The 144,179-nt window shown below is 35.6% G+C and overlaps 1 protein-coding gene across 1 annotated transcript; it reads right to left on the bottom strand.

Annotated features, from left to right (window-relative positions):
• Nucleotides 1-31,541: 31,541 nt before the first annotated feature.
• LOC140171164 (tachykinin-like peptides receptor 99D) lies at nt 31,542-105,934 on the bottom strand. The gene is made up of 3 exons (XM_072194354.1): nt 105,684-105,934; nt 103,949-104,875; nt 31,542-33,506 (listed from the first exon to the last, which is right to left on the bottom strand). Exons 2-3 carry the CDS (start codon nt 104,726-104,728, stop codon nt 33,171-33,173), a joined length of 1,116 nt encoding a protein of 371 aa, XP_072050455.1. The 5' UTR covers nt 104,729-104,875; nt 105,684-105,934; the 3' UTR covers nt 31,542-33,170.
• Nucleotides 105,935-144,179: the final 38,245 nt, after the last annotated feature.

Raw genomic sequence — 144,179 nt, 5'->3', positions numbered from 1 at the left:
CTGGTATAGTAGCTACCAGCTCTAGTAGTGAAAAGGTGTGTCATAGTGGTTGCTCTAAATTGTGTTGTTTGTCGAGATTTTGTACTTCCGTTAGGATAAAATGGTTTATCCAAGAAAAATTATAGTATTTCCCTCCTAAAACCTATTGCAATAATTAAACACTATTTTGTGTACGTAATTTGGTTGAAGTAGGCACAGACTAATTCCTCACTTTCTTCAAGTAATAAGTAGATTTCTTCAACAATATGGTGTTTACAAGAATAACGAAAAACCAATGTGTAACAATATAGATTGTGATGACATATGTTTTTATTCAATCTAATTGAACCAGACAATGTCACTCAAGCTCGCTAGATAGATTCACAACAGCAAAATATATTATTGCACCGAGTCTTAACATTTATTCGCTATTTAAGGTTGCAATTTCAATGATTACCCAAACATTGATTTTCTTCTTCTATCTATGTTGTAGCAATCTGATTTGATTAAGACCTACAATCGAAAAAACATGGCATGTAACATGAAAGCAAACCTATTTAACTAATATATCGTTGAACGTAAACAACGAAACAGCCCATGCTTGTTAATTCAGCAAATGTCAGCAGTATTTTGCGAGAAACGTTTTATTTTTCTTCCAAGGGCAAAATAAATTCCTAAAGCGAGAAAACACGCATCTGTGTATCAGGCAATGTTTTGTCTCATATCAGCAGGAAAGTCATATTTTCCTGCACCCATCATAGCTTTGTTGATGAAGTCATCAGTGGAGCATTTTTGTCATGATATGTACATGTTAGGGAATATTTGTTTGCAATGTTCAATAACAAAGTGGGTAAATGCTTTTCTCGTAAGGGGGTCGGTTAACCTAAGTGAGTACATAAGTAATGGTTGAATTAGTATTGTTCTAGTTTTTATCTTCCGATATTGACATTATTGATTAGGTTGATTCATTTCCAGGACTAAAATGTATCCGTTTTGGATATTCCGGTTCATTGTTTGTAAAACGTTAAACACAATAAAACCTACATATTCTTTGATATATAGATTGAATTAACATTCTGTGATTGATACATTTAAAGTGCGTGTTGTTCTAACGTTATTTGTCATTTTTAAGACCCTTTAATTTGTACACGCTGAGACATGTGTGACTTCAAAACATGCCATTGATCGCATGTCAAGAGTTTGATATCACAACCACAAGGGAATTGGTGTCTTTTGCAATACGACATAAATTTTTGTAACGTAACAATATCCAATCACATGTTCATCCGACAAAACCCAGCCGCATTGAAAATACACCTGTGACCTATAGGGACGGTTGAAATCGGAGTATCTGCTAAAACCTAGGGCATGAACAGCGAAATCAATGCCTCATTTATGTGTGGAGTAGAACATTTAATGAAGATATGCTGTCTCAAATATCTTGAAACATGGAGGTTTGAAATGTACACAAATCCTTACCGCTAGTGTTTGTCTACACCCGAACCACATTAAATTCATCATAAATTCATCATAACAGTAAAAGGACGTTGTGTTGTTATTCCACAAGCAAAAACCAAAAAGCGGCACTTTAGGCTTTTGACAGATGAATGAACTGATCTAATTTTCGTTGTTGTTTTGCTGCTTGCTTTGACTGTATGTCAAGTCTGCAACATTGTATGAACCGTTATGATAACATTTTACCGGTAATTGTGGAGTGTATAATAGCATGTTTATTGTGGCTGGTGAATTGTTTTACCATTGTTAATGGGTATGGTATCCGTTTATGGAAAGCGCACTTTAATATTTGCTAAATGTTATATGGTAATCATGCGCAGAGCGTGGTTTCCATATTCAGCAGTGTCAGAATGCTCGTTCATACGATCGCCAATACCCCACATCTCTCGTATTTCAACAACATGTGACAGCCAAAAACCACTTTACCGACTAAGGTCTTAATAGTGGTCACAAGTCGATACTCCGAAATGTCATTAGTCCTAAAACCCAATGATTTAGTTATAGAACCTAATTCTTACCATAACATTACCCCGAAACTTTACTCTAACCCTACCCTATAACACAAGCCCTAATCATAACCTTAAATTTTACCACAGCCCAAAATCTAACCTTAAACATAATCCTGACTCTAAAGGGTGTGTGTTTAGGGGGTGCTTCTGCGTGTTAACTACTTTACTAAAACACTGTCTACATGTAAACATGTTTGTGTCACGAATAATTAGTTTTGAGTTGTGATAAGAGTAATGCGCAATTGTGCAACAGTGCTTATAACGCTGCAGATATGACGCTGCACAAAGAACAAACCGTAGCAAATTTTGAGATATTACTTTTGACTTGTAATAATGACAAAATCGCTAATGTCTACAGATAAGATTTGTACTATGATCCAATCTAAGTATAAAAACGGTTCCTCTAATCTGATACATATATGTACCTTATTGTTTCTTTGATTCACCGAGAGCAAAAAACAAAATATCAAGAAGCTTAGATAATAACAAATTCAAGGTTGTTGTTTTCTACCGTGCTATGTAAAGGACTCCCGAGACAGTTTGTAAAGTACACGTATGTTTTGGCATTATGTATCGCATTGCCCTTAATATGTGCGGTGTCTTTAATGTTACGATATCTAGAATGTTATGCCCATGAAACTCAGTGATCGTTAGCTTCAACTGGTTGATGGAAAACAAATTTAAGGAAATGGGTTTGTGTGACAGGCTTGCTGAATGTTAACGCGTGACCGCTCTTTGGTTGTAACATTTGAAAGCATTATTTAATTTTTAACTTTTGTCTTGGGTAATGGTAATAGTTATCAAATTCATTTTACCTGATATTTTGACATTATTGATGATGCTAATTTTGCTTCATTTACATATTTTAGTGCATAAAAATCTACTTTTTAAAATCTATTTCTTCACAAAATATATATTATCTCCGAGAAAAACTCATATTGACCATAAAAACTAATAAAAAACAGCCGTTTCTCAATACGTCATATATTCAAAATTCCCGGGCGCCGACTGTCTGGTGCAATGAAGTCATGGTTGTTTGTGCTCAATTGTCGCCAGCCTTCATTTAATACTGGGACGTCATTGCATTAGACAATTTTGGCGCCCGGGAATTTTGAATATCGCGTGTTGAGAGACGAACATTTTTATTCGTTTTTATGGCCAATATGAGTTTGTTTCAAATAAAACCACGTAATTTGTGCTTGATAATTATTTTTCTTACATATAAGGTATAATGTTGTGATTACCGGAAACTTCTTTTAATTTGGTAAACTTGAGGGCATTAATTAATGTGAGTGAAACATTAAATTTATTAATGTTGTTCACTTGTTTGATGATGTTAAATTCCAACCAATTGAAGATCGATTGTCGCTCAGTCCACCCACCAGCACGTGTTTCTCATTTACTATTAGGTTTGACTATATTTGAACACAAACAACTTAAAAGATGCGGATATTTAATGAATATTATAACCGCCACTACTCGTATATTCCAAAATTTAATAAAAACAACATTAAATTTTGGTAATAGTATTGTTTTGTTGCTTTTAATAAGCCAATAAATGTTATGTTAAAGAAGAAGTAAACAGTACTTAGCGAGTTGGTACTATGCAATATAATTTCAAACAGTGCTATTAATCTTTGAGGCTTTCAATGCATAATAAATGCCAGTCTAAAACAACTTGTTAAGGTATTCAATGCATAGTTTGCCAGTCTAAAACAAGTTGTCGCGCCTCTTTGTGTGAGTGCCTTTGTTGATGTAAATATTTATCCCAGCCAAGATCCACTTAATTTGTGATTCAACTGGCTGTATAATTTGCACATTTTACATCCTCTCTACGATCTGAAAGTAACTGATGAAAGGGTGAAATGAATTATTTCGCTATTTAAAGCACGTTTGAACAGTGTATACACGTATAATTAACAAACAATTTGGTTGTAAAACCCTCTTGGGTTATATACTTAACACTTGTTTAATTAAGGTAAACTTTAATTACATTTTGTATTCTTGTGCTTTATCATGTTAATGGTCCAGTTAGCTTCACATTTTCTTCTGATTCATGAGCACAATATATAGTTGAAAACGATAACCTTCCTTACTAACAACACAACTTGGCTACAACTTAAAGACGTTGTGACAACGTTATAAGTTGTGTGTTTATGGTTTCTTTTACTACTTTTGTGTTTTAGATCGATGCTACATCGATGTGTTATCTCAAAAACTCAATAACTATACCCATCGATTATAATATCTCAATAATTATATTCATTATTCGTCAAGGATTGATGAAAGCCCTTCAAGGATGTAACTGCGCCAGTTCCCCTTTATAGGTTAAATACCACTAATTATGTATTACACGGGTTTCAATGGGAAAATGCCTAATTTCGGGTAGAATTTTCTCATATTCAGAACTCTCACAGTTCAATGCCACTAATATCAGGTGAAACTATATGATTTAGATGCCAAATGATAAAAAATTCAACATAGGTTGACCTGAGACTTTTCTTGTTTTAACGCACTGAACCGTCAACACCCTAACTGGACCATTAACATGATAAAGCACAAGAATACAAAATGTAATTAAAGTTTACCTTAATTAAACATGTATATAGCCCAAGAGTGTTTTACAACCAAATTGTTTGTTAATTATACGTGTACACACTGTTCAAACGTGCTTTCAATAGCGAAATAATTCATTTCACCCTTTCATTACTTACTTTCAGATCGTAGAGAGGATGTAAAATGTGCAAATTATACAGCCAGTTGAATCACAAATTAAGTGGATCTTGGCTGGGATAAATATTTACATCAACAAAGGCACTCACACAAAGAGGCGCGACAACTTGTTTTAGACTGGCAAACTATGCATTGAATACCTTAAGGTGGTACTACACCCCTTGATAAATTTGTGAATATTTTAGCATTAAAAAAATAATAACACACTGGTAACAAAATTTATGTACATTATAGGGGAAAGGAATCCAGTTACTACACTGGCATTTCAGTGACTCAAGACAAGCGGTATGTTATTTATGATAAGAAAAGAGGTACCGCTAGAATGTACCTCATCATATAGTGAACCACTTGTCTTGAATCACTGAAATTTCAGTGAAGTAATTGGATTCCTTGCCCCTATGATATACATAACTTGTGTTTCCAGTATGTAGTTATTTTTTGAGAAAACTGCAAAATTAGTCACAAAATTTATCAGGGGCAGAAAAAAAAAACAAAAAACAAAAACTATAACCAAAATGGAATGTTGTTATTATTAAACTTTGGAATATAGGAGTAGTGGTGGTAATAATTTACAGTAAGTATCCGCATCATTTAAGTTGTTTGTGTTCAAATATAGTCAAACCTAATAATTTAGTAAATGCGAAACACGTGCTGGTGGGTGGACTGAGCGACAATCGATCTTCAATTGGTTGGAATTTAATGGATGAGCTCTAAAAGCACAAACAAGACTAACGCGTTCATGCCTAATGGTAAAACTCATTTAAGTTTCCTTTAACGGCGTTAATTATTGTCGCAACACCCACCATGTAATTCAATGAGTGCTTTAATTAACGCAAGTATTAGGGTTTGTGAATTTTGCAGTATTAGATGTATCGTTATTCACGGTAAAATGGTAGAAAGTAACGTGTTTCATATCGTTATGAATTCGGCAGAGTGACGAATCGAGAATTTTGAGCAAATTGAGTTTTTGTATGCTGATGATTATGTTTCAGGTTATCTTTTATTTCCACCAAAAATTAATGGTAAATCTTACTCACCGACGTAGTTATTGAAATTTTGATTTGGACGAATCGCGCCTAAGTGCGATAAATGAATTCGGCAGAGAGACGAATCGTATACTTGGCTGTACAAATCATGTTGATCTGTAGTATTGTATAGCGGGAAACCCGAATTTTCTATATTACATGTCCTATACTAATATATTTGGTACCAACGTATAGCTGTAGGTATCTTCTATCCATTGGTACCAAAATAAGTACAAACATTCCCCCCATGATATTGCTGTGGTTTAATAATGTGAGTGAGCGGCCGTGAAATTGGAAAATCCCGGAAAATCATACGCAAAATATAGGCAAATATTCTTATTTTTGCTTTAAAATCATCGAGTTTTTGCTAAATATTACAGGGATGAGTATTTATAACATATATAGCAAGTTAAGTTTACATAGCTCTAGGACAACCAGTAATTTCTACACAAAAGCCCCAAATCAAGAATGCGTGCTATGGTTTACACGTAGTTGAATGCGTATTCGACCTCTCTCTGCGCAGTGGTAGAGACATTTTGGATACAGCATAAAGCCGAATAACTGTTAAAACGCGTTTTGAGGGATATATCGATTATTTCAGAACATGCAAGTATTGCCAATAATTCGTGTAAATTCACTTCTATAACATACATTTCAAATGAGTGCTCACGAATGTTCTAAATTTTTAGAAGGACCAATAGAATGGCACCAAGATTTTCAAACGTCGTTTACTCAGAACAGCAATTTTGCGTATTCGGCACTCTGCCGTGTTCATAACGATATTATACCAACGATATCAATGGATATTCCACACTTAAGTTCCGTTACGAAGCTTCCCATAACGATTCGCGGGCTTTGCTTTGTTTCTTACCCGATTCATGAAAAGGGACGTTTTCTTGAAAAAGTGGGATTTTTTATGTTTTTCATATTGCATAACATTACAGTTTATTTTTATTTTCTATGGTAGCGTCTAATGTTTGGTTGATTAGTCCACTGTCCAGCTGATGACCGATGATCTGATTATCGATGATCAGCTGAGGCTTATTCGTTTTTGCTTGAGGAAGGAAAAGCCAATAAGCCTTTGCGGGTAGACTTCAGATCTCGTCATTTCACGTCACGCTGATGCGCACATCGAACATACTGCGCATCTACAGAAACGGTCAATTAAGATACAAAAGCAAGACAAACTATTTAATGACTTGGAATCATAAACATCCTAGTGTGTTTAAAAATAACCAGTAATGCTACGAGACATTGCAGTATCAGATGTCGTTGGAGTTCACCTAACAACCAATGTTTGCTCTTTAAGTTTCGTTTGTATCTTAATCATATTTGATGATTAGCCAAAAGTAACGTGAAATCTGTCAGGTAAGGTGGTTGTTGATCATTGAGACACTCTCTAGGATATTGCACTATTCCAACTATTCGCGGTTGTAATTTATTCTGACGAACTAATATACCCTACGACACTGGTTTACAAACTCTCCGGTTTTAAAATAAATATTAGGATCCACAGATTTAATCTGATGCACGCATTCACAATTTAAGCGCTGAAAAGAAATTATTTTATTTTACTTTAATTGTTTTAATTGAAATTGTATTTCATTTTATATTCAATTAGCTAAAATTAGCTAAATGAGATCGCCATGGGATTATATCCAATTTCAAAACTTGTCCATTTTTGATAGAAAGTACAAATCAAACCAAGTAAGTTTGACATTACTAGCTTTACATCAACAAGAGTATGGAGCAATATCATGATATGATATGCAAATAGATCCTATTAAAACGTGTCAATTTATTTTTGTTTTTGTATTTTCAGGTTTTATCATTCATGTCATTCTTTGAACATGAGTAAATACCATATCGTGAGCCAAGCATTGGTGTCTTTAGGGACCAAACGAATGGCAAAGGGGGTTGCTTGGAGGTTATACGCAACAAATGTATCAGCTTATTTGTATATGCCTTCAGGCAGTGCAATAAAATGAACGTTGACGAGGACAATGAACTCTATATTTCGATTTCTTGTCTTTTACACCCAATCTTCTTCATCTACCTTTGTTTAAATCTTTTGAAACAAACATTTGAACAAGTTCAATTGAATGATATGAAGAATAATATTACGTATGAAATTTCAACCAGTCGCTTATTTTGAGAGAATACGCTAGTTCTGAAAAACGCACGCACCGATACACTTTGATTGGTACTGGTTCATGTAGAAAATAACGTATGAAGGCTACCCTAAAGTATTTTATTTTTGCATTTGTATTACGAGTTGCGTTATGAAGTAAAACATATGAAGTAAAACGAAGTAAATTTCGTACTTCCAATTGTCAAGAATATGCCATTTTGACTGCAAAGAATGATCTAACAACTACATAAGCTGTTTCTCGCGTTTTATCAAAATAAGCAAAGTTTAGACGCCAGGCTTTTAATAGTATCTCGAATCCTGTCAATTAATGTTCAAGATACAAATAAACTCATTGCTAAGCAAAATCCATATTCCGATTATGCTTTGCATAATTAGCACTTAAAATATTATATAGGAGGAAAATAACGCTGTGTATATTAAAAGCTATCAAGGTTTATGACACTCTGTTTTATTGACGCTATATCAAAGCGTCACCTGTAATTTGCGTTATTCGGAAGGTCTTATAACTATTAGTAACTTTAAACTTAAGTTTGGTTTATTTCGTACCGCACTAATTTGCGATGAGCGATTTTTTTCTGACTATTGACGTGCTACTGCTTCTGAGGAAGAGAACAAGTCTCTACATTTGGCACCAGATGTAGCTAATCGCAAGTGATTAAAATACAAGGGGTAGTCTTATTACTAGCTTGGTTTAATGCAAGGATACACAATATGCCATAGTAATGTTCATCAGACTAAAAATCTCACTTAGTGTAGATGTTCCATTAGGCAAGATCGTCTCAGTTGAGTGACAGGATATATGCTCGTCTTTGACCTACTGTAAACTCTCTTCATACCCCGCAATTTGAGAATGCAATACCAGATATTATCTTGCTTTAGGCTGATAGTCTATGCTTTAACTCAACGCAGACGTAGCCTATATTATAAAACTTTGGTATGCTTCAATATTGCTGAACAGTCGTACAAACTTTTAGTTCAGAGCTCTGATATCAAATTTGATTATTCTTGTCATTGCCTCTATTTAACAGATAAACGGTTTAAGAGAAAGCAAGTTTGATTTGTGTCAAGTAGTCCATTCCTTATTAAAAAAGACGACACAGACCAGAAATAAAACTAAAATACAAATGATAAACTGGTGTAAAATTATTGACTCATGAGAAGTATAATATGTATAAAACTGATTTGTAAGTCAAAGAATTCATCAGAAATTGCGACGATTATAAACTTTAGCGAATCACAAACAATTAATTTATTTTTTTGATTTAAATCCCTTTTATACCAAGCTTGGTGTCGGTGAAGTGGTATGTAGATGTGGTTGTAATGGGAAGAGATGTGGGTTTTTAATCGTATGAACTCGCATTCTGACACTGCTGAATACGGAAACCACGTTCTGCGCAGGATTACTACATCCACATTAACAGTGGTCCCTGTAGGACTTTCTAAGGACCAATGTATGTTTCAATGTAAGCCTCCAATCTGATTATTTCCTTTTATCTCTCTAATAATGTACATCTAGGCCAATTTAATTATAATGCTGGGCCTATTTTGAGTCATAAGGCAAGAATACTGCTCTTAAAGTTTTAAAAGTTATATTAAGTGAAATGGACTTTCAAGATCGTTCTTGACGGAGGCTTCAAAATAGCACGACTACATTGACTACGTCGTAAACACGAGTTATATCGCATCAGGGATATCGCATATAAGCTTTGAATAGATCAATTAGAATCCGTATTGCCTAACTACATGTCTAAGAGATAACGGGTCTACCATCAAGTACATTGCTCTATTACATGTTTAGTCGTCTTAACAGCAGTGGGAACTATTATGGTCTCGGTGGGCGTTGAATTTCCCAAAGCGATCAATATCACACGATTCCATCATGGTAATGCATCAAGATATATATCAGCATATATCTGGTTGGCTTTCTAGATTATCTGTAAATTATCTGTTAAATTTGCGCCCATGCTGGCTGCACCACGCACCTCATTTTGATGTCTCGTTTTACACAATTTTGACTGTTTTTACGTGTTTTGTCAACTATATTTCGCCGTCGTTATAGTTTGTAAGTACTTGTACCACACATTGAACTCTCATTTGAATGACATTTCTCGCGAATTTCGCTGTAAACTCATGATATTTGTTGAACATCTGGTCCACAAAATAACACTGCATTATCGCCATATACTTGCATCGTATATTCTGTGTATAGATCATCCTCACGAACGCTTCGCATCAGTGACCTCTCGCAATGTGTATTATACAGCCTCGCACAATGCTACGCTACGATAGACATGCTTTATTAGACGTAGCCCAACATACTTGCGCTAGTATTGATAACTCGTTGTGGCTTAAACTTAAAGACATTGGTATCGCAAAAAGTACTAAGAGAGGGTGTAGAGCTGGTCGTAACAAACAAAGACCAATTACAGTTCGTGTAACTAATAGATCAATTAGTAATGTCAGTATGCCAACAAAATCAGTGTGCAATAGTAATAGTAGTAATTTATGTAGAATTGAATGTCAACCTGAATGTAAACCTAAAGATTATCATATGTCCGGACATAGCCTACCCTCTATTTTCATGTGCAATCCAAGATCTTTGAATAAAAAATTTGATGAGTTCCGATCGACGGTTATTGGGAATCAGGCTGATGTCTGTGCCATTTCTGAATCTTGGTTTACTTCTAACAAACCAATTGAACATTATCAACTTGAAGGGTATGAATTGCTCACAAAATCAAGGTCTACCCGCGCAGGGGGAGGAGTAGCCTGCTACGTCCGCAATGAATTGAATCCACAAAATACTGACATCACAGTCCCAGACAATCTAGAGGTACTGTGGTTCAAAGCACGCCCCCAACGCCTTCCTCGGGCCATCTCTGTACTGTACTATGCTGTAATATACATACCCCGGGCGATCCCCACGAACAAGAGCTCATTGAACATTTGCTTGATGGTATTGACAAAATTAGCACCAAACACCCAGATGCTGGTATTTCCCTGATAGGTGACGTTAACCAACTTGATATCACCCAGATCCTTGCTGCTAGTCACAAGTTTGCCCAAGTGGTGGACAAGCCAACTAGAGGTGACAGCATTTTGGATAAGATAGTGACCAACTTATCCACGTTTTACAATACACCAATTGTCAGCGCCCCAATCGGGACTAGTGATCATCGTACTGTATTATGGACTCCTAAGGATCATGAAATCAGATCCAACAGCGTTCACACCCGCAAAGTACGACCCCTGAAAGACTCTAATCTTCGCGAGTTTGGCAGATGGATTACTAGTCATACATGGACTGAGGTCACTGAAGCGGCAAATACAGGTGATAAGACCAGTGCCTCCTACAAAACTCTGAACTCGGCAATACAACTTCACTTCCCTTGTCGCAAAGTGAAACTTCATGTACATGACAAACCTTGGATCACTCCAGCTATTAAATCGCTTATTTGTAAGAGACAGAAATCCTTCCATGAAGGTAACACTCACAATTGGAGAATCATGCGCAACAAAGTCCAGCGCGAAATATCCAAAGCAAAACGTGACTTCTACCGTGACCGGGTACAGCGACTAAAATCAGCGAATCCGGCAAAGTGGTATCAGCAGATTCGTGTTATGGCTAATATGACAAAAACTGAATCAAACATTGCTCCACCCCAGGGGGTCAACCCAAGTGACTTTGTTGCTGTGGCAAATAGTATCAATGAACATTTCGCATCAGTTGCTAATGACCAGCCACCTCTTAATGTGGATGATCTTCCATCTTTTGAATCGTCTGACAATTCAGCATTTGTGGTGCAGCAGCATGAGGTGTACAGAAAACTGAATAAAATAAAGAGCGGTAAAGCTGGAGGTCCTGATGGAATACCAAGTAGGATTATCCGCGAATTCTCGTATGAACTGAGCTTACCACTCTCCAACATCCTTAACAGATCTTACGCAGAGGGTGTTGTGCCACCCCAGTGGAGAAAGGCCACGGTGGTCCCTATACCCAAGAGTAAGCCTGCAACATATAACAGTCTCCGCCCGATATCTTTAACGGACCATTTTGCTAAGGTAGCCGAATCATTCATGAATCAGTGGCTCATGGACGATATTCAAGAACATATTGATCCCAACCAGTTTGGAAACCGGAAAGGAGTGGCGACTACGCACTACCTTGTCAAACTGTTGCATACGCTACACAAAAATGCTGACAAACCAGGAAGCCACAGTACGCTGGTGGTCACTGACTTCAGCAAAGCGTTTGACCGCATAAACCACAATGTACTCATTCGCAAATTAATCAATCTTGGAGTCCGCCCCCCTGTGGTTGCGTGGCTTTGCAGCTTCCTTACGCAAAGAGAACAATGTGTTCGGTACAAAGGCGCCATTTCATCGTGGATAACGCTGAAGGAAGCTTACCCCAAGGCACCTTATTCGGTCCCAATGGATTTCTTGTCATGATTAATTCTGCACTTGTTGACACACCATCGCCTATCTGTGTTCTCAAATATGTTGACGACATGACCATCATAGAATCAGCCAAAGCAACGCAGCCTACCACCATGCAAGATCAGTTGAACACTTTCGCAGACTGGTCAAATGAGAACAACATGAAGCTCAATCCTGAGAAGTGCGCATATATGTCAATCTCGTTCTTAAAGCGACCGATAAATCACGTGCTGAAACTCTGTAACACTGATCTTAATCAGGTGGATGTCACCAAAATCCTTGGCGTCCAAATCTCAGCTGACTTGACATGGTCAACTCACATTGATCAAATGCTGAAGAAAGCCAACGGTAGGCTTCATATGCTTAAGCTGCTGAAAAGGTTTGACTTGCCGATTGAAGATCTTGTGACAATATATGTTGGCTACGTCAGACCACTTACAGAATACGTTGCTCCGGTTTGGCATTCAAGCATCACCGCCAAACAACAATCCGCCATTGAACGTGTGCAAAAGCGGGCTTGCAAGATCATCCTGGGCAACAAATACTCCACCTATGATGAAGCTTTGACCACATGCAACCTTACTGTGTTGACTGAGAGAAGGAAACATATCTGTGTAACATTCGTTAATGCAATGATGAGTTCTCATCAATTCCGCGAATGGCTACCTCCCCTGCGCGGCAGCAGCACAAGTCGGCTACTTCGTAATTCAGATCATCTGACCACTGTCCGTTGCAGAACTAAACGCTACCAAGAAAGCCCAATACCCTATCTCACTAAACTGTACAATGACCAGCTAATGTGATCTTTTATCATTATTATCATGTGCAATATTATGAACAATTTTGATGCAAATGTGTTCTCATCAATTTGTGGTACTCGTTTGAAATATGTATTTTGATGTTTTTCACCTTGAATTTATGGAGTAAATGGTTTAAGTGTGGGTGTGTGATTGGGTGAGTTTGGTGGTTGTGCGTTTAGTGTCGCGGGTGTGGATCGGGGTGTTGGCGATGGTGTGTGGGTGTGTGAGTGTTTGTAAAGGGGGTGTGTTGGGTGTGTGTGAAGACGGGCGCTGTGAATGTGTTAGGAGTCTGAGTCGTAGTAGTGTGGTGAGTTTACTGTTCGAAGCGTGATTACATGATAATAATTGATAAAATGCTATCTTTTATGTCAATTTTAATGAATAATGTGTAAAATATGTTTATTATATTTTGTAAATATGTGGCAATTCAGTTTTTACTGCGAGTGCATATTAATAAACCATTTATCTATCTATCTATCTATCTATCTGTAATTTTCTTATTGAGAAACCTAATTCATTTCAGAGATTGGAGTTCGTTGAACCGGATTCTTATGAACTTTATGTTCGATCTCGATTGTTGATTTAAGAAAATGAAGAGTCTCTACTGGTAATATAATGTTCCTGTGTTTTCAAGTTTAGATGTAATTGAGAACCAAAATCAAAACAAACAATACTTGATTGAACAAAATAATGAAAGCAATCACAATTTAGTTTTGATTGAACAAACCGGTGTATTGCTGGAAGAGGATAATAAAATAGATGATGATATCGTATATCATTGCGGGAAGATTTTTCTTAATTGTGTAACTTGGGCAGACAAAAAAATTCTGTACTTTAATACTACGAGAAACCTGCACTTCTGTGAGCCGCTACGTGTGGGTGTGGATGTGGTGGGGTGTATATGGGGTCAGTGTATGTTCGTCAACGTCTAGACGTCTATTCACAAACACCCTGTCATGAAAGCCTCTAGAAGTCGAAGTGAACGCAAACTACAGTGAGCAGTAAATTAAAGAACAATAGTATCAATTTAAGAACAATAGTATCCATATTTCATTGAATGCAAAATTACCTGTTATGTATTATCTAGTTAAAAGACCAATTATTTATTTTATTATTTTATTTTATTTCATTCTTATTTAACCTGGGTTGACCTTTCAATGTACTGGCATAGTTCTCCCAAGGTGCCCATTGTTCTCCCAATTATCTAAAATCTAATTTGGTTTGGATAAAAAACACACCACTAGTTGTTGAAAATTAGTGATTGAATAAGGTTGAAATATTTTTTTCCAAACGTCAAGCTTAGTATATACCTTTGTGTGTGATAAAAAAAAACAATTTTCAAACTTCATTGCGCAAACTCTCTCATTTCCATTTGTGTGTGGGGAAAACACATATGTTTTGGTGTATGTGTGGTGGGAGGTACACACGATTTCACTGAGAACAGAACTATAGCAGTTAGATGACGAAAAACCCTGTTCTACGGCCCAACCGACCGAGCTGTTGCTGTGTGTATGTAAAATCAGCCGTTTGTTGACCAAAATGTTTGATTTTGATTGAAACAAAGGAATGAGGTGAGTGAAAAATAAATTCTTCATGTTTTAAGGAGTTTTTACCAAAAAAACTTCAAAACCAAAACAAAACCAAAATAAAACAAAAACAAAACGACCGACCGACCGATCAAGATTGCTGAGAAAAGTCGCACGCCCTTAGAACAGTTTTTTCTTCTCGTCGCCTTAGCATTACATGATTATAACAATTTTAATTTCACCTTGGTCTGCAATACATGTAGTAATGTCACGCCAAACGAATCGATATGCACTTGGTTTCAAATAGATATCAACACGTTTCTGAAGACTTCAGACGGCCAGGATAATAAAAGTATCAGTTGTGAGGTACTTTTCAGGTGAGGAAAAAATAACAGTGTCCAGAAAAAATACTTTAAATCCATATTTAATACCTATGCCCGTATCATAAGGAGAGTTTGTCCGTGATTCGTTCGGAAAAAGGATCGGAATATTGTCGATATATCGATTTCAAGTCACTATAATAAATGACTGATATCATGCCCTAGCGTCAAATCGCAAGAAACGGACAAAAATCGCAATCAATACGATTCGGAGCCTCGGCTTCAGTTGTGATGTCTGTATTATATTTCTTGGGATGTTGTTAAGCAACAATAATCAATAATCTGAAGTTCATTCTATCCAAATGAATATTCCATTATTCAATAGGTGGTAGATGTACATGAATAAAATAAATTTATTTCAAAATGCTTACATCTTGCCAATCGATCCTAAAACTGAAAATTGTTGCCCGGCCTCCTTCACAGCCCCTCAGATGCAAGTTTGGCCGGTCAAAAGTGAATCTCGGTCCCAGTAACACTTTACTCTCATGCTATTGAATATTCGATATTCCTCAATGTTTGCAACTATGTCAATTTTATTCCGTATTATTGTTGCACTTGATACGCCCTTACATGACATAAGAATGAAACTTAAATCAAAGTAATGAAAATGTTTCTTGATGCAATAACAAAAAGTAATAACAAAGTATTCTTGATTTAGTGGCTTTTTTAATGAATTGAACTTTATTTACAAATCATACTACTTGCCGATTTGTAAAATATATTTAATGGCCTGTCCTTGCCTCAGGCATAGCATTATCGGATGGGTATCATATCAGAAAGTAGATCTTGATAGACCTTAAGTATCATACATCGACTATTACAGGAATTACATTCAAAGCACTCATAGACAGAAATGTATCCCCGCTGGTTGCATTTAATATTAGTAGTTTAAAGAGGATGGTCCAATTCTCAGCCTCATCCCGCATCATATCAAAATGGATATTTTATATTACCAACAAGAACATAAATTTTCCTTCAGGCAGTGATATTGAGTTGTTAAATGAAACTTGTAGACTAACCAACCAAGAACTAGTTTTAGTTTCGTTGCATCTCGTTCACAGGTAATTTCTTCACTAGGCATTGCGAAAGACTTGTATGACACTGTATGGTCATGGTGGTTACGCAATTGATAGTTACCTCTATACTTCTATTCTGAGTCCCCAGTCCTTGTTAATACCGTGATCATCCAATACGTATCAGAAAATCACTGTCTGTTGGTGAGTCCAAAACCTAACTTGTTTATTCTCATAAGCCAAATGATATAACTATAAAGTATATTGATTTATATAACCATGACCGGAATAATCGAATTAATTGATCAAAACGGAAGTAATGATCTTCACAGATTTTCAGTTATAATGCGTGTGTCAAGGTCATGTTAGATAGGAATTACTTCACAAGCCAACCGCATGTAGACCACCGGCACTCGCCGGTCGGACCTGGCTTATATCTTTATCAATAGAGAGCAGTTAAACCACAGGCTCTGCTAATCGACCGGCAATTAATTAGGGAATACCGCAAAATATTTAATCCTACATAAAGACATTTAAAACATAGGCCTACACGATATTGTACTGTATCATTTTCACAAATAGGACAGAAGTAATCCAAAGCATTAAAATAAATTACTAACTTATATAAAGACAATCTTTGAAAAGAAGTATACATTGTAAATTCGTCCTTGAAATATTATGCTTTGAGGGCGCTGTACGTATATATACTCTTCATCATTAAAATATTTCTATGCTTCTAATTCTTCACGGTAGAATATGATGGAAAATCATTACATAATTGTCGCTTTCCTTTAATTTTATTCGTTTTTGCCCGTGTTCTACATGTATGAGGCAAGGGTTATTTCTGGCTTATGGCCTTAAAAAAAAAATACACCTTAAATCAAAGCAATGAAAATGTTTCTTGATGCAAAGAAGTAATAACATAGTATTCTTGATTTAGTGGCTTTTTAAATTAATTGATCTTTGAATTATACTACTTGCTGATTTGTAAATGTATCAAGTGGTCTGACACATTTAATGGTCTGTCCTTGCCTCAAGTGTAGCATTATCGGATGGATATCATATCAGAAAGGAGTTATCATACATCGATTATTACAGGAATTACATTCTAAGCACTCATAGACAGAAATGTATCCTAGCTGGTTGCATTTAATATTAGTAGTTTAAAGAGGATGGCCCAATTCTCAGCCTCATCCCGCATCATATCAAAATGGATATTTTATATTCCCAACAAGAACATAAAATTCCCTCAGGCGATGATATTTTGAGTAAAACTTGATTGCTGGATTCGTTTTGGCATTGATGTTACTGATTTACAGTGCAAATGCATCTTAAAGGAGTATTTCGTGATCCTAGCATCCTCTTTTTATGACATTTTCAGTAGATATCCACGAAAAAGCTTATTTCCAAAATTTCAGTTGATTCCGATTTTGCGTTTGCGAGTTATGCATGATTATGTGTATTACACTGCTCCATAGACAATGTGTTGTAATTTCGTTCTGGTGCACCAGAACGAAATTCAAATTAACGATATTTTTGCTAAACGAATTAATCTGCAAGAAATATTTGGTACATAAACATTATGTAGCCAGAGGTATCCAGTGGTGTAAAAATCTCAACTTTTTTTGGGAAAAGTGGGGGGATGAGGCTGTGGATCACGAAATGCCTCTTTAACACGTGAATGCTTTATATTAGAGAAATCATCCATTCTTTTATTGGAAATACACCAAATTTGGCACAGATATCGAGCTACAACAGTAAATAATTCTCAATATGGGATTAAGTGAAACATTGTAATATGACTTTAGATATTTAGGTTGACAAACATACTTTTTATGTGATTTTTACCACAAATTTTACCCATAAAATGTAATTATTACAGAGGATATAAATTCCTCAAGGTTATAGCAATTAATTTTAATCTTCTCCGTTACGTAGCTGTGGGATAACCAATATACTGTGGACAAAAATACATGATGCGACACTAAGGACGAACCTTGTCTATATTTATATGACAAATCCATCTCTGCCGGCATTTCAAATGATGAAATTCATACCCGTACCGCAATAATTATCTTCAAAATTGCCTCCAAAGAAAGAATAGTATAAAGTCACTCAAACGTAACAAATCGTTTATTCCATACACGGATTGCTTTGTAACATCATAAATACGGTAATCGATATATAACGACTATTTGTGGCCATACACCACGAATGAGCCGTAAAGTCGGCAAATTGTATTCTGAGTTACACTGTAAAATATGCATGATAGTCGTATTCATAGGTACCTCAATTTGGTGCTACGTGTATCTCATTTTGATAGCCGTTTAAACCTTTTAAACCAATCAATAATCCTATTGCTGAAGAGAATAAGAATTCTTAAATATCTTTAGTCTTTGTTTGCTTCGGCTAAATCCTGTTCAAGTGGTTGTTTACAAAGCATTGTATTTTGTCTAGGAAGCTAGACAATAACCAACTATTAACAATGAGAGGACATTCCTGAACTTCGTTGACTTGGGGATAATTTGAAATGACCGTCAATTATGACTGTTTGATATTTATTACCAGCAATGTGGAAAAAGAGACACATGTAGAATCGAAAAAGGAACCATTTTGTTGAAGGAGCAGAGTTCAACAAACCATAACCCCGCTTCTAGATGTCGTTTGAAGTCAAATGATATACCATTTTAAAGCTAATGATATATATTTTCTAAACACGAAATAAAACAAAATTGACCGGGCCGACTTTACGGCTCATTCGTGGTGTACGGTCACATTATAGTAGAAGTAAGAAAAAGACACAACAAATATACCGGTACAACGTTTTTTTAATAACTTTGTGTTGAATGGTTAGAAATTTTACAGGTTTTAAAGTAGGTTGTTTTGTCAAAACTTGGAATTCACCATTATTACGCAATACCTTTGTAACTTCTATTAGCAACGTCCAAGTTCTAAAATCTAAATCTATTAAATCTAAAATTTCTAAGAAATCTAAATAGATGTAGGTCTTAGAATGTAAAAATATACTACCAATAGCAATGCTCTTTATAAATTCACCTTTCCCTGTATAGATCATTCTGGGACACCCTGCATATTGGATCAACCAAAATTGCAGAATTTAAGTAAACAATGACGCCAAATGCGTCCTCTTATTCTTATTAAGTTCTGCCTTGCTACTAAACAACATCGGGGGATGAATGAATTTTACTACGGTGATCTATAGGGTGCACAACTTATAAGTTCCCCCTACATATTTTTTTTAATAAATCGAAAACTATTTGACGAAATGCAAACCTGTAAAATGATATGGGTAGCCTTATTTGTTTTACACATGTGGACCAAATTTTAGCGTCACACGTCATTGCGTTCAGTCACAATGGTTCATTATGTAAAAAAGGAGACCGTTTTAAAAAGAGTAAAAAGTTGCATCTGAGTCCATAGGACTCAATTCTCAAACAATACAGTAGGCCATGGATATTCATGTGTTTGTAAAAGAAAACTTAATCTTTGGTATTCTTTTTCTTCATCTTGAAAAGCAAAGCAGGTGTTTTATTCTTTTCTTTTTAATGATAAATGTCTGAGATGGAAGGGATATGTACTGCAGTGAGAATAGACCACATCGCCAGTAGTTCATCACATGTGAAAAGTCACATTTTAATAATGCCGCGTTTGCCCGAATTTCTTCGCGGTAGAGCCATAGGTTTGCTGGATGAAAATGTACCGGTGAAAGAAATTGCTCGTCGTATGGGAGTTGCGCCTAATGCAATTCGAACATTGAGAACAAAATTTCAGTTGACAGGAGAGGTGAAAAATCAGCCGAGAGCACATGGACAGGCGTAACATACTGTATTAGGGAGCTTGCGAAATGACGTTACTTTAACTTTAACTTGAACGTCTAGAGGATTATAGAGGATTATGTATTCAAAACCACCGTAGTTTTGAATACATAATCCTCTATAATCCTCTAGACGTTAAAGTTAAAGTTAAAGTAACTTCATTTCGCAAGCTCTCTATTGTTTGACAATTGACTCCTATGGACTCAGGTGCAACTTTTAAAACTCCCTCTTTTTTACATATTGAACCATTGTGGCCAAACGCAATGGTGTGTGACACTACAAATTGGCCCAGATTTGTAAAACAAATAAGGTTACTCATAACTTTTTACAATTTTACATTTCGTTAAATAATTTTCGATTTATTTTAAAAAGCATTAGGGGGAACTTATAAGTTGTGCACTGTATAGATTCAAATCGTTTGGGACACTTCAGCAAGATAGACACGGTCAGCGAAGTTCAAATATGCATAGCAAAGTAAAAACACGTATGCATTTCTTGGAATATGTTTTACGCTATATGCGACTGTTGTCATTCAAGTGTATGTGTAATTGAAAATAATCCATTGTAATAACACATATTGGCGCAATAGATAAGCCTGTCTCTCAACGATATTTTTTACCAAGGATCGCATTTAAACAGGTCAGTACGACTTGACATGGCTGCATATGTAAACCATAGATGTGTAAACATAGTGAACTAATGGTAAAACAATTGAAGAATTAACCCAATTCTTCTAATCCCAAACGATTCGTGCCTGATCCACTCACGACTGAAATTAGACCGCCCTGATTTATCTTGAGAAAAATGAAATCTCGCGAGATGGAGTATATTGTCGTGATCTAAGACGATAGATTAAACAAAAGGAAAACAGGTCCTTATCCATGCTGAAGGCATATGCAATATTTGATTAGCCTAGCCAACGGCGAGTTATTTGTTATTCCACAATGAATATTGGCCAGTAAACATTACCATACCCAATCGGACTATGTAGGTGAATAACAACGTCTTTGTGGAACAGATGATGAAATATGTATGACCCAAGTTTGTTTACAAGCGGTATTGGGGGCAGGTTGTTGATTCATTTATATCATCATGAATTTCTTATCTTGCGTTTGCATTTTTAGAAATGGAATTTCAATTCAAATTGCTTTTTCCTGGTACAACTAGACATAGGTTGCATAAAGGTTTGTTCTCAAGGACAGACAAGTTACACTTTCCGTTGAAGCAGGTTAACAAATGCAATATGTCATACTGGATATGGAGTGATTCTCTTCTTTTCTAAGGCGTCCCAATAGTATGTTGCTGCTGTTGTTTGGAAGGAAACTTTTCTAGCCCTAGAATTTATTTAACTGCTGATTGCGTCTGTTTAGTGACCATGCCATCCCAGGTCATATCATTGGATAAACGTACGTCAGAGAATAATGACAACTCTACCAGTCATTCTTTTTGTCTGAGTAAGTTCACCAAAACTAAAATTCTGACAATGAGATAATAGTCATTGGTGATTTACTGTGCTGTAATAAATGTAATTTGGAGGAACACACATTTTAATTGCCACTGAATTTACGTTTTACGAAAGTGTTAATGGTTCCAATATTTACAGCAATATATGTTTTGTTACTCTTTACTTTTCTATTAAAGGTACGTGATGTCCTTGAACCTTGATAACATGATATCATTGCAGAAAACTACAATGTGCGAATTTGGATGGCCTTCGTGGCAACATTATATCATTGCAGAAACTTTGTTCAGATATGGATGGCCTTCGTATAAGATAGCTTCTAGTTTTATCCATGACATCTCTTACGGTAGAAGTATTTATAATCCGGGAGTTAAAATCATCTTTCTTGTGAAGTTTTTCAACACTTCAAGGTTATTTATAGGAGTTTCATCTAGATTCTCACGCTAGACTATTCCCTTCATGATTCAAGCTTATAATGTTGAAAGGTCCATTCAGTCAACCCAGTGAAGGTGTAACGATTGTGTATAAATTGCTTATATGTGAAGGAAGTCATTCAATTATTTTAGATTTTGCACAAAAACTAGGAAACATCAGTATTGACAAAGTAGGAAACCAATTCATGTAGGAAATTTCTCTGATTTAAATAGATAATTATAATTTCATGTAAAAAGTATAATTTTGTTTAATACACGGCTTTCGCTTAATAACCACCAAAGCAGCACATCTGATAAACAAGTTTGCAAAAAGCGGAAGATTTTTTATAATTTTCTAAATGGGAAGTCACTGAATAGGTCTTTAATACACAGTTAGAGCATTTGAATTTGTACAAAAAAAGTAACACCATTCAGATGGTGAATCCGTGATTCGAATTATAGCAAGCAAGATTCCTCTTCAAAATAAAGGTACGTTGAATATCCTGAAATAAAAACAACCGTAAATAATACATGTTAACAGAGCGCCACATGTTCGTATAGGATTTTAACTCATCTTAAGTGAGATTATGTTCGCTGATGTGTAAACAAAAGTAGCTTGCATCATTTAATTATAGCGCCACATTAGCTCAATGTTGCCCAAGTTTTCGATCTTAATTGCTGCATTACCTTTTCATTTTCAAAGTTAAGGTACTTTGTGTCAACATGGCCTAGATAATAACCCACATCACCATTGGCCACTGAATCAGATATAATAGCAAATATTTAAAATAACGAGTCACATGCAGTCACGACTGTATTTTCATAGATGGTATTTTTGACTGTATTCAGTGGTTTTACGACTTGTCATACGATGATAGCTAGCGTATGGACTATGCCCTGTGGTGTATTTTGGCCTCTTTTCAAATACACCTTAATAATATTTACTCTAAATTTGGATAGAAAAAAACGTGTCATTTCGTGTTGGGTACGAACAAATTTCAATATTTAGATTAATCATGTTAGAAACACCACCGTCTTGCTTTTGCATTAAAACACTGGTTCATTTTTCAGCAGTGTAGATCTATCCCACCATGCCCACTTACCAGTTAATTGGGAATAGATACCATTTGTTGAAGGTCAGTTAAGAAATACTATTTTCTGCAAGTTACAGCCCGATCGAAGCAACTTAAAATTTAACTTGACCTTTGACCTCGGATTACCTTTACGGTTTCATACTCCCCAAGTGTCAGGGATCATTTTCTGCAAGTTACAGCCCCATGTGCTTTAGGATGCTGGGAAATATCTTGGGGTATGAAACTGCAAAGGTCATCTGAGGTCAAAGGTCAGGTCAAATTCAAAGTTACTCTGATTGGGCTGCAACTCGAGGACAATGATCCCTGACACTTGAGGAATATGAAACCACAATGGTCATCCGAGGTCAAACGTCAATGCAAACTTAAAGTTGCTCCAATCAGGCTGTAACTTACGGAAAATGGTCCCTGACACTTGGGAGTATGAAACCGTTAAGGTCATCCGGGGTCACAGGTCAGGAAAGGACAAATGGGGATAAATGTTAAAATATTCTCGATTGGGCTTAAATGTGATGCAAATTATCCTTGATTTGAGAGAGCATGAGTTGTCAGAGTTTACCCGAGGTCAAAGGTCTAGTTGCTGATTTGTTATCATCCCCTGTGGTGCAGTCCTATCTCTGGGATCTGATAAAAGCTTTCTTTGAAGGTTTTTTAGCTTCAGTTTTGTGTTTTGTCGAAAAGTGTAGATGTTTCACCTATATTGGGCTTGCCACAATTAAGACAAGGTATTTCATACACAATCTGACTTTTGGGTTACATGACCCTTATACCGCCGGGTGTGTGCAATATATTTGTATCGAATTTGTTTTATTCAATTTGCTGGAGAAGGCTTGTTTTTGTTTTACGCAGGCATTAGTCAGATAATAACCAACCTACTAGAGCACAACGAATACATATTTAATTTTAATTGGCAAGAAGTACAACTCCATAAAGGTAATTAATTTGGAAGAATATTGACCATAATTATAAAGCAACAAAATGAACATTTTAAAGTCACACACGCTAAGTTATGGCACTTTTACTACATTTACTACATGCACGTCTGAGAGTACACAGCTGCCTTAATTGTGAATGCAATTGAAATATTCAAATTAAATCCATAAAAAAAGTGTAGTTTGGGGTTAGAAGGCACATGCAACCAAAGAAGTCTGGAATGTGATGTAGGGTGCAGGGCGTTAGTCTGATACGCCGCTAGTCCGACACTCCGCTAGTCCGACACGCCGCTAGTCCGAATCTCAAATGCACTGCACCAGATTCGGAGTAGCGCAGTGTTTTTCAGATTCGGACCAGCGCTGTGGTTTTCAGTTTCGGACTAGCGCAGTGTCGGACTAAAAATGTTTTCCAGATTCGGACTAGCGCAGTGTATTTCGGATTCGGACTAGCGGCGTGTCGGACTGAAAAAGAGTTTTCAGATTCGGACTAGCGTCGTGTCGGACTGGGTACAGTGGTTGCAGTGGTTTTCATTTTCGGACTAGTGTATGCTTTTTTTGGACTAGCGCAGTGTTGTTTATTTTCGGACTGACGCACCCCTAAGTATAGGGAATTTGTGTAGTCGGACTAGCGACGTGTCGGACTAGAGGCGTGTTGGACTGAGCGGTACAGCCATGTGATTGATATATTTGGACAGGGTAGTCGTAATGCATTGAATCATCGAAATTGCATGAAATAATCACACTTGGACATATCAATTTAAAATCTTCATGATATTTATTCGTATCATTCTAGCACATCATTATATATATAATATAATCTAACTTTTTATGTTCCACTTAGCAAAAATAAAAAATACAGAAACATATAACCAACACATGCCTACGGCCTTCAATAACAAGGCACGTCTTGCCAACAGTAGCAGTATATGTTTAGGATAAATAAGTTCAAATTTGAATTTGTTCACTACTCATCGCCGTCTTTATCATCCTTATGATCATCAATTTTATAATAATACAGAATAATATTATACATTTATATGTCAAAATACTTTGTTTTTAAAATCTTATATTACAGTTTTGCCATGTGGATCTGACGGCTTTATTTACAAGTACTTTATTATTTATTAAATACTTTATGCATACTATTAAAAACTCAGCTGGCTTCTTGAATTCAAAAGAAAAAGTTACATAATTGTGTACAGTGTGTCCCAATAAAAATTATCAGATGCTATTATAGGTCCATACTACAATCGCAAATTAAAAACAGCTCGTAGTACAACTTATTTCTGAAACTATGCAAATTGCGTTCGATTCGGTTCAGGGGCTGCAGAGAAACAGAGTATCATGTAACGTACGTCTTAGTTTATAACAAGTTTGTCGACAAGCCATTTCATACGCGCAGGTTCTTATTGACTTATTGACTTATTGGATGTCAGTATCCATTCCTCATGAACTTTGCATTTATTTCATTGTGCCTAGATTAGCTTTGTTGTGCAAATAAGTCCCCTCTACCCCTCCGGGATTGACGCCCATGACTACCAGACATCTCATCTCGTCAATATACAATAATCGTCATTGTTTTTAAGTCAATGACATCATTCAAATAAGAAACCTCAACATGAATTCTAAGATGATCTCAAGAAAAGAATAAAGAGTTGTAGGGAAAAGCGGCGACATCAAACTGTCTGATCAGAATGAACGTGTATAAGAAGCTTGTGGTCATCAAACTGGGAATGAACTGGACACATAGTGACATGCGTTATACACCGGGGCGTTACATTATCATTCGTTATTTTGAAACAAGTGAAACAAATCGAAAGCAATTTTTAATTGGTATCTAGGAAACGGATGCAACAACTTCCTTATCCAACGTTTCCATTCCGGTGTGTACTTTTGATGCTATAAAAAATAAAGACACAAGGGAATTTTGATTGAGACACAATGTACATGTACAGTTAGTTCCGTACAAACAAAGAACAATGTTTTTTACCTTATTTTTACTTATTATTTTCTTCTGGGTACAAAATACGTATACCGAGCACCAATAATGTTCTTACGATATATCAAGCAAATCATTTGATCAATATCAAATCAATAAAGTAGATCAAGCAAACAATAAAATCGAAGATAGCTATGGAATGTGTTCTTGTAGTCATGTAACAGGATTAATTACCATAGCGATATGTGAATACAATTTGTGAATGTATTCAGCATCGAAATTACGTAATGTTACTATGTAATCGGGATCACGCGCTTGAGTAATGAACCACGATCAAAACAATCAGCACACAAAGCATATGGCACTCGAAGGATACCAAAATAGCGTGATCAGGTAAACTAAGGAATTACGTTACCACTACGATGCTGAATTGCCTCGCACTAGACGTACGCTGTAACTCTAACTAACATCTCTCACACTTGTACGATTAGTGTCTTTGAAAAGAGCGGTATTGTATATAATCTATGATTACACACATACAGACATGACAGGTGATTAGTGCAACCTACCTGAAGTGCAGGGCAAAACATACAAAAGCTGTAATCATCTATTGCTATGGTAATTAATCCTGTTACGTCACTACTTCTACGGCGAATTGTTGACGTGTTGCTAATGTGGTTGTCATCGTCATAGACTTTGTCATTGTAATAGTTGTTGTCGTCGTTGTTTCGGTCATTCGTCGTCGTTTGTCGTTTGTGATATTATTGTTAGTATTATGAATTGTTGTTGATATAAATGGCATTGATTTTGTTGGTGGTTGTGATATTGACTAGGGGCACTGAAGAAATATGACCATATGGGTACATGCTTTCCGAAAAGAACCCTGTTTCTGGACTGTGCAGATCCAAAGGAGCGCCTCAATTTTGCCAAAACAGAGCACAGTCGGAAAGAGCTTTGATTTTGATCATTTCAGATCTAAAAGACCACCAAATTGCTCATTCTGTTTTTTTGGCAGGCGATTTTCAACCGGAAAGAAAAGAAAGACCATTAACTTTGATAGTTCACAGCTCAGGTAGTCTATCTTTTACCAAATTTCGAATTCCGCGGAGAGCATATACCCCGGGGATATCAATGTCGTTGCTTAAGTAATAACACCTTTTAGGGCCAAAATGTCATGTGTTGCCTAATACGAGAAATGTAGGGGGTCAATAAACGGGTTGAGTTTTTTTAGTTCTCGTTTTGAGGCATGCAAACCTCCGTAAAAATGCAGCGGCGCGCCTCATGTGCAAAAATCGTTTGATTTCGGCGGCCTTTGCTGAAAACTGAAAGAGGTAGGACAACACCAATTTAGTTCACATATCTTTTCAATATTCCTAATTGAAAGGTTTTCGACTTCGGCACATGTCCGTGGTTGATTGCACATAAATGATATGCTCTTAGGCAAGTTGATGCTGAAATTAGGCAAAAGAACCAAATTAGTTTCGGCAATCGATGCTTGGTCCATCCTTATTGTTTATAAAATCAAAACTCATAATTGTTTTCACAATATTTCAACAAAGAAGGATAATTTACTTACGCGCATTTTGATCAAATGTCATATGTCGATTTGTCAAATGTCGTTCAATATTAACAACAAATTGGTGCTTTTAAAGTAAAATACCCGAATTTAAAAGTTGCAGTTTACAGCGTTCAATGGTTATTACACAAGCATTGTGGCACGTATAAATCTGCATTATCTTCGCGCTGACTTCAAATTAATACAAATAGCTGCAACTTTTAAATTCGGGTATTTTTTCTAGAACACTACTGTGTTATTAATATTGAACAAAATTGGATAAATAGGGTATCAAAATGCGCGTACATAAGTCATCCTCCTTTTCATCTAAAATATTGTGAAAACAATTATTAGTTCTGAAGCTATAGGCGTATTTATAACAGCTGCGTTACTTTTGTGCAGATTTTAGTTAGCATCGAAGCAGCATCGACGCTGGATCCAAAGATCGAACCAATTTGGTGCCTTATACTGTTGTGATTATGAAAAAATATTAAACCAGGCAGAAGGTATGTCCGTGATAAGATTGTTATTGTCTTATAATCAGCTGCTCAGGTGCTTACAACATTTTGTCGTCAGGGGCTAGGTCAGTGCAACTGTGATTTGAAACATCTTCTTGTGTCCGGTTGCTTAGAATAAGGCAAATCTTTATGATGAAATGTGTTATGAAGTCTTTCTCAGAAGGACCATTGACCATCATTGTCACTTTTTGTCGTTAGAAACTAAAAAGTACTAAAAGTTATTAACCAGCTATATTTCATGTTCAATAATTAGGTCATGAGGTCTGATTCATCAATACGGTCACTTGGGAGGGTCATATTTGTGTTACATATTGTCAACAATTTTATTCTGATGAATTTGCAATTTATTCGTTTGATAAGTCATTCAGAAGACCCAAAAATGAAGTAAAGAGTAGTCAACGTTAACATATGGTCCACATAGTCAAGATTATGCTGCCGCTTACATGCTTCCTTTAAGTATTGTCTAAGTCTTGTTTGATGGGATTATTATTGTTTGACTAACAGAACTCGTTAGATATGGCGTTAATTGTTGGTCAGTGAGTCAGTTAGAAGTCAGTTAGTCAGTTACTGTATTCACCAAATTATTCACCAAAGCTATTAGACTTGGTACAAACAACTTTGAAGGGGAGAAGAATGTCAGTGGTCTAGTATAGGTATGTGCGTATTGTCATGGCTTTGTTCATCTTTGTTACGGATCGCTTTTCGCCGTCGCACTGCCCTCTATTGTTCAATTGTAATCATTCACACTCCACACAGTCGACACAACTAATATTCTACCATCTTTTAAATGATGAATGTAACATATTTTTGAAATCTAAAATCGGCAAAATATTTTTTCGCCACTATGCAATGATTATCATGAGGATAAGTCACATTTAAGATATATCAATGGTTATTGTAATAAAATAATACCAATTCATCTCAAATCGTCGTTATTCTATTTGTTGGATACATTAGTGTCTATATAATTAGGCGTACTTCTTGTTCCATCTTTACATGATTCCTAGTCAATATAAAGTACAATTTAACACAAGTAATTTTTAGAGATCCCTGTTCAAGTATAAAAATTTAGCAATCTATTTCGTTAGAAGAAATTTAATATTCTTAAATAAAACAAATAGTGCTTTAATTTGTGTTGCACACAATAAATAAACTGTAGATATATTTGTGGTGGTTCGCATTCGTAGTCTACACAGATTTAGTACTTCAGGACAATTAATTGTGGTGCGTAGGCATTGTAACTGCGACACAAATTATGACGATAAGTTAACTTAATTATTCTTAACATCACAGATTAACATGATTGAGAGGATAAACAGATAAATTTGCATACTCATTGGATATTGTTTAATGATGACAAATCGTTCCATGAAGCGCGCGAAACAAACTAGACAGTTTCAGAATTTCCCTTTCATTTCCGAAAGACGCTGTAAGCATTTCCCTTTCCTTTGAGAAAGAAATTGACGAAAGATAGCTAATCTGCCGAGCAGTACCCTCTATAGTACCACCTTGTCTTTCTCATTTTATTAAATTGGCTGTTCGGTTGTGGTACTGCAGATTAGCGAATCAACTAAGCCCAAGAAGTGATACAAGCACCAGATAATTCGTATAAATTCTCCGCATATAGTGAGCCACTTATTAGGAAAAAATTAGTCAACGTTAGCCATTCATGCAATCCCGTAATTCCAAGGTCCGGGGTAAAAATTCAAAGTTACTCAAATTTTCGTTTTTCAAAATATTCCTGTTGTCGTTAGAAGTAATTGATATATCTACGACTTATCATTCCGAAATTATGAGCTAAAAGGTGGAAGGTCAACATATAGTCCAAAACAGAAATTTTCCTCCGATTTTGATGAAAATGTTAAATTTGAATAAGGAATATAGCTGCAATATCTGATATGTTTTTGGAATACCCAATCAGTCCTATTGGTTGTGACCTATTTTGCTGTGTTTCCTAGGTAACCAGATGTTGTAGATAGTGCAAACTATTCTTTTTCTTGATAGCTATTACAAGACGAAAAATTTGACACCATTTTCATCAAATCCGGAGGAAAGTTCCTGTTTTGCCCATGTGTAGCCCAGATGTTGACCTAATGACCTTTTTGCTCATAACTCCGGAACGATAAACCGTAGATATGACCTGAGGGATATTTTTGAATAAGTTTTAACAAAAATTTAGTTAGTAAAAATACAAGGCAATAGGATTTTGCTGCAACTTTTAAACCTTTGGTTACTTTCATGTAAATGTACGCTACGACCGCATTGTGACAAATAAGGTGTCATACTGAGCAGAGGTAAATTTGGCTGAGAATGCATATCACCGAGAAATTAGTCCATTTAGTAAAGCGTTTGCCATTAGCCTTTTCGAGATACGGCGGACACAATAGAAGTGGGTAAAGTCTTTTGAATTTACCTGGTTTTACCCAGATTGAAGACTGTCCTCCTTTTGTGTCCGCCAAACTTCGAAAAGGCTAATGAAATTTATAAACAAATGGACGATTTCGTGTAGTGTTATATTACGTTTTTGGCTTCTAGGGGGCATCATTTCTCCGAACACACGTGTCTATAAAAGTTCTCAATTATGAAAGATTTCTATATTAACAGAAAGTTCCTTATGCTTTAGTCTCAAATGTTGTTTTTTCGGAAGCCTTTCTTCGAAACTAATCGAAAAAAACAAACCCGGCCAATTGAAACAAAACCTCCCAGAACATCGTATTTCCATCCTTGAAAATACTACAAAATATGTTTTGGCGAGTCCTGTCCTTTAATAAAGGAAAAAGTACGTCTCTGAAAGTTTATTCCGTTTTTGTTGTAATTTGAAAGGTTAATACTCTCGTGTATCAAAATACATCATAAAATGCAATGCGTACCGCACAGCTATATTTAACTTTTTATATCATGTAATATTTCAGATTACATCGGTTCTACTGGATTTCAATATATGTGATAAACTCTTGTCACCTTAAGCTACAGTGAGCTATTACCTGGCTTGTCATTATTCAAAGCATCCTTTATAGTATTATGGGGGAATTCCTGACAAGTTGGCTACAGAAACATTCAGCAGACACGCAACGTCATAGCAACGAGACGTCGTATTTTATGAATATATATGGTCAATATAAATTCCGTTTCATATTAGCAGGGCTATTAAGCCGTCAACAATAATATGTACTTTGACTGTCTTGAATCGGTAGTTTTATATTTGTAGCCGAGAATTTAGAAACCATCCCCACATTAAAAATAAAATATATATAAAATCCATAGTAACGTTTGACACTGAAATAATGAATTTAAAGTTAACGTGATATAATTGGACAGGTCTCATCGCAGATGCAGTCAGTTGTCATACATCTCTGACGCCAATGTTAATTCGGTATGTCTATATTGGTAGTGTCTATATCTTATACGTCGTACTACCGTGAATATATATATATATGTGATATACATGAAACAAACTTTGGCACATTGTACAATTTACCCGCTGGCAATGTGTGATGTCAATGTCATAAAACCAGTAATATAAGGCGTCACGCCTGATATCAAGCTTGTAAATAAGTATATCACTAGAATAAAAATTATCGCAACTTCCGTTTCTATTATCTTATGTATACAGTACATCATAGCATGTCTGAGAACAACTTCTATAACTTGCTCAATATCCACGTTAAACACATCGAAATTCACATTTTATATTTTATTGCATGACTTACTAGTATGTTTCATTATTATACTTGTGGCCATGGGTGCTTCCTTTAATTGGCACAAAATTCTGTATCAACTTGACGTCTTTAATAAACTTAAAACAAAATGCAAAGACCATTAGCAGGACATCACAATTTACTTAAAATTGAACTTATGCTATAATTTTGAGTTGGTTGGAAGTATTTATTCAATAAAAATAATAGCACACAAACAACGGAGCTGAGTGTAGTTGTTAACACCCAAGCAACGGAGCTGAGTGTTGTCGTTAACACCCAAACAACGGAACTGAGTGTTGTCGTTAAAACACATTAGGCTACAACGCCTTACAGAATATGCTATATGCTGATGCAAAGTAATCAGTGAAATCGATGGGATTCACTCCTTTGGTCAAACGATGCCTTTAGCATACACATTGCAGTGAGACTGCTAACAAATACCTCTGGCCAACGTCAAAGTTATCTTATACAACTTATTGACCCATCTGGGTCATGTCTTGTCTTTGACTATATGATACCTCTCTTATGTTGTTACCTCAGTGACAGATATAAATCTCTAGGGAAATCAAGTTGTAAAATCAATGAAAATGAAAACTGTAAGGTAGAGGTAATGATGCACAAATTACACAAGATTTGCCATCCTTAGATTAGAAGGGTTCAATTAATGAGATAAATGACAGCCACATAATTTAATTCTAAACCTCCCTATAATCTGATCAGCTCCTAACAAGCGGGGCTCATAACATCGTGGATTAATAAAGAATGGCGTATACACAGCTGGACGAAGCACATGCGCTTTTGTGAATTTACGCGTGCGTAAGTTGGGACTTTTTTGACTCGCGCAGTATCAAAACCCGAATAATTCTCGCATATTATGAGCTGATCATAATATAATAGGTGAAAACACTCAAGTATAAATTCCTTACCAGCCGCTGTTTTTTTGCACAGACCAAACACAACATTGCGGCATGTTTAAACTGGATAGCACTACATTCTTAACAAAATATTTAATTTAAAATAAATTCTATATAATTCTAATTTCCAATGGTTATTATCACGATAAGAATAACAATTAGGCATAGAAAATGCCACTTTATAGTTACAGAATCTAGAATTGGGGCACAATGTGATCCACAGCCTCATCCCCATTTGGTCGTTTGACACAGACATCTTGTAGTTTTAGACTGTCGACAGGCATATATTACAAAACAGTAGCCCACGAGACATAGTAATACATGCAATTCAAGAATCATCCGGCTGATGGACCTCAAAAATAAGGTACACGTACGTATTAAGATAGTAGAGAGATTGCGATTTCCAAACGTAGCATCGAACGTACGAAAATCCGTCACAGGAGAGTGATGTTGAATAGATTTCACGTACGTTCGATACGTACGTTTGGTAATCGCAATCTCTCTTGTATGTTTAAAAGTACAACGTCACACAAATGCATTTCTTTTTCTTCCCATGGAACAGAATAAATGCAACTTATTACGCAACGTATGTTTGGTACAGACAAATGTTTACTCTTTGCAATTTCTACATTAAGCATATTAAGTTTCTTTGTATAATATATATCATTTCTCAATACATATTCAACAAAATACATAAAATAGATAGATAAGCCCCTGATTCTTTCCTAATTACAATAGTATCAAGTTTGTGTGGGCATCGTACTTTGGCGTTTAAGTTGTCCTCCTGAGCGAAATGAACTACGTAGCTCACCTGACACATATTGCATATCGGAGACAGAACCGAGGCATCGAAATACGGATTTGAAACCGTTCCTGAATTTAGCATTCATCCAGCAATAGATGAATGGACTGTAGACACAATTGCTCATGCCAATCATGATTGACAGTAAGTAGACGATCTTGATGAAGTGAAAACACAATACCTCCTGGAAAAGATCCTGAATAATGGAGAATGTCTGGATTGGTAGGTAACAAACGGCGAAGAGAAGTACTATTGTAGCAAACATCCTCACCAACTGCAAATATAAAACAAAACAAAACAGAAATGTCAAGAAAATGTAGACATATATATCTTGTAAACCTGTAAATAGGCAATTGAAATTTGAAGTAGCATGGTTGTTTGATGTGATCATTTATTAATCAACTGTATATACACATTCATTTTGTAGCAATTTTTAACATAGATTTTCGTTTCTATATCAAATTATTCATCTTTTTCTGCTTTTTTTGTTTTAATTTTAATTCTATAAACTGTACATTTGTGTGGAAATTGAGGGCGCTATTTATAAATATTTTAAAATTTAAATAACCAAATAATATGATTTATATCATGATAAAAAAGTGTTTTGAAAATTCCCTTGTCATTTGTTAGTCTATTTGTTGATGTTCTAATATTACTTTACAAGTGTCTACCCTTGTAAATACTCAAACAAGATTTAAGGTAAATAGCGCCATCATTGTTCAACATTTCTTAAAAATGGCCCAGTTTTACATGCCATCAAACAACCGTGGAGCGAGTATGAAGAAAGTGAAGAAGAGAGACTAATAAGACGACTATTGTAGATATTAAGCATGTTTGGGAAGAAATAGTCTTCGCTTTAAAAGCACTTTTAAAAACTGCTTATCACAGTATACACACATTAGTTTCACAAATAATGCGTAATGGATTCAGTGACATATATAATAATTTAACTGTTTAAAAAAGTGAAGGATCATCATTCTAAAAAGAAAATGATTACTCATACCTGAACGGAGCTCATTCAAGTGGTTTGTACACTTTTTCATTTGAGATATAACCAATGACACTTTAATATGATATAGCATAAATTAAAGTCACTCGGTATTGTATAATATTGAATATAACTCATTAATCGTAATATTCTGCTACTTTGCCTTCCTGAAGCCCACATTAATGTCACTATATTTCAAATTGTCAACTTAATGTTGATTGATCTTGTGTTTTTGCTGTAGCGTGCACTATTGGAAAAGTCAGTTACCTATTGCCAGTATGTTTTATATTGTCTGCAATTGTCATGCACAATTACTGCCAAATGAGTTAACATTGAAATGAACATTATTCATTACAATTCGAAGTAAGTCATCGACAGGGTAATAGGGATAAACGAATTTGTGCTCAGATGAAGATGACGGTGACAGATGATATGCTTGTTTTAGTACATAATTTGAGTACATTGGCTCTTAAATTCACATTGAGTTAACTTGCGACAGCCTGCAGAAAACAGATTTGCAGAATGAAAGACGATTCTTTTTCACCCTTAAGTGACATTTTCATGAGAACAAAAGACATTGCCATCTGTGTTCTAAATGTTCTCTCCATTTTCTACATGATGAAATGTTCGATTCACTCTAGGTGCTAGTTTCTAAAATAAACTTTACGGCTCTGACTATCATCGATTTGTCTGGTAACTAGGCGAAGCAGAACTCCTAGACAAAGTGAAGAAATAATGACGTTTTGCATCATTCACATCGTTTCCCGAACTGATGCCAAGTTTTATACAAATATTTTAAGTATTGAACGTAATGTTGTTTATTTCACGTTGCGGCAAGCCAGCAAACAAATAGAATGCCAGAATGCGTTATAATGTATAATTATGTAAAGAACATAGAACATTTTAAAACTTGCTACAAAACATTCTAACATTGACATTGACTGTTGACAAAATACGTTTTACACGTTTGAAGAAAAAATCTTGATAATAACATAATGACAACATTTTAAAAATGGTGTTGTACTTTTGTTTTTATACAAAACATGTTATAACGTTTCCGGGACTTTTACACTTGTATAACCCAACATTTATAGTTATATAAAACGTTTTAAAACAAAATCCAATACGTGTTGAAACATATTTTGTGTTAACTGGGGAGGTAAGTAGATCGTGACAAGCGAATAATACATTTGAAATTAAAGACTATGCCATACATATTTTTTGTTTCACTCTTTGTTATTGGCATAGTTTGCAAACTTTTATAGCCAAATCGAAATCTAGGACATTTCGACAGAGGTTACAAAAATCGTTAATTTTGTAGCCGCAAATAATGTCTGTGGTCCGTCGAGCGTTTAAATTAACCTATTTGTCCAGCATATTATAACTACACGCGTGATCCGTATAAGATATCATCAGCTGCGCGGTAGCCGAATTGGTAATATAAAAAAGTATTAATTCAATCCATGTAACACTTTTCTTTCAATATATTTTATACGCATTCCTGCACATACTTGTATTACATCCTTTGAAGTCTAACAAGGCGTTAATATTAACCTGTTTCTATTAATTGATTCAGTTGACCTTAATATTAGCCATTCTGTTGTGCCACACAATTCGTAATATCGAGTCCACCGCATTGCTACTTTCGATGCTTTGCAGCACAAAAGTATCACAAAACATTAAAGGCGGGTGAACCGATTAACAGCCTCACCCGCGTTTCCTCATCCAAATGTGAAGAAAGGTATGAAAAAAAAAATCCCATGGTCTCCCATGGTGGTGTACTCCCCGTACTATTCGACGGGCCATTGCAAAACACGTTTTTGCTTCATAATTTTTTTTGTGATAGACCTCAATGTAAAAAAGATAGAAAACACCATATGAACAAATCGAATACATTGATTTGGCATCGTCAAAATAGAAAGGAAAATATTGCGCCACATTAAGATAATTATATTGTCCACATACGTGTTGTTAAAGCAAAAGTGTGAGCATACCATTGTTAGCCAATGAAGATGGTCTTACTTTCAGAACCATAAAAAACGTCTTGCTTTATTGGCCAGTAATCAAACGCACATTGCGATTGAACTGTAAATTCAGTGCAAAAGAGTTGGACCACATAGAATGGGCAGTAACCGAGATTGGTAATTCAATTAACCTATATAATTCGAAACTTAGGCTAGTTGAGTTTTGCACTTTGTAAAATATAAATCTATGACATTATTTTACACGTTGGCCTCATCCATGCGGCATTTAATCTATATTTGATAAAGGTTGTCCAATATTTTCTATAGATTTCCTTTGCTCTGTAGACGGTGGTCGAGATCAACCGTTATGTTCTCGGGCTGGATAATTAGATCAGCTAGCCCAAGTCAACATATGCCTGAAAGCGATTGAAATTGTTGTCATTGATTTCCCTTCATATTGTACAGAGAATTAAAACAATTGAATATATGAATACAAAACCCACCCAAGTCCATACGTTGGCCAAATTGAGTTAAGCATGGGAAATTGTTGCTACACATAGGCCTGTCATATGTATGAAAGAACAACTCAAATTCATCATCTGTGTCTATTGAGCATGTGAGAAATAGCATGTATGAAAGAACCACCCAATTCCGTGATTTGAGTCTTGTAACACGTTGATTGAAATCCAGTATGTATAAAAGTCCACTTGTAACACATTCATTGCTGGAGAGTGACTTTTGAAAAAAAAAAATGGGTTTAATCAAGGAACGCGTGTGGTTTATATTACATGGCAGAATGCTTATCAACATTATACATACCTGTGTGCTTTATTTTGTATTATCTTACTAGTGGTAATCTCATTCCAACGTTGTTGTCTTTGTATATGATTAAAAAAACCACCCAAGTCCAAAATTTAAAATGAACCCTACAAAGTCCCTGAAATTCTAATCGTCATACTTTATACAGTTTAATCCACTCATTTGCACGTAAAACTTACTATATTGACCAGGTAAATCTAACTTAAGGAATTAAAATGATACACAGGTTTTTCTCTCAAAATCACTTCCCATGGACTTGGGTGGGTTTTGTATTCATGTATTCAATTGCAAACTTCGCGGTTTTTGTACTCACTTGATGTAATACTTATACTATATTTGAGATTGGATAATTGGGTTATTCCAGTTGAAATCCACATTACCCCTGTGGAAGATTTTGGAAATACCTTCTACAAGGGGAGTATGCTTTTCAAATGTAATTGGTTAGGGTTAATCATTTTGAAACCCATACTCCCCCTGTATTATGGCTTTACCTACATCTTCCACAGCTGGAGTGAGTATTTCAAATGGAAGTTACCCAATTGTCTATTCTATTCGAAACCCATACTCCCTCTGTGAAAGACTTTAGCTAAATCTTCCACAGGGTAATGTGGTTTTTAAATGGAATAGCCCATTGGTTCAAATAATTGACATTATCCTTTTAATAATTTGTAATTAATTTCTAATGTAATTGGCAAGTTGAGCATCTCATACTAACAAATGTGATATTACCAATGCATTTGCCATGTCCAACAGCTCCTCTCAAAAATATCTATCGTTTGATTTTTAAATAAACTAACTGCGGTCGCATTAAGGTTTGCTCACAATACAGACATGTTGAAACACACACACAACTACTACTACTAGTACCCCCTTCATGTAAAAGGGGACACAGTACTGGGGCGGCAACCCACACAGTAACAGTTTATTTTGATCACAATGTTTGCCTTTTCGGGGTTTTATTGGATCCTTGGGCGCTTGTATTAGCTAGAATAATAAAACATGATTAAATGATGACCATTAGGTTTACATCAGCTTCACTCACTTTGTATATTGTTGTGTAACAGTGACCGCTGACAAATGCAATGCTGGCAGCATTTGTTACACAATGATAATTTGGTTTACTTTTATATTTCATTTCACTCGTATGTCAGAAGTATGCTACATAAACGACACAAACAATCGGACACTTTATAAACGACATTATAACCGGCATTTAATCTTAACTAATCGCGTGCTGTGCCGTCATTTTTCTTGTTTTCATAACTATTCAACTTAATAACAATTTCAAGCCAGTAATAATTCTTCAATAATTTGTCAATATCATATCATATTATACTTGATATCGGACCCATTGTACAGATTGTTCACAAGTCGTAGAAGATTGGATAATCAAGGTCAGCCCGTCTTGTCTCTCATGCGACAATCGTTCAATATGCCGGTATCCTTAGCATCCATATCATAAGACATTTGGAAGTATTATAACTATTAACAGTAAAGCATTAAATTGCAAATATCTATTCAAACTCATCTAGCGTTCGCAATTACATTGTCCTGATCATATATAAAATACCGAGATTATAACCCTTTAAACGTTTTCAATTTTTTCGAGAATTACATAACAATAAATAGCAAGTGACATAATTTTATATTGTTCTCTTAATATGTGGTCTCTATAAGTCCAATGGTTGATTGTTATGTTCGCACGAACCTGGACAAGTTTTTCATTGAAATGTCAAATTTATTTATACAAGCTGCACACGTTTTTTGAAATCGGTTAAGAAAAAAGTTCATGTCTTGAAGTTCATGAAGCTTGTGCGCAATATTATTAGTGCATTATATATATGTCAAGGATGTTACTTTGTGTCAAAAATTGCATATTGCATAAGTGACTAAAGCGACTAAGCCTTGTAAACTGTATTCAAAAAGCATAATATACGATGAAACTATAAGCAATCAATTAGTATAATGATTTACAATTCGGCAGCAATTAATGGTTTGAATTATGCAGATAACAAATCGTTACTACATAATCATTGCTGAGTGAATTCAGAGAGCCAATTAATATGGTTAATATTTTATTTTACTTAATTAAACGAAATTAATGATACCAAGGAGATCAAATTAAAATAAGAAACGTAGAAAGTTAATAAGTCTGTCAATGAATCTGTAATCTAGATCAAGTAATTGCATATTCCGATCTTCTCTTTGATTGTAAACAAATTACTTAAGATCCATTTTTATCATATTAGCGTACACCTGAGTGTAAAAAATTCAGGTTTCTACTATTGGCAATCAATGATTCAAAGTTACATCGTCAGACATCGATGCATTTCACACTTTCATCAATCAGACCTTCATTCAAAATTGAAGCCATAAATTGGTAATATTAAGAATGGAAAACTGTAATTCGTATGCACTTACCACCTAACCAGTTTCCGTACTCATGCCAGAAATAGTGTTATTGTATGCTGTCTGTTCTTTCTTCGATTTCAATCAAATAGATTCGACGGGTAAATGAATTTGTATGCTTAGAGTAGCTTTATGAATTGTTTATTGGCCGTTTTGACAAGCAAAAATGTAGGGCGTGTAAATTCATCAAAGGACGATTTTTCCAGGCCACAAAGAACACAAAAATTGGGAATTCCATCAATCTAGTGCAGTTGTTTTTTTTTTTGAATCCTTTAATAACGTATGTGTAAATGTTTTCTGATATGTATGTATTTGACAGTATAATATACATCTTAAAACTATTATATCTACAGTATTTACATTAATTACACTGGATTTTCTTGTTATTACTATTTAAGATGGGACGAAGAAGGATTCAGTATTCACCAATCACACACGGTTACAGACAACTTTGATTTGTTCCAGTCATTCTTTATTTTTACAGAATATGGTTGAATTCCTCATTTTTTCAAGCATTATTATTATCAGGAATTATCAAAATAATACCGAATGAATGTACACAAAATTTCTTGTTTTGTACATTTCCCATATACGCAAATTTGCTTTTAGTAAACCCAATCGAGCCAGACATATTACTTCAGCTCACCTGCTCACAAGAGTTGTTATATTTTCTTATTCACTGCCTCGTCAAGGTTAAGGTTTTGAATTGTAATGAATTATTCAACTTTGATTGGTTTTTCCACAAGAGTTCTAGATATCTGATATCTTAATTAAAATCGACATTCACAAAAACATACTTTGTAGCAACTTCGTTATTATTAAAATAATATATCGTTGAACTTCAAACATAACAAAACTACACATGCGTATTAATTCAGTAAATGTCTGAGAGGAAGTTTCTTCCGAAGGCAAAGTACTTCCTAAAGCGAGAAAACACGTAGGTATTTTAGGTATTTTATTCAGTGGTTCTCTCATATCAGCAGGAAATATCATATTTTCATGCTACCGTCACTTCTTTGCTGATGAAGACATTAGTGGGGCCATTTTGTCAGGATATGTAAATGTTAGGAAATATTTGTTTTGCAAATATAAAATAGGGTAACTTGTTTTTTAGTAAGATGATCGGAAAAGATGAGTGAGTGTAGTTCATACGCGCATGTAAACACCTCTTCCTCTTCTTTTTGGACATTATCACTGTTTTCAGAAATACGGATATTTATAAGTTGATTCAATTCCATGCCTTAAACTATCGTTGTTCGTCAGATGAGCTTCCAATATCCATATAAACATAATAGCTTGCATATGCGTTGATATATTGGAATTCATGTGTGTTGTTACACATTAATTTCGTTTCAGCTTTTAGACTATTATATTCATAGTTGCAGGCGATTGAAGGCCAAAAGATCGTTGGCCCAATCAGGAGCCAATTGTGGCATTTACAATACGATATGAATGTGTGTAACTTGATGTACTTCGGTGAGAGGATGGTCTTTACCAGAGTGAAGGTTACTTGTGCAAGAAAGGCGAAAGCAAAGAAAAAAGAATGTACATAACAATGTACAAGAAAAGGCAGCTGCCTTTTCCTGTACATTTTTGTACATTTTTTTTTTTTTCTTTTTTGCTTTCGCCTGTCTTGCTCCCTTCCAGCCAGGTTTAATCCATCGTAACAGGACAACGCTTTTGCTACCTTCTCTTTCAACTGAGTTTCCTGGGGCATATCCTTCGTCTACATAGACTACATACCAACTCATGGAAAAATCCCGGGCAAAAGAAGACCGGGACGTCTCACACCTCCTATGTAACTTACAATCAACGTGTGCTAGGTTATAAGAGAAAACAGGACAGATAACCGCCCTTGCCAAAGATCGATGTCTATGGAGAAATGTCATGATCACGGTGATCGCAATCGAAGGTTGACGACGATGAAGTACGTTGATAACATTCAATAACATTTTCACTCAACAGAAACCTGCCGCATTGAAAATGCACCTGTTAACCCAGATGGAATAGGTTGTTTTCCCTTCAATCGCGATCAGCGAAAATTTCAATGCGCTGTTAGCGATTGCTAATAAGCGACTCATCATTCTGGAACGAGTATCTGAGTTAAAATCTAGACAAAGGGACCTGTAGACAGGATTTTTTTCAAAGGGAATTGTATGAAATTATCCAAATGTGAGCATTTGTCCAAAAAAAAACTCACTTTAATGCAAAAAGTGGAGTATATCCAGAAAAAGATTGAACTGGTTTTTTTTTTACTTTAGACCTTCTTTGATATATTTACTCTGAAAAGTGCACTTTTGGTCGACTAGGGTGGTGGGGGACGGGTGCGTAGCAATCCCCGGACATACCCCCAGTCTTGCCCCTTGGCAAAAATCCCAGCTACCCCACTATGTGTTTGGGGTGGAGTTGGTGGTGGGGGTGTATTGGGAGAGGGCTGGGGATAGGGGTGGTTATGTCTGCTTGTGTTTGTTGCTGTGTTTGCGTGTTCATTGTTTAATAAAAAATACTAAAATGTAGCCTAACACATGTTAGATATAAATAAATAAATATCACTTTTGACTGTATTAATATAATTTACACAAGCCATCTGGGTTCGGGCAGAACAGCGATCCCATAACCGGGATGGAGGATCAGAAACAAACTTCCACCCGACGGAGACAGAACCATCCAAACTTAACCTTTCCAAATGACGTCAGGTGATGTCATACACCAAGCGGAAGTTACCAGAAGGTGTTCAACATCACAATCCAGTTGAAGGTCAGTGGTACTGGACACAAGCTGGAAAGTGTGGTTGACACCATTCCTAGATGAATCAGAGTATTCGAAATTACGACTAGACTATGTATTATGTACGGTATGTACCATCATTCAAGTGTAAAAACGGTTCCTCCAACCTGATAAATATATGGTACTTTACAGTTTCTTTGATTACCCGCTAACGCCGCTGGCATGAAACAGAATATCGTGGAACCTAAATAAAAACGAATATATTTGATGTTGTTTGTTACTGTGCAATGTTCAGTGTCAAATTAATGGTAAAAGATAGGGGACTCCCGAGTGTGGCATTATATATTGTATTGTTGTTTATGCTTGCCCGTAAGGTACGTGCGGAGTCTTTAATGTTATTGTGTTAGCTTCAACTGGTTAACGGAAACAAGGAAAGGGGTTTATGTGACATTCCCGGGGAATATCAACGCGTGACCAGGGAACGAAGCAAGGGGCATATGTAGTAGGGTATAAAGGAAGGGCGAGTGACAAAAAATTATGCACAAAACAGCTGACTGAATTCAACAATAAATAAACATTTGTGATAGATTGAAATATCAAAAAGGAAAACTATGTACAAGTTATACAAGTTAAAACTTTAATCCATTATGTACAAGTTATGTAGTCCCTGTATATGACCGGCCAATCGTTTTTTCTTTTGTGATTTTAACCAAGAAAAAACAAACAGCCCACGATGATCGGTTCTTCATTTTTATAACACCGAATACAAAACAAACACAGAGATAAACGGAAAAAGCGATCGATTTAAAACATTTGTTTTTCTTAGCCCCATTTGTTGCAAAGACAAAATAGTGCCAAGTGTAAAAAATAAATAGACGAAAATTGTTCGATTTTTTTCTTTTCTCTTAGTTGCAATTGGATCGAGAAAAACAAATGTATCTATTAATTGCTTTTTCATATTTCTCCTTGTTTATTTTTCATACTTGTGTTATAAAAAAGGAAAAAACGAACAGTGTCGAACTTTGTTCTTTTTTTTACTTGAAAAGAAGAAAAACAAAATTTTAAATTAATACCTTTTTCGATTTCCTACTTATTCGTATTTTTATACTGCGTTACCTACAACGGAAAACGACCATAGTGGGTCTTTATCGTTTGTCTTGGTTGAAATGACAACGATATACGATCAGAGTGGGCCATATTAGTTTTTTGGTTGAAAATGAAAAACGAACAAAATGTTTATCTTGCAAATAGTGCCAAAATCATCGGCCTTGTTTTACCTTCTGCTATCAGTCAAAAGTAAGACCTATTCAGTCCGCCTAACTGTAACTTAATTGTCTTACAAAGGTTGTTTTTTTCAAATGGATTTACCAACATAGAAATTTACTAACATTTAGAATAAGTATTCCTCATTGCAGCACATACTAACAAAATAATTGTTTATTATAGAGCACCATATACTCTATATTATGAATGAAGTGTAGGCGTTGACCCTAGCTCCCGATCAACCAACCCATGCTCTCGAACGTTTTCTATATTCGATATAGAGTGTTATATCGTCAGGTTATTTTGTTTGTCAAAGCAACCACGCCGGGTGGTTCTACAATTACCTAAAGCCTTTGGTCACCCGTTTTAGCATTTAGCATTTTTTTCTAACCTACATTAGTGTTATTGCCAGGGATTCTTTGTGTTTATAAAAACAACATCGGATCGCCATCATCGTCCAATAATTACATAAAACATATTTGGGTGTTTCTCAACAACAGGGAAACGCCTTTGACGAGGTCAAGTCGGAGGATATCTTGCAAGGATCAAAGAGTATATGACACTTTGAAGTTCACGATAGAAGGAAGACAATAAACATAACACAGGGGTTGATGTACATAGACCGCTCGATCACTTGTTCAAAAAAAGTTCAAAAAAAGATAACTAAGTCGAAGCCAACCAATTTGCATGTACTATATGAACGATAATTGTACAAGGATTACTTAGTGACTTCAAAATTTGAAGAAAAAATCGCCTTCGGCTTAAAAAATCCGGTAAAACTTGAAAATTTATGAAAATTCAGCTCAAAATCCAAGATGGCGGCCGTAAAGTGAAAATTGTCAGAAGAAGAAAACTAAATCGAAGCCAAGCCATTAACATGTCTCACATGATAGGTAATTGCATACAGATTAATTGGGGACTTTAAAAAATGAAGAAAAAATTGGTCTTTGGTTTCAAAATGCACAAAATGGCAAAAATCCAAAATGGCGGATATACGAACAAATGATCAGGGCCAACACCTGTGATAAAGGTTCTCAAATTTGACGTCATGAACTAACGTGAAAACGAAATAAATTTAACTATAACAACTTTTAAATCCACTTCCATTATACATATCCCATAGTTTTCAGCAAGGTTCTTTAACAGGGTGCCCGGTACTCTTTTGTTTAGCAAGGACACATTTTTATCAAAGGGAAAACAAAATATAATGAAAATTTGATTGATTACCATATGAAACTAATTTAAATGTGCTATAAACGTAAAGCAGGCTTATATAATTGACATAAAATATAAAATTATGTATTCCTACTTAATTCCTAATTAATACAAAACATATCAAGTACATCCGTTGTTAAGTGGCACTACATTATAGTGTATAATTTGATTTAATTACAACAAATATGATACTTGGAAGGATAAGCGCTAATACTTGCATATCAAATGACAATTTTCAACCACTTCAAATGGTTTCATTTGACTTTCAATATATCATATAACATTGAAATATGCGGACAAATAATAATCCGTTGGTGTATTCATTTTCTTTAAATCATTAAGGGATCTAAAATGAGCGTTTATTGCGTTTCGACGGTATTTTTTGTGAGACATGAGAGCACCTCAGAACTATCGAATTGCATTCATGAATACGAAGCATGTCTTTCTGATATCAAATAATTTTCATTTTTGAAAATCACAATATAATACAAATTTTATGACAAATTATAAAAATTTGATATTTTTCAAATTTTTGATATATAGCAGTCCTCGAAGTAAATTATATAAATCTAATGATATATTCTTAAAGTGTATGTAGCAGGAGGAAAAGCCGACGGTCAATTGAAAATTTTGACCTTTCATTTTGAAGATATGGATTTTTTCCCAAAAAGACCTTATTTTTGTTTGCTGTTTTGGGAAAAAAAATCCATATCTTCAATACGAAAGGTCAAAATTTTCAATTGATTGTCGGCTTTTTATCCCACCTACATACACTTTAAGTATAAATCATCAGATTTATTAAGTTAACTTCAAGTACTGTTAAATATCAAAAATATCAATTTTTAATGATTTGCCATAAAATGTGTATTACATTGCGAATTTCAAAAAATCAAAAATATTTGATATCAGAATGACATTCTTCGTATTCAGAATGCAATTCGATATGTCTGATGTGCTCTAATGTCCCAAAATAAATACTGTCCAAACGTTCATACCCCAGCCCTTAATGCACCAACATAATCATCTATTCACACTGATGGATACAGCCAAGGATTTAAATTCGTGGGGAAAATCCAGGAATATCATTATTAAGCCATACTGTATACATTACTCATATCTTTGCAGATTTTACGAATAGTTAAATAGAAGTCGATGAGCTCTTTGATTGATCAATTAAGGCTACTAAAATATGCGGCTTATTATGTATTCGAATTTTAAATGAATTAGCTTAACCGAACAATTAAAATAGTTACATAGTTAAAATAGGTATTAAAATACCTTAAAAGGAATATAGTCTCAATTTTTATCAATCATTGTATTTGAATCTGTGTGGTGGTAGCTTCAACGCAAAAATTCGCTATTACCGTAGACCTACTTAATACTAGGTAATTTGTATGGTTAGGAATTAAGTAATTAAGAGCCTGCATAATGAGTTGTGTATGAACGTGACCCTACAACCCAGGTGCAATATTTGAATCCATACCGTCCATCGGTTATCGTTTTGCATCATTTGTCGTCATTGATATCTCAAAATCAAAATGAAATCCTTGCGCAAATTGTGGTTCCTTGAATTTTGAAATCTACCTTGGATATGGGTTAAATTTGTAAACATTATATTTATTGTGCAGATTGTATAATAATATTTGCAATCTATTAATCAGAACATTGTGGATTTTCTCGTAATGAGGTTTTAAGCATAACATATTGATAATTGATGTACAATTTGTTTGCACAAGTTTATCTGCTTGCATCATCTGAGGAGTTTATGTCATTCATATTTGTGCCTGGTGTAGATATCAATGCTTGTTAGTTAGGTCAAAAACCTCAATTTGGTGACCACTCTCTGGACTATTTAGAAAAAAAATAGCCCCATGTCCCTCGCGAAAATCCCGGCATTTTTCGCTAGAGGCCAAAATCCAAAATGGCCGCCGCCACCATTTTGAAAATTTAAGTTTTGAACCAGAGCACCTATAATCATGCACAAAGACACTTTTTCGAATATGTTGAGTACAAGGATTCCGATTCTGACATTAGTTTGACATTACGGCATCATTTTCTCCAAGAAATCCAAGATGGTGGCCGGCACAATCTTGAAAAATTAGTTTTGAACCAGAGGACCTAAAATCGTGTACAAAGACACTTTTTTGCATAAGTCGACCACAAGGATTTGACATTACGACCTCATTTTTACCCAGAAATCCAAGATGGCGGAATAAGTTTTGAACCAGAGTACCTAAAATCGTGTACAAAGACACTTTTTCGGGGAAGTCGACCCCAAGAAATCCGAATCTGACATTAATTTGACGTTATAACATAATTTTATTCAAGTCATTATAAACGATATTTAACATAACTATCATAAATAATCCAGTACTGTGGCCCATGTTTTCATAACTATTCAACTCATAATTTTTAACAACAATTTTCAAGCCAGTAATAATTCTTCAATAATTCCTCAATATCATATCATATTATACTTGATGTCAGATTGTACAGATTGCATAGATAGTCAAAGATAATAGGATAAATAGGTGTCGGCTGATTTTGTCTCTCATGCGACAACTTCATATCCGTCAGACACGTCAGCATACTTTTGTACGCACTTCATAAGGTGTCACGTACAAGTATTATTACCATTCAAAGGCAAAATTACGAGTTAATGTTATGGCGAGATCATGCATTATATTAACGATGATAATTTTGATATGATATATTTTAATTAAAAAAAAAAAAGGTTATACATGCAATAGTTTTCTTAACAATGTCTCTGAGTCTTATATTTGTACGCACATGAACAGGTTTTCATTGCATTATTTATGCAGGTTGAACACGTTTTTCGATTAAATCGGTTAAGAAAAGTTCATGACTAACGCCTTGGGAACTTAATGCATCATAAAACTTTTGAGTTCAATTTCTATTTAAATATTCGTCTTTTTGTAATAAATAGATGAGTTGACTTGTGACGTCATTGCCTTTTTTTTGTCTGGCAGTATTCGCGCACATAATATTTTGTCCAGGGCCCGTGCTTTTAAAACTCCCGCCACATCACAATAAGGCTACTGAACAGTGTAGTAGTAGTAGTAGTAGTAGTAGTAGTAGTAGTAGTAGTAGTAGTAGTAGTAGTAGTAGTAGTAGTAGTAGTAGTAGTAGTAGTAGTAGTAGTAGTAGTAGTATGCAGTTCGCTCAAGCATATCGATATACCAGTCCCTAGCCTTTATTGATAAACATCTCATCCATAATTACGTATCTGATTGGCTAAAAGTTAATCAAATCTAAAAAGCCAACCTTCAACATCTCATGCTCATAAACGTAATCTAGATCAAGTAATTATATTCCAATTTATTCATTGTAAATTGTAATCAAATTGACATGAATACTAAAGATCCATTCTTTATCACGTTACCTAGAATGCAACAATTTCGTGTTTCTTCCATTGGAAATGATTCAGAGTTGCATAACAAGAGTATTTCACGCTTGCAGTAATCAGAACTTTGTTAAAGTCGTGTTAAATTGGTAATATTAAGAATGGACAACGTGCAATTCGTATTCACTCAAAACCTAACCAGTTTCCGTACTCATAGTTGAAATTGGTATTATTGTATTCAGTTCTCTTTCTTCGATTTCAATCAAATAGAATCGACGGGCAATTAATTTTGACATGTTGAATTAGCTATATGAATGCTTTATTGGTATTTTTGACAAGCAGTAATACAGGGCATGTAAATTCATCAAAGAACGGTCTTTCAAGGACACGAATAACATGTAAATTGGGAATTCGATCAATCCAGTGGATTTATTTAGTTTTATTTGAATCATTTATAATAAGGTCCGCTTTTTGATGTCACCTAATAGTTACCTGTGTAAATATATCGTCAGCTTGGAGCGCAAACCTGTTTTAATTGAAACCTGCTTTTTCAAATTGCTCACATGCCTATAAGCATTGTAATGTGCCAAGTCAAGGATAACGGATTTCCAAAAAAACTTTATCCCATCAGATTTTTATAAGCAAAGGCCCTGCATTTTTGCAATATACAAAGCCCTTGGATTTACATGTACACATAAAAACAAAACAGGGGGGGGTGACACAAGATTCACGGTTTTTAATATTAGTAATGGAAACCTAAGACGAATTCCGTTGGTTTGCCAACTACAGAGTTAAGCAAGCTATCGATCGGTTATGAGTAAATTACACTTACCTCTATCTCGGCTATTGAGGTCACCACATCAAAATGTCGTTAATGTAGCAAAATGCTCTCTAGCAAGGTCATGTGATACGGAAACAAGTCAAGTGATCCCAGCAGTGATTTATTTTTCACAGAGAGTCTACTAATTTGATTACAATAGTAGAAATTAAGACTTGCTGTCAATAATACGAAGGAAATCCGTGCCAGGTGTGATATACGAAATACATATAGTATTTGGGCAAGAAAACCTTTGACCTTAAGAACAAGAACTACTAACCGCGAAATGTTGATATATGCAACAAAGCAGGGCTTTGGATATCCAACAAGCTTAAACTATAAATTAGCCCCCGATAGAGGGCAGGGCCTGAAGGATCAGGGAAATTATGGGGTAAAATGTGAGAAAATTATAAAAATATGAAATGACGGGCTGTCTCTATTGGGTGACAGGCTATCGATAACGGAATCTCATTTTCGTTATCGACAGCCCGTCTGGGCCCCAGTATCAACAAAAAAATCAAGGCCGTAGGGCCGGCAGGCCCGAGGTAGCGACTCACATGCGATGACTAAACACTCCAAGTGTGACTCCAATAAAGGGGCCCCGCAGGGCATGAAAGCAATGAGTAACCTTATGGGTGACGGGTTGTCTCTAAAAAATTAACCTTAATGTTAAAACCTTGAGTAACATTAATGTAACCTTGCAATGTAATGCTTTTATGCTTTATTTTAAAGCAGTCGATTTACAATAAAACCTGATTTGGGTATATTTGCGTACTGCATTAGATCTAATTACGTACATAACATAGAATTGTTTGTTATTACTATTTATATGAAAAATATCTAGTTACGTACATAACATAGAATAGTTTGTTTTTACTATATGTAAAAAATAATGGGATAACGAAGGACTAAGTAATTATATACCTCTATATACCACAAAGCTCAAGGCTAGGCCTACATAACGTTTTGTGTTCATTTGCTGCAGTCACACATAATTGTTATGACGTTACATTTATTCATAGAACCAGAGTATTTAGATATCACTACGCAATATCTTTTTCTGGGATAGTAGCTACCAGCTCTAGTAGTGAAAAGGTGTGTCGTAGTGGTTGCTCTAAATTGTGTTGTTTGGCGAGATATTGTACTTTACGTTCAGATAAAAAGGTTTATCCAAGTAAAATTATAGTATTTCTCTCTAAAACCTATTGCACTAATTAAACATTATTTTTTGTCCATAATTTGTACATAAGTAGGCACAGACTAATGCCTCACTTTCTTCAAGTAATAAGTAGATTTCTTCAAAAATATAGTGTTTACAAGAATCACGAAATACCAATGTTTAACAATATACATTAATTCCAAACACAACAAGGTGCAGTCAGATCGTGATGACATATGTTTTTATTTAATCTAATTGAACCAGACAATGTCACTCAAACTCGCTAGATAGATTCACAACAACAAAATAAAATATTGCACCGAGTCTTAACATTTATTCGACATTTAAGGTTGCAATTTCAATGATTATCTAAACATTGATTTTCTTCTTCTATCTATGTTGTAGCAATCTGATCTTGATTAAGACCTACAATCGAAAAAACATGGAATGTAACATGAAAGCAAACCTATTTAACTAATATATCGTTGAACGTAAACAACGAAACAGCCCATGCTTGTTAATTCAGCAAATGTCAGCAGTATTTTGCGAGAAACGTTTTTTTTTTCTTCCAAGGGCAAAATAAATTCCTAAAGCGAGAAAACACGTATCTATGTATCACTATCAGGCAGTGTTTTGTCTCATATCAGCAGGAAAGTCATATTTTCCTGCACCCATCACAGCTTGTTGATGAAGTCATCACTGGCGCATTTTTGTCATGATATGTAAATGTTAGGGAATATTTGTTTGCAATATTCAAAAACAAAGTGGGTAAATGCTTTTCTCGTAAGGGGGTCGGTTAACTTAAGTGAGTACATTAGTAATGGTTGAATTAGTATTGTTCTAGAATTTATCTTCCGATATTGACATTATTTCCAGAAATAAGTTGATTAAGTTGATTTATTTCCAGGACTTAAATGTGTCCGTTTTATATAGATATTCCGGTTCATTGTTTGTAAAACGGGATTCCAATAATCGTTAAACACAACAAAACCTACATATTCTTTGATAGATTGAATTAACATTCTGTGATTGATGCATTTAAAGTGCGTGTTGTTCTAAAATTCCATGTCATTTTTTTAAGACCCTTTAATTCCTACACGCTGAGACATGTGTGACTTCAAAACATGCCATTGATCGCATGTCAAGAGTTTGATATCACAACCACAAGGGAATTGGTGTCTTTTTCAATACGACATAAATTTGTGTACCGTGACAATATCCAAACAGATTTTCATCCGACAAAACCCAGCCGCATTGAAAATACACCTGTGACCTATAGGAACGGTTGAAATTGGAGTTACCTACCTTCAATCGCGAGCAGCGTTTCAAAGTCGCTGCTAGCGACTGTTTGCAACTAAATATACTAAGGAGACTCATCATACTCCACCTCCATCTTCTAGTTCATGGTACAAGAGTATCTGCTAAAACCTAAGGCATGAACAGCGAAATCAATGCCTCATTTATGTGTGGAGTAGAACATTATGAAGATGTGCTGTCTCAAATATCTTAAAATATCGAGGTTTGAAATGTGCCTAAATCCTTACCGCTAGTGTTTGTCTACACCCGAACCACATTAAATTCATCATAAGTTCATCATAACAGTAAAAGGACGTTGTGTTATTATTCCACAAGCAAAAACCAAAAAGCGGCACTTTAGCCTTTTGACAGATGACTGAACTGATCTGATTTTCGTTGTTGGTTTTGCTGCTTGCTCTGACTGTATGTCAAGTCTGCAACATTGTATGCATCGTTATGATAACATTTTACCGGTGAATATGGAGTGTATGATAGCATGTTTATTGTGGCTGGTGAATTATTTTACCATTGTTAATGGGTGTGGTATCCGTTTGTGGAAAGCGCACTTTAATATTTGCTCAATATTATATGGTAATCATTTTACCACAGCCCAAAATCTAACCTAAACATAATCCTGACTCTAAAGGGTGTGTGTTTAGGGGGTGCTTCTGCGTGTAAACTACTTTACTTTACTGTCTACATGTAAACATGTTTGTGTCACGAATAATTAGTTTTGAGTAAAGAGTAAATGCGCTATTGTGCAACAGTCCTTATAACGCGGCAGATATAACGTTGCACAAACCGCAGCAATTTTGAGATATTACTTTTGACTTGTAATAATGACAAATCCCTAATGTCTACAGATAAGATTTGTACTATGATCCAATCTAAGTATATAAAATATCAAGAAGGTTAGATAATAACAAATTGAAGGTTGTTGTTTTCTACCGTGCTATGTAGAAGGACTCCGGAGACAGTTTGTAAAGTACACGTATGTCTTGGCATTGGGTATCGCATTGCCCTTAATATGTGCGGTGTCTTTAATGTTACGATATCTAGAATGCTATGTCCATGAAACTCAGTGATCGTTAGCTTCAACTGGTTAACGGAAAACAAATTTAAGGAAATGGGTTTGTGTGAATGTTTGCGGAATGTTAACGCGTGACCGGGGAACGAGCGAAGTAAGATAAATATATCGACACAAAGTACCGCTCTTTGGTTGTAACATTTGAAAGCATTATTTAATTTTTAACCTTTGTCTTGGGTAATGGTAATAGTTATCAAATTCTTTTTACCTAATATTTTGACATTATTGATGATACATGTACTAATTTTGCTTCATTTACATATTTTAGTGCATAAAATATACTTCTTAAAATCTATTTATTCACAGAATATATATTTATCTCCGAGAAAAACTCATACTGACCATAAAAACTAATAATAACAGCCGTTTCTCATCACGTCATATATTCAAAATTCCCGGGCGCCGACTGTCTGGTGCAATGAAGTCATGGTTATTTGTGCTCAATTGTCGTCAGCCTTCATTTAATATTGGGACGTCATTGCACCAGACAATTTTGGCGCCCGGGAATTTTGAATATCGCGTGTTGAGAGACGAACGTTTTTATTCGTTATTATGGCCAATATGAGTTTGTTTCAAATAAAACCACGTAATTTGTGCTTGATAATATATTTTCTTATATATAAGGTATAATGTTGTGATTGTCGGAGACCTCTTTTAATTTGGTAAAATTTGAGGGCGCTAATTAATGTGAGTGAAACATTAAATTTATTAATGTTGTTCACTTGTTTGATATTTGGGCATTTGTTCTGCATCTAATTTATGATGCTTTGCTTTAATAAATGGGCAGTTTACAAGTCTTTACCACCTGTAAATATGCAACAACAAAAATGAAAAGAAATAACGCCCCCAACGATCTAATTAAGTTAATAATGACACATTTTTCTATTGGGCCAAACAGCGGTATAAGATGACTACGTTTACTTTAGTTTAGTTTAACCTTTCTTAACGTCATACTCTCACATAGAGACCAGTGAGACCAGAGAGATCTGGCTTGTGAGAATAATAGTACAATATAAAAATATAGGACACAATACATTATTATAAACAATGATATAGTCAAGGTTTTTTTTTTTTTTAAAGTCAAATTAATGTTAGGGCTTAAAACGGAACGTCATTTTGACAAAATCAAACGAATAATATTTTTGCATATACATTCAATAGCAAAACGACAGGAGACAACAAGCAGAAGTTCAAAACAAATTACCAGATGGACGCCAAATCGTTTAGAGTTATTAACGGACACAAAGTCATGGTTTATTTTCCCTTTAATTTGTGAAAACCAATGTTCTATTGATTTCAAGATAAAAACTATCAACTTTTTCAGTTACTAAGAGTGATATAGGCTAAGACTGATTCTATGTCAATTCAATGAATCCACCAACATTACAATTTCAAGTGTTTATATCGTATTCGTTATTGGGAAATTACTACTACTCATGTTTGAAAAACCAATAGGTATTAAGAAAATCATAATTTCGATGAATGCAGCATTTTTTATTGCGAATATTGACACCTCATTTATTGTTCTGCGATCCCGTTTCAATGGTAAAAAGTATAATCATTTTCTTACGATCCGTGACCATTCATAGCATACCTTTGTTTCTCTGTGGATTTGACTAGATGGACATATTTTAAGAAAAAATGGCTCCTATGTCCCTCCCAAAAATGGCGGGAAAATCTATTTTAGCTCATTTTTCAAAATGGCCGCCAGTGACATATTGAAAAACATGAAAATCTATATACCATGACCTGGATAGGCTATAATGACAAATAATGTGCCGTTTTCTACTATTTTTGGCATGCCAAACCTGTTAAGATAATATTCAAAGTGTTTAGACGTCATCTTGATCCCTAAATCCAAGATGGCCGCCATTTCCATATTGAAAAACATGAAAATCGGTATATCATGAAGTGGATAGGCTATAATAACAAACAATGTGTCGTTTTCAACTATGTTTGGCATGCAGAACCGTTTAAGATCATTATTCAAAGAGTTTGGGGTCACCTTGACCCCTAAATTCAAGATGGCCGCCAGCGCCATATTGACAAAAACATGAAAATATATATAACATGAAGTGGATAGGCTGTACTGACAAACAATGTGTCATTTTCCACTATTTTTGGCATGCCAAATCTTTTTGTCATTCAAAGTGTTTGAGGTCATCTTGACCCCTAAATCCAAGATGGCCGCCAGCGCCATATTGACAAAAACATGAAAATATATATAACATGAAGTGGATAGGCTGTACTGACAAACAATGTGTCATTTTCCACTATTTTTGGCATGCCAAATCTTTTTTGTCATTCAAAGTGTTTGAGGGTCATCTTGACCCCTAAATCCAAGATGGCCGCCAGCGCCATATTAAAAAACAGGAAAATCGATATATCATAAAGTGGATAGGCTATAATAACAAACAATGTGTCGTTTTCAACTATTTTTGGCATGCCAAATCTTTTTTTGTCATATTCAAAGAGTTTGGGGTTACCTTGACCCCCAAATTGAAGATGGCCTCCAGCGCCATATTGACAATGAAATCTATATCATGAAGTGGATAGGCTAGTATACTGACAAACAATGTGTCGTTATCCACTATTTTTGGCTTGCCAAACCTTTTTATGTCGTATTCAAAGTGTTTGGGGTCATCTTGACCCCTAAATCCAAAGATGGCTGCCAGAGCCATGATGAAAAACATGAATATCGATATTTAAGATGTGACACACATGAGGCCAATTCTTATTTTTACTCAATTACTATACTATAGATTTTGAAAGTGTTACTTTTGCTCTTTCAGGAAAGTTGTACGGTAAGAGCACGTGATGTTGAACAGAACAGACACTAAGAGCTACAGAGCCACCAAGAGACTTATAAACTAGAATGCATGCTGTGTAAAGATCATAGCCCTGTAAAAGACAGTTTAGTAAAAGTATCCGCAGAGAAATGGAAGAACATTAAGGACAAATCTTTACAATGGAAGGGCCTTGATAAATTTCAACATGACAATACAACAGTGGAATGGGATAAAGGACCTAAGGGTTATCACATGGATGCTACTTGTTATACCACGATGTCTAACACACACGCTCAATCCCAAGCCACAAAACGCAAGCACAAACTGAGAAACCAGAAAAAAAGGTTAGGATGTCAGGTCAGCAATATATCAGCTTTCTCAGGACCTCCTCCCTGTTCTGCGTAAAGGTATTGTGCGTGTGGTGCATGAAAGTTCTACAAAAGTCTGATAACCGGGACAAAAAAAACACACTTTTGTTGCTTTCGACACAAGATGCATGGAAAAGGTTCAAGGCATACACTATCTACATTGCAGATGAGGATACAAGAGAGCGGTTTAATGAATACGTTAATACCGTCAATCCCAGACAGCTAAACAGCCTTTGGCTTGGAAATCATATACCACCTGGCGTCAATACGTCAGCAATCAAGCGAGAGACAATCTCAGTGAAAATGCAGAGTATCTACAGCATGTTAACCTTCGGAAGTCTCAAGCTTTGTTTTTTCAACATATCCAACAAGTACTTTAAAGATCATGAAATACGCACCCTCCAAAGGCTGATCCAAGATTACATTCGCATTACTTCAAACTACGGGCATTTTGCCCAAGTAAGGTCCAGCTACCTCAAGGAACTTCTGATCAAAAAATTTGGGAAAGACATAGGATTTCACGAACGTATTCGGGAGAATGTTAGTGAGCTTGTGTATGATACAAGAGCTGCCGGTACATACATCGAGGCCGCGTTGTTATTACTGGAGCTCACTGGGAGTAACGGACGACCAGTTTGTCAAGAATGTCGCAACACGACTTAGAGAACATGTCATCAAAACAACCACTGTTCCTTGGCCCTCGTACATACATGAGTTGGAGCAAGATGAAAACTTTAGTGAGCTCCTACTAAAACACAGGTTCAGCTGATGACAACCCAAAGGTCTGATGAATTGCGTCAATCTTAGGGAGCGATCGTTATTTACGACAAGGGGGATGGACATTTTGAAGCGGGAACCCGATTTTTTTTTTTGAGGGGGAACGCAAAATTTTTGTTGAACTGGGGGTGGGGATTCTTAAGTTTTAAACGGATAAATTCGTGAAAATAAGGGGGGATCCGAAAATTCAAGTTCCCCCCTCGATGGCACTCAAAATTTTTTAGATCAACTCATGTATGTATGGGGGCCAAGGAGCATTGGTTGTTTTGATGACCTGTTCTCCGAGTCGTGTTGCGACATTCTTGACCAACTGGTCATCCGTTACCCTAGTAATAACAGCGCGACCTCGATGTATGTTTCGGCAGCTCTTGCATCATACACAATTACAAGCTCACTAACATTCTTCTGAATACGTTCGTGAAATCCTATGTCTTTTCCAAGTTCCTTGAGGTAGCTGGACTTTTACTTTTGAAGTAATGCGAATGTAATCTTGGAGCAGTCCTTGAAGGGTGCGTATTTCATGATCTTTAAATATGACTTGTTGGATATGTTGAAAGAACAAAGCTTGAGCCTCCCGAAGGTTGACATGCTGTTGCTCTGCATTTTAACTGAGATTATCTCTCGCTTGATTGCTGGCGTATTGACGCCAACAATGACGCTGGTATCTGATTTCCAAGCCAAAGGCTGTTTAGCTGTCTGGGATTGACGGTATTAACGTATCTAACCGCTCTCTTGTATCCTCATCTGCAATGTAGATAGTGGGAGCCTTGAACCTTTTCCGTGCATCTTGTTTCGAAAGCAACACAGGTGTTTGTTTTTTTGTCCCGGTTAACAGACTTTTGTGGACCTTTCATGCACCACAGGCACAATGCCTTATCATGCAGAACACCTATACTTGAACGAAGTTTCTTAGGAGGAGGTCCTGAGAAAGATGATTGCTGACCTGACATCCTAGCCTTTTTTCTGGTTTCTCAGATTTGTGCTTGCGTTTTGTGGCTTGAAATTGAGCGCGTGTGTTAGACATCGTAGTATAACAAGTAGCATGCATATAATAACCCTTAGATCCTTTATCCCATTCCACTGTTGTACTGACATGTTGAAATTTATCAAGGCCCTACCATTGCAAGGATTTGTCTCCCATTTCTCTGCGGATACTTTTTCTAAACTGTCTTTTACAGTGCAATGATCTTTACACAGCATGCTTTCTATTTTATCAGTCTCTTGGTTGCTCTGTAGCTCTTCAGTGTCTGTTCTGTTCTCCATCATGTGCTCTTAACGTGCAACTTTCCTGAAAGAACAAAAGCAAAACTTTCAGAATCTATAGTATAAGTAATTGAGTAAAAATGTGTGCCATATCTTAAATATCAATATTCATGTTTTTCAATATGGCTCCGGCAGCCATCTTGGATTTAGGGGTCAAGATGACCCCCCACACTTTGAATATGACATAAAAAGGTTTGGCAAGCAAAAAATAGTGAAAAACGACACATTATTTGTCAGCATAGCCTATCCACTTCATGATATATAGATTTTCATATATTTGTCAATATAGCGCTGTCGGTCATCTTGGATTTAGGGGTCAAGGTGACCCCAAACTCTTTGAATATGATCTTAAATGGCTTTGTATGCCAAAAATAGTTGAAAACGACACATTGTTTGTTATTATAGCCTATCCACTTCATGATATATCGATTTTCATGTTTTTCAATGTGGTGTTGGCGGCCATCTTGGATTTAAGGGTCAAGATGATCCCCAAAAACTTTGAATATGACATAAAAAGATTTTCCATGCCAAAATAGTGCAAAACGACACATTGTTTGTCAGTATAGCCTATCCACTTCATGGTACAAAAAACATGTATATAGATTTTCATGTTTTTGTCAATGTGGCGCTGGCGGCCATCTTGGATTTAGGGATCAAGGTGACCCCAAACTCTTTGAATAAGGATCTTAAACGGTTTTTCATGCCAAATATAGTTGAAAACGACACATTGTTTGTTATTATAGCCTATCCACTTCAAGATATATCGATTTTCATGTTTTTCAATATGGACATGGCGGCCATCTTGGATTTAGGAATCAAGATGACCTCTAAACACTTTGAATATTATCTTAAAAGGTTTGGCATGCTAAAAATATTTGAAAACGGCACATATTTTGTCATTATAGCCTATCCAGGTCATGGTATATAGATTTTCATGTTTTTCAATATGCCACTGGCGGCCATTTTGAAAAATGAGCTAAAAATAGATTTTCCCGCCATTTTTGGGAGGGACATAGGAGCCATTTTTTCTTAAAATATGTCCATCTAGTCAAATCCACAGAGAAACAAAGGTATGCTATGAATGGTCACGGATCGTAAGAAAATGATTATACTAAAAGGGTCGGATTTGCCAATAAACACGCTAACCACTCAGTGATAACATTTATTGAATAATGTTTATTTAAATCTCAGACTACTCTAATGTTTTCATGGGTTCATATTTTTCTTTCACTTCAAATTTAAGTTACTTCAGATTATCCTTCAATACTTAGTGTGTCCTTCATCACTGTTCACATGTGCTGTAATGGGACGTCGCATGCTTCTGTCGAGGTGTCTTATTTCTTCTTGGCCAATACTGTGCCATTTTCTCAAAAGGATGCTACGAAAACCCTCTAGGTTTGTGCCTGCCTTGATGGACTTGTTAGTCATCATCTTCAGAGTGCCCATAGGTTCTCTATAGGGTTCAAGTCTCCTTTTCTTCAATTAATCAACCATGCAAAAAAACATTATGGTTTAAATGTGATTGAAATAAAGCATATACCGCTTTGGATACTCATCTGGGGCTTCTGCAACTCCTGAAATCCAACCCTTTACCTTAAAATGTTGTAACATGGTCGCTGAGCTACAAATGAGGTGTCAAAATTCGCAGTATAAAATGTTGCATGTAGCGAGTTGGCGAGTTTATTAATTTGCGCAATACCGGTACTCTTTTGGGTTTTAAATCATATTATTAGTGCACTACAGATGACCTGACGATTACAAAAAAGCCAAAAGTGACCTCGTTTGTTGCGTTATGCAATGGAGGGGAACCATGGGGGTGGTGCAGTTCCTTCTTTGTAAATATCGATGAGTATAATCAATGAGTTTTTGAGAGAACACATCGATGTAGCATCAATTTAAGACACAAAAGTAGTTAAAGAGGAAACCACAAACACACAACTTATAACGTTGTCACAACGTCTTAAAGCTGTAGCCAAGTTGTGTTGTTAGTAAGGAAGGTTATCGTTTTCAACTATATATTGTGCTCATGAATTAGTAGAAAACGTGAAGCTAACTGGACCATTAACATGATAAAGCACAAGAATACAAAATGTAATTAAAATTTACCTTAATTAAACAAGTGTTAAGTATATAACCCAAGAGGGTTTTACAACCAAATTGTTTGTTAATTATACGTGTATACACTGTTCAAACGTGCTTTAAAATAGCGAAATAATTCATTTCACCCTTTCATCAGTTACTTTCAGATCGTAGAGAGGATGTAAAATGTGCAAATTATACAGCCAGTTGAATCACAAATTAAGTGGATCTTGGCTGGGATAAATATTTACATCAACAAAGGGACTCACACAAAGAGGCGCGACAACTTGTTTTAGACTGGCAAACTATGCATTGAATACCTTAAGGTGGTACTACACCCCTTGATAAATTTGTAAATATTTTTGCATTTAAAAATAATAACACACTGGTAACAAAATGTATGTATATTATAGGGGAAAGGAATCCAGTTACTACACTGGCATTTCAGTGACTCAAGACAAGCGGTACGTTATTTATGATAAGAAAAGAGGTACCGCTATAATGTACCTCATCATATAGTGAACCACTTGTCTTGAATCACTGAAATTTCAGTGAAGTAATTGGATTCCTTGCCCCTATAATATACATAACTTGTGTTTCCAGTATGTAGTTATTTTTTGAGAAAACTGCAAAATTAGTCACAAAATTTATCAGGGGCAGAAAAAAACAACAACAAAAAACAAAATTGTGTTGTTATTATTAAACTTTGGAATATAGGAGTAGTGGTGGTAATAATTTACAGTAAGTATCCGCATCATTTAAGTTGTTTGTGTTCAAATATAGTCAAACCTAATAGTAAATGCGAAACACGTGCTGGTGGGTGGACTAAGCGACAATCGATCTTCAATTGGTTGGCATTTAATGGATGAGCTCTAAAAGCACAAACAAGACTAACGCGTTCATGCCTAATGGTAAAACTCATTTAAGTTTCCTTTATTCCTTTAACGGCGTTAATTATTGTCGCAACACCCACCATGTAATTCAACGAGTGCTTTAATTAACGCAAGTTAGGGTTTGTGAATTTTGTAGTGTTAGATGTATCGTTATTCACGGTAAAATTGTAGAATGTAATGTGCTGCATATTATTCCAACGATATCAATGGATATTCCACACTTAAGTTCCGTTACGAAGCTTCCTATAACGATTGTTGGGCTTTGCAATTCTTATCCGATTCGAGAAAAGGGACTTTTTACTTAATAAAGTGGGCTTTTTTATGTTTTTCATATTGCATAACATTACAGTTTATTTTTTTGATAACGTCTAATGTTTGGTTGATTAGTCCACTGTCTAGCTGATGATCGATTATCTGCTTATCGATGATCAGCTGAGGCTTATTCGTTTGTGCTTGAGGGAGGTAAATCCCATAAGCCTTTGCGGGTAGACTTCAGATCTCGTCATTTCACGTCACGCTGATGCGCACATCGTTTATCGAACATACTGCACATCTACAGAAACGGTCAATTAAGATACAAAAGCAAGACAAACTATTTAATGACTTGGAATCATAAACGTCCTAGTGTGTCTAAAAATAACCAGTAATGCTACGAGACATTGCAGTATCAGATGTCTTTAAGTTTCGTTTGTATCTTAATCATATTTGATGATTATCCAAAAGTAACGTGAAATCTGTCAGGTAATGTGCCTGCTGATCATTGAGACACTCTCTAGGATATTGCACTATTCCAACTATTCACGGTTGTAATTTATTCTGACGAACTAATATACCCTACGTCGACGACACTGTTTTACAAACTTTCAGGTTTTAAAATAAATATTAGGATCCCCAGATTTAATCAGCCAGCTGATGCATGCATTCACAATTTAAGCGCTGAAAAGAATTTTATTTTACTTTCATTTGAAATTTTAATATGGCTACATTACAACGGAACATAACGGATATTTCATGTTATATTTAATTTAAAGCAGATTCAATTAGCTAAGAGTGATCATGAGATCGCCATGGGATTATATCTAACTTCTAAACTTGTCCATCTTTGATAGAAAGTACAAATCAAACTAAGTAAGTTGACATTGTCAGCTTCACAAGAGTATGGAGTAATATCACGATATGATATACAAATAGATCCTATTTAAACGTGTCAATTTATTTTTGTTTTGTATTTTCAGGTTTTATTATTCATGTCATTCTTTGAACATGAGTAAATACCATATCGTGAGCCAAGCATTGGTGTCTTTAGGGACCAAACGAATGGCAAAGGGGGTTGCTTGGAGGTTATACGCAACAAATGTATCAGCTTATTTGTATATGTCTTCAGGCAGTGCAATAAAATGAACGTTGACGAGGACAATGAACTCTATATTTCGATTTCTTGTCTTTTACACCCAATCTTCTTCATCTACCTTTGTTTAAATCTTTTGAAACAAACATTTGAACAAGTTCAATTGGAATGAAATGAAGAATAATAGTACGTATGAAGTTTCAACCAGTCGATTATTTTGAGATAACACGCTAGTTCTGAAAAACGCACGCACCGATACTTTGATTTGTAGTGGTTCATGTAGCTAATAAATAGAGAGCAACGTATGACGGCTACCCTGAAGTATTTTGTTTTTGTATTTGTATTGCGAGTTGTGTTATGAAGTAAAACATATGAAGCAAAACAAAGTCAATTTCGTACTTCCGATTGTCAAGAATATGCCATTTTGACCGCAAAGAATGATCTAACAACTACATAAGCCGTTTCTTACGTTTGATCAAAGTTTACACGCCAGGCTTTAGTATCTCGAATCCTGTCAATTAATGTTCAAGATACAAATAAACGCATTGCTAAGCAAAATCCATATTCCAATTATACGTTGCATAATTAGCACTTAAAATATTATAGGAGGAAAATAACGCTGTGTATATTAAAAGCTACCACGGTTTATGACACTCTGTTTTATAGACGCAATATTAAAGCGTCACCTTTAATTTGCGTTATTTGGAAGGTCTTATAACTATTAGTGACTTTAAACTTAAGTTTGGTTTATTTCGTACCGCACTAATTTGCGATGAGCGATTTTTTCTGACTATTGACGTGTTACTGCTTCTGAGGAAGAGAACAAGTCTCTATATTGGGCACCAGATATTGATAATCGCAAGTGATTGAAATACAAAGGGTAGTCTTATTATTAGCTTGCTTTAGTGCAAGGATACACAATATGCCATAGCTATGTTCATCAGACTAAAAATCTCACTTAGTGTAGATGTTCCATTAGGCAAGATCATTTCAGTTGAGTGACAGGATATATGCTCGTCTTTGACCTGCTGTAAACTCTCTTCATACCCCGCAATTTGAGAATACAATACCAGATATTATCTTGCTTTAGGCTGATAGTCTATGCTTTAACTCAACGCAGACGTAGCCTATATTCTAAAACTTTGGTGTGCTTCAATATTGCTGAACAGTCGTACAAACTTTTAGTTCAGAGCTCTGATATCAAAATTGATTATACTTGTCATTGCTTCTATTTAACAGATAAACGGTTTAAGAGAAAGCAAGTTTGCTTTGCGTCAAGTAGTCCATTCCTTATTAAAAAGACGATACAAACCAGAAATAAAACTAAAATAAAAAGAATAAAATGGTATAAAGTTATTAACTCATGAAAAGTATATGTCTAAAACTGATTTGTCAAAGTCAAAGAATTCAGCGGAACGGAAACTGCGATGATTAAACTTTAGCGAATCAAAAACAATTAATCTATTTTTGGATTTAAAATTTACGCATTGGTTAAAATGTGTAATCCCTTTTATACAAAGCTCGGAGTCGGTGTCGGTGAAGTGGTATGTGGATGTGGTTGTAATGCGCAGAGATGTGGGTTTTTCAATCGTATAAACTCGCATTCTGTCACTGCTGAATACGGAAACCACGTTCTACGCAGGATTACCACATCCACATTAACAGTGTTCCCTGCACTAAGACTTTCTGTCAGACCAATGTATGTTTCAAGCTTCCAATCTGATTATTTCCTTTTATCTCTCTAATAATGTACATCTAGGCCAATTTAATTATAATACTGGGCCTATTTTGAGTCATAAGGCGAGAATACTGCTCTTAAAGTTTTAAAAGTTCTATTAAGTGAAATGGACTTTCAAGATCGTTCTTGACGGAAGCTTCAAAATAGCACGACTACATTGACTACGTCGTAAACACGAGTTATATCGCATCGAGGATAGCATATAAGCTTTGAATAGATCAATTAGAATCCGTATTGCCTAACTACATGTCTAAGAGATAACGGGTCTACCATCAAGTACATTGCTCTATTACATGTTTTGTCGCCTTGTCAGCAATGGGAACTATATGGTCTCGGTGGGCGTTGAATTTCCCAAAGCGATCAATATCACACGATTCTTTCATGGTAATGCATCAAGATATTTATCAGGATATATCTGGTTGGCTTTCTAGATTATCTGTAATTTTCTTATTGAGGAACCTAATTCATTTCAGAGATTGGAGTTCGTTGAACCGGATTCTTATGTACTTTATGTTCGATCTCGATTGTTGATTTAAGAAAATAAGAAAATGAAGAGTCTTTACTGGTAATATAATGTTCTTGTGTTTTCAAGTTTAGCTGTAATTGAGAACCAAAATCAAAACAAACAATACTTGCGTTTTGATTGAACAAAATAATGAAAGCAATCACAATTTAGTTTTGAATGAACAAACCGGTGTATTTCTGGAAGAGGATAATAAAATAGATGCTGATATCGTATATCATTGCGGGAAGATTTTTCTTAATTGTGTAACTTGGGCAGACAAAATTCTGTACTTTAATACTACGAGAAACCTGCACTTCTGTGTGCCGCTACGTGTGGGTGTGGATGTGGTGGGGTGTATGGGGTTGGTGTATGTTCGTCAACGTCTAGACGTCTATTCACAACCACCCTGCCATGAAAACCTCTAGAAGTCGAAGTGAACGCAAAAATCTATAGTGAGCAATAAATTATGAACGAAGATACGTCAATTTAAGAACAATAGTTTCCACATTTCATTGAATGCAAAATTACCTGTTATGTATTACCTAGTTAAAAGACCAAGCATTTATTTTATTATTTTATTTTATTTCATTCTTATTTAACCTGGGTTGACCTTTCAATGTACTGGCATTGTTCTCCCAAGGTGCCCATTGTTCTCCCAATTATTTAAAATCTAATTTGGTTTGGATAAAAAACACACCACTAGTTGTTGAAAATTAGTGATTGAATAAGGTTGAAATATTTTTTTTCCAAACGTCAAGCTTAGTATATACCTTTGTGTGTGATCAAAAAAAAAAAAAAATTCAAACTTCATTGCGCAAACTCTCTCATATCCATTTGTGTGTGTGGGGAAAACATATATGTTTGGGTGTATGTGTGGTGGGGGGTACACACGATTTCACTGAGAACAGAACTATAGCAGTTAGATGACGAAAAAACCCTGTTCTACGGCCCAACCGACCGATATGTTGCTGTGTACATGTAAAATCAGCCGTGTTTTTGACCAAAATGTTTGTTTTGATCTTCATGTTTAAGTAGTTTTTACCAAAATCAAAACAAAACCAAAATAAAACAAAAACAAAACGACCGACAGAAGAAGATTGTTTGAGAAAAGTCGCACGCCCTTAAAAAGTTTTTTCTTCTCGTCGCCTTAGCATTACATGATCATAACAAGTTTAATTTCACCTTGGTTTGCAATACATGTAATAATGTCACGCCAAACAAATCGATATGCACTTGATATCAACACGTGTCTTATCGTCTGAAGACTGCATTTCAAATGTGAACACTTCAGACGGGCAGCAAATAAAAGTATCAGTTGTGAGGTACATTTCAGGTCAGGAAAAAATAACAGTGTCCATAAAAATACTTTAAATCCATAATACCTATGCCCGTATCATAAGAAGAGTATGTCCGTGATTCGTTCGGAAAAAGGATTGGAATATTGTCGATATATCGATTACAAGTCACTAAAATAAAAGGCCGATAGCATGCCCTAGCGTCAAATCGCAAGAAACGGACAAAAATCGCAATCAATACGTGGATTCGGAGCCTCGGCTTCAGTTGTGATTTCTGTGTCATATTTCTTGGGATATTGTTAAGCACCAATAATCAATTGATCTTTATTTTCAAATTATACTACTTGCCGATTTGTAAAATATATTTAATGGTCTGTCCTTGCCTCAAGCATATCGGATGGGTATCATATCAGAAAGTAGATCTTGATAGACCTCAAGTATCATACATCGACTATTACAGGAATTACATTCTAAGCACTCATAGACAGAAATAATGTATCCCAGCTGGTTGCATTTAATATTAGTAGTTTCAAGAGGATGGTCCAATTCTCAGCCTCATCCCGCATCATATCAAAATGGATATTTTATATTCCCAACAAGAACCTACATTTTCCTTCAGGCGGTGATATTTTGAGTTGTTAAATAAAACTTGCAGACCAACCAACCAAGAACTAGTTTTAGTTCGTTGCAACTCGTTCGCAGGCAATTTCTTCACTCGGCTTTACAAAAGACTTGAATGACACTGTATGGTCATGATGGTTACGTAATTGATAGTTACCGCTATCCTTCTATTCTGAGTCTCCAATCCTTGTTCATACTGTGATCAAACCAATACGTATCAGAAAGTCACTGTCTGTTGGTGAGTCCAAAACCTAAGCTTCTTTTTATTCTCATAAGCCAAACAAATAACTAAATCTTAGATGATACAGCATTAGACAACATTATACAAGTATATTGATTTATATAACCATGACCGGAATAATCGGATTAATTGATCAAAACGGAAGTAATGATCTTCACGGATTTTCAGTTATAATGCGTGTGTCAAGGTCATGTTAGGTAGGACTTACTTCACAAGCCAACCGCCTGTCGAACAGCGGCACTCGCCGGTCGGAACTGGTTTCTATTAATTTGTCGGAACAATGGAAAGCAAACCACAGGCTCTCGACGGGCATACCGCAAAACATTAAATCCCACATAAAAACATTTAAAACATACACGATATTGTACTGTATCATTTTCAAAAATAGGACAGAAGTAATCCAAAACATTAAAATAAATTACTAAATTATATAAAGACAATCTTTAAAAAGAAGTATACATTGTAAATTCGTCCTTGAAATGGTATGCTTTGAGGGCGCTGTACGTATATATACTCTTCATCATTAAAATATTTCTATGCTTCTAATTCTTCACGGTAGAATATGATGGAAAATCATTAAATAATTGTCGCTTTCCTTTAATTTTATTCGTTTTTGCCCGTGTTCTACATGTATGAGGCAAGGGTTATTTCTGGCTTATGGCCTTTCTAACAAATAAATATCCTGTACTTGAACATATATGCATTGCATGATTAAAAGCCGTGCAAGTCATTTTAGGAATAAACCTTAAATCAAAGCAATTAAAATGTTTCTTAATGCAAGAGGTAATAACAGAGTATTCTTGATTTAGTGGCTTTTTAAATCAATTGATCTTCAAATCATACTATACTTGCTGATTTGTAAAATGTATCAAGTGGTCTGACACATTTAATAGTCTGTCCCTGCGTCAGACCAGAGAAGATGTAAAAGAAGGAGATAGATCCAGCTATCCTCAAACAAAATATGTGTGTTGCCGCTCATTCAAAAGCAATCACGCTATTTAGGTTTAACAATAAAATACAACAACAGGGTTCGAACCCATGACGGGTGTGATACACAAGTTGCTGCTTACTGGTTTTAGGGAAAGGTCAGTGTCTGTATACCATCAATACCATGCATACCATGCATGCAGATCCTAACATCCAGTTTATTTCAAATAAAATATGACCGAAGTTCCATGGCAAATAATAATTTTGCACGCTTGGTTACGCTTTCAACCTCTACGATTTATGATACAGACTATTTTCAATTATCCAAATATCTTTATTAGGTTTGCAGGAAATGACAGGAAAATACATTAAAACAATAAAACATAGATGATCAAAAATCATCCCGTTTCTAACAAAATCCTAAAACACTCTCCTAAATAATTAATATATATTCCAAAATGGGCGGATTTTTTTGGGATCTTTACAAAACTACATTTCTTTCTTATAGTATCCACGTGCGGTATCCCTGCAGAGCAACATCAGGTTCTTAACACACACGTGTCATACTTTCAAGGAATTATCTATAGAAACATTGGATATGGTTTCAATTCTGGAGTGAAAATTAATCAACCGTAGTCGGCAAGGCACATCACATCAAAGGCTACTTTCAAGTAGATGTGTAACTACTTGAGAATAAAGGACTATGAATAGGTGCGAGAGGATAACCTACGGGATTATCTCAAGGATATAATTCCGTTCTTCCTCCTTCTTTTTCAACTTTCCTGGTCAGACGTAGCATTATCGGATGGGTATCATATCAGAAAGGAGTTCTTGATAGACCTTAAGTATCATACATCGATTATTACAGGAATTACATTCTAAGCACTCGTAGACAGAAATGTATCCCAGCTGGCTGCATTTAATATTAGTAGTTTAAAGAGGATGGCCCAATTCTCAGCCTCATCCCGCATCATATCAAAATGGATATTTTATATTCCCGTCAAGAACCTAAATTTTCCCTCAGGCGGTGATATTTTGTGTTGTTAAATAAAACTTGTAGACCATCCAAGTTTTTAGTTTGTGACGCTTTCCTTTAATTTCATTGAGGCAAAAATTATTTTGTGCTCTGCCTTATCTAAACAATAAATATCCTATACTTGAACACATGCATTGTATGATTCTAGGAGACTTGGCTACCGTATTTATTTTGGCAAGACAAAATATATTAAACCAGCACCTCCCATTGAAACACAAGTACATTTTCCATTGAAAGAAGTTATCATGGGTTTTCGTCATACGTGCAATATAATGAAATGTAATTTTTACTTAAGTTAATCTTGTACAGACTTGACATCTAATATGGAATACTTTTTCGCAAAATTCCAAGACTGGTCTGATAGAGTTCTGCATAAACCACACGGCTAAATATTACTTGTGGTGTGTCGGGAGATGGTGTAAAATAATTGTTTGACAGAAAATGTATTTTCCATTAGTTTACATTTTGGCGCTCATAATGTAGTGAATTTGCCTAAAATGGCGGATTTAAGGAGACTGAATTTGATTTTTGTTGGGGTAAGATTTCTCATTTTGAGCAACATTATTCTGATATTATCAAATTTATTGAGGTTCAAGGCGACTTTACTGAACCTAAATACCAATTTCATCAGAACTGAAATGCTCCTGTGATCTACCAGTTTTGAAAGTGGGAGGAGCTTAAAAAAAATATGGCTCTTAAAAGTGGTACGCGCTCAGAAAGTTTGAATGGTCCCCTGGAGCCAAATGCTAAAAACTTACTGTACACAAAGAAACAGTGTGAGTTTATTGGACAACCAGGAATCCGTACAGTTGTTTTTGTACCGTAAATTTATAACATTCGACCCCAGGGGGCCATTCAAACTTTCTGAGTATGTACAGCTTTTAAGAGACCTATTTTTAAGCTCCTCCCCTGTTCATTGGTACATTGGAAGTGTATTTCAGCTGTGATGAATGTCAGTTGCTGACGAAGTTTAAGAAATATCACCTCAAACCTATATAAATTTGGTAATAACAGAACCATGTTGCATAAAGTCCGAAATTGTGTCCCCCACAAAGCTCAAATTCAGCCTCCCTAAATCCGCCATTTTAGGCAAATTCGCTACATTATGTGCACCATAATGTAAATCAAACTATTATTTTACAGCATCTCCCGACACACCCCAATTAATATTTAGCCCGTGCGGTCTATGCAGACTCCGTCCAGACCAGTCTTGGAATTGTTCGAAAAATATTCCATATTAAATGTCAAGTCTGCATTAACAACTACTTACACCTTTTAAATTACGGCACCGATCTCTTTATATAACAAACATCTAAATCTCGAAGTAGCTACAGGGTGTCCCAGAATGATCCATACTGTGTTTGAAAACAAAATATATAAAGTTAACAGCTGTACCTACTTTTTAAATGCAATACATTGCCACACATGTCTCCTAATTATTTATTCTGTAACTTTCATGGAAATTGCAATAATTCTCAATATGGGATTAAGTGACACATTGTAATATGACTTCAGATATTTAGGTTGACAAACATACTTTTTATGTGATTTTTACCACAAATTTTACCCCAAAAAGTAATTATTACAGAGGATATAACTTCCTCAAGGATACTTATAGCAATTAATTTTAATCTTCTCCGTTACGTAGCTATGGGATAACTAATATACTGTGGACAAAAATACATGCTGCGACACTAAGGAGGAACCTTCTCTATATTTTATGACAAATCCATCTCTGCCGGCATTTCAAATGATGAAACTCATACCCGTACCGCAATAATTATCTTCAAAATTGCCTCCAAAGAAAGAATAGTATAAAGTCTCTAAAACGTAACAAATCGTTTATTCCATACAAGGATTGCTTGGTAACATCATAAATATTCGATAACGACTATTCGTGGCCGTATACCACGAATGAGCCGTAAAGTCGGCAAATTGTATTCTGAGTTACAGTGTAAAATGTGCACGAAGGTCGTATTCATAGGTATCTCAATTTGGTGCGACGTGTATTTCATTTTGATAGCACCGCAAACACCTTTTAAACCAATCAATAATCCTATTGCTGAAGAGGATAAGAATTCTTAAATAGCTCTAGTCTTTGTTTGTTTTGGCTAAATCCTGTTCACGTGGTGGGTTACAAAGCATTATATTTTGTCTAGGAAGCTAGACAATAACCAACAATTAACAATGAGAGGACATTCCTGAGCCTCGTTGACTTGGGGATGATTTGAAATGACCGTCAATTATGAGTGTTTGATATTTATTACCAGCAATGTGGAAAACGTGACACATATAGAACGGAAAAAGTACCATTTTGTTGAAGGAGCAGAGTTCAACAAACCATAACCCCGCTTCTGGATATCGTTTGAAGTCAAATGATATACCATTGTAAAGCTGATGATATATATTTCCTAAACACGAAATAAAACAAAATTGACTTTACGGCTCATTCGTGCTGTTAGGTCAAATTTTAGTAGAAGTAAGAAAAGGACACAACAAAATATACCTGCATAACGTTTTTTCAATAACTTTGTGTTGAATGGTTAGAAATTTTGCTGGTTTTCAAAATAGGTTGTTTTGTCAAAACTTGGAATTCACCATTATTACGCAATACCCTGAAATTTCTATTAGAAACGTCCAATTTCCAAAATCTAAATCTAAAATCTAAAATTTCTAAGAAATCTAAATATACATAGATCTCAGAATGTAAAAATTTACTGCCAATAGCAGTGCTCTTTATACTTAGAATAATTCACCTTTCCCGTATAGATAATTCTGGAACACCCTGCATATTGAATCAACCAAATTGCAGAATTTATGTAAATAATGACGCAAAATGCGTCCTCTTATTCTTATTAAGTTCTGCTTTGTTACTGAACAACATCGGGGTGGTGAATGAATTTTACTACGGTGATCTAAATTCAAATCGTTTGGGACACTTCAGCAAGATAGACACGGTCAGCGAAGTTGAAATATGCATAGCAAAGCAAAAACACGTATGCATTTCCTGGAATATGTTTTACGCTATATGCGACTGTTGTCATTCAAGTGTATGTGTAATTGAAAATAATCCATTGTAATAACACATATTGGCGCAATAGATAAGCCTGTCTCTCAACGAAATCTTTTACCAAGGATCGCATTTAAACAGGTCAGTACGACTTGACATGGCTGCATATGTAAACCATAGATGTGTAAACATAGTGAACTAATGATAAAACAATTGAATAATTAACCCAATTCTTCTAATCCCAAACGATTCGTGCCTGATCCACTCACGACTGAAATTAGACCGCCCTGATTTATCTTGAGAAAAATGTAATCTCGCGAGATGGAGTATATTGTCGTGATCTAAGACGATAGATTAAACGAAAGGAAAATAGGTCCTTATCCATGCTGAAGGCATATGCAATATTTGATTAGCCTAGCCAACGGCGAGTTATTTGTTATTCCACAATTAATATTGGCCAGTAAACATTACCATACCCAATCGGACTATGTAGGTGAATAACAAAGTCTTTGTGGAACAGATGATGAAATATTTATGACGCAAGTTTGTTTACAAGCGGTATTGGGGGCAAGTTGTTGATTCATTTATATCATCATGAATTTCTTATCTTGCGTTTGCATTTTCAGAAATGGAATTTCAATTCAAATTGCTTTTTCCTGGTACAGCTAGACATATGTTGTATAAAGGTTTGTTCTCAAGGACAGACAAGTTACACTTTTCGTTGTAGCAGGTTAACTAATGCAATATGTCATACTGGATATAGAGTGATTCTCTTCTTTTCTAAGGCGTCCTGATAGTTGCCAGGCTCACCCAAACTCAATTTCTAGCGAGCGATTTTCCACTCGCCAAAGACACTAAATATCGCTCGTTGCGAATCGCCCAAAATTGAATCCAATACCAATTTACATGCAAGCTTCAGCACTTCAGTGTATCCTGTATCCGATCTACCGTAATAAGTTAGCCTTAAACCCTGGATACGAAAGAAAGGTTGTGAAGCTTTGTGAACAGTGTGTAATATTGTTTCATATTAGTATTATATGAATGATTTTTCGGACCTAGCGAGTGATTCGAATAAAATGTAGAGAGTGATTGACCACTCGCCTTTAAAATCTAGACAGCAAGGCCTGTGTTGCTGATGTTGTTTGGAAGGAAACTTTTCTAGCCCTAGAATTTATTTAACTGCTGATTGTGTCTATGTGTCTATCCCAGGTGATATCATTGGATAAACGTACGACTATGACAACTCTACCAGTCAATCTTTATGCCTGCGTAAGTTCACCAAAGCTCGAGTCAATCAAGCCGATACCCTTTATTTTGTAGTATATATGTCCGAGATAAACACTTACTCCTCCATTTCATAAAGAATTTGCTCCAAATTAGTTAAAGATTCTGACAATGAGATGATAGTCATCGGTGATTTACTGTGTTGTAATAAATGTAATTTGTAGGAACACACATTTCAATTGCCACTGAATTTACTTTTTACGAAAGTGTTAATGGTTCCAATATTTACAGGAATCGATGTTTTGTTACTCTTTAATTTTCTATAAAGGTATGTGATGTCCTTGAGCCTTAGTAACATTATATCATTGCAGAAAACTACAATGTGCGCATTTGGATCGCCTTCGTGACAACATTATATCATTGCAGAAACTTTGTTCAGATGTGGATGGCCTTCGTACAAAATAGCTTCCAGTTTTTTCCATGACATTTCTTACGGTAGACGTATATTATTATAATCCGGGAATTAAAATCACCTTTCTTGTGAAGTTCTTCAACGCTTCAAGGTTATTTATAGGATTTTCATCTAGATTCTCACGCTAGACTATTCTCTTCATGTTTCAAGCTTATAATGGTGAAAGGTCCATTCAGTCAACCCAGTGAAGGTGTAAAAATTGTGTACAAATTGCTTATAAGTGAAGGATAAGTCATTCAATTATTTTTGCAATAAAAGATTTTGCACAAAAACTAGGAAACATCAGTATTGACAAAGTTGGAAACCCATTCATGTAGGTAATTTCTCTGATTTAATAGATAATTATAATTTCATGTAAAAAGTCTAATTTTGTTTAATACACGGCTTTCCCTTAATAACCACCATAGCAGCACATCTAACAAACAAGTTTGCAAAAAGCTGATGATATTTTATGATTTTCTAATTGAGTAAGTCACTGAATAGGTCTTTAATACACAGTTAGAGCATTTGAATTTGGTAAAAAATATAACAACATTCAGATGGTAAATCAGTGATTCGCATTGATCGTGTTTAACGGCTACATGATTTCTCTTCGAACTAAAGGTACGTTGAATATCCTGAAATAAAAACAACCGTAAATAATACATGTTAACAGAGCGCCACATGTTCGTATAGGGATTTTAACTCATCTTAAGTGAGATTATGTTCGCTGATGTGTAAACAAAAGTAGCTTGCATCATTTAATTATAGCGCCACATTAGCTCAATGTTGCCCAAGTTTTCGATCGTAATTGCTGCATTACCTTTTCATTTTCAAAGTTAAGGTACTTTGTGTCAACATGGCCTAGATAATAACCCACACCACCATTGGCCACTGAATCAGATATATAGCGAATATTCCCAATAACGAGTCACATACAGTCACGACTGTATAAGGTAAAGTAAAGGTAAAGGAGACGATCCTGTTAAACAGTGATCGGAGTGCCCATCTCTCTTTCATTGGCGATTGGGCCAGACTCCTCCATGTAATGTTGCTATAAGGGGATCGCTACACCTCCTCTACAGCGAGTCTGTTACCTTCCCAGCATTTAAGAATACCGGTACCCATTTATACACCTGGGTGGAGAGGAGTAATCGAGATAAAGTGCCTTACTCAAGGGCACAACACGATGGCGTCGCCGGGGCTCGAACCCGCAACCTTCCGATTATGAGTCGGCGCCTGTTCCGCTCGGCCACCGTGCTCCCTGTATATTTGTACTATATACGACTGTATATTTGTACTATATTCTGTGGTTTTATGATTTGACTATTATGATGATAGCTAGCGTATGGACTATATGCCCTGTGGTGTATTTTGGCCTCTTTTCAAATACACCTTAATATATTTATCATAAATTTGGATAGAAAAACATACATGCCATTTCGTGTTCGGTATGAACTAATTTCAATATTTAGAATAATCATGTTAGAAACACCGTCTTGCTTTTGCATTAAAATACTGGTTCCTTCTTCAACGGTGGTGTAGATCTATCCCACCATGCCCACTCAGCAGTAAATTGGGAATAGATACCATTTGCTGAAGGTACTGTCAGTTAAGAAATACTATACACTAATTAATTACAGCGCCACAGTATGATCATCGAGGCGGCTAGACTATCAGATTAGTTTTTTGCAATATAATTATTTTTTATCATTTTAAGAATGTTTGAAATAATTTGGAAGTCAAAGGCAAAAAGGGATTACCAGATGCAGTCTAGACTAATGGCATGATGGGAGCATATTATTGATATACGGCGCCGGATTTGTAAGTAAAATAATTTATCAACTATTTAAAGTAAATAGTGACTTTTTATATTTTAAGGGCTCAATTATGAACATTATAATGCTTGGGCTATAAGATATGTTTTTAAACAAAATTTTTCACATACATAACTGAGAGCAGTTAATGTTAATTACGATCATGAGCCAATACAAAAGTCGAATATTAGTTGGAGATTTAACAGGACCTTATTTTTCATTCACGCCATCATTTTTAAAGTGGTAAGGGCGTCTGTTACCAGATTAGACATGTTCCCAAACATGTAAAACCTTACCATAGTATTTCCCTTGTCTCATGGATTAAAAAAATAGTTTGACCTATTGGCGAAATACCGTTCTTGAGTTATAAGCAAAAAAAGTCAAAGTTGGCCGAGGTGGTGAGGTTTTTGGTCACATAAGGGTCAATAATGACAAAGGCCTGATTTCAACGAAAGTGGTCTCGAATTGTTCGTCATCTAGAAATAAGTCAAATAAAGAATAGTGTACACCGTCTAGAATGCTTTGTTACTGACAAAATCCGGCAATAAAGGTCAACGCCTCTTATAGTCTATTAACCATGACCTATATCATTCGCAAGATGCGGTGAACTACCAAATCGCAACAGTTTAAAATAGTTGCTAACCTTAGGTGGACTACGGAGAAGTCTATGAGACCAGAGGAATACTTTGGTATGGTTTTAAACAAATTTCAGCAAGTTTGAAATGTGACCACTGTGACCACTACATTGATCTTTGATTGACCACTGCATTGATCTTTGATTAACCCTTACTTTTAGATATTTTGGGAACATATCATATATGGTAATAGACACTATTAGTATTTCAAAATATTACACCCTTCTGTCATTAAAACCCCGAGCAAGTGCAATGCAGGCCCTGTTACGTCCCCAACTATAATTATGTTATAAATATTGCGACTCTATTCTGCCAAAGCGTATTGAAATTAATCAATACTTGATCCATATTATCTTGCTTCTTATACCTAATTTTGACATAGGAAACTAGTACCATCTGAAGGTTTATTTGATTATACGGATGGTTACTTCAACTGTTAAAATAGTAGGTTAATTGCGTTATTTAATATCTTAATTTGATTGCCAAGTTGGCTGAATAGATGAAGCTAGTGCAGCAGATTGCTCTTGGAGGTAAATCTACAGCAGCGCATCTACATCAACAATCTTTACCTGCCAAGGATAAGGAGAAACTTTATTATGCAAATAGTCAATTCAAGGAGTGTGAAATCTGTCATATCTCATTCTTATTTGTGCGGTGATTTGTTATTTTCTCCTGAAGAGAACAATACAACACCGTTTGAGAAAATTATGCAACAAATTAGAAAAAGTCAATTAGACTTGTTTACGTTATCTTTTTGAAACGTTTTCCGTATAGGTCATGACTGACATTACTGAAGGCCGAAAATGGGAAAGTGTTATTAGGTTACAGACACTTGAAGCACTTTTTAGAAATTGCCCGAATCAGAATCTGCTAATATCTGCTAAAACAACTAGTCCACAGGACAAGCTTCTTCTATAAGCAACCTGTTATGGCTGAAGGTAGCCTGCATAATCTTGGTTTATAATGTATCTACAAGTGACGTATACAATGGGGCAAAGTTGCGAAATCTTCCAGCTAACGCATTACAAACATGATTTTACTGGAACATGTGGGACAAAAAATGCAATTTTAATGCCAAGATCCAGATCGATATGCCACTGCTAGCATAGATTGGCAAAGTTCTAGGGCGTCCGTCAGACGAGTTGCACTTCCGATGCCATTATACAAATATAGCCCGTCTCGGACATGTCGGACGAACAAAAATGGGCGCCTATTATATACAATGATAAATATATGCGCAACGTCTTCAGTAACTTTTCTGCAATAGTTAACAGGTTATTCGCCGTAGTGTCACAGAAGTGTTCTGTTACTCAAAGACAACCATATCAAGCCACATGCATTGCACTACCTGAATCTGCTCTTACCAATAAAACACCTTTAAGAGCAAATACCCTAACATGCAAAGGTAACCTCATTCTTGAGACGAAATCCAACTGTTTTCTGTCGCCCTGATACACTGTCCTAAAATGGCTCCAAATATCCTTTTACGCAACAGAATAAATACGATCCCGCGCGTCTGGAAGGACGAGTGATATCAAACCTACTCTATAGTGGAAGATACTCTTTTCGCCCGCGCTAGATTTTGCTACTAATGATACTGAATACGATCGTGTTGAAGGCGAAAGAGCATGAAAAAGCTTGTATAAATATAAAGGACATTGAAGCTGTCGATACGTCGCAGAGACAGGCTGAAGGCCAAAAATGGGAAGTGCGTAGTTTTTAGCGTTGTAAACACTTAGGGCAATTAGCCCCTTTCATGCGGGAGTCGGTAATATTTGGACTGTTTTTATTGCGTATAAAATGTTATGCTCTAATGCTTTAAAGAATGTTTTTACTTTTAACAATATATTACTCGTCAAAGACAACACACAACGTGGAAAATGTTACCATCTAATCTATACAACATGGTTCATGCATGAACAACTGCCATCGGAGGATTTCAGTGAAGTCAACGTTTGTGTAGATTGAAAGCTTTTGGTCACTTAGCATTAATTGACTTGTATATGGAGGTATACCTAGCGATTGTAGTGTAATATTTCAAAATTAAATGCTTTCAAGTGTGTATTTGACCACTTTGAATGCTATGTTTTCAAAATACCATTCATGTCTGCTACACGTCGTAATAAATGTATTTTGTACGAGCGTACAACATTTAGGACTAACGTTTAAGTGTCCGAGTTCTGGTGATTTGAAGCAAATATTGAACTGTTGAGTTATATCAGGTTTTGCAGTTACACGATCGTAGCCATTTTGACTGCAGCTATCTTGAAAAAACAAAAAACACATTAAGCAATCTTTACATTTCATGCATAAGGTTCCTTATGGTAACGAATTGATTTATTTCATGGGTTACCGATATTAGAGATTTAGAACAAAGATAACAACACAAAAAGTGAGCATAAATGCTCAACGTCACATGTTTACTGTGAATAGAATTCATGGGATAAAACGCTTGTCACGGAATATCTTTTCACGCATATAATTCTGTTAAGGTTGGTCTGAACCCTGGAATTATGGAAACTTTCGGGCCTCATAACTTCTAAATTGTTTGTCTAAAGTATATAAAAGTATACATATTTAGAATGGCAAAGACTGGATAAGTTCATCTGTGAGGTCAAATTTGGGCCAAAATGGCACTTTTTTTAAAATCCAAAAATAACAGTTTTGGCCCACTTCTTTTTGTGCACCGTAACAAAAAATTCTTGAGCCAAAATTTAATTTTTATTAATTTTAAAAACTAGATCAAAATATCTAGGACACGTTTTTTCATTTTTTAATTTTGACCAATTTCACCAAAAATATTTGAAATTTGTGCCAAAATCGGGCTTTTTTATGATTTTTTTGAAAAATCAACATTTTTTTACCATTTTTGTCGCAAATTTCTCAAAGTTAGTCGAAATTAAAAAAAATGAAAAAACGGGTCCTAAATATTTTGATCTAGTTTTTAAAAATTAATAACAAAAAAATTTTGGCCCAAGCATTTTTTGTTATGGTGCACTAAAAAAGAAGTGGGCCAAAACCGTTATTTTGGATTTGGGCCAAAAGTGCCATTTTGGCCCAAATTTGACCTCACAGATGAACTTATCAAGTCTTTGCCATTCTAAATATGTATACTTTTATATACCTTAGACCAACCATTTAGAAGTTATGAGGCCCGAAAGTTCATAATTCCAGGGTTCAGACCAACCTTAAGGGTACTTGGTTTATTTCCTTACAGGTTTTGAAATTATTTTAGAAGAATCTTGAGTGTTTTACATTATATTTTAAAATTTCATGCAAGTGGTGTGGTTTTTTATTATCTTCATCATCACCATTATCATCATCCTCATCATTCTCATCATCATCATCACCACCGCCATCATCGTTATCATCATCATCGTCATAATCATTATCAATATCATCATCATTTATACTTTATGGTTGATCGCAACGAATGCTACGCCATGTTAGCTACCTTTACCTAGCCTCCTTCATGTGTATTATGAATGCAAACATAGTATCAAATGAATCTTTATTCAATTATACGGATCGTTAATTCAACGCTGTTGATATAATGGGTTAATTGCATTACTTAATTTCTAAATTTGATTATCAGACTGGGAGTATTGATAGAATGCTAATAATAATGATGATTAAGTAATTGAAATTTTATTTTACTCACATTATGCATGAGTTAAAAAGATACTGTATGTTTTTAGCATAGTTTGACATTCACCGCTCTGATTATCAGACTATGTGTAATGATGGAATGCGTGCATGTAATAGTAACATTGATCAAATAATTGAAATTTCATTTTACTCACGTTATAAGAGATACTCTATGTTTTAAACATAATTTGACATTCACCGACACCTGTGATAGCATATTAATGCTCTGCATGCTAGCCATGCGCTTCAACAGAAAAAGTTTTGAAATATTTTCTCAAAACATCAAGAGCTATCTTAAGAACTACTGAACCAATACTAGGCTTGTTTGTACTCATTTTTCATGCTAATTCCAAATATGGTCATGAAAATTTACATCTCTGAAATTTTTGATTTAAAAAAAATTTGAAACTTGTCGTCTGCAGTCGACACCCGCGTGAAGGGAGTTAAGTTCATCCAGCAAGCGGTAAAACCACTTAGAAGGATGTCTACAAACAGCCATTCGGTTATAACACCAAGTAAATTTCTAAATCAGTTCAGAATGAAAGAAATTTAATGTGACGTCATCGACATTGACTGTTGAAGATAATTATGTTTTTCCTGGTAGCGATAGACAACTTTGGTGTGATCTTTCCCGTATGAAAAAGATTGCTGATAGCAACCATCATAATTGTCGTTGGGTTAATTGATGGAACTCGTAAGTTCTCCTGATTTAATGCTTACATTGGAGTGTATTCATCTGAAGACGTTTACACGTAATGCACTTTTATGAAGATCAGTGTGTTTTTCTTTAAATCAGTTAACACTATAAGGCATACATCATCGCATAATCCCTGTCACAGTCACGTACGTAATCACGTTTTTCATTCAAAGTACTTTTGCATATCGAGTAGAGAAATCTACTTGCTTAAGGTAACACTCAAAAGTAATGCAAGGTTCCTGCTTACGAAATGCAGTCCATGCTTTAATCAGTCAATTGAATACATATAATAACGAGTCTGAATTTTAAAATGCTTTTAATATTATTGTATTTTATGGTAAGAAAATACGTAATAAGGGACATTCTTATAAAGTGGGTGTGAATTACGCTTGTAAGCGATAAATTCCATTGGTTCCTGAGTGAAAAATCCTCCACCTGGCTGTACATTCTCTAAAACTCAGAAGAAAAATAATATATTTGTATTTCTTTGACATTTGTTCTTAAATATGCATAATTCATATAGTTATGGCTAGAAGTAGACGCGCCGGACGCGAGTTGTTAATCGGTGACGAACAACAGTGGAACATGATTGAACCCCTTTCAACAACGAAACAAGCTAAAGATGTCTAATTAACATGATTCTTTCATTCGGAATGTCCGTTGGTCATTGCCACTCAACCTTACGAGAAGATCGCGGTATTTCTCTGTTGATATCAGCAATAAAACTTAAGAATAAAGCGATAATATTTAGCTGCTTCCGCCAACATAAGAGAGTTCATGTTTACACATACGTTCCAGGCATGACGAATTTTACGCGCGCATGCGTAACGCGTAGTCGCGTACGCGTAACCTTGCGTTCGCGTATACGCTACTTGCTGTGGATTCATCACCGATTAACAACGCTTGGCTCCTGTACAAAGGTATAGGGAGAGTTGTTGAAATCAGGATCGATCAGGTCTTATGTAAAGCTGCAAAGCACATTCAAAACGGAATTACAAATTTTAAATACCAAACAAAAACTTAACAAAAACTAATAATATTTGAATTTGAACTAGTGATTGTTATTCAGTTACAATGACCTTTTGTTGAATGCAATGAAGTATTACCATCACGGAATATTGACACTTTCAATGCATTGTGTTTTACATGTCACATCGTAGCCCATCGAGATGGTTATATCTCGAGGTTACATACAAATTGTACGTTATTGCTTCAGATCCACCCGTATAGTTTCCACTCGAAGCCACGCCTGACTTGAAGCAACACAAAATGCAATTTAATATACCAAATGTTAAATCATGTCAATTGGAACTAGGGGATATGAAACAGAGCCTGGGTAAACACAATTTAAACAGTACAGTCCCTTTGCGGTGTTAAACTACTGATAAAAGTTCCTCTTCTATCTAAGTGACTTAAACTGATTACTTTTACAAGATTTGCCTGCACCCTTATGTTGACTTACGGAATATTTTGCTAAAATCAAATATATTAAAGCGTTATATCTTCGGTGTTTGAAACTATTTCGATCACGATATTTTCAGGATGTAAAAAGATCTGATATGGTGGCTGTATGTTTGCGTTTCAAACTTGAGGATTCTTCATTCCTCTTGACATCTCACAATTACTGGTGCACAGTCTGAAAGGGATTTCCTTCCGTCAGATACCAGTGCAAACATAGTTAATGGGCACTTGTCAACACTAGACGCTACAATTGGATTCAGTCTTTTCTTACTCTCTATTAACACAGATTTAGCAAGCACATCTTGATATGAAAAGTACTAGTTAAATTCGACACCCACGTTCTCTTATAGAACAACAATGAGAAATTGCAGTGAAAGTTCGATCCGCACTTTCCACCAACTTTTGTGGGGTTTTGTTGTATACCAATTTAATGTTAAAACTGTTCAGCTTGCTCTCATAATATTCGCTTAATGGATTAAAATAAATTGGTAAAATGTTAGACACGATTCATTTTCACTTTCATAAAAACAATATTGATTAACAATGCCATTATAGAAGACTCTAATCTGACGTACTGACCATGATCTAATATAACCCATTCGCTTAATGATCACCAATATTAAAAAAAAGATTAAGCAGATTGAATACCATGCTTTATTTCTCTATAGGGCTAATGGAAATTAGTTTCATTAGTAATTAGTATGATTAGTGTTAATCTATCATTTTGCATTGAGACGAATTTCCCAGTTTTTCCCAGTTATATTTATCAATGCAAAATTAATCTGACTCAAAACTTTTACGCACCATTGTACATTGTAACTCAGAAAAGCAACTACACACTGATTCCAATTCAATTAAGAATCTACACCACTGTACGATTAAAAACACAATGACTTACAAATAACTATGTTGAAAATATGCTACAACATGCAATCGAAAACTACTCTCAATGATTTAGTTTAGCACTTTAGTTGGGACACACACCGCGCCGAGAAAAGATATCGTCTTACTTGAAGATCTCTGGAGTAACTGATCCAATACACCTCTTCAATAAAACAATATTTCAATTTTATTCGGACGTTGGAAATCCGTAAGCGCGAATGGAAGCACATTTATTCAACACTATAAGCAAATAATCACGTGATTGGCTTACAGCAACCCATGTTTAAAGTCATGTAAATATATCTTCCCTGCAGTGTTTTTATTTTGTGAATACTGTGACACACCTATAAATCAATATTAACCAAAATATTTGTGCCAGGTATTAAATATATGCTTAAATCTAAGCATCTCACAAGATTGATTCTGGGTTTTTATTCAGATTTTTAATGTAGTTTTCAAGCCGCCAGCTCCTAGGTAAAATCACGAGTGGTGCTGGATATTCTGAAAATGGGGATGTACAAAGTTTATGTTCTTCGCGGCACAGTAGCTTAAAAATTCAATGGTCACCGATATATTTGTTTGTGTTTGTTTACATGCTTGTTTGTTTGTCTTTCAGGAATTGAGTCGCTTCGTAATAAGGTGAGTAGAGACATTTGAATATAGCCAATTTTGTACACAAAGTATAGTAAAATTTATTACTACTGTGAACCCATCGACGGTCAATGGTTACACGAGCTCTGATAAGAAATAAATGCATGCCTTTAGGTTACGTACGTTATTCTTTACGCTATTTATTGTAATGAGTCCAATGTTGTATCCATGTTTCAATCACAGTTTGACGGTTTTTTAAACACTTCAAATATCTTGAATGCCCATTCCGTGTATTTTAAACCACATCACCCCACTCCACAGGTTCTTGAATAAACATAATGTAATTGCCACGGCCATGAAGATTAATGCGTCAAACAAGTGGCTACCTATCTGTTGTGATCGTAAGAGCTATCTAATTATAGACTGACATTTTAGTCACCTTCTTAACCATGAAACATACATGAGAGTACTTAGGGAAACAAAGAGCGTGGAACCACCAGTGCATTCCTATACTACAACCAACAGAAATTCTTGCAAATTGCCCTGTCGTCCTTGAGAAGGCGAACGTCCTCTTAGAATGTATCTATTACGTCAAATGATACTACAGGTGGCCACAGATGGAGTCGTTACACAACAATTTAGCATATTTGTAATTCGTTCAACACGTCTGGACATACAGGCACTTGACACAGACATCCTGTGGCACTATTTGGCCCCTGGAGTTAAATCTGTTAAATGAGGTAATATCTCAAGTTTTACTCTATATTGCTAATCCATCAGTTGGATTTGGTGATAAAGGTGTCATGTAAATATCTTAGGAGATGTTGTTCGAGTAATAGGAAAAAGCATTGGTTTCGAAATTCTTTTTACCCCTTAATTACATTTGCATGTTAATAGTGCGTTTTGTTGGATATTAGCAATCTGTTATTGACACTATACGATATTTACTGGCCCCATACATAATTTACTTATATTTCAATCGTCAATAACACATAAGTACAAAGTGGTTTTGTCTACTGGCTTATTTATACACCGCCACCTGTCTGCTTTAATCATGTTTGGCTATAAATATTGCGGACAACTTAAATGCTGAGGAGTTGTTAACCTTGCAAGCAAAGAACTACAAGTACAATCAAGTGGCTAATGTGAATGAAATCGTAAAAATATTCCGCCACCAGAAACCATCCGATACCCACAAATATGGTATTTGAATAATGGAGGCTTTTAAATCAACGCCATTGATAAATGAGTTGATCATATTTCGTCCATTACAGGCGTCATGTTTAAAACATTTGATCCAATATTGACTCAAGAACTCTGTTTTATAATGCTACTTGACCTTTGCGAGTAAATAGAAACGCTTTTTGGATGTTCATAGTCAGGTTAGGTTTCTAAAAAAATACGTAAGCCAATAATATCAAGGAAAGTTGTCGAACAAAAATCTTGAGAAAAAAGTTTCAGATATTTTTTCATCACATGTCATACTATCTATCATACTATCTATAAATAATCCGATTTATTTGCCTGAAGAAATTGGAAATCATTGTCGTTGCTATTATTGTTCTTTTTACTGTTTATTGTCGTCAGGGTTGTAGCTAACACTGCAGTGGGAACTCATCACTGAATGTTAATTTTAATGCATGAACCCACCACACTAACTTTAAGAACATGTGTATTTCACTGAACATGACATATCATTCATACATAAACGCGCCGGAAAAGGATTTAATATTGTATTTAATATACAAATAACCTATTTCTATGTCTCACAGAACTTTTGTATCATTCGGGAACTAATTTTGCGTCTTGAAGGCCGCGCTCTACATACATCGGTGAACATCAACAGAGGAGCTAAGCTGTTCTCGTGTCAAAAAATAACATGGAATTTCTGGCGCACATGTGTATATTAATTAATTTTGTTATATGCATCCTAAAAATGCCCAGAACTTGAATCTTCCTTAATCTTGCTAAAACAATCTGGTTTCTATAAATTTCCACCCACCATTCAAACTCTGATCGCTACTACAACTCAGGTTGCTGTCGTTTCTGTCACTGTGTGCCCTCGTGCCTTAAGAGTTAACGTCTATGTTGCGGATGTACCAGAATAGAGTCTGAGACATCGAGCAAATCGACCAAGTTGATGTAGCTGAAAATCATAATAGGAAAAGCTACTCAAACAGGTGACCAATAACAAAACGTGAAGTGACAACTATTGACTTACAAGGTCAAATTCGTCGACATTCAGCGCAAGGTATAGATAGCAGCGGTACATGGAAAGAACAAGGTCCGGAGGCTCTATTGCTACGATTGTGACAACATAGAAATATACCAGAGAAACTTAAAATAGTATTTTTTGTACTTGTGATTTTAACCCGAAATCCTCAAATGGGTATAAGTATTAAAATTTAAAAAACTGTGCATTATTTGTCACAGACTTTTTTTTCAGTACTAAAAATACCTTTTTTTCTCCAGTACTTAGGTTTAGTTTTAGGTTAAATTAACTTAGGTTCAATTTTGTGTTATGATAATTACGTGATAATAGCTATAAATAAAATGTGCAAATTTAAAAAATAAACACTTGTAAGTATATTATAGTATTAACACCAACTAAGGTTCGGAGCTGCTTATGTGCAAAACAAAATAATACGAAATTGCGATCAGACAGGGTCTGGTAAGCCCTATATGGTAAACAATCATGTAAATTGTTAAACTAATCACTAAAAACACGCGATTTTTACTAATCTAATGACTTACGCGTCATTTCTAAATCAACTAAAATCGACACATTTTATTGGTCAGATTGGAATAGATCGTCACTTAGCAAATAGAATGAGTTTGTGAATAAGTCTAATAATAAGAATACTTCCAAAACGAGATAGAAGATAATTATACAAACTGACGGGCAAAAACTAATAAATAGAGAAACGGAAAGAGAGCGGTTTTCTTTTGTTGTTGCAAAATGAATCAATAATTAGTAGAAATATATTTAACATCTGAAATTCATGACGAACAACATAATGCTATAATATCTACCACTTGCTAACGTTATAGCACAGTGCACAGTGCTCACATAAAGAAGGCAACCGAGTTCATGTACTTTAAGAATGTAGGCAATGCACTTTTAGTAAATTAATAACAGTTAGCTTATTATGATCTTATTATATCAAGCTTTTACATCAAAATTGCTGAATTAGATTATGATCGCAATTATTATAGGATCGTTGTAACAATATAAATTAAATTTGTTGGAATACCTATTATAAAAATTAAGCAACACATTAGTTACTGCGCTAATGGACGTTGCTCTCAAAACACTTACGAGCTCCCGAAGGACATTATTCTTGTTTTTGTATCTAAATGTTCATGAATATATAAAAAAAAATAATGCAAATTATTATGCAATATTTAATTTTCAAGTGTTTTTGGTTAATTAAAAGTGACGCATGATATTCTTGTAAGTATTGAAAGACAAAACACACACAGAAAATCATTAATTAATGCAATATTTGTCCCGAATGCCATAGACTTCAGTTGTGTTTTTTGTTGTTCTCTTTTCTGTTCCTTGCGGCAACTTCTTCGACGCGACGGTTTATGGCTGATGCATATTTTGCTGCGCGACAAAAAGCCGCTGCTTTTGAAGCAAGGGCAAGATTCACACAAAATGTAACTGAATGATTGCTACACACTAAAGTTCCACGTTTGTAAAGCGCATTGACGTCTCAACACTGCATTTTATCTCGTGTAGAATATGTACCGTATTAAATCTTGTTTTCATCTGTGTTCTGTTTTTGTACTCCTGTATGTCATGATTTTTCTGTTCCTGGTTTTGACTGCCTGTTTGTTTAGTTTTGCTTGTAAAATTTTTATGCTTTTATGATGATATCTTGCATATGACAAGCATTAACATGTAAGTGGCGCCTTTTGGAAGCAGGTTTCTAAGCTGGTAAAGCCGTGTGTACTGTTTTCATGGTTAGCATTTTAAAAATATTTGAATGAAGCAAACATAAGAATGAAGTCTCATATAAACCTAATTAAAATTGTTCGCCTATTCTATATTGTCATATGTCTGCGCGTCTTTTATTATTTTCAATTGATTGGCGTCGTCTTTATTACCCATCTAGATGAATATATGAGAGAGTTTATTGCTCTGCGTTTAAGAACTTAAATATTTTGGTGGCGTACCTTTAACGTATTCAATGACGATTCCAATGGATTTGATTTACGAATTATGAAAACAATACTATATCCGTTTATACAGCAACATCATTTGAAAAATGTCATAATGATGAAAACCGGTTGATTGTTCAATGTCAAATATGAAGGAAAGCGAGGCATTTACGTTTTTTTGCGTTACGACACAATAGAGAGATTGCGATATCCAAACACCGTGATCGTACCTCCGTCCGTCGATCTATTCAAAACGACTCGAAACGAGGTCGCGTATTCCTTTACGAAAATGCAATCACTAAAAAAAGCTTGCGCAAGCTTGCAGCAAGCATGTACACGCTTGCTGCAAGCTTGCGCAAGTAACAGCGAAGCATGCACAACCTTGCACAAGCACTCTTTTATTCAGCCAGGTTTGAAGATTTTGCACATGCAAAATGTACGTGGATACATCAATGAAAGTGCACAGAATTTGTCCATTTCAAAATATGTTAAAGACAGTCAAGGATAATGAAAATACAAAGGAAAGTCTAACTATAATTATGATCCTTTTTGTTTGTAAGAAATTATTATAATAAAGCTACAGCGATGTGTGAAAATTTGATTTGATTCACGTGCGAGGTTCACAAGTAGAGATTTTCCATTGAAATGTGTCTGATACTTTCCGTATAAAAATGACATTGCGATTTCACATTTTGGACACCAACGTCGTATAAAACTATATTTGGGAAGCATTCGGGTCTTTATTCAATGTGAGCAAGACGTCAACCACACTCGGCGCATACAAGATATTACCACTACACCGAATCCTTAAAACAGCGTAAAATTAAGTGTACAATGCAACTACTTTTTTCAATCCTACCAACCCCATCCACCCAGTTTGCACTTTGAGTACATAACGGACTTCATTTCCTCTGGATCATACTTAATGACACTTTGAGTAAAGCTTGGGGGAGTTATAGACACTGAGACAACATTTGGTTGTTGACAAGGTGCAAACAAATACACTTCTGATGGACGAGATACAATCTCAAATCGAAAAGGCCAAACAGGGAATGAATCCTCTTCAATAGATGTGTAAGTGATGTTTACGTTATGAACGGTTTAGCTTTAAAGATTAAACGCAAGGTATTAATAAATTGAAAGATTAATATTGACTAACAAAAGATTAATATTGACTAACAAAAGATACCAATAATATGGTCCTTAACGTCGACAAAGTACGATCCATAGTTCATTGGGCAAAATGAAAATCGTTTTATAGCTTGGAAATAACACATTCGATCAGGTAATAGCACCCACGTACAAGCTTACGTAAGTAATAAATTCTAAAGTTATAAATAAGCTCAAACACGAATGTTATTAAAACTGCTATACAGGCAAAAATAAAATTGATCTTAAATTGTATTAAACAAATTTCCATTGGACACATTTTGGTGGTTACACAAAACAAACAAAATAAAACATTTACATTTACTCCATTTGAAATCCGATATTGAAGGAAATACTATAAATGCATTTTTCGCTTTTCACAAGGCTACCATGTATCTTTTCATTGAGTGAGCTGGAAATGAGGATTTCGGGTTAAAATCACAAATTCGAGAACTTGTTTGGCTTACTGCCACTCGTTGCAATGTACACAAAGAGACGGCACTGGATTCGATTATTTTCATGAAAGGAGGTACTTGTTTTGTTGAGTGCATGGACTATATTTAAGTTGACAAATCATGCTATTTGATCACATCGGGAGAAGTTAAGGCAGGTATTTTTACAGAAAAAATTTCATTGCAACAAAATACAAAAGTCAATTGCAACATACACTGCAAAATTCCTGGCGACAGAGTGACTACATCGCACTGGAACTCGGAAGTCACTACCGCCGTCACTCCAGAATAACCTACCCTATGGTGGCCGACAGAGTCACTACATGAGAGTGACTACATCGGAAACAAGGCAGTAGGGTACTATGCAGCAGTGTCATCACGTAGTGACTACAACTGCTAGCCTCCGATGTGTTACCTGCTCGATGCCGCATCGGCGACTCATGATGTACACCACCGACTAGATTCCGACAGTGGTCCACATCTTGTAGTCACATCAAAGTGACTTCCGTAGCCAGTGCCCCATGCGTCGCCTGCTCGGTGCCCAGTCGGCGAACTTCAAGGTGACTACGCTGCCGAAAGGTCGTTGACCGCACCCTGTTATGAGTTCGAACACTCTGGGGACGCGCGCGTATATCTACCAAATACGCGCTGATGATGACAAATACGCGTATCATGCTTGTTTACTGCTTGTATACGCTCATGAATGGAATGAGTTGGTTTTATAATTGATTGATTGATGCATGCTGTACAGTGGGTCTGTGGTTCTACTGCCGTCTTTGTTTTTGTTTTGTTTTTATCGTGCTTTTGCATTCTTTATCATTTATATTTCAACTGTGAGACTTCCGGTTCATTTTGTTTCATTTATTTATTGTTCTCTATTATAATATTTTAATTCTTTTCGTGCTGCCTGTTTAACAATCTCATCAACTGTGTGTGTGTTTTATTTGCAGTTCTTGTTCTTGGTTTATTTGTTTGTTTCATTTCAAACATTTTTATTTTGTTTATTAATTATTTGTTTGCTTGTTTTCCCACAAAACTTATATCATTGCTTTGTTTACTTCAGTGGTTAGATGACATGTTTTGCTATCAAATTTGGCCTATTTTTTCATATTTTGCATGATAACGTTATATAGGCCTATTGAAACTTTTTTTAAACGATTTGTGTTTTTAAATGTTTTAAAAGAGATATTAATTTTCAGCCGAAGTTCGCAAAGTATGCCTATTATAGGCCTAGCATTTTCAATTTATACATTTTGATTTGCCAAAACTTTACTTATTTTGAAGCAAGCATTTTTCTGTTATATTTAAAATTGATTTATAGGCCTATCATGCATTTTGTTTTACTTCTTGTCACTTTCCTGCAAGGTTTACTGCAAATTTATACTTTTACTGCCGTAAGTTTATGCAAAACTTTGGCTTGTGCTATTTTCTTTTTCCGTTTTTCAAAATGGTGTTTTTATAGGCCTATATTAGTTTGATTTGTTTTTCATGTTGATTTTTTTTACGTTATCAAATTATGCCTATAAATCGGTGTCACATCAATATAGGCCTGTTGCAATGTTTGTTTGAAATTTTTTTATCACGCAAATATTAATGCTTGTTATGAATTATTATTGTTATAATTATTTATTTATTTTACACATTTAATATTTTAATTCATCAATAGGCCTACATGCTTCTTATAATATTCCTACTTTTAACTTCTTTATTTGCAATTTTTCTCAAGTTGTTTTCTTTCGAAGTGTTTTTTGTTTCTTCCATTCTTCGTTTATTGGTTTCTTCCTGTTTATTTATTTCTTAACTTTTTATTTATTTAGTTATTCAAATAACCACCAATTAACAAATATATATTTTATTCATCATATTAGTTTATTGAATTATACTTTGTTTACTGATCATGTTTATTTCTACTACCAAATTTATTTTATTCATCTAATATTTCACTTATTTTTAAAGTCCAGTTTGCAATTTCCCCTCCCTAATCCCCTAAAAAAGCAAGAAATAAAGAATATTATTTGAATAAATCAAGAGAATATAAAAAATATGGCAATAAAAGCAAAACCGGCAACCCAAAACGCCGGTACTGAGCACCCAGCCCAGTCGCGTAGTCACACCGGTGTGACTCTCCTGCGAAGTCACCGCGCCGCGAAGTCACTCTGTAGAAACCTAGGAGGCTGGCTACCCGGCTATTTCGGACCGGCGATATGGAAAACCGAGGTGTAGTTTCCGATGGAGTGACATTCAGGTGACATCGACGTCACACAGATGAGAATCTTGCAGTGTAGTTAGCATACAGTCAGGTTTCGTGACGTGCGGAAAAAAAACCCTTGATTGAATATACGTGGTATTGGTAGGTATTAGTATTATCAAGCCAGCCGTTTATCACTTTTACATCGGGTAATTGGTGTAAAAATCAATATGCAATTACCTTCCATGCTAAAGCAATAATATGTCTCGAGTACTTTCTTTTGTTCACCTCAAGCTCGGTATTGACATCAATGCCTTTTCGTGGTTGCGCTGCAAGCGTGCTGACAAACCACCGCGTACGCGTGTGTATACGCTCTACGTAAATAACGTTACGCGCGTGACTCGTATAGGTATTGCAGCAGTGGCGTCACCAGGATTTTGTTCGGTAGGACACAGTGAATTTCAGGAGTGGGTGCAAAATCATCAAATTGTGCACAATATTGCCGCAAAAAAGTGCTAATGTTCGTAATTTTGGGTTTATAATGGGGTGTTATAATGGTGCTGCACCGTAGAGCAGTAAATGTGGAAGCATGTGAATATAGCTGGAAATATTTGCAATAAATTCTTACGTTATACATGCACTTATAAGATCCGTACACAATTGTTACACAAAACATTAAAATGAAAGTCAAATTACAAGCACGTCTACAATATTACTCCAACTAAATGTATGATACAATTTATCGAGATACTTAGGTAGTTGTTATTGCGAATCGAAACTTTCAAGTTCTCCACACATGCATTCCCCCATTTTTACAAGGTAACCTATATAACTTTTCATTCTTGTGTAAAGTGAGCTGGGAACGAGGTTTTCGGGTTATAATCACAAAATTTGAGAATGTGGTCGACTTACTGTAACTGGTTTCAATATACACATTGAGCCGGCTTTAGTTTAGAACATTTTCACTAGAGGAGGGAGGTTCTTACTTTCGTAAGTGTATTGACTGTTGTAAAGACGACAAGTCATGTTACTTTAATAATCAAATAGGTAGATGTTATGGTGGGTATTTTTACAGAAAATATTTCAAAACGTCTCTTTAAAATAAAAATAAAAGTCAAGTGTAAAATCGTTAGCGAATAGCCAGATTTCTTGACGCAAGAAAAATCCTTTATTGAACCTACGTGATATCGGTAGGTAATAATATCATCAAGTCAACCATTTATCACTTTTGCGTCAAGTAATTGGCATACAAAATGCAATTACCTAAAGCAATAATATGTCTCGAGTACTCTGACGGTAATGTTAAAGTATGATAGTACAAATGTTTGCTCTTGAAGTCCAAAAGGCAAGAAAAAGAGACATTCCTCTGTGAATTAGACACGTCTGTGTTGATAATGCAATGCGTCATCCCGTTTTATCTGCTTAGTAATATAAAGCCACGAGCAAATTCAGACTTATGCCTTAGTTGATTAAAGAGCTCATTTAATAGGCATTCAAAGCAATATCTCATTCAAAATCGCAATTAAAGATTGCATCTATTAGCTGCCAGGATATGAACATTTCTACATTGTTAACATACACAATATATTTGGTGTTTTAGAATTATTCCAAAATAATTTTTGTACTAATTTTACCCGACAACAATTTCTTTAAAGATGGCAATTGTGACTTTTGATCGCAAAAGCAATAGAGCGTATTTACACTCGTATGTGAATACAAGTTATTGTCCTAATCAAATGCGACGAGTAGTTCCTCTCAAGCAAAAGTGCTGCATGATCGTAGTTTTCGGCGCATTTGAAGGCATACTAATCCACTATATAAATCCGAAGTCCGCCGCAACCACCTTTAGTAAAAAAGTACACGGAAAGCTTTTTACAAGCTAACATCTTGTGTCCAACAATGTCCGACCTGTCACAACCTACCGTATAATCTTGTATTGTATCATGCTTTTGCTGTTCCTGTTTATGGTTGTTTGTTTGTTTGTTTGTTTGTTTATTTTTTGCTAGTCAAGTTTTATGATGACAATATGCATCTTGCATATCCAGGGAGTAAATCCAGGTGCCTGTGCATTGTCTTATTATTTATAAAAATATTCAAATGAGCAAACCAGATTTTAAACCTTGTCATAACAATAATGTATTAGCAACTCAAGGAAAATCAATTGTTTCTTACTTATTTGTTTCTTATGCATGTTTGTGTGTTATCTTGTCACTCTGCCTTTGATAAAGATCCTGCTAGGATCGAAAGCTCAGGCCCCTAAAACTTTGAAATTTTATTTGTTTCTTCTTTCTTTCTGTCTGTGAATCAGAAAATTCTGACACACTTTAACCTGTTTTGACCATACTTTGTCATTGACCATTGTCGAGCCAAAGGTCACACAGAATTCAAAACACAATTCACCTAAAACTGCTTCTTCTGCCTTAATAATCTTGATAATGTAGCATAGTGACACCACTTGCAGACATGCATTGCTACTACTCAGTGTCTATGGGTTGTTCACAGATTTGTCCGAGACAATATACCTTCAAAATTCTACCACATACAACACAGCAGGGTGACGCCACTTGCACAAATGCATTGACACTAGCCAGAGCCTATAAGGTGTTCACAGATTACTGGTTAAAGGTCATTAAGGGCTCACTTCCGGTCAGAGACAAAATACCTTCAAACGAAATCTTCTACAACAAACAACATTGCAGAGTGACGATACTTTTTTGTGATTTTGGTCATTTGGGCCAAAAAATTGACAATTTTTCACCATTTTGAGGAATTTCCTTAATTATATTATTGATATACAGGCCTTCTTCAATTTTACGATATTAAGAGAATTAAAATAGATTTCAGTTTCCATGGCAACGGCCATTTATGCTCGTTTTAAAGCAATTTTCCCAGTAAAATTGAGCAAATACCCCAGTAAAATTGTCAAAAGAAGGGTGTAAATGGATTTTGTCGTGGAAACTTATCTTTGAATAATAGCTTAAGATTAAAGAAGACCTGTATATCATTAATATAAAGTATAATTCAAACTTTTGTACTGCAAAAAATTGATAGACATGGTGAAAAGGTTCCGTTTGGCCAAAATGACCAAAAATCACTAAAGACATGTATTATGCTTACTTATGAATTTTAAGAGGTCATAGGTCAAAAACCAATATATTATGATTGACCTTTTTGGATCCAAACACCCATCTTAATAAGTTTGCACTTTTCATGACGCGTAAGTAATTTTTCAAAAAATTCAGCTGTTTATTCCTTGATAATGCTTGACATAAAAAAGCCAGTGCTTGTGTGTCAAAACGACTATTTTCGATCACAGCACTTCTGTATAGTTGCCATTGTTTTTTCGTCGTTTGTTATCTTTAATTGGAACATTAGCTTCATCTTATATCCATCTATATGAATATATATCAGTGAATATTATATCCGTTAATGCAGTTATAGCATAGGATAACATTACGATACTGTTAAATTTGCATTGCTGAAGACTGCCAGATTGTTCAAGGTCAAATATGTAGAAACGAGAAAGCAATTTCAAGTCTGATACATCGGACGCAAGGCATGTGCATTTTATTACGCATTTCAACACGATGCTCTCGCTAAGCTTTCCATGTTACGCATCACGCACACGCCTCTGCCTGCGTATATCACATAATATTGTATAGATTTCTAATAGACAGGTTCATTTATATAGGTTCATTGTTTATAGTAAGCTATACACATATAAATTATCAGGAGACCAGTAACATTCATTATCGGTTGCTGAACTAAAGGCGCCGATCATGATATAGATGACCTTGAGTGCATCTAGTTGGGAATCATATTTTTATTAGAATAATCAAGCGTATGAATAATTATTAATGTTAATGGGTTGTGACCAGTGGTTGTGACTTTTATTTGTAACTTTGACCTTCATAGTGTAGTTATATAGTAGCATTAAGCCATTATGTTCATTTTTGTAAGGCCCAAGGAAGAGTCGTTGTTGTTATTATTTAATCATGCCTCTTTGTATGCTGCGTCATGATGTTAGTTATGCTCCTGTCTTATCTGTCTGTTAATGTACCCAAAAACAATAGTGCTGAAACACTGTTATTCTACGAAAGGAGTTATATACCCTCAAATATTTGCTACATTAGCGAGGTTTAGATAAAAGGTGGATGCGGATTGTTATGTGGCCATGCGTAAAGTGGGGTTGGAGTCTTTGCCCAATGCGATCAAGTGAATCCAAGATCCACCGGATCTGCTAGTACCGCTACCGCGTTCTGCGCATACCAAGCTTCAGCACTATACTTCGCACCAACGTCTTACGTCTTATTATTTTAAACAGCGTAAAGTAAAATATAATGCAAGTAGGCTACTTTGTTCCATCCATCCATCCCCTTCCACCCAGTTTGTACTCTGAGTAAATAACGTGCTATATTTCGTCTGGATTATGGTTAATGACACTCTGAGTAAAGCTTGAGGGAGTTATAGACACTGAGACAACATTGGGTTGTTGACAAGGTGCACACAAATATAGGTCTGATAGACGCGATACAAGCTCAAATCGACACGACGAAAACAGGGAGGGAACAACTCTTCAACGGACGTGTAAGTGATGTTTACGTGATAAAGAGAATAGGTTTCAACAAATAAATGCAATGTATAAATACATTGAAAGATATTAACCAACAAGTGGCTTCAATAATATGGTCCTTAACGTTCACAAAGTACAATACATGGTTCACCCGGCAAAATGAAAAATGTTTTATAGCTTGGAAAAAATACATTCAATCAGGTATTTGCACCCACGTGCAAGATTGTGAGCATGGCTGTACAGTGGCGTGGCAGCCTGCGGAAGCAATACAATTTAGGGGGAGGGGGAGGGGGGGTTGGATCGCTTTTACGCAGACATTTGCGCGAGAAAATGTTCAATTCAAACTATTTAATCGAAAAAACGAAGGTTAGTTTTGGTATTTCATGGACCAGCGCTAGCTCGCGAAGCCGGCAATTTTAAGGTAGATGCCCAAAGCAATGGCCGATTTGTTTCCGGTTGCTCTTAGGCTTTGTTAAGGGGAACGTCGACATGCAAAAATAAACGTGGTACGAATCCCATCCTGCCACCGCCTACACTGTTAAAAATCCACCCTACGTTGGAAAATAAATACCATATAAACGAATATAAATGTATTTGTTTTGCTTAGGTTATGGAAAAATTTTTACAGAAAATAATTATGAACGCCTTTAAAATGAAATAACTAAAAATAAAAAAGTCAAGTGTAAAATCGTCAGTAAACAGCCAGATTTCATGACGCGAGGAAAAAACCTTTATTGGACCAACAAGATATCGATGGGTAATATTACACGGGGGGGCTTTCTTGATAAAGATGTACGGGATAAATGTACCACGGTTTTGGAGTAGCCTACATTTTTTAGCGATTTTGGTATATTTATGGCTGGGTTCTTAGTGGACACCAATGGGCAAAAGTGGTGCTATTAAAAGCACCCAATTTGGGCAAATTTGGCTGCTTTTTGGGTGCTTTATGTGAAAATTGGTATACTGATAGGTTGCAGAAACGGCAAAAAGTACTAAGGTATAGAGAAAGTCGGCATCCCCGTACACATGTTTTCGAAGACCCCCCCGGTAATAATATCATCAAGCCAAACATTTTATCACAAGTAATTGTGTACAAAATGTAATCACCTTCCATGCTAAAGCAATAATATGTCTGGAGTACTATGCCGGTAATGGTAAAGTATGATAATACAAATGTTTGCTCTTGGAATCCAAAAGGCAAGAAAAAGAGACATTCCACTGTGAATTAGACACGTCTGTGCTGATAATGTAATACGTCATCCCGTTTATTTGCTCAATAATATGAAGCCACAGGTAAATTGAGTCATTTGCCTTTGATGATTAAAGAGCTTATTTAATGGACTCAAAATCACAAAATGTGTTATTTTACTAACTACCAAGATACGAACATGTCTATTATTGTAAAACATACACAAGTAATTGGATCAATCACGCAATATAATTGTTGGGGTTTTGAACTATTTCAAAAAAGAAATTACCGAAATTGTACTGTTATTCGACCAAAATGTTGTTAAAGATTGTATTTTAAACTAGAATGAATAACACTTATCGTTGAACAAATTTTTATCTTTCCCCAGAGTAGGCCAGTGCACATAAACGTTGAAAAAAACCCCAGTGTATCCGGCCGGATTCGAACCGGCGACCTTCGTATTACTAGCACGACGCTCTAACCAACTGAGCTCAACGAAGTCTTAAAGGCGTTAGGGGAACAGGATGCAGCTGGGTCGGTTGACAGGTTATACCAGTCACGGATAGTGCGTGGAAAGTATTAGTTTGAGTAAGCTGTCGAATTGCACCGCGGATATTGAAGGCAGGAACCATGGTGTTTGAAGCTAGCGGGGTCATGTACTGGGACCACCTGATGTCGATGAGGTCCAGCCGAATGCGATACATCATTTCTAGCTTGCTTTGGAGACGTCTGGTAGTCAAGATGGGCCTTTAGAGATCTTGAACCATGGCTGTCACATTGCTAGAGCAACGATCATCGGTGACTGACAAACCTTGCACAAACTCTCTATACATGCTGAATCTTTCTGATGTTGCGTTGTGTATGAGGGTCCCAGGATGTAGGGGCATACTTAACTATTGGGCGGATGAAGGTTTTGTAGCTGGTCTCTCTGATCCGGTGTCCACAGCGGCCGATGCTTCTATTAAGGAAGGCTCTGGTGAAATTGGCTTTCTTTGCCACAGTGTCAACATGCATGTTGAAGTTCAGCTTCGAGTCAAGGTGGACTCCAAGATACTTGGTAGAGTCGACAAGTTTGCCACAGTGTCAACATGCTTGTTGAAGTTCAGCTTTGAGTCAAGGTGGACTCCAATTCCAAGATACTTGGTAGAGTCGACAAGCTCTAACTCGTGGCCATGGATGGTGTATGAAACCAGGACTGGTTTCCGCTTGTTGGTGATTCTTAACACCTGGCACTTAAGATTAGAAGCAAGGTACTGCATCAACCAGTGGTTTTCGCAGTTGACTGAAGATGTTTGCTGTCAGAGGGTGTTGAGATTAGCTTGTACAAACACTATCGTCGACTCCGGCATGTCATTAATAAAAAAAACAGCAGAAGGCTTAGCATACTGCCCTGTGGTACACCAGATGTTTCTTTGGATGTTGAACTTGTATGGCCTTCAAGCAGGACTTGTTGTGTGCGTTCTCCCAGGAAGTCTCATTTCCACTCTAGCATTCGGCTTTTAGGAAAAGATGGCGATGGGAGACCTTGACGAAAGCTTTGGCCTAGTCAAGCAGGATAAGGTCAATCTGTGACTTGTCATCCAGGCTCGCATGACCTACGTTTCCTGAAACCATGCTGGACGTCGGCGACGTCAGACAGATGGCGTATGAAGTGGCAGTGGACGATGTGCTCCGGAAGCTTACTGAGGATTGATGTGAGTGAAATTGGTCTGTAGTTTGAAGCAGTTGAGCGGCTTCCTTTGATAAAGATGGGCATAATTGAGGCTTTCTTCCACTGAGAGGGAACTATCCCTTGATCAAGTGATGTCTGGAACAAGAGTGTAACTGCAGGTGCAACCACGTCTGTGGTCTCTTTTAGAAGACGAGCTGGTATCCCATCTGGGCCGGTGGCCTTATGAGGTTTGATGAATCAACCGTGATGTTGTTAGCTTATGGGTGAGGGCTGTTTCCCATATCTGATAGGTCACGTCATCATTGTCACTGACGAACATATAGCTGAACTATCTGTTGAGCAAGTTAGCTTTCTGCTTAAGATCACAATGCATGATACCATTATCTTTCAAAGGAGCCACTCCCAGTTGGTCACAGCGCCAAGATTTAACAAGGGCTCCACCTTGGTCACTGATGATGACATCAAACACGTATTTGTTGTGCGATTGACGACAGGTCTTCTGAGACTCCTTTTTCTCCTGAGTCTTGTAGCGCATCCAATCACATGATCACGTATGTCTGGCTTTCTGAAAAGCCCACTTCTTCCTTCTGATTATGCGCTTTGTTGGTTTTACTTAAGGGTGCAAATAAATTTATGAAGTACTCGTTTCTAGGCAGCCTATGTCTGTTATTTTTTTTTAAATCTTGATTTGAATACGTATTATGGCATATAGCACACTATATAATTCCAAACAACACTACATGTATATACAAGTCTAATGAACATTAGTTTGATGCGCAGATTTGATTATTTCGGGTGAAAAAGGTGAAATTTGGTCTCATTTGAATTTTAGTATCGGATTTAGTCAACATGTTTGATCTATCGACTACACATGATAGGACTATGGTGCACAGGGTAATTGAAGGCTTTAATGGAAATAGTGATCAGGTGCCAGAATACCGTCTGATATTTCCACTCATTAATCATGTTTCATGATTCAAATCTGACAGATTGGATCACATTTCTTTGACATTTATATCAGTCAGCCTTAAAGTTATACTGTAAGATTTGCTTATGAAAAGACCCTCTCAAAATTTAGATTTTTGCTCGATTGTAACTAGCATATTGTGTTCAAAGCAAGGCCTGAGGTGCTGATGTATTTGTGACAGAATCCGAGACTTTTTAATAAATCCATGGATTTCGAGATTTAATCAGTCCGGTCTGATGCGCTGATACACGCATTAACCGCAGGAATGAAATAGCTATTTGATTTTGACTTTACCTAATAAAGTCAGCCCAAACTTGTTGACAGTAGCTGCATGTATGAAACACGACTCACGAGCAGTTATTTTCAGCGAATTCATCAATTGTAAATACATTTTATGTTTCCACAAAAATATAAAGATTTCAATTCTGTACTTTATATTACATTCAAGGGCTTCGTAAACTGTGTAGTGATCGCTAACAGCGCCACATACGGTTGATTGTGCGTTAGTTCCATATACAGGTAATTTCACGTCCTTGAAGCCATCGGACAATTCAAAGGTGTCAAAGATTTTTCAAATCTGAAGCCATTAATGCAAAATAAGTCAAAAACTAACAATGAATATTACAAACGGGCGGCTAGTCTAACATCGGAGCTGTTGGATTGGCCTGTTACTTGTTTACCTAAATACGCATTGTCTCAGCATTTAAACATAACAAAACATACCTACGTGGGAATATCAATATAGAATGCCACATTGTCACGTTAACAGGTAGGGAGATATCAATAAGATATAATTGTTTTTTACCTGGGAAAAGTAATAAAGACTCAGCCTGATACAAAAAAACATCCAAATATAAAATGTTATTAAAAAGGATACCAGATTTCATTTCACGACGGAAATTGCAAAATTACACAGCACCATTATGATGAACATCGACGTGGCATTTCCGTTGTCCAGGGTAGCCATAGGCGAATAAAAGAAAAAAATATAGGGGCCAGGCTTACAAATGTTAAGGGTATTCTTTCCTAAACAAATTAAAGGTTGTGCTCAAATATTCAAGTTCTAAGGTATACGTTTACGGTCATGTTGGTACCTGTTTGTTATATACACACACACCCCCACCCCACACCCACCCCATACACACACATCTACATACAAACGACGCTAAATATAGCGCATTTCCAAAAAATTGCAATGCGCTTAATACTGTTTCGGAGCATAACTACAGTATAAGAGATATAGAGAGAGTCAGTATTCTCCTTCACGTACTAGTAGTCTTTGCAGCGAGCTGCTTAAATATTAAACGCATAACTTGCAGGAATATGTTTTGATATGGTTTATCTTCCAACCGTAGCACGCACGCATCACCGCAAAAAGTCTAACCATACGTAACGCAATGTACTGTACGTCGTCATTGCAATCCTTACAGGAAATGAGCAAGTCTTTTCAAAAAATAAAAATCAATCATTTCTTTTGTTAAAATATGATGAGAGGAAATCATTATTATTTAAAACCTTGCCTGACGATTATGGTGATCTGAGATTCCGTATAAATTTTGCATTCAGTGTTTTAGGTCGGGGGGAAAAATAACTAGAAATCAAATAACATATTCCATTTACCAAGCTAGGCGGCGAGCTGTTTTGTTTTGTAATTGCACAACTTATGAATATCTTTTGTAAATGTAAAGAAGTGGCAAACAGGTCAAACCGTGATAGTTCCGCCATTTATTCAGCTACTGACCTTTAAGAGTTGCACCCGACCATGTTATTTTCAGTTTGCGTTACAAACTAAAAGAAAACACAATATGAGATTTCCGAGTACAATTTCGCTATGCAATAGGTGTTTTGTGCTATGATATAATACGGATAGGGAATTGACAATCACTTATCCACGTCTGCAATCTAATTCCTTTGACATTTTATTCTTTGCAGTTACATTTAAAGGAATATGAATACTTCAAGGTACTTTATATGCGAAACATTTATCACTCTTTATCTATTATATTTTTGTGCTTTATTTAAGCTTTCATTTGAAAGTGTAAAGTTGTAATTTGTGTAAAGTACCACTTGAGCTAATTTGAATCGCGGTATAAAGCAGTCCTATTATTTACAATTCGAACCTATGTATCAGATACCTCAAACTTGTATGAAAGTATCTAATTTAATTAATTCAAACGTAACATACATTTTTTTAGAGAAATGCGCTACATTGCATCGCCATTGTCAGTGAGAAGAAAGCAACTTTTATGGTATAAGAGGATCATATGTTGAAATATAATTCCATATAAAAAGGCAACTACTGGAGATGATAAATCGGATCAATATTAGGAATTGAGGAAATTACTAAGGGTATGAAACCAAATCTACTCCTCAATGTTTGGATCTGTTATAAACACTTGACTGCAATCCTTGTGGAGTGTGTCAACTAGGGTGCTTCAAAGAACAGCTTTTTTTATAACACTATTGTAAAACCCGGAAAACCCTTAGGTTTAAAAGCGTAATTAAATAATTAACACTTGAACAATATCGTTGATTTGATATTGTGCTTTTGTTTCAGGTATCCCAAGGCCAACTTGCTATATTTTTTAAAGTTCAACATTCGCCGTTTGTGTTTAAATAACTTCCTGAATTTGAGTGGAGCAATAATATCATATATCAAATCAATTTGTGTGTTGTAAAGAAGTTGAGTGTACTGGATTGATTTAATAAAGTGACTGACGCAAGTAAGTTGTCAGGCATTGGAAAAATGAATAGGAATAGAGGATCATGGTAATAAATACAAAATGTACCGATCGAAATAAATCCCTCAGCTGGGTTAGTCTGCCCTACACAACTAAAAATGCGATATATGTAATTAAAAAAGCTGATTTTATTTTTAAGGGCTCTGATAGAGTCGAACCTCTTAAAGTACAGGTAACTGGATAGGACAAGCGACGAATTACTCAAACAGCGTCAGGCAATGACCGAGTGCCAATATGTTTTTATTTTTGGCATGTTCATGTTTGTTTGAAATTTTGGGATGTTTCCCCCAAATTTGATATCTTTGGTGATATTTTAAGAAAGCGATATGCCAAAGACATATCTTTGGGCACTTACTTTGTTATCATTCGTTTTAGTGATTTACTGATATTATATATTTTGTGACTACATTTTGGCGTGTTCAATGCGTTTTAAGTTTACCGTGAAATTAACGCTGATATCTGCACATGCTCCTTTTACAAAATATATCTGATAGTCGACTATTGCAAACAATAGAATGCAGATTGGCTCGGCATCAATGGTTTTACAACCGGTAGGTCCCGGGCTAAACTGCTAACGTATTTGGCGCGCGATCTGAGCTAGTCATTTTCTGATGGCTGTGCTCTCTTAACATCACTCATTAGAAAAAGTTGGAGGACATCTCCCATTCAACCGTGAGTGGTGAATTGACTACGTAATAATCACACACTCGAGGGTATAGGCCAACTGCACGTATCACCTCATTTCGAAAGCCGCATCTTGCTAAACAAATCTATTTAGGCCAAAACATGACAATAAATATTGCAAAACAATTAAAAACCTTAAACAAACCGACTCAGGTACCGATGTAATTTCAACCAAGCATTTCAATGTTTCGTAGCGAATCAAGGCCCGATAATGCCATTGACAATACATGTACTACGCAAGCAGCGCTGACATGCACTGAAGGCTGTGAATGGCGGTGTGCTACCATGCATACTACAGTTCATTCATAATGATATCAAAGTCACTCGATAGTATCGACCATAAGGTATATTCGAGCCAAATTTTGACACCATCCGGATAGTTGCCCTTCATGTATCATGCGATATTCATAAATATTGGTCGGACACTACTATAATGCACATATTTGGCAAACAGGCTAATGGTGCTCCAATCGTATTGGCTGTGGACGGCGAGATGTAAATTGGGCGATTATGTCACAGCTCATTAGAGTTTGTAACTAGGTCTATGACAACTTGTTGTAATGTTAACTCGAGAGGCAGGTGTTTTCAAATCAACGTAAAAATCAAGGTAAAATACAGAGTTTGTTTGATTATTTGGAAGGCAGATAATTTTAAATAATTTTGTACATGTATCTGTCTACGCCTAAAATAAAATGTATTATATACTTGTAAACAACACTGCCATATTCCTATTACCCTAGAGGTGCACTCCTGCCCTGCTACTATATAGCTACGCTAGACTACCGGTGCAGTACCAATCCTGTACCAGTGTGTGTACTATGCATCTGAATTCGATGTGCGTAATACAGAGTACTCACACGGGTACTTTAGAGTACCATCAATCACGTAGCTGGGCAGCAGTGTACCTCTGGGGGCGACAGTAACAGGAATCTGGTAGTGAATAAGGCACATGTTTGGTTTACAATTTGTAGGACACTCGTGTTGATATGAATGTTATGCAAGATTTTATATAAAGCACGGGAGCAGAATTTATTCTTAATTTCTTACTATAACTGAACTGAACTTAATAAACCTAATTTTTATATAAACTTTATATCCTGTTGACAGGACATTAAATATTGCAAGTAAGTACTAACAAAATACTGTTCTATTCAATGAGATGGAGGTACATTGCGTTGACAAAAAATGCATTTTATTTTCCTGGAGGCAGGAGTATTTTTTTAGAAATCAGAAGGACGTTGATTATTTTTCCCGCGATAAGTAAAGCAGAACAGGCTTAAATAACCATACATGTTGATGTAAATGAAAACGGAGTTGAATGCAAGGATCACAGGTTAAAGAGAAGTCAAATGAACCTGAATTATCTCTTGTACAAGAATATTTCAAAAGAGAAGAATATGAACGTTAAAAACAATTGTCAAGGGAGACAAATAGTCAGTTCAATACAATCAAATGCTTTGAATGAGCCGAGTCCTTTTAAGAACCGGCTGAAATCAAATAAAAATATTCCAATAAATTGTAATACATTACCTTTATTTTTGATTCTAAGGCCCTTCTGTCCCTGGCGGCATCGATTTCTCCTGGCGTCTTTCTTTTCCAAACGCGAAATCCTATTCTGCCATAAGCAAACCCTAAGATTGTCAATGGTAAAAAGTATTGTAATATCATTGCTGTAATAGAGTATATTTTACTATGTTTCCAATCACGTGATTCGGAACAAGTTGAAGAACCGTTATTATATGTATATTCCGTGAAGACAGCAGTTGGAACAGATATTATGCAGGCGCAAGTCCATACAACACCTATTGCAATGAGTGTTCTTTTCGATTCTGGCTTTGGTCGTAACGGATGGATTATTGCAATATACCGATCTAAGCTTATAGCAACTAATGTAAATATGCTAACAGAGACAGCGACGCTTTGAAAGAAAGACACACATTTACACATTACAGCTCCGAAAGGCCAGAAATTATACATAGTAGCATAAAAAGTAAAGTTGACACACATCGTAGCCATTAGCATATCTCCAATGGCCAGATTAACAACAAAATAGTTTGTAACAGTACGCATGCGTGAGTTGCCTAAAACAATGTAACAGATGATTGCGTTCCCGCCTAAACCAAGGACAGTTATGATGGCAAAGACTACGGCAAATATCACCTGTACCCAAAGTGGTTCTTCGTAATATAAGCTTTCGTAGTAGGCATAATAAACGTCTTCAGTGATATTTTCAAAATCGAAATCAGGAAAGCACATATCAACACTCATTTTGGTTTCGTTGTAGCTGCTAAAATAGCTGCTATAGTCCATGACGATGGCAATATAAAAATTCCAGAATTACTCGTTTTTCGTCTAAAACGAATCATAGATTCCACAAGAGTAGATATTCCTATTTTCCTCCATGATGAAGAGCTTACTTTTCAGTCCTGACAATCCGTTAATCCATTGCAGTAATGCCTGTAAGTAATGTAAGATGAGAACGATGTTATGGTATTGAAGAGGCTTTCTTAAAGTACTACAGAATTATTTAGATACAGGTTGCGCGTTTTGTGAGTAAACCGATCCGTGAATAAGTAACCAATATGTTATAGATAACTGGGCATACTTAGAGCTAATAAAACACTCACATTACGCGTTGAATTTGATGGTAGAAAAACACAACACAGGCAAACTATAGGCAATGATCGGAAGCACACAAAACGTCATTTAATCGTACGTGTATCGACTCTATAGCTTTTTACAGAGTAAGTGGAGTTGTCATAATATAATATGCGAGTGAGCTTTGTCAAGTAATATCACAAAATATTCATGTTCATTACTATAAGTCCGCATTAGCAGACTTACATTTAAGTACGCGCCCATTCTTCTGTTTTATTGTAGTAACATTTGGACAAGGATAATAACAGTAAAAGTTAAATAAATCCTTTATATCGATATGAAATAAAAACTTCATTTGAATTTCTATCATAAACTTAAATAAAAAATAACTGAAAATTTGAAAATGATCATGCTTAATTTGACACTTTATCTTGGACTGACTTTGGAACATCAAAGCTGAAAATGTTCTTATTATGATTGCTATCGTCAAAAATACAGCGTACTAACCTTGCCCTAATTTGTTTTGCAATAGAACTCCCTACCAATGTGTGCCATTTTACTATTTTAAACAGTTATGTACATTGTTAACAGTATTCGAAGAAATAATACTTATATAACGTTTTCCATTGTTAAGTTAAGTTTTATTCAATTTAACAAGGTTACTTACCTATATCAGGTAGCAACATTAAATTGCTTACTTATTCCAAATTTATAATTACTCTGTAAACGATAATTGCAAACATGTAAAATTAGCAGGCTCAAGAATAATCGTTAACACAATTGACTATGCTCATATTCCTCCAATTGCTTATCCTTAGTTCAGTTCATGAAGTGCAAGGAATATTTTTCATAAGTTGATACGACCAACCAACCGTTGCTTCGACTGGCGTGTAAATTTAACGCCCGTTTACCGCTCACAGCATCGCCAATGTGAATGAATCGGTTGTAGCGTGTACGTAGAACATAGGGAGATAAATAAGAGTGACTAGCTCAACTCTACTGCCAATCAGCATCTACCTTTAACGCATGCGTGTAACAAACCATATCACCAGATATTATATCTAACTATTCGCTTTGAATGTATTAGTCTTTTTTGGCAACCACACAATGCGACTACCTCGAGTTAATGCCGGTGGCATTGGACAGTTACTGCAGCGTAATTATTAAACCTTATTCCGGATTGCAAGCAATATAGCTTTGCTCATAGTAGCAAGAAGTATTGCAATTCGCGCCAGATCTCACCAAATTCTGTCTGCCAAAGACGTCTATTACTGTGTGAATTATTTGTCAAGTAAGATGAATGAAGGAGAACGTAATATGTGTAATAAAGCATACACTTTGCGAAATGGCGATAATCAATGATTTAATTGCTTCTCTTGACATTATAGTAATGTCTCACCATAGAACCATTGATTGATTGAATTAATAAAGTTTTAAAAAACGATACTCAAAATGTACCACCGAGATCTACACGAATCTCCATGGCTTGATTTGTATCCCGTAACCTCTAGGCAAAAAAAGATAAGCATCTTAACGGATTGGCCCATCTTCTTTATGGCCAGTGCATTAGTAGGTCAAAATTGGCTTCCGTTTTCCTGATCAGGTTGAGGGTAAAGTAGGGATAAGCCTTGAATTAATCATGTACGGCCTGGTACTAAATAGTTTATTGATATGAAGACTGACAGACCTTTAGCGGTGAAATTAATTAATTTAATCAATTTGGTCTGAATCGTGTACTAGTATGGAAACTCGGATAACTACAAATAGGAAGAAATATAAATTATAAAGAAAAAGAGATGGAAATAAAATAAGATGAAGAGGGAGATGGTGCAGAGATGCAGAAGGCGAAGAAAATAGAATCAATGGTAGCAGTAAAAGTATCAAGAAGACAAATAGTAATAACAAAAACAATAAGAAGAACAAAGAAGTATAGTAATCCATCGGAGTAGCAGCAGCAACAACAACAAGAAGAAAGAGCGCAGCATTAGCAAGGAATACGTGAAAACAAATAATACCCGAGCCGGATATACGACTCCAATTATGAATAATTGATGAAACGCATAAAAGTGACAACAACAAAATCATAATGATAAGAATATGATCATCTTCAGTTAAAGGCCTATTCCGTGATCCCAGCGTAAGTGTTTTATATTGTTTATAAATTGCCTAAAAGTGAAAGATAAGTCATTCAAAGGGTATTTTGAACTGAAAAATTGGTCAAAAAAAAAACCCCGACGAAAACAACAGTATTGAAACTCCATTCAATAGAGAAATGTCTAGTGTCTTTAATACATAGCTTTCAGCTTAAGGGTAGACGAGGTATTGTTGGTCGAAGCAACCTAAAAATCGATTTTCATTATCTAGATCAATATATTATTGAAAATTAACACCTTGATGTTTTGCAAAAGTTCATTCGACAAATCGTATACTTTGCAAACTTGCTTAATTTATTGTTGTTAATGAGTTATGTACGTTTTACAAAAGTGTTGTTGTTTCAGCCCTCTTAACAACGTAACTCAAGAACCGCAGCACCTATAAAAGTATATCTGTGATATTTTAATTCTTCTACACGCTCGCTATGAATTGAGCAATGCATTTTTTGCCAAAGCTCACAACCATTCATAAGATGCTGTGAACTACCAAATGACAACAGTTTAAAATAATTAATAACCTTAACCACTAGCAGGCTATGTTAGTACATCTATGACACTAACAGAAGTGCCCAAACCTGAATATTGATTATTTTTACGATCCTCTCGATGAGCAAATCGCTGAATGGGCCCATATCAAAATATAATAGGTATCGGGATAGTATCTGATACTCATACCGGAATAGTACCCGCTACCTAGTGGGATATTAGTATCGGTATAGTATCCGGATATGTTTCACATGCAAATTTTTTGTCCATATATGGACATATAGTATCGGGATAGTATCCGATACTGTTACTGGGAGACACTGATAAATAGTATCGGAATAGTGCCCGATACTAGTATCGGGATAGTACCTGATACTAGTATCGGGATAGTGTCTGATACTATTTGTTTCGCATGTAAATTGTTTTGCCCAAATATGGTCATAGAGATATGTCCAGAGATTTGCATGGTATATGGACAAGGTCACTGGAAAATTTCAAATGATTATAGTTGTACATACATTAAATGTGAAATGTGTAGCAATTGAATATTGTACATACATGCAGCATTGAAATTTGTGGCAAAAAGCAACTGAAAATGTACAATGCTCAATTGCATGCTAAAAACATAATAATATACACATTCACATTTATTGCATGCATTGAGCATCATTTTGTCTTGGGTGCAGAATTCAACATACTCCGTGGTTTGATATAGCCTACATTGTACGATGTTCTTAAGCTTATACTAAATTTAGATAAAATATAAAGTTCTGTTCAAAACTGTTACCCAATACAACCATACCTGTATTGTGAAGCCCAGAAATAGAACACACTGTACAACTCCTTGTACAACAGTATATATTATCCTTTGAATCAGAGGAACTCATTCCTTGCCTGTATAGCAATTTGGCTCCAACCGATATGGCAGTTATTCTAATTAGTCATGTGACATGGATTGGCGCCAGCTGAAAGCGGGTACTATTCCGATACTATATAGTATCAGATACTAGTATCGGAATAGTATCGGAATAATACCACTATACCGATACTAGTATCCAACTAGTATCTGCTAGCAGATACTTTCGGATAGCTCCAGAATACCTACCGGATACTATCCCGTATAGTAGCCGCAACTATACCGATACCTTTTCTTTTTGCTATGGGGGCCTTTAAGGTTCAGTTATCTATTGAGCATTCAGGTGCCTACTTATTAATCGGAATGTATTACTTTGTTAACGGTTCCATTTAGCTAAGTATTTATGCATGACATGTCACAAAGCATGACATGTCACAAAGCAAAACAAATAATACCCGAGCCGGATATACGACTCCAATTATGAATAATTGATGAAACGCATAAAAGTGACAACAACAAAATCATAATGATAAGAATATGATCATCTTCAGTTAAAGGCCTATTCCGTGATCCCAGCGTAAGTGTTTTATATTGTTTATAAATTGCCTAAAAGTGAAAGATAAGTCATTCAAAGGGTATTTTTGAACTGAAAAAATTGGTAAAAAAAAAACCCCGACGAAAACAACAGTATTGAAACTCCATTCAATAGAGAAATGTCTAGTGTCTTTAATACATAGCTTTCAGCTTAAGGGTAGACGAGGTATTGTTGGTCGAAGCAACCTAAAATCGATTTTCATTATCTAGATCAATATATTATTGAAAATTAACACCTTGATGTTTTGCAAAAGTTCATTCGACAAATCGTATACTTTGCAAACTTGCTTAATTTATTGTTGTTAATGAGTTATGTACGTTTTACAAAAGTGTTGTTGTTTCAGCCCTCTTAACAACGTAACTCAAGAACCGCAGCACCTATAAAAGTATATCTGTGATATTTTAATTCTTCTACACGCTCGCTATGAATTGAGCAATGCATTTTTTGCCAAAGCTCACAACCATTCATAAGATGCTGTGAACTACCAAATGACAACAGTTTAAAATAATTAATAACCTTAACCACTAGCAGGCTATGTTAGTACATCTATGACACTAACAGAAGTGCCCAAACCTGAATATTGATTATTTTTACGATCCTCTCGATGAGCAAATCGCTGAATGGGCCCATATCAAAATATAATAGGTATCAGGATAGTATCTGATACTCATACCGGAATAGTACCCGCTACCTAGTGGGATATTAGTATCGGTATAGTATCCGGATATGTTTCACATGCAAATTTTTTGTCCATATATGGACATATAGTATCGGGATAGTATCCGATACTGTTACTGGGAGACACTGATAAATAGTATCGGAATAGTGCCCGATACTAGTATCGGGATAGTACCTGATACTAGTATCGGGATAGTGTCTGATACTATTTGTTTCGCATGTAAATTGTTTTGCCCAAATATGGTCATAGAGATATGTCCAGAGATTTGCATGGTATATGGACAAGGTCACTGGAAAATTTCAAATGATTATAGTTGTACATACATTAAATGTGAAATGTGTAGCAATTGAATATTGTACATACATGCAGCATTGAAATTTGTGGCAAAAAGCAACTGAAAATGTACAATGCTCAATTGCATGCTAAAAACATAATAATATACACATTCACATTTATTGCATGCATTGAGCATCATTTTGTCTTGGGTGCAGAATTCAACATACTCCGTGGTTTGATATAGCCTACATTGTACGATGTTCTTAAGCTTATACTAAATTTAGATAAAATATAAAGTTCTGTTCAAAAACTGTTACCCAATACAACCATACCTGTATTGTGAAGCCCAGAAATAGAACACACTGTACAACTCCTTGTACAACAGTATATATTATCCTTTGAATCAGAGGAACTCATTCCTTGCCTGTATAGCAATTTGGCTCCAACCGATATGGCAGTTATTCTAATTAGTCATGTGACATGGATTGGCGCCAGCTGAAAGCGGGTACTATTCCGATACTATATAGTATCAGATACTAGTATCGGAATAGTATCGGAAAAGTACCACTATACCGATACTAGTATCCAACTAGTATCTGCTAGCAGATACTTTCGGATAGCTCAGAATACCTACGGATACTATCCCGTATAGTAGCCGCAACTATACCGATACCTTTTCTTTTTGCTATGGGGGCCTTTAAGGTTCAGTTATCTATTGAGCATTCAGGTGCCTACTTATTAATCGGAATGTATTACTTTGTTAACGGTTCCATTTAGCTAAGTATTTATGCATGACATGTCACAAAGCATCAACAAATTAACACTTAAAGAAAGATAATTGCATACCGTGCTGAAATAATTGCTTAAAAATATTGCACATTAGATGATTAGAGGTCACCGGGAAGGTCGTTGTACGGTAATGAAACAAAAAAAAGAGGCCGCCTTTTCCGTGGGCCTATACCATAATGAAATGTAATTATAAAGTGATCAATTTTTGCAACGGCTGGAAATTATTAGCAGTTATAAGGTCATATCACACAAACACAGTCTTAATCGAATATATAGCATTTTACTTACTAAATTATACAGTTCACCAAGCATTTTATAATTATCTTAAAAACTATTTTGTTACATGGAAGACGGCAAAATCCAAGAGCTGTGAGAAATATAGACAACTGAATCAATATAAGTAGGTATTATAGTGTACGTTTTCGAAGAGTTTAACATGAATACTGGGTATTAGTTAATAATTATGATAAAATCCGTACCCATTGCAACAAATAACGAAACATTCAACATATTTCACCTAGAAAAGTGTTCAATATGTTTTGAAACTTCTCATTTCTGAGATATCTAGCTGTGAAATGAAACCTTCCACATTTTGTTACTTGTCTGTATAATGTTATTTATACTGTAAATGAGAGGAAAGGCACGTACAATATAATACTGTTTATTTTAAAACTGATAACCATGAAATTGATACAAATACTTGTCATGAATAAACAAACGAAATCTGTCATGTTATAGTGTAATGCGTATTATATATGTATACGTGTAATATATTCAAGGACATTGATCGATGGCTTAACTTGAGATTTCTGAGAACAAAATTGTATCTTTATTTAAATGTGATATTCCAAACCAAATACGAGACATTTAATCTAAATATTGTGCAATACCTTAAGAAGACATTTTTGTATATCGACGGTGTTATGTTACAGTTGGTTGGAAGAGAAGTAATACGAATGCGGCGAGCACATTTTGTTCCAGTTTTCAGCAGAAACAATTTTACATCAGAAACATACAATTGCACTTGACATATTTTACGTATTTATCTCAAGTATACAGTAATCCTTAAGGATCGCGTTAGTATGCGTATTTATCAGAGGTAATTGTTGCTGCGTTCTTGAGGCAGTGATGTCGGTTCACATCTTAGTTTTTTGAGGGGAACAGACTTTGCTTTGACATTCTGGGCCTTGGAAAAAGTTTTGGATAAAAATGTATGTTCCATGAGGAGACAGGAGAATACACTTCACTGGATATTCACCTCCTACTGCTGCAAGATGGAGATCTACATGAGGAGATACAAGATGTTGTTATATCACTTCACCTACCAATTAAAACGAGTCCGTTTACTAGGAAGAAGATAACAAAAGCACTCAAGCTAATGCCAAATTGGAAAGGAGCAAGACTTGATTTAATACTATACAGTAAATTGTTTACTTCTTCCGTGGTCCGGGTACGCGCATGTGATTGGCGATTGCGTAGAAGTGGCGAGGTCTCCTCCCTTCTACGCACTGACTACTAAAGGGTCAACCATCTTGTTGTCAAGACAATGTCATCTCAGCAAATCAGCGTGATTGTTTATCACTTCTGTGTTTACTCTCGTGTACGCTCGGCGCACAACACACCACGGAATAATAAAAAATAACTTAAGAATGGTTTGAGTGGGTTTGTGCCAATCCATAAGAAGGGCGTCTTCAGCAATCCAGGCAAGTACAGACGCACAAGCATGACATCCATTGCTGCCAAAGTCTTCAACAGGATGATTCTAAATTTTTGTCGACCTCATCATGGAACAGAATGGTTTTGGAGGTATCTCGTATTTTGGCTTTGAGAGGATTATAGAGGGAAGGTAATTGACTCTGGTTATAGAGGAAAGGTATTTAAGATTACGAGAGCATATGGCATTCCAAATATAATAAAAGTAAAAAAGTATAAAAGTCTTGTCACACTCAGGCTGTGGTACTATCCACTGATGGTAAAACTGAGCCCCTCTGAAATCCTGGCGGGAGTACCACAGGGATATACACTTGTTCCATACTTGTTTATCATAGTCATGAGGACACCCATTGCTGCAGAATTAGCCAAGTTAAACAAGAAGAAGTATATAGAAGGCAATTAGCTGAAGTCATTACAGATCATGAATATTTTGTTTGTTGACATTGCTCTGCTATTCGATACATACATCAAGCCCAAGACTTCATCTCACCTATAGAACAGGAAAGTCTGCAATAAGATGCATACCATCTGGACACCAACATATCTGAAGGTCAACTTCTTTCGAGCTGCAGTGAAGATTATTCTTTTATATGGGACTGAATATTGGACTCTAACATACAAAATCACAGCAAGACTGGATGGATACTACAACAGGCTCCTAATGATATACTCGACCTATATGGCGATCTTCTCCGAGTCTCAGAAGTACTCAGCGTGGACGTCTTAACTTTGCTGCTGGACCATATTCAGAGGTGGCGGAATCGCATATGTTGGCATATTCGTTTGGTGTTTCACTTTCATTCATGAGAGTTGCCATTTTCAGAGGTGATGCTTTCATTACTGATTTATTATCTTCTACTATTATATCAAAAGCAGCCCTTAGAAGTATGGTATAGCATCTTTCCGGTTGCTTGCTTCAGAACCATGATAGCAGCATTAGTTAAACCAAACCAAATATTACTCGACCATTTACGATGGTCCCCAACATAAGTTCAAGAACCAGCTACAGACCATCGACATTGACCAACTGCATTAATGTCCGAGTGTGAAAAAATAGCACTAAATTTATGTATGGGATAACCTTTACCAGGTGTTTACATAGTTGGGAACAGGTACAGATGCAGATATTTAGCCCTTCAATATAAAATGAGTCTGCCGTAAGTTCCTCCGCATATATTTCATTCTATCGTTTGACAACCTGCATTGCCAAGTGTATGAAATGAGCTCTAACGAATAATATTGAATATTCTATTGGCAAAGTAATTGAATAGTAGAACAGTCAAGTTCAATGACAGCAAATATACGCAATAAAATCAGCAGACACTAAAATATTAAAACTAAGAATCAAGTTACAATCCTTTAGTGAATTGAGCTTTTACTATTGCCAATTTTCTCTCTTTTATATGACATTTCTTTTTCATTTAAAAAAAAATGCGGAATTCTAATCGCCTAACAACCACGATCAATAATTTGTGTCCGGCATTTTTAAACTGCAGACAAAAGTGGTCATTTCAAGTAACACTATTCCATATAAGTATTTCCTTTCCCATGATGTCTTTATTCAATTCACCACGATATTCTCACGGGACCTTCACCTTGACAGTGAATCTCAATAGCGTTACTTCGATTTCTTTAACTCACATTCTGGAAGGCTTCATAGGATTCCTTTCTACTTTTCAAAGCGGCTATTCAAATAAATTTATTGGGGAAACCGACTTGAGATGAGAGGTCTTAATACAGGCCATTCTGTGACATTTGCGACCTTGAATTCCATACCCATGGTAGTAGTAACTAGGTGACATGCTGACATGTCGCACTCAGGGGACAGTACTGAAATGAGGGAACAGTAATAGCCAATGATTTGTTTGCCAAAGGAAAGTATTCACGTAGAAGCAGGAGCCCCAGGTGTGGAAGTATGAAAGTAAAAGGCTACACATTGCTTGAAGTAGTTTATACAAACCTAGTTAATGCAGATATACCTTAAACTACTTCATTGAAACTCTAGAGCAGCTATGGCACGATTTGGGGTGTATTTTTTTGAGGATTTTGCGCCTCACTCACATTACTGCCCTCTACAGTCTCAATACGCATAAACTGTTATATTTGATATTTATTTTGTTTTATATTGTTTTGTAAGGCGGTCATTTTTAGGAAAGATTAAAAAAACTATTAAAAAAACCGTTATGTTTGATATTCTTTTATGAATGACGCAATATAAGTAGGTATAGACGAATCTAAATTCACGCATTCCTACACCTGACTAGCAGCCTTTAGTTGGGTAGCCGTCGGCTTCAATGCACTCAAAATATGAAATGATTCGGCCTTGGCGGAAATTTTAAACTGCATTCCATCACCCGTTTTACACCTTAATACATATTCGAAATAACTACACGCGGTATCTATGCATTGATGTACTTGCGAACAAAACTACTATGTATGAATAGATGCGATGGGATTACCTGCGGAATTATCTCTATTATATATATTATTCTATTAACCCTCCTCGTCCTTGCATCTTCTCTGGGTGTTAGGCGGCTTTTATTTGCACAATTGGACGCTCAAAACACCAGGTTGGTGCTAGCGGCTACCCAAAGATGTCCGACCAAATCCTGACCATTTGCTTGAAAATCTGTCATGTTATAGTGTAATGCGTATTATACATGTATACGTGTAATATATTCAAGGACATTGATCGATGACTTAACTTGAGATTTCTGAGAACAAAATTGTATCTTTATTTAAATGTGATATTCTAAACCAAATACGAGACATATAATGTAAATATTGTGCAATGCCTTAAGAAGACATTAGTGTATATCGACGGTGTTATGTTTCAGTTGGCTAGGAGAGAAGTAATACGAATGCGGCGAGTACATTTTGTTCCAGATTTCACCAGAAACAATTCAACATCAGAAACATACAATTGCAATTGACATATTTTACTCACATATTTATCTCGAGTATAAATACAATTGGAATCCTTAAGCATCGTGTTAGTATGCGTATTCATCAGAGGTAATTGTTGCTGCGTTCTTGAGGCAGTGATGTCGGTTCACATCTTAGTTTTTTGAGTGAACAGACTTTGCCTTGATATTCTGGGCCTGTGGAAAAAGTTTTGGATAAAAATGTATGATCCATGAGGAGACAAGAGAATACACTAGGCTAGATATTCACCTCCTACTGCTGCAAGATGGAGATCTACATGAGGAGATATAAGATGTTGATATACCACCTACCAATTAAAACGAGTCCGTTTACTAGGAAGAAGATAACAAAAGCACTCAAGCTAATGCCAAATTGGAAAGGAACAAGATTTGATTTAATACTGTACAGTAAATTGTTTACTTCTTCCGTGGTCCGGGTACGCGCTTGTGATTGGCGATTGCGTAGAAGTGGCGAGGCCTCCTCCCTTCTACGCACTGACGACTAAAGGGTCAACCATCTTGTTGTCAAGACCGTTGATCAGGCAATCAGCGTGATTGTTTATCACTTCTGTGTTTACTCTCGTGTACGCTCGGCGCAAAACACAGACCACGGAATAATAAAAAACAACTTTAGAAAGAATGGTTTGCGTGGGTTTGTGCCAATCCATAAGCGGGCGACTTCAGCAATCCAGGCAAGTACAGACGCACAAGCATAACATCCATTGCTGCCAAAGTCTTCAATAGGATGATTCTAAATTGTTGTCATAATGACCTCATAATGGACCAGAATGGTTTTTGAGGTGGTCGTGCAACAGTATCTCATATTTTGGCTTTGAGAGGGCAATAGAGGGAAGGTCTTTGACTCTGGTTACAGAAGGTGTTTAAGATTATGAGAGCATATGGCATACCAAATATAATAAAAGTAACAAAGTATAAAAGTCTTGTCACACTGTGGTACTATCCACTGATGGTAAAACAGAACACCTTTGAAATCCTGGCGGGAGTACCACAGGGAGATACACTTGCTCCATACTTGTTTATCATAGTCATGAGGACACCCATTGGTACCGAATCAGCCACGTTAAACCAAGAAGAAGTAGAAGGCAACTAGCTTAAGTCATTACAGATCAAGACTTTTTGTTTGTTGACATTGCTCGGCTATTCGATAACATACATCAAGCCCAAGACTTAATCTCCCATATAGAACATGCTGTGGATCTATAGTTGGTCTTCAATACAAGTGGATATCTCCCAAGTTTAAGTTCTTGCCTGCAACTAACCAAACTGCTTTTTAATTTCCAGGGATGGTAACTGTCCAGAGCAAGTTGCTGATTTTCTATACCTTAATTGTTGAAACAGGAAAGGCTTTCAACATTAGAAAATAGCTAGCCGGGAAAGCCTGCAATAAGATGCTACCGGACCATATCCAGAGATGGCGGAATCGCATATTCGTCTGGTGCTTTGCTTACTTTCATGAGAGTTGCTATTGCAGAGGTGATGGTTTCATTACTGATTTATTATCTTCTACTATATATCAAAAACAGCCCTTAGAAGTATGGTATAGCATCTTTCAGGTTGCTTGCTTCAGAACCATAATAGCAGTATTAGTTAAACCAAACCAAATATTCCATCTGCAATGCCTCACCCGATCATTTACGGTGCTCCCCAACATTAAATAACTTCACGAATCAGCTACAGACCATCAACATTGACCAAACTGCACAAATGTCTGAGTAGGAAAAAAATAGCCTTCCGACTCCTTGACGCGCTAATTTATGTATAGAACAACTTTTACCGGGTGTTTACATAGTTGGGAACAGGTACAGATGCAGATATTTGGCCCTTCGATATAAAATGAGTCTGCCGTAAGTTCCTCCACATATATATTTCATCCCATCGTTTGACAACCTGCATTGCCAAGTGTGTGAAATGAGCTGTAACGAGTTATATTTAATGTTCTAATGGCGAAGTAATTCAATAGTAGAACAGTCAATTTTATTATTTTTATTATTTATTATCTTTACCCAGGGTATGCCCGAATCAGCTTATAGCTGTTCTAACCGGGGCCCTGCAATATACAATTAAGTTACAACAATATTAAAAGACACTCATATAAATTATAGTAATTATACATAAAAACACATTTAGATATACAAACAATTATGGCACGTAATTTCATATAATCATAGGTATATACAACTTTTAAAAACATCAAATCATGTGAATATGCAATCTACTTCAGATGGCTACTTTTATACATTGTCTTAAACGACTGAACATTAATAGCATTTCTAGTAGGCGGGTCAATATTATTCCACAACTTAACGCCACTATAGCTAAACGAAAATTTAAAAGACTCAATGTCAGTACCATGAACAATGGGTGGAAGAGCTAGCAAATCAGCTGCAGCTTGCCTCGTAACACGATCGTGATTGTCACGCACATAATTGAACATATTATTTAAATACTGTGGAGCAAGACCATTAAGACATTTATAAATCATTAGAGCTTTGAAATAATCATTACGATCTGATAGCCGTGACCACCTTAGCTCTTGAAACATATAATTAGATGGAGTGTAGTAATTAACACCCAAGATCACTCGCGCACATCGCTTTTGAATTACATCAAGTCTATGACAATCTTCTTTAAAACGACCATACCATGCTAAGCTACAATAATCAAAGTGAGGTTGAACCATACTTTTATAAAGAACATTTAAAGTATCAACATTAAGATATGGTTTAACACGACGTAACAAAGCAAGTTTACAAAAACATTTCGAACAACATTATTAACTTGCTTATGCCATTTTAATTGATTATCAATTACAACACCCAAGCATTTAAAATTATCAACACATTCAAGATCATTACCATCAATTCTAACAGAAAAATCATTTGCATGCACATTATTAAGTCTAGCACTAGTACCAACTAGCATGATTTTTGTCTTATCAGAGTTAAGGAACATCTTATTCGTACGCATCCAAATCATAAGCTTTTCAAGATCACACCTTAATTTACTTGCAATATCACGAGCATCATCCCCACTAACAGACAGTGTGGTATCATCAGCATACATTGAAATATAACCATGCTCAATTACTTTACACATGCTATTAATAAAAATGATGAATAATAGTGGCCCAAGTATGCTACCTTGAGGAACACCTGAATTTACAGGAAGTTCATTTGATAAAGCTCCTTAAAAGACACTCGTTGTGTTCTATCATGTAAATAAGAACGAAACCATTTAACTGTGTGGTCAGTTGCGCCCATTTCCTGTAATTTATTCAACAACATATCATGATTGACTGTATCAAACGCCTTACGCAAATCAACAAAGGCTACGCCAGTCATTTTACCTGAATTCATATTACTCAACCAGTGATCTGTCATTTCAGTTAGCGCCGTCTCTGTTGAATGAAATGGACGAAAACCTGACTGATGTTGGTTAATCAAATTGTGGTTACTGAGAAATGTATAAACATGTTTATGAACAGCCTTTTCGATGATCTTACTTACACAGGAAAGAATGGAAATTGGCCTATAATTATTAGTGCTGTTTAAATCGCCACCTTTGTGAAGGGGAACAACTCTAGCTACTTTCCATACGTTTGGAAAAACACCTGTATACAAAGACATATTCATAATATATGTTAAACTATCAACAATGACAGGTCTAGCAATTTTGAGGAGCTTACAACTTATATCATCAAGCCCAGTAGCTTTCGCTGGACTCATTAGCAACATACTCGTTAAAACCATTTGAAATGTCATTATCACTTGTTAAAACATTATCATTAACAACAATAGACGAAGGGTTTGTGGATGGTTTAGATGGAAGAATATTTTTCAACGTTTTCCACAGCTTACCAGAATCACCCATACATTGTTGCACAGTATTAGTAAAATAACACTTCTTAGACTCACGGATCATTGCAGTCACCTTATTACGATATGACTTAAACGCCTCCCAGTCAGAAGTTGCTTTAGATCGAATAGCCTTACGATGTAAATAATCACGTTTTGACATGTGCTTTGTGATGTTGCTATTAAGCCATGGGGAGGGAGAAGCTTTAACACGCTTGCATCTTTTAGGAATATGCTTATTTACAACATTATTAAACATTTTCTGCCACATATACAATGCATCATTAACATTTTCACAATTTTTTATATCATTCCACGGAACATTTAAAAGCTCATCAAGAAAACACTTTTCATCAAAATTCTTATAAGACCGATACTCAATAGTTTTATGCATACCTTTAATCGGTTTACTCTTTCTTACTGCATATATCATAAAATGGTCACTAATGGATGTTTGAATAACTCCACTGTCCACGAACAAATCAGGTTGAGAGGTGAAAAACAGATCAATTATTGTTGCACTGTGATCAGTTACTCTTGTTGGTAAATCGATCAATTGATGTAATTGATGTCAAGTTCAATGACAGCAAATATACGCAATAAAGTCAGCAGACACTAAAATATTAAAACTAAGAATCAAGTTACTATCCTTTTGAGAATTGAGCTTTCACTATTATCAATCTTCTCTCTTTTATATGACATTTCTTTTTTCAGTAAAAAAATGCGGAATTCTAATCGCCTAACAACCACGATCAATAATTTGTGTCCGGCATTTTAAAACTACAGTCATTTCAAGTAACACTATTCCATATAAGTATTTCCGTTCCTATGATGTCTTTATTCAATTCACCACGATATACTCACGGGACCTTCACCTTGACAGTGAATCTCAATAGCGTGATTTCGATTTCTTTAACTCACATTCTGGAAGGCTTCATAGGATTCCTTTTTACTTTTCAAAGCGGCTATTCAAATAAATTTATTGGGGAAAACGACTTGAGATGAGAGGTCTTAATACAGGCCATTCTGTGACATTTGCGACATTAATTCCATACCCATGGTAGTACTAACTAGGTGACATGCTGACAAGTCACATTCAGGGGACAGTACTGAAATGAGGGAACGGTAATAGCCAATGATTTGTTTGCCAAAGGAAAGTATTCACGTAGAAGCAGGAGCCCCAGGTGTGGAAGTATGAAAAAGGGAACAGCTACACATTGCTTGAAGTAGTTTATACAAATCTAGTTATTGCAGATATACCTTCATCTAATTTATTAACCACGTTTTGTTACTCAGCCACTACTTCATTGGTACTCTAGAGCAGCTATGGCACGATTTAGGGTGTATTTTTTTAAGGATTTTGCGCCTGACTCACATTACTGCCCTCTACAGTCTTAATACGCATTAACTGTTATATTTGATATTTATTTAGTTTTGTAAGGCGGTCAGTTTTAGGAAAGATTAAAATCTTTATGTTTGATATTCTTTTGTGAGTTGATTTCTTTTGTTTTATTTTGTTTTGTGGAGCCGTCATTTTAGAAGAAAGTAAAAACAAAAAGCACGCCCTCTATAGTCTCTATACGTATAAAATGTTATGTGTTATAATTATTATTTTGCAAGTGGATTTGTTTTGTTTTATATGACCTTTTCACTTCAAAACTGGACTATACGTTCTTTTTGGAGTCTTGTTTGTTTGTTTTGTGATACTGTATACAAAGTCGCAAAATTTCCAATGCTGCATAATTAAATAATTGAAAATGTTATGGGCTTAGCATATTGCGTACAGTACATAACACTGGTACTTGATTGATACTGTACTGGTACTCTAGAGTCGCATGAAGTAGCTGAGCAGTAGTGTACCTCTGAAGTCGGCAGAAACAAGTACCTGTGATTATACCGGCACAGGGCGTTGGTACGACACCCTGCTAGTCCGAATCTAAAATACACTCTGCCAGTCCGACACGCAGCTAGTTCGAATCTCAAATACATCTGTCAGTCCAAGCACGCAGCTAGTCCGATCTGGAAACACAATGTGCTAGTCCGACACACTGCTAGTCCGAATCTGGAATCGTTTTGTTCAGTCAGATACTCAGTGGCGTAGCTGAGCGTTGTGACGCTCAGGGCTAGGATACATAATGGTGTCCCCTCCCCAAGTACGCAAAATTTGCACAAATAGGCCTATCACTCATTAATATTGGTTATAATGAAGTTGAATATCGGTTTTAAATGATTTTGTGCTGAAATGTGCGAGACAGCCTGCGAAAATTTTGACTGTCATCGCTAGGAGGGGCGCAGAATCGATGCTGAATTGGGCGATTCGGCGCCCCTAAGGGTGGCGCCCAGGGCACATGCTCTCCTCTGCCCCCAAAGCCAAAGACCTTTTTTTGCTGAATATGAGGATTAATTTTAGTAGCAAACAAAATATTATTTGTTTAGATCTCATCACAATAATGATGTAGATCGCCCATTGCAAAGGATATTTGCCATTATAATCCTCGGGTAATATTTCATTCTTTTTCTTTGAACAACCTACCACCAATATACGATGAACGTTTAATAGCTGATACTTAATTTGTTAATGGTTGGCTAATTCTATAATAGCGGTCAAGATAATGATGGACAATAAAAGCACTTCTAAAGTTTATATAATGGACGTGTCGCTATTGAAACCTATTATACGTCACATTTCTTTTCCTTGACTTGGTCCGTGTTTTCAATACGTGCTTAAAACAATTATCATAGGAAAAAGTTGTCACTTTTAAGAATAGACTCAGAGACTCGTTTCCCATGTTATTTATTCTGATACATTCTTTCAATTCCTAGGAACAAAAGATATCTTATGGGGCCTGCCTCTCGATAGCTTTGCTTGAAATTTGATAACCCTCATACTGGAACGTTTTGCACCATGTTTCTTCCTGTTAAAGCAGCCATATCATTTGTGCTCGAGCGACAGCAGCAGCAACTACAACAGCAATAAAGACCATAGCAAAAACAATCAGAACATGAGGTATGAAAACAATTTAACACCCAAGAATAAGATTATGAGAAATAGTATAAATGTGAGAACATTAAAAAAGTAGTAACAATGATACCAATAAGAATATGAACATCTTCATTACAGCTATGTGTATTTCGGCGCATCTTCTAGCCGCTTGATAGTTCACTAATCGGAAAACAATATCTTTGTCAATGTCACAATAAGCGTCAACATGCGACAGTAAACACTTACATATTCATAACCACAGGCGGCAGGAGCGGGATTTTTCATGGGGGATTTCCCCTTAAAAATCCTAAAGTCCTAATCACTGGAGTTCATTGTACAGTAACGACACAACAAAAATGCCGCCTTTATAATGCCCTGATGGAATGTAATTACAAAGTGAACAATGCTTGAAGCTTGAAACGACTTATTGGTTAGATATTGACAGTCATTGCAGCCTTAATTATCTTAAGCAATTTTGTTGAATGAGAACGGGAAAAGGCAAAAACGGCGAGGAATGAATTAGTTAAGCAATGGAATACAACGTAAAACCGTGCAAAACCTGATTACTACCATGTAAACATGGTGTTGGTCTTGGCATAAATACTTAATGTTTGTTAATAATATGTGTTAAGAAAATTGTACAAACTTAAAGAGAGTAATAAAACATTCAACAGAGAGAAGTAGTTCATTGGTAGATCACCAGCGCAGTCACCTTCGAAGCCTTAATTTACCCTTATTTAGATGAGCACTCCGTTATAATACCTCTTTGAAGGTGTCTCGGAAAGTATTTCTCCAGCTGCATATATCCTTGTCAAACGAGTTTCTGAGGTCTCTGGACTTAGGACCAACCCAGCAGACCCTTGAGCTAGAGTCAGCTGGGCAGAGCTTGCACTGCTGGAACTGGGAGGAGCAATGTCATTAAGGACAATGACTGGTCACAAGAACCTAGTCTTTTTATCAGCTGGAGTGTCATTAGCATGTTTAGGCCTTAGTGTCTTCTGCTGGTCCGTCTTCTTTATCTTCTATTGGAGCCGGTTCCCAGCTTTGAATCAGGTCTATGTTGGAATGCTATGTTTTGACGGCATAACCCATATCACAGAGCTGGTAGTCACAGTGCAGTGTTAGAGGCTGCATCCATGCTGGTACTTCAAGAGCAGTGATACATTTTGTTAGCGATGTGTTATAGATACATCTGCTTCCAATTTAAATTGGGAAGCAGTGGGTACACCATCCCGTATTTCGCAGTCAGCTACAAGATATTTGCAAGGTATTTGCATTTCTTTCTTGCATTGGCATTTAAAAGGTTTTCTTAAATTGGGACTGTAAGCACAATGATGATAACTGTTTTGGTCCTTTCAGAATAGATGGTAATATCAGGACGTTTTGTAGTGTCTGTGATTATGGGAGATAATGATACTTGCTTATGATCCTCATGCATCAGTCATTGGCCTTCTGTAAGAGGTTTGTTGAATCTCTTTTTGAAGAGGAAGTACTGGATTCCGGTAGGGTAAGCCATCTGTAGTGCGGAATTTGATAATAGTCATATAGTTGGTATCTTCTTGAGGGATGTACGACTTCTGATTTGCCTCATTATGCCATTTGCTACAGCTTTCAATGTCTGATCATGTATCTAGTTGTATCTACCACTCTGTAGAGAATAGTTGAATCCATTTAAGATTAACAGAGTACAGTTGGTATGATAACACAAAAGGCAGGATCCAATAAAAGTTTTAATCTGTTTTTATACTTCTCATCTGCGAAATGAAACCCTCAACATTAGTTGTTTAGGTGTATATAGAACAAAGTTATATCTTTATCTAAATGTGATATTCCAAACCAAATACGACACACACACTTGATCTATTGTGCGATACTTGAAGAAGGCATTACTGCCTATTCCAGAAAAAATACAGCACTCATTTTTGAATTAAATATTATGTTGTTTTGCCAAATAACACAAAGCTAAATCCTAACCATTTAGTTAGTTCTAACTGGTAATAAAAGTCAAATTTTAATATGTGGACAATTTGATAGAAAATGGGCCAAAAACATACAATTTTGCATATTTTCTTACAAGTGAGTCACAGAATTCTAAGACTTGGCACAAGTCTAAGCATTCAAAATCTTGAGTGAGCGCAAAATTTTAATATTTTATGATATTTCTGATAATTGGTTATCGAAAATATTAGAAAATGTATTTTCCAAAAATTAGAATGCATGACTTGTTATTAGTTGTAACATGATTAATTACCATAGCGATAGGTGAAAACTATTTTTGAATATATTGCCCTGTACAAGACGTACGCAGCAACTCTGCATCCCACCGTTGATTATCAAAGAATAGGCATAAAGACATGGATCGTAATTCTCATACTATGCAGAGTCCATGTATGATTCACTCGCACCTGTACGATTAGTGTCTTTGAAAAGATCCGTATTGTATTCGATTTATTATTGCACACATACACAGACATGACAGTTGATGAGTGCAACCTATTTTAGTGCAGGGCAATACATTCAAAAATGGTTTGCACCTATCGCTATGGTTATTAATCCTGTTACATCACTACCTCTACGGCAAATATCTGGACAGTGCCTAACAATGTATAATAACATATGCCGTTAGTTCCGCTACTAATATTTTATCCTTTATTCCCTTGTTTGATTACATGCCAAGGGTGTGAAATGAACTTTAACAGATAAAGTTTAATTTTCTAATGGCTTGTAATTCAATAGTAGAGCATTCAAGCTCGAACGTTACAAATATATGCAATAATATCATCAGACACTTAAAAATATTAAAATATGAATCAAGTTACTATCCTTTGGTGAATTGGGCTTTCACTGTTGGCAATTTAGTCTCAATGACACAATGACATTACTTTTTATTACCAAAAATGCAGAATTATAATTGGATAGCAACCACAATAAATTATGGTCGATTTTGCAAAATATACTTGCAACTGGTAGCGGTGAAATCTTAGAACTGCAGATAAAGGTGGTCATTTTAAGTAAAATGTTCACTAGCCATGTTATCTATTCAATGCATCACAACCATGACATTCTCATGGGACATTGACAGTGAATCTCAATAGCATTGTTTCGATTTCTTTACCTCGGGACCTCGGGAAAGTTTTACAGCGCCTTTCAATTTCGTATGGTTAATGTGGCTATTCAAATAAATAGATTGGGAAAAGAGACATGCGATGAGCGAGTCAATATGGGACAATCTCCGACATTTACGACAGTGTATTGCTTAAGGACCCATGGCAAAACTAGGTGACATGCTGACAAGTCGCGCTCAGGGGACAGTACTGAAATGCGGATCTCGGTAACAGCCAATGATTTGTTTGCAAAAGTAAGGGAATAGCTACACATTGCTTGAAGTAATTTGTCTAAAGCTAGTTTTTGTAGTAATGTTTTCACCTTGTTTCTCAACTATGAAAATGAGTGCTAAATAATGTGCACGTTGTAGTGCTTTTGTTCTTGCATATAATTAATGCTACTAATGCTATTATTGCTGTAAAAACGCGTAAACATTAAAAAAAGCATGGCAGAAATGGCAGTGCCTCTTATCTTGCCTGATCTAATTTGATGAATGCAGAATAGGCTTGGTCATATAAGAAGAACAGCAAGGAAAAGTGCAATGTCTAATGTGATTCAACATGGTAATGCATTATACTTCTCATTATTATAGCCGAGTATATGAGAATATGCAGACGCTGAGTTGCTGACAAATCTTTATTCTTAGTCAGTGGGAGTGGTCTAGTTTGTAGACACATTTCTGATTGGACAATCGCATGATTTCGAGTGCCGTCTATCAGGCCGTAGACGACCCCACGTCATCATGCGTCTTGATAATGCGTAACACGCGTGTAGAGGTGCGCGTATGTATCGCGCTGGATGCGTAGACTAGTGCGGAATACGCGAACGCGCTAGCAGTACGCGCAACAGAATACGTGAAGTTGTAAACAAGTTTCGTTCATTTTATAATGAGGGAGTTTTTATGACGGTAACTTAGTTTTGCTTTAAAAATTGTTTACAGTTATTTAAATAATATTTAACTGACTAAGAATGAGAATAAACGATAGGAATTTTTATTTTGCCTATCCTCTACCTATGATAGACGACAGGCAGGTCCAATATTTTTATCGTAGTGGATACGGCTGCGCCGGCATCCACTACTCAAAATATTGGACCTGCCTGTCGTCTATCACACGGTAGAGGATAGGCAAAATAAAAATTCCTATCGTTTATTCTCTAATGTGCAAAGAATATCCTCACACAGCACAAGTGTCTACTTATCATCACTTAAATGTTCACCTTGACTGCTGATCAATCAAAATCTACACCACCTGGCTACATACTGAATACACGAACATTAAGCTTTATCAGTGACTATAAGACTTGTCGAGAAAATGTCAAATTTAAAACGTAGCTTATTGTATTCAATTAGTATCTCTACACCGATTCTTAGAACACCAGTCTATGTCGCACGTTGCTTTGTGGAGAATCGCTATTTTTAGGGGGAATGGCTATTTTTGTAATGATTATGAAAATAGTCAAACCTATTCGGTTGTAATTATATTATGTTATGTAATATCGCATTGTTCTATTACCTAAAGTATTCGAAGTATTTTGAAGTATTCATAAGTAACATTACAGCCATATCTCCTAGATGCTTTGTTTTCTTAATGTATTGAATACTTGATCATTTGGATTGACTTGTTTTAACATTTTCATTTTCTATGCAAGTAACAGACCAGATAGACCTTTTGCAGGCCTGATGATAATAGTTTTAAAGATTACGTAAAACCCAAATCAGAACCCTTATTTCCTTTATAGGAAAGACCTTTGTACTGATGTAGTGATAAGCGATGTGGTGAAACTAAGAAACGGATGGTCACGATGACGTCTTTTGTGTTACAACAATATCGTTTTGAATAGATTGCCGGAACTGCAATTTACCACAATGCTAAATATAGCCTTTTCCATTGTACAAACTGTGATGTCTTCATGCTGAACATCTTACAGCCTTTGTTTGATAAGATAAATTTAATATTGTATAGGGCTGAAACAGGATAATAATTTTTAGTCAAAGACTGCGTTTTTCTACACCTCATAATTTGAGTAGAAAATGTAATACTGTGGTCATCTAAAAAATACGCGAATTCGTCCAATAAATTGAGTTTCGGCCAAACATATTTTGTCCTTTGTTATGTTACCACAAACCTTACTTAGTACCATTATTTTGTCTTTGCCCAGTTTTGCCAACTGTAGAGATCTAATATTCAATGTATTCAGTTTTTAGTCAAGTTGTTGACATGTTAACAAGTTATAAAACCTGGTCAGTGATTGACGTTGTTAAAGGGCATTTGCAATAAAATCCTCGTCTGTTATTTCATCCTCTTGTTCAGCATCCTACCAGTAATGTAAGAAGTAACGGATAAAACTTAATTTTCTAATGGCCGGCTAATTCGATAATTGCAGCCAAGTTCAACGATGATAAAGACGGACAAGTAAAGTACCTGGCACTTTGCGAATTTATATAAGAATCGCGTTACTATTATTTAGTGAATGGACACTTCACCATTTGAAACTTTTTATATGACACATTTCTTTTCATTAACTGAGTTCGTGTTTTCAATACGCGCCTAAAACAAATTAGCGGGAAAAAAGGTGGTCATTTTAAGAATGGACGAATCTCATAGATGATGTTTCCTTGCCATGTTATTCATTCTGATGTCTTCTTTCAATTCCTCATAACAAAGGCGTTCTCATGGGGCCTTGCCAGTGGCTCTCAATAGCTTTGTTTGGATTTCTATAACTCGCATACTGTAAAGTTTTGCATCGTGTTTCAATTTCTTGCAGTTAAAGCGGCTATTCAAATAAATAGATTGGGAATAGACATTTGAGATGATCGGTCTCAATACAGACCGGCCATTCTGTGACATTTACGACAGTGTATTCCTTACCTATGGTAGGACTTGTGACATGTTGGCAGTCGTACTCAGGGGACAGGCAACTTGAATGCGCAGAATTGTTAAGGCCATGATCGATAGAATTTTTTTACAATAACATATAATTTATAGGTTATATTTTTACTACAAGAAGATTTTATGAGTCAGTTCTCATTATTTACCGATAAAAACTTCGTTATAGCCAATGTAATATGCTGTCTGATTTCACAAGGACCACTTAGAGTTGAAAACTTTAACTTGGTATCTTCTATAAAGAGAGTAAAACAATAGAAGTTATTCACGTTACTCATGTGTGACTTCTAACAAAAGGCGCTGGTTCCCGTAGTATTGTAGTAGTGTTTTGAAACAGTCATGGTTACACATGCAGGTACTTCTCTTGAAAATCCTAAACAAAGTATAGCAGTCGCTGATAGGATATGCAGCTTATAGAACACGGATAACCTCTATATCTGTAATCTGTTAATAAATAGTGCTGTGTAAAATTGCTATAGCCTTTTTCTCCATTATTCTATTATGAACTATTCCAGGGGGTATGCCGTAGTACATTTATCATATATATCGCGTGCAATTGGTGGTCACCAAGGGGTCTTTGCCATCACGATGTCATTTAAGATATGGCCACATTGAAAATTCGGGGTTTTTTTTATAAAAAATTCTTTGCAACTGTTATTTTTACACCAAATATGTATTTATATTAAGATTTTTTGATGTCTTGCCTTAAAAAATGTATGCTTTTATATATATTGCGTGAATAATCCCAAAGTTTTGGCACTTTTGCTACATGCATATCTTGGAGTACACATCTGCCTTAAATGGCTGAAGCTGAAAATACGGCTCCTGCCATTCCATTCGCTTTAACTCATTCAATGAAGTGCGATATATACCAAAGTGCTTCGCTTGTTTTTAATATTTAAATTTAATTGTATATTTTTACAATCTGTGTTTCTTTAAAATTTAGCAACCTACTAAAGTTGCCCAATTGTGTGGGTGTGTGTGTGTGTGTGTGTGTGGGGGGGGGGGGGTCTATTGCAAAAACAAGTTTATCTCTATTCGAGTTGACACACGTTGCAATTTTTTTATGCGTATTTCTCCTGAAAAAAAGAGAAATTGTGTGTGGGTAAAGTTCGGGCTCGTACGTGTTCTTCCCCCGTTTGAAGCGAAATTAATTTTCAAGGCAGCGGGCTATGACGTAAGTAAATGAAGCGGACACTATATCATGCTCTAATTTATTTGTGTGACAAGTTTGACATTAGCAACAATGAGTTGTACTATTGTTCTCATTTCGGAAACAAAGCTCACACAGTATTGTTACTATGCGTTTGCTTTGTAATATTTCATCCAACTGAAACTATAATAACTATATAGCATTGCAATATCACACAGGGAAATCAGATACATGAGTTTGTGGACATAACACGGTTTATATGCTAGTCTCAGATTGATCACGATGAAATTCTAAGCTCAAATTATTTCTTTTTGGCCTAATATTTCTCACGATATTGATATACATATGAATTTTAATATCACAATTTACTAATATATAAAAAAAAAGAAGCGGCTGATTTTATCCATATGTTTAAAAACCATTAAGTATATCTTCTGTGCATTGAGAATCTTTATAATCCCTTCTCGCAAAGCAGGCACAGTCATTTCATGACGTCAACTTTTTCTAGGTCAAATCTGTCTCGTTCGAAAGAACTCATCGCTTAAGCTGGTTTTTGCGGAATATCAATTTTAAACGTCTTATTTTCTCAAAAAAGGAGTCATTTTCATTGTCCTCATAATATTAGCTTGCCAATAATATGATGTTGTTTTTGCTCTTTAAGCGGTCCCTTTGTGGGGCACTTCCAGGTTATGCACGATCCTGCGTGAACACATTAACATCTTCTAGTTAAAGAAATAAAATAATATATATATATATATGTTTCGAAATATTCAAAATATGTAAAATACCTACCTGTTCAAGTCACACCATTTTACTGTACATCGGCTTCAACCTAACAATGAATTGGTATTATTTTAGACATTTGAAGCAAATAATCGCTGAAAAAGACCAAAGGGCCACCAAGGAAATAACGAAAGGAAGAATGCATTCAAAAGCCCTGCCAAAAAGGTTAAATACAGCATAAACTCCAAACACACCCAAGGGCAACTTTTGAATATGTCAGTAGCAAAACATCTGCTAACAGATATGTGAGATGAAAAATGAAAATCTATACAGCTTATCAAAATAGGCCAATTGGATAAAAATATGTCAAAAATATGATACGAGGTATCATATTTAAATCATAGGTACACATATAATATTAAAATGAATTTTTTTCGTAGCATTAAAATACATGGATTGAGTCAGAAAGAAGCTACACTCTTATCGACGTTTTTCTTTTCAATGATCAAATTTCAATAAGTAGTCATACCCAGATTATTATCAGGAAATATAAATGTAAAGTTTGAAATATTCTGAGGTATGTGTCCATGAAACATGTGTTAAATTTCACATTTAAAAAGGTTATTTTAATTTCTACTTGAGATGACAAAATAGTATCCTCTCTGTTGGCATGGAGTCGATTTCATGTGGCCTATCACATTATAAGAATTAGATTTGTAAAGGCAATTTGAGATCACAGATAATGTAATGTATTGAAAAGAAGCGGCGCGAAAATATTTCGACTTACAGTGGGTTTCTACATAGAGACACGTTTACTAGAAACTGGTTCAAGTGAGGTTCAGCTAATGGTTATTTGTTTCGATTTGGTTATATTTACCTATATTACCCACGTTTTTATTATTTATATATTTCTTAGTAGCGTGGTAAAGCTACGGAAAAAGCTATATTTCTATCATTTTTTTCTTAATCGATTCTATATAGTTTCTATGTTTGCTACAGAACTGGTTCAAGTGAGGCTCAGCTAATGGTTACTTGTTCCAATTTGGTTATAATATACCTATATTTAATAGCTACGTTTTGATTATTTATATATTTCCTGGCACCGTGGTAACCTAAGGAAACAAGTTATATTTAAAAAAAATCGATTTTCCCGTTATTCGACATTACTATCTTGTGAAATAAAAGGTTTTTATTTTTTCTTAATCGATTCCGTAGTAAAAAATGAAACCGACCAATGCTTGGAACTTCGCTCATAACGATGTTGTCATTAAAGAGTGCGGACAATACGCTACCACAACGGAAATATCATACTTATAAAAAGCGCAATAGAAATATGTTCAAATCATACGAAGAATTAAAGGTATTATTTGTTTTTACAGATAACGCAACGTACGTTGACAGATATGGAAATTCACTAAGAGAATAAACCAAGAAAATAAAATAGGTATATGCTTATTTTTGTTAAGTAATATGGATACTGGTATTGTTAAAACCCAAAGATCATCATATCATATTAACCTTTTGAGAGTGGTGGAGTGACAGATGAACTATCAGTTGCTTTATTGAAATGTATAAATATACACAGATGGCTTCAAATACATTTACATTATTATTTATTTTTGAAATATACTTTTTTAACATAGACACATTTGAGTTGACAATTGCCGACATCCCTTTTGAACCACATAAACATAATATTTTCAAAAGGGATGCAAATTCTCAACCTAAATATTAGTTGTCGTACGTTTTTCTGGTAAGACTCTGGAGCCAAATTGTCAGCAGCTTTGTACAAAGTGGAAACCACAGCGGCGAAGTTATTTACGCAGTGATCGGGAAAAGTATTGTGTTTATCATTATTCATTTAGTTTGTTTTAAATGGCTTATTATTCCCGGGTTATTATTGAAATGAGTTACTAATAATATAATAGTAACATTATCGTTATTTTACTTCTGTGTTTTTTAAAAAATATAACAGCCTACCAAAGTTGCCCCAATTGTGTGTGTGTGGGGGGGCTTAAGCGGTCCATTTTGTGGGGCACTTCCAGGTTATGCACGATCCTGCGTGAACATATAAATATCTTCTAGTTAAAGAAATAAAAAAATATAATATTTTGATGTTTTGAAATATTATTCAAAATATGTAAAAAATACCTACCTGTTCAAGTCACATTATTTTACCGTACATCGGAGCACGTTGACTTCCACTTCATCCTAACAGTGAATAATTTATTGGTAAACCAGTGTGGACATTTGAAGCAAATAATGGCTGAAAAAGACCAATGGGTCACCAAGGAAATAAAGAAAGGAAGAATGCATTCAAAAGCCCTACCAAAAAGGTTAAATACAGCATAAAACACCCAAGGGCAACTTTTGGATATGTCAGTAGCAAAACATCTGCTAACAGATATGTGAGATGAAAAATGAAAATCTATACAGCTTATCAAAATAGGCCAATTGGATAAAACAACACAAACAGTTCACTGGTCACATGATGCCATTGGCAGTTTTCTTGTCAAAAATATGATACGAGGTATCATATATAAATTCTAGATACAAATATCACATATAATATTAAAATGAAATTTTTTCGAAGCATTAAAATACATGGATTGAGTCAGAAAGTGCACAACATTTTTCGCTAGAGAAGCTACACTCTTATCGACGTTTTTCTTTTCAATGATCAAATTTCAATAAGTAGTCATACCCAGATTATTATCAGGAAATATAAATGTAAAGTTTGAAATATTCTGAGGTATGTGTCCATGAAACATGTGTTAAATTTCACATTTAAAAAGGTTATTTTAATTTCTACTTGAGATGACGAAATAGTATCCTCTCTGTTGGCATGGAGTCGATTTCATGTGGCCTATCACATTATAAGAATTAGATTTGTAAAGGCAATTTGAGATCACTGGTATCGAGATAATGTAATATATTGAAAAGAAGCGGCAGGAAAATATTTCGACTTACAGTGGGTTTCTACGTAGAGAGACGTTTACTAGAAAACTGGTTCAAGTGAGGCTCAGCTAATGGTTATTTATTTCGATTTGATTATATTTACCTATATTACCTACGTTTTGATTATTTATATATTTCTTGGTAGCGTGGTAAAGCTACGGAAAAAGCTATATTTTTTTTATCATTTTTTCCTCTTCTTCGACATTACCTAAGTAACAACTTCTTATTTTTTTGTTAATCGATTCCATAGTCTCTATGTTTGGTACAGAACTGGTTCAAGTGAGGCTCAGCTAATGGTTACTTGTTCCGATTTGGTTATATACCTATATTTAATAGCCACGTTTTGATTATTTATATATTTCCTGGCAGCGTGGTAACCTACGGAAACAAGTTATATTTAAAAAAATCCATTTCCCCTTATTCGACATTACCATCTTGTTTTTATTTTTTCTTAATCGATTCCGTAGTAAAAATGAAAACGACGAATGCTTCGAACTTCGCCTTAACGATTTTGTCATTACAGTTCAGGTGCGGACAATACGCTACCACAACGCAAATGTCATACTTATAAAAAGCGCAACAGAAATATGTTCAAATCATACGAAGAATTAAAGGTATTATTTGTTTTTACAGATAACGCAACGTACGTTGACAGATATGGAAATTCACTAAGAGAATATACCAAGAAAATAAAATAGGTATATGCTTATTTTCATTGAGTATGGATACTGGTTAAAACCCAAAGATCATCATATCGTATTAACCTTTTGAGAGTGGTGGAGTGACAGATGAACTATCAATTGCTTTATTGAAATGTATAAATAATATACACAGATGGCTTCAAATACATTATTAGATATTTTTGAAATGTATTTTTTTAACATTTGAGTTGACAATTGTCGACATCCCTTTTGAACCACATAAAATATTTTCAAAAGGGAAGCAAATTGTCAACCTACATGTCTGTTCAATATTAGTTGTCGTGCGTTTTTTCTGTTAGGACTCTGCAGCCAAATTATCAGCAGCATTTGTCCAAAGTGGAAACCACAGCGGCGAACCGACATTTGAAAATTATAGGTCATTTATGCAGTGATCGGGAGATAGAATGCAGTTTAAAATCCCCTCCAAGGCCGCATCATTTCACATTTTAGGTGGGATTGAGCCGTCGGGGACCCAGCTATGGATGCCATTGAGGTGTAGGGATGCATGAAATTGGATTTGTCTATAGAGGTTGTGCATATGACGTATCATACCGTAAATATGGCGGACTCAAATGCATTCAACAAAAGCATGATTGCAATCTATCGCGACAGTTCGTCTCAAACACATAACAAAATATTGTACTACGACGAAATAGGTTGATGACAACATTTGATTGAATGGTCTGCACTGCGCCACGATTACGGTGAAGGACATCGGTTCAAATCCTTTGTTTGGAGCTACAGAAGTGGACGCGGTTCACCAAGTATTTCTAAAAGGCTACTAGAATAAGAAAAATGTTCATGCTATTTTCTTGCACATGCTGAGGAAACCTGATTACCTTTTTAAAATAGCCGAGTGAAATATTGTTTGTGTAAAAACTGAAGCATCATATGTATAAAAATATTTGAATATTAACTATTAGCATGCAGGGCCTCTATTGCTCACTGGAGTTCACTGTACTTGTAATTACAAGGTGAACAATGCTTGAAACGGCTGATCGGTTACAAATTGACAGTCATTGCATAAACAGTCTTTAATTATCTTAAAAGCAATTTTTATAAATAGAAAACGGAAAAAGTCAAAAGCGCGAATTAGCTAAGATTATTACATTCAACAATTGTTTGCACCTATCACTATGATAATTAATCCTGTTACATCACTACCTCTGCGACGAATATCTGGTCAGTGCTTTACAATGTATAATGACATAATGCCGTTAGTTCCGCGACTGATAATTTATCCTTTATTCCTTTGTTTGATTACCTGTCAAGGGTGTGAAATGAACTTTAACAGATAAAGTTTAATTTTCTAATGGCTTGTAATTCAATAGTAGAGCATTCAAGCTCAAACTTTACAAATAATGCAATAAAATCATCAGACACTTAAAAATATTAAAATATGAATCAAGTTACTATCCTTTGGTGAATTGGGCTTTCACTGTTAGCAATTTGGTCTCAATGACACGATGACATTATTTTTTATTACAAAAAAATGCAGAATTATACTTGTATAGCAACCACAATAAATTGTGGTCGATTTTGCAAAATATACTTGCAACTGGTAGCGGTGAAATCTTAGAACTGCAGATATAGGTGGTCATTTTAAGTAAAATGCTCACTAGCCATGTTATCTATTCAATGCATCACAACCATGACATTCTCATGGGACCTTGACAGTGAATTTCAATAGCATTGTTTCGATTTCTTTAGCTCTACGAGGGGAAAGTTTTACTGCGTCTTTCAATTTGTTATGGTTAATGTGGCTATTCAAATAAATGGATTGGGAAAAGAGACATGCGATGAGCGGTCTCAATACGGGACAATCTCCGATATTTACAACAGTTTATTGCTTAAGGACCCATGGAAAAACTAGGTGACATGCTGACACGTCGCACCCAGGGGACAGTACTGAAATGCGGAGATCGGTAACAATGATTTGTTTACCAAAGGAAGGTATTCACCGAGTAGCTGGAGCCCCAGGTGGGGAAGTGTGTAAGTAAAAGGGAATACCTACACATTACTTGAAGTAATTTGTCTAAAGCTAGTTTGTGTAGTAATGTTTTCACCTTGTTTCTCAACCATGCAAATGAGTGCTAAATAACGTGCACGTTGTAGTGCTTTTGTTCTTGCAGATAATTAATGCTATTAATGCTATTTTTGCTGTAAAAGCGCGTAAACATTAAAAAAGCATGGCAGAAATGGTAGTGCCTCTTATCTTGCCTGATCTAATTTGATGAATACAGAATAGGCTTGGTCATATAAGAAGAACAGTAAGGAAAAGTGCAATGTCTAATGTGATTCAACATGGTGATGCATTATACTTCTCATTATTATAGCCGAGTATATGAGAATATGCAAAACCTGGGTTGCTGACAAATCTTTAGTGTGCAAAGAATATCCTCACACAGCACAAGTGTCTACTTATCATCACTTAAATATTCACCTTGACTGCTGATCAATCAAAATCTACGCCACCTGGCTACATTCTGAATACATGAACATTAAGCTTTATCACTGACTATAAGACTTGTCGAAAAAATGTCAAATATAAAACGTAGATTATTCTCTTCAATTAGTATCTATACACCGATTCTTAGAACATCTGTCTATGTCACACGTTGCTTTGTGTGTCGTGAACATTTATTTTTTATTTTTAACCAAACACAAGCTATCAGAATACTATTATTGTTTATTAGTTTTCAGCTGTAATCAAGTACTGGTTTAAAACGGCAACCGAGCGCGCTTTAAAACAATGAGTACTTTTGTCCTCGGTATGCTGTGTAAGGATTTTCCAGGGGATTTCAGGATAAAAGTTAATGATAATTATGATAAGTTTATTGCACATAAAGAGTGTTAATAATTAGTATAAATCTAATTGTCGATAGAAACACATTTTTCATTAGTAACATTATTGACCAGAAAATGTGATACGATATATCATTGTGTTAATAATATAGATTTTAATTCGGCGTCGTGAGATTTCAAAAACATGGAGTTTCTTAGGATTGTCCAATATCTAAGGCGACAAAAGTAGTTCCAGTGACATCGTGTACACTGTACACAGAGATTTACTTTTGGTGTTTTATTCAAATTAAACCTATTTTTATAATCTGTTTTAATTTCCAACGTTTTCATATAAAAAATCCTCGAGAAGGTAACACGAAATATTAAAACCTAAATTTAAGGAGAATCGCTATTTTCTAATAATTATGAAAATAGTCAAACCTATTCGGTTGTAATTATATTATGTTATGTAATATCGCATTGCTCTATTACCTAAAGTATTCGAAGTATTTTGAAGTATTCGTAAGTAACATTGCAGCCATATCTCCTAGATGCTTTCTTTTCTTAATGTATTGAATACTTGATCATTTGGATTGCCTTGTTTTAACATTTGTATTTTCTATGCAAGTAGACAGACCAGATAGGCCTTTTGTTTTTTCAGGCATGATAATAATAGTTTTAAATATTACGTAAAACCCAATTCAAAACCAATTAAATTCCTTTATAGGAAAGACTTTTGTACTGATGTAGTGATAAGCGATGTGGTGAAGCCAAGAAACGGATGGTCACGATGACGTCTTTTGTGTTACAACAATATCGTTTTGAATAGCTTGCCGGAACTGCAATTTACCACAATGCTAAATATAGCCTTTTCCTTTGTACAAATTGTGAAGTCTTCATTCTGAACATCTTACAGCCCCTGTTTGATTAATATTGTATAGGGCTGAAACAGGATAATAATTTTTAGTCAAAGATTTCGTTTTTCTACACTTCATAATTTGAGTAGAAAATGCAATAATGTGGTCATCTAAAAGAATACGAGAATTCGTCCAATAAATTGAGTTTCGGCCAAACATATTTTGTCCTTTTTTTATGTTAGCCCAAACTCTTTAGTACCATTATTTTGTCTTTGCACAGTTTTGCCAACTGTAGAGATCTAATATTCAATGTATTCAGTTTTTAGTCAAGTTGTTGACATGTTAACAAGTTATAAAATCTGGTCAGTGATTGACGTTGTTAAAGGGCATTTGCAATAAAATCCTCGTCTGTTATTACATCGTTCCTCTTGTTCAGCATCCTACCAGTAATGTAAGTAGTAACGGATAAAACTTAATTTTCTAATGGCCGGCTAATTCGATAATTGCAGCCAAGTTCAACGATGATAAAGACAGACAAGTAAAGTACCAGGCACTTTGCGAATTTTGGTAAGAATCGCGTTACTATTATTTAGTGAATGGACTCTTCACCATTTGAAACTTTTTATATGACACATTTCTTTTCATTAACTGAGTTCGTGTTTTCAATACGCGCCTAAAACAAATTAGCGGGAAAAAAGGTGGTCCTTTTACGAATGGACGAATCTCATAGATGAGGTTTCCTTGCCATGTTATTCATTCTGATGTCTTCTTTCAATTCCTCATAACAAAGGCGTTCTCATGGGGCCTTGCCAGTGGCTCTCAATAGCTTTGTTTGGATTTCTATAACTAATATACTGTAAAGTTGTGCATCGTGTTTCCATTTCTTGCAGTTAAAGCGGCTATTCAAATAAATAGATTGGGAATAGACATTTGAGATGATCGGTCTCAATACAGACCGGCCATTCTGTGACATTTACGACAGTGTATTCCTTACCTATGGTAGGACTTGTGACATGTTGTCAGTCGTACTCAGGGGACAGACAACTTGAAATGCACAGAATGGTTTAGGCCATGATCGATAGAAATGCATTTCTTACAATAACATATTATTTATAGGTTATATTTTTGTTACAAGAAGATTTTATGAGTCACTTCTCATTATTTACTGATAAAAACTTCGTTACAGCCAATGTAATATGCTGTCTGATTTCACAAGGACCACTTAGAGTTGAAAACTTTAACTTGGTGTCTTAAAGAGAGTAAAACAATAGAGGTTATTCACGTTACTCATGTGTGACTTCTAACAAAAGGCGCTGGTTCCCGTAGTATTGTAGTAGTGTTTTGAAATAGTCATGGTTACACATGCAGGTACTTCTCTTGAAAATCCTAAACAAGTTATAGCAGTCGCTGATAGGATATGCAGCTTATAGAACACAAATAACCTCTATATCTGTAATCTGTTAATAAATAGTGCTGTGCAAAATTGCTATAGCCTTTTTCTCCATTATTCTATTATGAACTATTCCAGGGGGTATGCCGTCGTACATTTACCATATACCGTAAACGTTCGCCTAATGGCGCTATGGAGTTCATGGAAATGAGAGAGCGCCATCCCTGTAAAAGCCGACTATTATCACTGATCATTAAGGGTACGTGTAGTTAAAGGGTGAAACCTATCGACACATACAATAAATGAACAAGATCGAACAAACTTGTTCATGATAATGCGGTAATCATTCACCTGATACGTTGTGGCCCAGTGAGCAGAGCATTAGACTATAGTGCGAGGATAAAGAGAACTTGTGGAGAAGATTGATGGTTCGAATCTCATGCAGTAATTTCTGACAGATTATGATATCTGTCAATGTTTTTTTTTCCGATTTGAGGAAATTTTATTCTTTATTTTCTTGATTTTATCTTTAACATTGTTTATATAATTTTATTATTTTTATTTTATCTTCTATGTGTCTTTTTTCATGATTCTTTGTTTTTATCGTTTCATTTTAGAGTAACTCAATCCATTCAATCAAATGTTATAATGAACCTATTTGATTGTATAGGCATTTGTAATGTGTGTGAGACGAACTTTCAATTCGCGCGAGTGTCCTTGCCTATGCATCAGTGGTCATAAGAGGTATATCATTTTATTCGAAGGGGGGGCAAATATACGGGGGTCATAAAGTCTTGGAAAGAATAATAGGAGAGGGTCATAAAATGTAGGGAGTCACACGAGGACCACAGAAAGTGTGTTATTTTATTCAAAAAGACTGATTTCAATACAATTTTGGGGTTTGGGATCATAAAATGTTTGTTGCCGAAATAGGGGGTGCGCAATTTTATTGACGCAGACTTTTTGTAAATTTGGGAAAAAAAACAAAAAAAAATGATAGCCCTCTAAGAGGATTCAAAAGATAACCTCTGCCCCAATAATCCCTAGCTATATTTGTTTGAAACTGTTCCACGGAGGATGTATCATAATAGGCTCAGTCTTCAAATGATATAAATACAATTTGAATGAGTGAACGAACAAAATCATACAACGACCAACTGAATAGAGGCTGTGCATATGACGTATCATCCCGTAAATATGGCGGACTACTCAAATGCATTCAACAAAAGCATGATTGCATCTACCGCGACAGTTCGTCTCACACACATAACAAAATGCACTACGATCAAATAGGTTGATGACAACATTTGATTGAATGGACTGCACTGCGCCATGATTACGGGGAAGAAACCGGTTCAAATCCTTTGTTTGGAGCCAATCGATAAACGCAAGGCCTCTATAGCTATCATTGAATACTGGCTAGGATTCCACAACACAATGAGAACGTGTTATAAGGCGCTTTGGAAGGCACACAATACCCCAATGGCTTTCCATATTATGTGCACTCAACAACTATTCAGTATCGAAGCCCGGTATCGAAGTTACGTAATGTTACTATGTCAACGGGATCACGCGCTTAAGTGATGAACCACGATCGAAACAATCAGTACACAAAAAAGGCATACCAAAATAGCGTGATCGTAATGATCGCCATACAAACAGTGCTTGGTTCCGATACCATCACGGAGTTACGTAACTACTTCGTGGTCTGATAGTTATATGATCAATGGTCTGATCTACTTGGGTTCGATCCTTTTAAGAAAAGAAAAAAGAGCTGATCATTTATAATGCATAAATGAATAAAATAATGTAGTTACACAATTTGAAACATTGAGGCCGTTCTATTTTTCAAAGGTCATTTAACTGTTAAATGTAGTGGAATATATCACGCATTGATAGGAAGCAGGTGGAGCAAATTTTGTCAGCGGTTTTTGTTGCCGTTTGTTCGCAGTGCCTATTTATCTAAAAAAAATAAGAAAATTAAAATTAAATTAAAAAAAATTCACAATATTCGTTCGTAAAATGGGGACAAAATCCAAATACATTTCTTGACCCTTCTTCACATAAAAGTGGGGGCAGAAATCAAGATTCGAACAAGTACCATTCACCATTCAAGGCGCACCCTCTACCGACTGAGCTAACGGGTCAGACAATAGAAGGGTGTAATTTTGAACTGAAGAATATTAAAAAATATGAAGAAATTACAATGTTATAAAAAGATTTACCAAAATTGAGTTCGGTATAACGTATGAATCGATTTACAAATTAAGTCCAATGGCACTTTGAGAAAGAATACCTGAATAAACCCCAAAACATTTGCTGCTCTAGCAACTAACCTAGTGACCTAAAGTATTGGGTCATGTCACAATATTTTTTCTGAGGCATTATGTCCAGTTTGCTCAATTTAACATACACGTATCCTTAATGCTGTTGAGATTTAACAAGGATGGCGCTCTCACATTTCTAAGAATCCAAAAGCGCCATTAGGCGAACGTTTACGGTATATCGCGTGAAATTGGTGGTCACCAAGGGGTCTTTGCCATCACGATGTCATTTAAGATATGGTCACATTGAAAATTCGGGGCTTTTCTAATAAAAAAATTCTTTGCAACTGTTATTTTTACACCAGATATGTATTTATATTAAGATTTGTTGATGTCTTGCCTTAAAAAATGTATGCTTTTATATATCTTGCGTGAATAATCCCAACGTTTTGGCACTTTTGCTACATGCATATCTTGGAGTACACAGCTGCCTTAAATGGCTGAAGCTGAATATACGGCTCCTGCCATTCCATTCGCTTTAACTCATTCAATGAAGCGCGATATAATATTATATAAGTGCTTCGCTTGTTTTCAATATTTAAATTTAATTGTATATTTTTACAATCTTGTCCAATTGTGGGGCACTTTCAGGTTATGCAAGATCCTGCGTGAACACATTAACATCTTCTAGTTAAAGAAATAAAATAATATATGTTTATGTTTTGAAATATTATTCAAAATATGTAAAATACCTGCCTGTTCATGTCACACCATTTTACTGTACATCGGCTTCAACCTAACAATGAATTGGTATTATTTTGGACATTTGAAGCAAATAATCGCTGAAAAGACCAAAGGGTCACCGAGGAAATAACGAAAGGAAGCATGCATTCAAAAGCCCTACCAAAAAGGTTAAATACAGCATAAAACACCCAAGGGTAACTTTTGGATATGTCAGTAGCAAAACATCTGCTAACAGATATGTGAGATGAAAAATGCAAATCTATACAGCTTATCAAAATAGGCCAATTGGATAAAACAACACAAACAGTTCACTGGTCACATGATGCCATTGGCAGTTTTCTTGTCAAAAATATGATACGAGGTATTCAAATCATAGGTACAAATATCACATATAATATTAAAATGAATTTTTTCGCAGCATTAAAGTACATGGATTGAGTCAGAAAGTGCAAAACTTTTTTCGCTAGAGAAGCTATACTCTTATCGACGTTTTTCTTTTCAATGATCATATTTCAATAAATAGTCATACCCAGATTATTATCAGGAAATATAAATGTAAAGTTTGAAATATTCTGAGGTATGTGTCCATGAAACACGTGTTAAATTTCACATTTAAAAAGGTAATTTTAATTTCTACTTGAGATGACGAAATATTATCCTCTCTGTTGGCACGGATTCGATTTCATGTGGCCTATCACATTATAAGAATTAGATTTGTAAAGGCAATTTGAGATCACTGGTATCGAGATAATGTAATATATTGAAAAGAAGCGGCACGAAAATATTTCGACTTACAGTGGGTTTCTACGTAGAGACACGTTTACTAGAAAACTGGTTCAAGTGAGGCTCCACTAATGGTTCCGATTTGGTTATAATATACCTATATTTAATACCTACGTGTTTATTATTTATATATTTACTGGCAGCGTGGTAACCTGAGGAAATAAGCTATATTTAAGGGCGTACTACACCCATGTATTGGTTTGATTGGTCTAAAAAAATATTTTTCCATTAATAGCAAGGCGATATATGCACGGATCATGTGAAATAAAAAAGATTATGAAAACACATCGTGAAAGTGTAATTTTTCACCTATTTGTCTTAAAGTTGACAGGTTGTTAAGGACGCTTATTTTTGTAGCGATCCACGTAGTCTTCTTCACAACCGGTTTCTGCCGTTACTCACACGTATTAGACTCGCTCCCAGTCCTATAATACGTCTATGTCAATCTTCATAGGGATGGGCGATACCAGCTTTTGTTACCGATTGTCGATCCAGAGCAGTCAGGAGTGGGCCCGAATTTTTAGAAAAATAAAATAAAATGAAAAAAGAATGGCCGCGGAGCCTAGCTTGCGCGACGCAGGGGGTTGTCTGAGGGGGATGAGGTAAGAAACTTGTGCAAAATGAAGATCTAATTGAAGCGATTTGGTGGACAATTTTAGCAATTGTTTTAAACATAAATCGGCGAAAGCCCCTTTCTCTTCTCTTCGGGCCAGTCGGCGCTCCCCCTGAATCCGTGCCTGAAATGAGTCGGGATGTGCTTGTTCAGGGGATGCGGGGTACGTGTGGCTGTAGGCCTACCACATTAACGAACTAACTTACTCTTCGTGGGATTACGAATCGTAAACACAAACAACACAGGTGATAATAAAACCAGTATAGCAAACATCACTTTAATCAACTAGATGCAACAAGTTTACAACTTTCTTTTTTAATTAAAGCCTTCATGTACGATCGTTTTAAATTTTTAGATTTTTCTTTTTTCTTCCAAAATGATAAAATAGTTAAAAGGCCCATTCAGTGATTTGCTCATCCAGACGATCGTAAAAATCATCAAAATTCAGATTTCGGTACCTTTGTCATTGTCATAGGCCTAGATGTGCGAAACATAGCCTATGCGAGTGGTTCAGCCGAAAGACATTTTACACGAATCTGTAATTTAGATACTGATAGTATCTAAATTAGCTGCTGTGTATTTGAATGGGGCTTCAACCAGTGGCGTAGCTGGGATTTTTTTCCAGGGGGGGGGGGGCAAGCCTGTATGGGGCGGGGGCCCAAATCCACCAAACAAAATCCCTCTCTCTCTCTCTCTCTCTCTCTCTCTCTCTCTCTCTCCTTTTTCCTCTTTTTTCCTTGAGCTAGGAGGCGAGGGCCCAAATAGCGCCAAGGGGCGGGGGCCCAAACAGAAACAGGCAATTTTGGCAGCTACGCCACTGGCTTCAACTTCGTCAGTACTGCTGGGTTTTTTTTTTTTTTTTTTTCCAAAT

The sequence above is a fragment of the Amphiura filiformis genome, chromosome 15 (genome assembly GCF_039555335.1).
Source record: "Amphiura filiformis chromosome 15, Afil_fr2py, whole genome shotgun sequence".
NCBI lineage: Eukaryota > Metazoa > Echinodermata > Ophiuroidea > Amphilepidida > Amphiuridae > Amphiura > Amphiura filiformis.
The sequence above is the reverse complement of the archived record's forward strand: the minus strand, read 5'-3'. Positions and strand labels throughout refer to the sequence as shown.

Bases quoted from the DNA above. Each gene is read 5' to 3' on its own strand.
- LOC140171164 (XM_072194354.1), bottom strand. From the start codon at position 104,728: ATGGACTATAGCAGCTATTTTAGCAGCTACAACGAAACCAAAATGAGT. The intron at 33,507-103,948 runs GTAATGTATTAC...TTATATTTGCAG, and splicing joins CCTTAGAATCAAAAATAAAG to TTGGTGAGGATGTTTGCTAC.